The sequence below is a fragment of the Podarcis cretensis genome (assembly GCF_951804945.1).
Source record: "Podarcis cretensis genome assembly, chromosome: 2".
Classification (NCBI taxonomy): domain Eukaryota; kingdom Metazoa; phylum Chordata; class Lepidosauria; order Squamata; family Lacertidae; genus Podarcis; species Podarcis cretensis.
In genome coordinates, this window is record NC_137171.1 from 64,234,419 (window position 1) to 64,362,798 (window position 128,380).

General features: G+C 43.3%; 2 protein-coding genes across 5 annotated transcripts in view; both read right to left on the reverse strand.

The window, feature by feature from the left end:
- LOC307211577 (melatonin receptor type 1A-like) overlaps window positions 1–1,242 on the reverse strand; it is a 10,224-nt gene extending 8,982 nt beyond the window's left edge. Inside the window, exon 1 of one of the 3 annotated variants that reach the window (XM_079968311.1) lies at window positions 922–1,242. In XM_079968311.1, the coding sequence (XP_079824437.1) occupies window positions 922–958 (37 nt within the window). In that variant the 5' untranslated portion in view covers window positions 959–1,242. Of the gene's footprint in view, window positions 855–921 lie in introns of those variants that run through there. The other 2 variants (XM_079968310.1, XM_079968309.1) reach the window with 2 other exon arrangements.
- A 3,283-nt stretch (window positions 1,243–4,525) lies between these two features.
- On the reverse strand, window positions 4,526–111,362 carry FAT2 (FAT atypical cadherin 2). 2 transcript variants are annotated; one of them, XM_079968178.1, is made up of 24 exons: window positions 111,214–111,362; window positions 76,392–79,664; window positions 75,654–75,968; window positions 59,580–59,641; window positions 51,662–51,973; window positions 50,699–50,909; window positions 46,079–46,218; window positions 42,653–42,928; window positions 41,351–41,558; window positions 35,024–39,079; window positions 34,068–34,264; window positions 32,345–32,498; window positions 31,267–31,500; window positions 29,212–29,601; window positions 28,619–28,833; window positions 27,513–27,650; window positions 26,631–26,774; window positions 25,959–26,156; window positions 24,279–25,089; window positions 22,850–22,995; window positions 16,656–17,097; window positions 12,554–12,710; window positions 9,957–10,375; window positions 4,526–6,404 (listed from the first exon to the last, which is right to left on the reverse strand). In XM_079968178.1, exons 2-24 carry the CDS (start codon window positions 79,654–79,656, stop codon window positions 5,881–5,883), a joined length of 13,014 nt encoding a protein of 4,337 aa, XP_079824304.1. In that variant the 5' UTR covers window positions 79,657–79,664; window positions 111,214–111,362; the 3' UTR covers window positions 4,526–5,880. The 2 variants fall into 2 exon arrangements, with proteins under 2 accessions (XP_079824304.1, XP_079824303.1); XM_079968177.1 differs by having other exon boundaries at window positions 9,795–10,375.
- Between the last annotated feature and the right edge of the window lie 17,018 nt (window positions 111,363–128,380).

A 128,380-nucleotide genomic window follows, 5' to 3' on the forward strand; every position in this document is an offset into this window, starting at 1 on the left:
TGAAAAAGTGGAATGAAAATGTTTGAAAACAAATAAACCTTGCCCGCCCTTTGAGATCATCATCAGAAGCTCTCCTAGGTTTCCCAACATCTTGCAGATGCCTCCTAATTGGCACCAGGAAGAGGGTCTTCAGTGGCTTCACCCCAGCTCTGGAACTCCCCCATTCTGTTGGCCTAACCTAAGTTAGTTAAGGAAAGGAGATGCTATCCCATCAAAATTAGACTGGAAGAACAAAATGCAAGAATATGTAGAACTAGCTAGATTATCAGCAAAATTCCAAGATGTCACTGACCAAAAATTTGACGTATACAGAGTCTATCTGAGGGAACATTGTAAAAAAGTAAATCTGTTCACAGGCCTGGATTGACTTTATGCATGAATTAAGAGTAGCTTACAAGATTAATGTAACCAAAACAACTTAGAAGAGGTAAAGCTTAGTGTGTAGTTAAAGAATGTAACTTGGGAATCACAATGGGATGACCGGAGGTCATGATCACAAAACATCACATACAATAAGTATTAAGTTTGGAATGGATATTTTATCTCCCCCCCCCCCCCCGTTGATTGCTTTGTGTCGTGTTGTTTTTAGAACCAATAAAGCATAATAATCATAATAAACCCCCAAGTTAGTTAAAACCTTCCCTTTTAGGATTTTTTTTTTGGGGGGGACACAAAATGGTTTCTCCCTTTTTAAAGTGGTTTGATTTCCATGATTAATGGTTGCCACGTTTCTCTCTGCCCTTTTAGTGTTTCCCGGCTATTTTGTTGCATTTATTGCTGCAGTCAAATTGTTTTAGATGTTGCTAAGTGGGCAATCCTAACCACCGGATCTGGAGCTAGTGTATTTGATCCCCACCCACTGGAGAGGCCGTAATAAAATAAAAATACTAGGAGAATGCTACTACTAATATATTTTCTCACCTCTTGCCTTGGTTAACACAAACCACTTTACACCCATTGTCCACCCACAGTCCCACTCTGAGTAGGTCTGCTAATCCATGCTGTTTGTCACCATGGGCTTCTTGAGGCAATGAATGTTTAAAATGAACAAGCTGGGGCTGTAATCTTAGACCTGCTTATTTACTCAGCAGGACTGATCTCTGAGTAGGCACTGGAGTCTGTAAGTACCGGTATTCACTGAAGTGGGTTGTGAAGTAGCAGCAGTCATTTGCAGCAAAGGATTATGAGAAAGGCACATGGACACTAGGCTTCTTTTTCTCTATGGTGAAGCTGATTGGATTGCAGTTTAAGGGGACAGCTCAGTTGGTAGAAAGGGACGTGGGTGGCGCTGTGGGTTAAACCACAGAGCCTAGGACTTGCCAATCAGAAGGTCGGTGGTTCGAATCCCCACGACGGGGTGAACTCCCGTTGCTTGGTCCCTGCTCCTGCCAACCTAGCAGTTTGAAAGCATGTCAAAGTGCAAGTAGATAAATAGGTACCACTCCGGCGGGAAGGTAAACAGCGTTTCCGTGCGCTGCTCTGATTCGCCAGAAGCGGCTTAGTGATGCTGGCCACATGACCCGGAAGCTGTACGCTGGCTCCCTCAGCCAATAAAGCGAGATGAGCGCCTCAACCCCAGAGTCGGCGTGGACCTAATGATCAGGGGTCCCTTTACCTTTACCTTACAGTTGGTAGAGCATGAGGCTTTTAGTCTCAGGGTTTGTGGGTTCAAGCCCCACGTTGGGCAAAAGATCCCTGCATTGAAGGGGGTTGAACTAGATGACCCTCATGGTCCCTCCCAACTTCACAACACTATGATTCCCTAATTTTAGGGAGCAGGGATTTGCTCAGTGGCCGTGGACGGGAATCCAAGACCGAAAGAGACTTCCCTAGAAAGGGAGGAAGACAGTTTGGTTTGACCTCGTTTCCACCAGTTCGCCACCTGGGTCCTGCTTTTATAATCTTGGAACGCCTGCAGAGGCTTCTAGTTAGGAGCAGATAAAAGGCACCCGTCTCTCACAAAGCAACCCAGTTTCTTACATTCAAAGCAGTAGGTCAGAGAGAGTGGCTGGGGAGGGAGGGAGGGAGAGAGAAGCTGTTCTAAAATAGCAATTTATTTCCCCCATCTGTGTCGGCCAAAAGGCTGGGGAGAAATAACAAACCACTGGCTGCTCTTTTCAAGGCAGGCTTCTCCACTGAACTCGAAGGCTCTCTGAAGAGACATTTGCAGCGCACGAGGGTGTGAGGAAAGTGGGCAATGAGGTGCTACTTCCATCAATGCCATTTTCTTAGACAAAGCCATTCCCTTCTTAAAATGTCCCTTCTCACTTGCAGCTGCACATCTCACAGTGTATCTGACTCACTCAAGTGTTGGCAACTGGTTCAATGTCACTTCTAACCCTTCTTTCTTCCCTTGGTTAACTTGAGTAATTTAGGGGATGGGGGTGGGGGGCAAAGAGGAAACCCTGCAGAGATTAGAAAGCACAAGCTAGCACAGTCCGATTATTAGTTTAGAATTCTTGTCCCAGAGAGCCTCACAATTTTGGGGGGCGAGAGCCAGTGTGGTGTAGTGGTTAAGAGCAGTAGTCTCGTAATCTGGGGGAACCGGGTTCGCGTCTCCGCTCCTCCACATGCAGCTGCTGGGTGACATTGGGCTAGTCATACTTCTTTGAAGTCTCTCAGCCCCACTCACCTCACAGAGTGTTTGTTGTGGGGGAGGAAGGGAAAGGAGAATGTTAGCCGCTTTGAGACTCCTTAAACGGAGTGAAAGGCGGGATATCAAATTCAAACTCTTCTTCTTCACAGAATCCCTGTGGAGACATGACAGGCGCCCCCTATCCATATTTTCTGGAAACATAAGAAAATTATTTTTGTTTCAGTGAACTTTTCCATCTGGATGAAAATGCCTCTGCTTCAGGTTTTAAAACAATACAAAATAAAAGATATAAAATCTATAATCGTTGGGTTCTTCTGCTGTTTTTTAGCTGTTTTGTGGTATGTTTGTATATTGCTTTGGGACACATGTAAAAGCTATTAATAAATATTTACCACTATTTATTTTTTTGCGCAGAATTCTCATAGGGAAACACCACCAGAAGCCACTTCCCACGTGCTCTCCTTTTTCTCTAATGGCAGCAACTTAAATGCCTTGAAAGAACACAATTGCCACATTACTTGGCGATTTCTTTTTCTGGCATCAGGCAACAACAACCCCAGTTGGACCAGTTTTTCCACACATAAGCTCATAGGAGGAGGAAAGTTCCTCACTTCACTGTGATTGTCTTTTCCTAATACAAAAGAATGAATAATAAATAATCACCGCAGCAGATAGTTGGTAAGGTAAAGGGACCCCTGACCGACTCTGGGGTTGCGGTGCTCATCTCGCTTTATTGGCCAAGGGAGCCGGCGTACAGCTTCCGGGTCATGTGGCCAGCATGACTAAGCCGCTTCTGGCGAACCAGAGCAGTGCACAGAAACGCCGTTTACCTTCACGCTGGAGTGGTACCTATTTATCTACTTGCACTTTGACGTGCTTTCGAACTGCTAGGTGGGCAGGAGCAGGGACCGAGCAACGGGAGCTCACCCTGTCACAGGGATTCGAACTGCCAACCTTCTGATCAGCAAGTCCTAGGCTTTGTGGTTTAACCCACAGCGCCACCTAGATAGTTGGTAGGGATGCCATAAGAACAACTAGCGGTTGCTACATTGCAATTACTTGGTTTTTCTACCTGAAAAACTTGTTGTGGTTAAGACTTTGTAGTCAGCAAGCGTGGAGAGAGGTCATTTCCATGTTGGGAAAAATATAAATAATGCCTGATAAGAGATGCTGACTTCCATTTTCTTAAGACAAGAGACAAGAGTAAGGTCTGCTGATTGTTTACTGATAGAGAAACATTTGTCACTGCATTGTACCAATCATCAGGTGCCTTTTCAAGCTTTCAAATATCATAATAGAATAATTGGACAATGATGCATGTGCATAACCAGTTTCAATGCATTTAACCAACATGGAGGCACAGCTACATCTCAATATACATCTGAGCCCTATTGAACTGGACAGACGCATGCATGCATGCATGCATGCATGCATAAATAAATAAATAAACTGTTGTGAACGGGGATGTGCAGTGAGATTTAGGGGCCATTAGTTGTTATGTCTGACAAACAGCCTGAAATTTGGATGTGAGAAATTCCTGGAGGATAAGCCAATCAATGGCTATGAGCCATGATGGCTGTGTTCTACCAGCCCTGGTAGAGGCAAGATGTCTCTGAATACCATCTGCTGGAGATCACATGTGGGGAGAGTGCTTGTGGGCTTCCCATAGGAATCTAGATGGCTAGTGTGAGAACAGGATGCTGGACTAGATGGGCCTTTGGCCTGACCCAGCAGGGCTCTTATCTTCTTACGATTACAGTGGGGTCAAGGCCAGTGTCTTACCACTGAGCTGACTCAGTAGAGCTGAATGCTCCTGCGGTTTGTTTGGTTTGGGTAAAAATTCCATAGCCCTGTCTTTAGTGTGATCTGTGCTGATTGCTTGCTGCTGGACAGTTATCCAGTAACCCAAATTGATCTGCAAATAACACATTTAAAAAAAAATCCACTTTATTGCTTTTGATAAACAAATGTCCATAATAAACTCTCACAGAGAAATATTTCATTTAACTAAAGATGCACAGTGCATTAAAGGTACAGGCCAGCCTTGTATTAAATAATCCACTCCACACCCAATTTGGGCTCTCTTTCCCCATGTTTGTCCGTCAGCAGAGTCGCACGCATTCTCACACACATCACCTTGCACAAGTATGTCCATATGTATATCTATTTATATATATATAGAGAGAGAGAGAGAGAGAGAGGAAATATACAGTTACATGCCCATGGTTCATGGCATGTACTAAAGCTGATGCAGATGGAGCCAGCACACTCTGTTTACAGGGCAGCAACACAGTAACACAGGCTCTCATAAATTATGGGAATTGTAGGAAGATAGACTGATCATCGACCACCACCCTTGACTTCCTTGATCTGGTTAATATGGCGCCCTTGTGGAGGACGCCACTTACAGGTTACAGACAAGGCTTGTGATACAAATATGGCATATTGCCTTTATGACCTTTCCTAGCCCACCATCTGCACTCATTACTTTCACTTGACCTCTAGCGCCAGTGACAATTTGTGGCCTAAGATAAGGAGACGATGCTTTCTGGGCAGCAACTCTTTCTCCTATAAAAATATAACTGTTCTCTTTCTTTCTTTCCTTTTCTTCCCCAGGCCCTTTTCTTTTGCAGGGCTCGAGGGTGACAGGCCAATGAATGAATGGATCTGACAGTAGAGTCCCCCTTTCTATGAAAGGAGCAAGGGGACATAGAGCTGCAGGGCAGCCCATTCTCACCCGCCTCCTTTTCTCCTCAGGGAGCTTTCCGCCTAATGTAAACCTTTGATGCCAGATCCAAAGGCAGCACTAAGAGATTTCTCACTGCCACTCCAATGTTTCCCTTATATTTTACAATAAGCAATCAGTTCAGCCCTGATTACTGCTGCTTTGGCAACTGACAACCACAAGTGCCCATGCATTCTAACGTGTTCTGTGTAGAAGGTGTCCATGCAAGGGGTTGGAAGATGGCGTTGAAGTTCTCTGTCCACTTCTGAAGGACTCCCTATTGCTCAGAAGATGCCAGTGTTCTCTTTGGCTCTCCAGATACAATCCAGCTCAAAAAACAAACAAGCTGTATTTGAAATCCAGTCCAAAGCAGAAGTGGTTGTTGACCAGGGTTGTGGCACCAATACTAATTTTCAGTGTAATTATGTGCATGGATGAGGCTGCTTAGAATACCACAGGAAGTCACATGTTCCGGGAAATGGATACTCCAAAGAAAGTTGCCTCTCCTTCATAGTGCAGATGAAATTGGAAGTCCTCCTCGTTTCAAACACGAGTCCCACTAAAACATCACCTCCTCGCAGCTCCCATAGTCACTCTCCACCATGTCAGAGCCCTCGTAACTGGGAGGCGGAACTGGCTGAGTTCTGATAGTGGACGTAGGCCTCACCTCGCAGTCTGCGTAGGATGGCTGGGCCACACTGAGTCGCATGCTTACTCTCTTGTACCCACTGTCTGGGTGGTAAGGTGGCCCCTCGTTCTCTACGCGCTGAGAAGGGTAGTAGCTAATGGCAGTATATTCATTCTGGCACTGGGAAGCAGGTAGCTCTCCAGGAACAGGAGGTAAGAAGTCTTCCAGATTCTGGTTGCTATAGCGGGGTGGTATTGGGGCCCGTTTGTTGCTTTGGTCAAGCGGGAAAGGAAAGCCACCATAAAGGCCTGTTGTATCTGAGTCTACAGAAGGAGGCGGCGGCCTACGGCACGGAGAAGGTGGAAGAGGGCCTTGAATCACTTCATACTGATGGTACTCTTGGAGATCGGCTGGCTGGTATCTTGGAGGCCAGTAGGTTGTTTCTCCTGGGTACACTAGAAGAAAATCAGAAGCATGTTAATACCTCCCAAGGAATGTGTAGCCATCTCTGCACTTTCTGCCTAGAATCAGTTCATCATAAGAAGTTAGAATGAGCTATTTCCAAGGGAACACAATCTTTCACACTTGATCTTAGCCAAAAGGCCGAGAAGCGATTGGGGAACACAATCCTTGAAGGATGAGGAAGAATTTGGATCCTCACACAGTAAACTTCTCCCCTCCTTCACCTGTTGGTTTATATAGCCATTTGGATGTGTGGTATTGTCAAGGTGCTCAAATTAAATCTTCAAAGCCCTAAATGACTCAGGCTCCAAATATATGAAAGACCATTTCTTTCCCTGCAGGCCCTCTTGGATGTTAATATTAGCAGTAGGGGTCCTTTTCTTAGTTTGACCATCCTCAGAATGTGGGCAACACACTGGGAGAGGGCATTTTCAGACACTAAACTGTGGAATTAGCTCCCAGTTGCATCTGGAGTCTTCATTGTGCAGTTTTAGTCCTATGCACCTCTATACCTTTGACACTTGAGATATATGTTTTTAGACCCACCCCATTCTTTTGATTGTAAGTTGTTGTAACCAATTTCAATATTGTATTTTTAAATTGCTGTATCCCACCCTTATGGCGAATAGTGGGTAAGAAATCTTTAGCAGCAGCAGCAGCAGCATTCTACTCAGCCCCCTCAAGCATGGATAACCCACATGTTAAACATCTCACTAGACATCAAGGGGATGTAGCCAATGTTAGTTCTAAGAGTAAGGTAAAGGTACCCCTGACTGTTAGGTCCAGTCGCAGACGACTCTGGGGTTGCGCACTCATCTCACTCTATAGGCCAAGGGAGCCGGCGTTTGTCTGGAGACAGCTTCCGGGTCATGTGGCCAGCATGACTAAGCCACTTCTGGCGAACCAGAGCAGCACACGGAAACGCTGTTTACCTTCCCACTGGAGCGGTACCTATTTATCTGCTTGCACTTTGACATGCTTTTGAACTGCTAGGTTAGCAGGAGCACGGACCAAGCAACGGGAGCTCACCCCATCACGGGGATTCAAACCACCGACCTTCTGATCGGCAAGCCCTAGGCTCTGTGGTTTAGACCACAGTGCTACCTGTGACCAACTGAAGAGCAGACCAACTGAAATGAATGATCTTAAATTAGTTATGACCATTAATTTAAATGAGTGTGCTTCGAGTGTAAGCTACAACCGAATGCTATTCCTTTGTACCCGTCATGTTGTTATAGCACTGAATACTGAACAATTCTGTAACAGTATGCAGTGTGAAGTTTGAGGCACCTCTTGGCAAATATTTTTGCTGTTTGAATCACATTTAGTGGTGGATGGAAGAGTGCTGCAAGCAGGTTATACAGATGTATTCTAACATCTGACAGTGGGCTCTTGCTAATAATGCCACCCACTCCCCTTGGCTAATTCTTGTCAGTGACATGTAAGCATCATGTTGGGGCTGGGGCTGATGGGAATTTGAGTCCAACAACATCTAGCAGGCACCCCATTGGGCTGCCTTGGGATCAGCGAGGCCTCTTGTTATTGGGCCAAACTTACCATGGTGATGCTGTTTCTAGTAGTAGCCCCATGTAGAGTGTATTGGGCAGTTCCATTATTTCACCATGGAAAACAGGTGGGAAGACTTCCCACCTCTTTTTTACCTAGCCTCTAGTGATCAGAACATTAATTACCTCCCACAAATTAAAAAATTCTGGGATCAAACATGCAGAATTTCTGTTCTGAATGTGACCATTCTTCATTTCTAAGCCTGTGGTCACCCCATCCTCCCTTATCCAAAATGCAACAGTGGTGGACCATGATATTTTCTCCCATTCTGATTGGTTATCTCATTCACGTTCTCTTTAATATGGCACATCCATCCATCACATTACTTTGTTACTGAAATATGTTGTTACTGGCATTTGAGATTCATAGCTGGCCTGTTTGACTGCTATGTGAGAAGTGAAAGCAAGTCAGTTTGATGGACATGATAGCCTCTGACACTGAAACTTGGCTGAAAAATCATGAAAGATTTCCATCATGAACTACATCAGAGCTCAGCTTGCCTACTACTCTGTCTATGTAATTAACTCCTTCTGCACAGTAATAAACTTGGATATATTATTGCCCCTGAATTAGCAATTCCCTTATTAAACACAGCTGCTTAAATATGATTTCATCTTATTTGCACGCAGCTTCTGCTTGCAGGGGAAGGAACTTCAAGCTGATAAATGCCATAGTATCCCCCCCCCCCCAAAAAAAAAAACCTGATTGCCAAGCTGCTCTCTTTTTATAAAAAGGCAAGTATAATCATACTTCACAGGCCCAGACAAAAGCACTGCTGTGTTGAAACAGATCATAGGCAACTCAGTCTAGTTTTTGGTGTGTGAAAATGTCCTTTCTGACAGAGCATCAGGATCCACACATTTCAGCAGCAGGGCATACAAGGCTGCATGAAGATTTCAGGGATCAAGGGCAAAACCATGGGGCTGGAAGGAGCAAATATTTTGCCTACATTACTTTTGTCTCCTATCTGAGCTAGTGGCTTCTTGCTGTTTTGCTGACTGCACACTCATTCTTTTCAGAAAATACAAAAGCAAAGATCAGACCATTTCCCCATCTAATGGTTGTGTTTACAGGTAGGTAGCCGTGTTGGTCTGCCATAGTCAAAACAAAATAAAAGAAAAAAAATTCCTTCCAGTAGCACCTTAAAGACCAACTAAGTTAGTTCTAGGTATGAGCTTTCGTGTGCATGCACACTTCTTCAGATACACAGTGGTTGTGTGTGGGGGGTGGCGGCGGCGGTAATCTTGCTTTGGTGTGATAGTCATACAAGTGGTCACCAAATCCTTTTACTCAGAAGGAAATCTGTGCACTGGTGTGAGAGATAAGGAAAACCTTCCAGTCAAAGATTATTATTTTTTAACCCCCAAGTGTTGCATTGATGGAGGATGTGAAGGTAGCCTGGCTAGCTAGCTCACTTCTGTTTCTTTTAAGGGCAACATGCTTGAGGGGTTCAGAGTGGAAAGCTTCTCAAAAATTAAAATCAATTTTTTTTTAAAGACCACAAAATGGCAGGAGAAGCTTCTGAACACTGATGTAATGGGCACAGCCAAAGTTACACAATACTCACACCAACCCTAGCACAACCAATGATCTATATTGGGGAGGGCAAAGGTGAAAATATGTTCCCCCAGAGACAAAATATTGTGTTTTGAATGGCAAGAAATGGAGATCCCTGTGACAGAATGGCTACTGTGAGACAAAGACATCTCACACAATAACAACTGCGAGCACTAACTGCTGGGAAGGAACGTCATTTGGAAGCACCCCAATGCAGCAGAGGGAAAGGGGGGGGGAGAGAGAAAGAAGGTCAAACAAACCCATCTTTTCTCCAGCCCAGGTGCTCTTGATGACGGGCTCATTTTCAGGTGAGGGCGTGGCAATTGGGAGATTGGGGGCCACACTGCACACAATGGCGCCCCGCTGTTTCTGAACATGGTTTGTGTTGAAGGTCGCAAACTCCGATGTGACAGCAGGCTTGCCTGGGTCTAGTGCATCGAGATGGTGGTGGTGACCGTCGCTGAGGATGTTTAGTTCAATGGGGGTAAGACCTTGAGTGCCAACCCCGACACTTTTGGATAATTCGCTTTTGGAGAGCAGGTCTGGGTCTTCTTTGGCCACAGGCTTGTGAGCCTTGACTTTGTGGCAGTAGAATTTGCGGATAAGTATAAATGCTGTCACCAAGATGAGGACACCTAACAGCCCAGCAGAAATCACAGCAATTTCTCCAGACCCCAAGATCCAGCTGGATGGACTAATTGTTGGAGTCACAATTTTCTGCGTGCAGAATGCTCCCTGGAAGTCGCCCGTGCAGATGCAGTGAATGGAACCATCAGAATTCACACAGCGTGCAGAGTTCAGACATGGGTTTTCCAGGCATTTCTCTGCAACTTTTTCACATCTGTGGAAGAGATGGTGGAAGGCATTATTAGACAATGTGACATCACACGTATCAGAGACTCTACCTGTGAGATCATCGAGGAATTACAGTGCCAGAGGAACAAAAAAACTGCATTCCACTCTAGCTAAAAATGGTTGTGTCCATAGTACCACTGAAGAAACAATTAGGTATCTTAACTCATATTGCCTTCAGTGAAAGAATTACAATTAAGTGTAGCTAAATCCAGCCAGTAGAACTGATTCAAAGTGTATAGTTGTCAATATGCAAAAAAACAACAACAAAAAAAAACAGGGTTAAAAAAACCACAAAGCTATTTTTGTAAAAAACAATGTTCTGTTCAGAATGTTCACCTTAATTCCTTTTTTAATTTTTTTTTTACTGTAAATATTGCTGGTGTGCCAACAAAACCATTTCCATTTTAATACTATAAAAGTTAATAATAGTTCAAAACTTGAAGTCATTTCTCTTCAGTGATAATCATTCTATAGGAATACCACACTTTGAAAATACTTTGGTGTATAACCTGCGTATAACATGCTATCAAATATAAAGGAAGAACAAATGTTCATAGAAGGCCGGACAGTCTCGTGTTAATGGCATGGGAATGCTGGTGAACAGGATGAGAGGCCATAAGCTTTATGAATGCCAGATTTTTGTTGGCCTATGTCATCCTAACAACAGCTCTAAAAGTATTTGACAGAGAGGCCCAGGGCCGGTGCCAAACTTCAGGGGCTCATTGGCACAACCCAGCCAATGTCTCCCCCCCCCTCGACCTCCCTGCCTCCAGTGTCCTTTTTGCTGCAGCAATTTGTCCACCCTTCCCTTCCCCCTGCTCCCCACAGCCCCCTCTCCTACTTTTTTTTTTACAAGCACTTCTCTGCCATTTGGGTTCTGAGAAGCAGCCAAAGGCATCCTTCTTCAGACAAAGGGATTTTAGGTAAAGTCACTGAGAAGGCCTCTGGCGCTAATGTGCTTTGCTGTGCTGGAAAGTACTTTTACAACTTTTAAACCCACTGAGTTTAGAAAAGCCACAGTAGCAAAAAGCAGCAGTGGCAGAGGCATTTTTCTGGCCACCTCACCTACAATACCTGGCTCTGAGGATACCCTTGGACCTTTCTCAGAGCTCCCAAAAGGCAGATGGATGGAGGAGGAAGGGGAGCAGCTAGCTGGATGGGAGTCAAGTTTTACTGCCAAGTGAAGTGATGCCTACACATTGCCATCTGGGCCTGGTGGTGAGTGTTGGTCAGGCTGGTGAGATGCTATTCCTATCCCTGAGGCTTTAGCCAGAGCCTGACTTGGGCAATTGTTGGTGCTGTACCTTGAACAGAGGCACCAACTTCTCAAGATGATTGAGGGGGCTCGACACAACGTCCTGATGTCACACGTGCGATGTCACAAGGAACCAGGGGGGTAGAGTTGAATGCCCCTTGAACATTGAGGGGCCCAGCTGCCTCAAAAAAAGGGGGGGTAGGCAAAAGTGTCTCAGCCCCTAGGATCTGGTGTGTATAGCCTAGGGAGATCCATAATTGGGTTCCCATAACCCCAAACATCCTGCTGCTCACCCAAACAACTGTATTTGCTATGTGTGTAAATAATTTCCCGTTTAATTAATTAATAATAGTGACATTGATGGCAGGTAATAATAATGAAAATACATTACTCATCAGTTATGTAGCCAAAGACCTACAGAATAACCTGATGTACTTGTACAGCAGCACCACCTAGTGACGATTTGTGCATTTTCCTCACACAGGCAAGATGAGGAGAGTTACTCTCCTTTTTCATGGTTGTCCTCAAACCAAAATTATTATAAATATTGACTGGCCTTTCCTTTTTCTCTGATCATCTGAGTGAATTCAAAGACCCGCCAACAACTTTTTGTTCTGGACCTAACCATGAGATCTACGGACTTCATATTTAAGTAAGAGGCTGCCACTGGTTGATAGTGAAACTCTACAGGCAGTTATTATTTCGCAGTGTTTTTTTTAAAAAATGGAATTAGGGTATCCATTCTGAACGAGCATGTGTGAACCCATCTAGCATCTGAAACGTGTAAACCAACTCCTCTGACAGATGTTGCATTTCAGACGTGGCATGAAAACTGTTGGTAGTGCTATGATTCTCTGCTTCTTGTGTCATTTAAGCACGGAGGGGGTAATGCTTAAGGGCCACACCTACCTTTCTCCCCAGTACCACTCTGGGCAATGGCAGGTATAGCCGCCTTTCTCGGAGAGGGCACAAGTCCCCCCATGCAAACAGGGCTTGCCTTCACAAAGGTTATCAGCAACTTCGCAATGGTCTCCAGAAAACTGGATGGGGCAGATGCAAGAATAACCTAGTGACAGGAGCGGAAAAAATGGAAAAGGTTTGAAAAACAAGTGAAACCAGAATGACATTTTTTCATGTGTGGAATCAGGGAACCAGCCCAGAGGCAAAGGACAAGATAGGGCCTCCAACCCAATTCAATATAAAGAAGCTGGATGACAGTAGAATCCTACACCCTGCTGCCCAGCAATTTGATGGTAGTGTTTCCAGTGCACCTGAGGGTGGTAGAGTAGTTATGAGGGAGCAGGACAGCTCTGTGGCACGTATTGCTCAGATCTGCAACAGGGGAGAATGGCCAGGGGCTCAGGAGGAATATTAGGGCTCTTGCCCTCCAATCTACTGCCTGAGGCAATTGCCTCACTCTGCCTTATGGTACAGCCAGCCCTGTGTGGAATGCACCATTGTTACAGCCATCCATTCCTGGGAAATAACATTTACAGTGCACCGAAACAAATGTTGAGTTGCTGGGGAAATCGGAACCATTCACTGCTCAAACTACTACAGTAATTAGCACTGCAGCTGCACTACCTCAACTGCACCGGTGTCATAGACACCTATTGGATAGCGCATGTAGAATCGCGGCCACAAAAGACATTACTCTCCATTGCCATTTTGCTTACTATATTTTGCACCTTCCTGTTTTCTCCCAGCACAGGTGCTCAAGGGAAATGCACTTACAAAATGATCAGATGATGCTCAGATACCAATTCCGGGGCTGTTCTAGCTTATTGTTGGCATTCCTGAAAACCCCAACCATGGCTTCTGCGTTTATGCAGGCACACACTTTGTACGGGCATCTTCCCACCATCACACGGAGACCGTCATGCATGTCCCCAAGCATGCTGTCACCGCGTGCTGCAGAAGCGCATGTAAATCTGTGAGGACATGAACTTATACGCCCTTGTCTCTCTGAAAATTGTTGTCTGACAAGTGTGCCTGAGCTGCTGATCTGACAAGACAAGAATTGTAAGCTTTTTGCTCTGAGCTGAAGGAAAGGAGGACGTGTGCTCTCCGCCTTTTGCTAACTGCTCACCTGTCAGGGCATGCAACTCGACAGCAGGCTTCAGGCAGAAATAACAAAAGGTGCACATGCCTACAGAAGGTGGTTCAAAGTGTTTCTCAGTGCGTGTCTCCCATTACCACACACTGCTATCCAAGTCACCTCCAAGCACCCATCAGTCCCACCACCACCCCAGGATAGGGAAAGGAAAAATCTCTACAAGCCAACGAGCACCTTTGCTGGGTGCCCTCCTTGCTTATAAAATGTGTGGCTTCGTCCCATGAGCATTAGGTCAGAATGCTTTCCACAGATGTGGACACCAGTGACAGAGAGTATAAAAATGATTCTGCTTAAAGCTCATTGCACATCATGCTTTGCACTAGAGCTGGAGTTTATGATTTGTATTCTCCCCCCCCCCCCAGTGAAGCTCATGGGTTACCAAATGGAAATAAAACCAGTCAATCAAGTGTATGAATGTAAAGCCCCACTTAGAGCGTACGTTTATACTGCTTTAAAGAGTCATAGCTTTCCCCAAAGAACCCTGAGAAGTATGGTTGATAAGGGTGCTGAGAGTTGTTAAAGGTAAAGGGGCCCCTGACCATTAGGTCCAGTCGTGGCCGACTCTGGGGTTGCGGCACTCATCTTGCTTTATTGGCCGAGGGAGCCGGCGTACAGCTTCCGGGTCATGTGGCCAGCATGACTAAGCCGCTTCTGGCGAACCAGAGGAGCACACGGAAATGCCGTTTACCTTCCCGCCGGAGCGGTACCTATTTATCTACTTGCACTTTGACGTGCTTTCGAACTGCTAGGTTAGCAGGAGGAGGGACTGAGCAATGGGTGCTCGCCCCATCGCGGGGATTCGAACTGCCAACCTTCTGATTGGCAAGTCCTAAGCTCTGTGGTTTAACCCACAGCGCCACCTGAGTTGTTAGGAGACCCCTATTTCCCCCACAGTTACAATTCCTAGAGTTCCCTGGGAAGAGGGGCTGAATGGTAAACTACCCTGAGCTCTGTGATGGGAATAGTGGTTTCCTAACAACTCTCAGCACCCTTAACAATCCTCAGTTCCCGGTATTCTTTGGTGGAAGCCATGACTGCTTAAAGTGGTATGAGGCTGCTTGAAATGTATAGTACGGATAACTTCTGGGGTCACCATTAAAGCCATTTGTCCAAGGATCAGTGTTCACATGTGGCCACCAGACTAGAGACAGCTGAAGGCCTAAGCACCCCTGCTCAGTAGGCACCAGAGCAACACACATTTTGCTATGTGTGATTTTGCTGGGGGAGAAGGACTGCTTTAATTATGGTGCCAATTCCCTAAAAAGCCCTCATCTTTTCCTCTTCTAATGTGCTATCTTTCCAAGTCTAGCGTCCCAATGCACCTCCATTATAACCACCACTGCATTCTAATTGAAAATTATTACTCACCGACTTTGGGCCTGAGTACATGCATGCCTTCGTAATGAATATGCCTCTCTTTGGAGTTCCCAACCCAATTATTTAAGCCCCTTTCCCAGTGCCACTCGCTTGCCTTCCAAAATACTCACAGGCCAAAACAGGTTCCCCTGCTCCTCCCATCCTGCCAGCCTAAACATTCTTATTATCCAAATCTTCTTCGCTGGCCACAGGCTAAAACCTTCATCCATTCCACACCCTTCTCCCTTTGCAGCAAATGCTGGCAAAGAGAAAATCCCACACTTTTCACATTCTTGTCCCTTGCACTGTTGATTTAAATGTAAAGGGGGAGAGGCTGATGTGTAGGAATTCAGCAGCTGCCATTTGTCTGGCAGCCTTGCAATAAGCTCATTGGGTGACTTGAGGCTAGTCCACCCAACCTCAGCTTAGGGTTGCTATGTGGAGAAAATGCCTTGAGTTCCTTGGAGCATACAAATATTGGGTAGGTAGGTAGGATACAAGGGCAGGATACAAATATTGGGTAGGTAGGTAGGAAGGTTCAGACAAACCAAGTAAACCTCTACTCCTGTCTGACAGTACAAATGGATCTAAAGATCAGACTCCCAAGCGCTTAAGTTATTGAAAGAAGGGATGGGAACAGAAAATTGGAGGAAGAGCTTTCTTTCTGCTGCCTTTTCCCCCAGGCACATTTGAATGAAGGCAATGAAGCAGTTTGGTCCTTCAGTGATCAAATCATTTGGAATTTCCCAATTGCCCTTATCAACTCAAGAAGTTCCAGCTAGTGGGAATACCTGGCAACAGCGGCCAGCGTCACACAAGCTCAGTTCACCTGTAACACTGCCAGTTCCATAAACCATGGCTTAGGAAGCCCGGGTCAAGTTTCTTGCCTCTGCCTACCTCTTCCCCTTGTGTGCTGGCTTTGACATGAAGATCCTGGCTTGTTTAAACCAGAGTTCCTTGGTACATTCCAAACAGTCTGGTTTAATGTTGGTTAACCAATCAGCATATTAAGCAGATGTAAATGAAGTGTGGGCAGGCAGTGTTATTTTTCTAAAAAAAGAGGTGCTAGAATTCACCTCCCTCATTCTCTTAGAATGGCAATGGTGCCTACCTGAGAGGTACTGGAACCCACCTGAGAGGTGCCGGGCCTGAGTTTCTGTGACTTTCCCCTGAAAAAAAGCCCTGTGTGCAGGTTTTATGCTCATTTCTGGCTTCTTAAGCCATGCTTTATGAAGAGGCAACGAGACATCCTAAACAGATCAATGTCTCCACTATCGTTCATAGTTTCACAGAAGCCATTTTCCTTAAATGTGACTAATCCCTGCTGTTATTTCTCTAGGCCAGCCTTCCCCTAGCATTGTGCCCTATGGATGTTCCAGAGTACAACTCCTATCAGCCTCAGCCAGCATGGCCAATGGTCAGGGATGTTGGGAGCTGAAGACCAAAACATCTGGAGGCTGTCATGTTGGGGACGCTGCTCTATCCCCCCCCCGAAAAAAATTGTACATTGCCCATTACTGTTATTAACACAGCTCTTACCTCCACCTTGTATCTCAATGCAGAGTCCGTCATTGAGGCACGGGTTGCTCCTACAGGCACCGGTGTGTGGGCAGCATTGCCGAATGCCTGCCTCTTCAACAACACCCCTGGACCTCTTTTCCTTTGGTATGACCACCAGGTCTCTTCCATCGAGCGTAATGGCATCCAGGCACCCTCTGAACCCATCAGTGACCCTCTGAGCCTGATGGTGCTGCACAAACCCTCCAATGAGCAGATCTCTTCTGGAATGGGAAGGGTTGCAGGCCTCAGGGAGCTGCAGAGAGGCATTTCCCAAGCTGTCCACAAGCAAACGGATGGAATTGCCTTTCACTTCCAGGAAGACAGAGTGCCACTTTCCGTCACCCACAAATTGGCTGGACGAAAGGTTACCGCTGAAACCATTCCGACATCTGTACCAAAGGCAAGGCACTCCATTCACAAGCTGCAAAACATACCAAAACAGGTAGAGGTGTTTGCTTTTTAAATAGATAGATGATAGATAGATAGATAGATAGATAGATAGATAGATAGATAGATAGATGATAGATAGATAGATAGATGATAGATAGATAGATAGATAGATAGATAGATAGATAGATGATAGATAGATAGATGATAGATAGATAGATAGATGATAGATAGATAGATAGATAGATGATAGATAGATAGATAGATAGATAGATAGATAGATAGATAGATAGATAGATAGATATAGATAGATGATAGATAGATAGATAGATAGTTGATAGATAGATAGATAGATAGATAGATAGATAGATAGATAGAGTGTCCATTTTGCTTTCTTGTTCTGTTTTTAGAGTCTGGGGCTGCACTCACACTATTTCTTTAAGCACATTCCCCTCCTCAATGAATTCAGGGCATGGCAGTTTGCTAAGGATGTTGGGAATTGTAACTCTGTGAAGGGTTAAGTATAGTGCCCAGAATTCTTTGACTGGGGGTAGGGATGTGCTTCAAATGTGGTTTAAAGGTACAGTGTGTTCACAGCCTAAGCATCAAACACAATTTTACAGTGGTATTTTATTGTGAGTTCCCGCACCAAAATGATATACCGTATTTTTCGTCCTATAGGGCGCACCGGCCCATAGGACGCACCTCGTTTTTTGGGGTGGGGAGTGAATAAAAAAAAATTATTTCCCCCCCAGCCGCAGCTGCCGCCCCAAGCCTTGCACACGCCTGCCCGAAGCACGGGGCACCCTCCGGAGGGCTCCACGTGCTTCGGGGTGCAGGCTGCCGCCCCAAGCCTCGCGCGCCCGGCGGGACCTCCCACCGGGCGCGCTAGGCTTGCAGACATTCGCCCGAAGCACGGCGAGCCCTCTGGAGGGCTCTGCGTGCTTCGGGCGGCAAGCTGCCGCTCCAAGCCTTGCACGCCCGGCGGGAGCTCCTGCCGGGTGCGCAAGACTTGCAGACACTCGCCCGAAGCACGGGGAGCCCTCCGGAGGTCTGTTCTTAACCTGAAACTGTTCTTAACTTGAAGCGCCACTTTAGCTAATGGGGCCTCCCACTGCTACCGCTGCACGATTTCTGTTCTCATCCTGAAGCAAAGTTCTTAACCCGAGGTAATATTTCTGGGTTAGTGGAGTTTGTAACCTGAAGCGTATGTAACCTGAAGCGTATGTAACCGAGGTACCACTGTACCCACACCAAATCTATAGCTCACAGAACACAAGATGAGCCTGCTGAATTAGTCCAATGACCCACCTAGTCCAGCTAGAAATCGAAGCAGGGGCCTCCTGCACGCAAGGCATGTGTTTGGGCATTGAGTTATGGTTCCTACCCTCTTATTAAGCCCATTCTGTCACTTATGTTTATGGAGGGCTGCAGAAGAGTGCTTGCCAGAATGCCCTTCCCTATGGAATTTATTCTCCGAAAAGGCCTGTCTAAGCCCAGCCTATGTTTCGCAAGTGAAAAATCTGTTGCAATTTCTGCAATTTACATTTTACTGTCTTTTTTGTTTTCTTGTTAGGGAGGAGATTCATACCTGTTTGATTGTTGGCTATGCCTTTGTGCTATTTAACAGACCTTTATAACATTATTTTAATTTCATATGTTTTTAACATTTATGAGCCACGCTGAACAGCTTTGCTCACAGAATGTGATGTAAATAGCTGTGGAGGAAAGCTGTTGGTTTGCAAGATGTTGGGAGGGTGAAAGGAAGGGGGAAGAAATCTATTTCAAGGAGTGAATGATAGAACAACAATAAAGATACAATTTGACCAAAGTTAATCACTTTAAGATGCTGCTGATGTCAGCCAAGCAGACTGCTTCATTCTCCTGTTGAAATCATTAGGATTTAAATGTGCTTAGGACAGATTGTGCACTGAAGTATTAAAATGAGTAAAATAGATGTGTGGTTTTTTTAAACTAAACAAATGGGGCAAGGGATTCAAAGGTAATTTTAAAGTAATTTGTTTTTTCTGCTAAGTGCTGTGCTGTAGCAATGGCAAAAGATATATTAAAATTTTGGAATCAGTAAGTTACAAGCTCCTCTTTCTGCATCAAGGTGCATTAAACTCAACCAAGGACCATCAAATAAAAAGAAAACTGTATCTGGAGGGTGAAGTTCTTCCTCTGCTGCCAAGGGAGAAGCAGTGAGCACACCTTTGAATTCCATAAAGATTCTAAAAGTACAGCCAAAAAAGAAAGAAAAGGGAATGATATCAGATTAAAATGTTCCTGCTTCTGGCTAGATGTCTTGAGTGATGAAACTCATCAAGAGAAATATAAGCACATGTTGGTGCTTGACTAAGTCTCTTCTTCTTTCATATGGGCTGTTCATCAAGCAGTAAGTCATGTAGGATGATCCTGAAAAAAGGCCAGCCATCAATTAAAGCAGGGGTCGGCAACGTGCGGCCCATGGGCTGGATGCGGCCCACAAAGACCGTTTTACCGGCCCCCGAGCAGCCCCCTCGGTGAGTCCCTCACGCGCTGTGCTAAACTGGCATAGTGCGGTGTGGGGACTTGCTGAGCGGTGCTGGAAATTGCGTCTGCGCATGTCCAGACGCCAAAAATTGCTTCTGCGCAGGCATGATTTTAGGCATCTGGGTATGTGCAGAAGCATTTTCCGGTGCCGTGGACATGTGCAGACGCAATTTCCGGCGTCATGCTGCGCCAGTCTGGCCCACGGATGATTTCCATGGGAGTGATTCGGCCCATAGCCAGTAAATCTTGCCGACCCCTGAATTAAAGCATAGGTCAATGAAGACTTGGGTCATCACCTCTAGGTTAGATTACTGCAATGAGTTATACGTGCGGCTGCCTCTGAAGACAGTCTGGAAACTTCAGCTGGTGCAGAATTCAGTGGCCAGGTTGCTCACCGGGGCAAGATGGTTTGAGCATATAATGCCAATCCTGGCCCAACTGCACTGGCTGCAAATTAGTTTCAGGTCCTAATTCAAAGGGCTGGTTTTGTCCTATAAAGCCTTAAACAGCTCAGGACCTCAATACCTCAAGGATCGCCTCTCCTCATATGAACTGACCTGGACTCTGTCATCATAATCTGAGGCCTTTCTTCATGTGCCTTCTCCATGATAGGTTTGGAGGGTGGCAACATGAGAACAGGCCTTTTTTCCAGTGGCTCCCCATTTGTAGAATTCCCTCCCCAGGGAGGCTCGTCTGGTGCCTTCGTACTTATCTTTAGGCACCAGGTGGAAACATTTTTCTTCTCCCAGGCCTTTGGCTGATTAAACAATCTACACAGCCTTTTAAACTGAGGGAGGGTATTGTTTTGTTTGTTGTTATATTGTGTATTTTTGTGTTTTTCTACTGTGATTTTCCTAAAACCACCAAGATACACCAAAACCACTAAAATACATAAAATAAATGTTATCTGTCAAATCTGAATCATTACTAATAAAAACACAAGCTATGTATCACATAAAAACAAAGATAAGAAGTTAATTAAAATTGTGGTGAAACAACTAAAAGGAGACCTCAGCTTAGAGGCTGTGCCTGTGATAGCCAGCGCTAGGAAAACCTGTGGAACTGGATTTCCAAAAGTGCTAAGCATCTCTCTAATTCCACCGATTTCAATATGAAAAGCCAGAGCTAGACCAGGATCGAGCAATTGGGGGGATTCTGTCCCACAATAAGTGACACAGTCTTCCAGCAAAGTGTTTTAGCCAAAAAGATAAAACTATTAGGAGATGTGCGAGAAAAACAGAAACAAGACGGACAAGGTGTTTTTATCTCAGACTCATTGTGTAAACAGGCTAGATCATTAAAAGCTAATGAATTATGTGTGGTAATTATTATAACTGTCATCAGTCTACCTGAATAGCTATAATTAGCTGAGCACTTTGCCTATTCATCTTTATCCAATGGCTCTTGAGTGTTAGAAATGTAGGAGGCAATTCTGTGACTGCCTTCTCCCCTTATGAATCATCAAAGGATATTCAATATTTTTAACCTCATGCCCGTTAAGCATGTTCTTTTTCACTGAATGCTGCGTAGGAGACCAGACAGCCATTTTGTTGAGCAGTCATCCCGCCCCCCCCCCCCCCCGCATGAAGATTAGTCAATGATGGCTATTTAACAAGCATTCATTGCAATCTGTTTGCTGATGTTGCATCAAGGCAAGCATTCCTCACACCTCCCAGTGTCTTTTCCATTACTTTCCTTATCACAAGAAGTCTGATATTTTTGGGGAATAGGTTTGTTGTGCAACCTCTGCAGATCCACCATAATTGTGCGATCTGAATGTGCAAATTTTGTCTTGAAGATTAGCAGCTAGTCTCAACCTAATTCAGTTTAAGCAATTTTATGAGTGTTGTTTAAGAAAGTGGGTAGTGAAGGTAAAAAGCCCCCATAGACTTCATGGATGATGCCTGTCCTTCACCCCACAGTGGGGTTAACAGCAGGTTCAGGCTGAACTGGAAAACATGGGGTGTGAAGGGTGTGAAGTTCCCATTCCCTCAGCACTGCTCTGTTGATTAAATTAGGTGCTTGATATGTAGACAATCTCCCATGGCTGCTTTAAAGCGGGGAAAGGGCCATAGCTCAGTGGTAGGCCATCTTCTTGCATGCTAGTTCAATCCTCAGCATCTCCAGGTAGGGCTGGGAATATCTTCTGCCTGAAACATATTTCCTCCATCTGGAGATCTGTGGCCAATCAGTGTAGACAATACTGAGGTAGATGGACCAATGATTTCACTCAGCGTAAGGTAGCTTTCTATGTTCCTATGTTAACAGGGTGAGCAGATGACAGTCTCCTGCACCACATCAGTTTTGACCCCAAGTGTGAGAAGCTTATTCATTCATCCAGATCAACCGCATGGCCCATGACACTATATTTCAGCACATCTCCACTTGAAAGACATAAATATGTATTGAGATAATTATGGCAGCCCGCTGGAATTGATGATTGCTGTTTCCTGTGTAGCCAGGATGAGAGGAACTGAACCATGAACTCAAATCATGGTGAAATGGAAGCCCTGAGGGTTCCCAAGTTCATAAGTTCATTGAATTGGCAGGATACCCTGATACTGAAAGCTCTGCATTGATTGCCAGTTCATTACCAAGTTAAGACTGGTATAATCTGTATGAAGCCTGATGTCCCAAAGTTATCACATATTTGTTTAGCTTCTACACGAACTAAGGCCTTTAGTACAATGGCACCAGGATTCTAGTACACTGTTCCTGCTGAAACCAGAGGGGCACCTACAATTTTAGTTATTTCATTGCCTGCTGAAAACAGGCAGTTGTAATTGGAGAATTAATTTGGTTCAGTGTTGACCGTTTGTTCTGTATATTATGATTTTATAATTCTATTATATTTTAATGATTTTATCGTACACCACAATGACATCACTTTTATAAGTTTAGATATACTTCTTTAAATAAAGATGGAAACTTACTGACTTTTCAAGAAACCACAATGGTTGTTTTTTTGGCCTCTCCCTCCTTTTGTTGTTGTTGCAAAGTGCACCTCTACATATAGAATCAAAGAGTTGGAAGGGACCCTGAGAATCACCTAGTCCAATGCCCCACAATACAGGAATATGCAGGTGTCCCTTGCAAGGATCAAAGCTGTAATCTTGGTGTTATTCGCACCACACTCTAACCAACTGAGCTATATATGTAGGTGCTCTACATTTGAGATGGGGAAGTACATTGTGCCTGCTTCCTTGGGTTGCAGGGTAGTGGTAGTGAAGGATGTAAGGATCCACAATTCCTACCTGCAGAACGGCACTATTGGTTCCGTTGGTAGTGAGCAGGACGGCATGGAGCTGATGGGTTTTCAAGTGGAACTGCATTTGCCAGTCCCTTTTCCCTTGGTGGTGGTACCATACGTAGCTGTGTCCACTGAACTTCAAAGCTGTACCTGAAAACGAAAGTTTAAAAAAGGCTGTTTTCAGAAACAGGACATCATACAGTACTCTTCCAGTTCTATGCATTCTTTATCCTGAACATGATCTATAGTGATATTTAATAATAATGCTTCACATTTAAATAACACTTTTGAGTGCGATTTGGACATGCATGACCAGATCTGTGCAGCAACCCTGTAAAGGAAGCCAGTATTGCTGCCCCCAGTACTGCAGGCAGGAGGACTGAGAGAGAGTAGCTTGCCTAAGTCTACCTAGCAAGTCATGGCAGAGGTGAGATTTGAACTAGGGACCCCCTGATTCAGAGTTCAGCTTCTTTACCTGCAAGGCTACACCAGCTCTGCTTCCCCAAGGCACAACAACATGGGTTTTAATGAACATCCCTTGCAATCCACATCACAAAAGTGCATCAGACAGGGAGTGAAGCCGTCAAAATTTGCATTTCCTACTGGACGACAGTCTCAAAAATTAATTTCCAGAGGCCTTCATCTGCCCCTGCTGCCATAAAACACCTCTCTCCCATATTGATCTCTACAGGCACAGCCACTCTCAAACAGTTTGACTTTATCCCTGGTGGCGCAGTCTTCCGTTGCATCTTGAGACAGACAGATGCCATCAAAAGCCTATTGCAAGCACTGTGAAAACCATGAACACTGTGAAAACCACACCTATTGCTTCAATACTAGGTGTAGCAGCATGTCAGGTATCTGAGAGGGAGCGGGGAAAGACCGAATTCCCTGGCCCACTGGTCCACTGCTGCTGGAGCAACAGTGCAAGGAAATGGGTGTATGAGATAGAAACTGGGGAGAACAAGGCAGGCAGGTAGGTTTCACAGGGATTTCACAGGAGGGCAGGGGGAAGGATTGGACCCTGTTGTGCTCCCAGTGACTACACAGGAAGCTGACTTATTTGGAGTCAGGTTTATCTAGCTCAGCTGACTGGCAGCAGATGTCCAGGGTTGGGATGGGAGGGATTTCCAACCCTATCTAGGGATGCAAGGATTGAATCTGGGACCACCTGAATGTAAGGCGTAGGCTCTACCACTGAGTTACAGGTTAGTTTGGGGGTGGAGTAGCTATTTTCTGAGTTTTTGGAAAGACATTATTTTTGGTCTGAATGACAAAGATGCAAGAAGGATGTGTGTGTGTGTGTGTGTGTGTGTGTGTGTGTGTGTGTGAAGAAACAAAACATGCAGGGCAATCTACAATGTTCAAAAAGGACACCAACAGAAAACCCTGAAATGCTTTCAAGGAGATAATTTATCAGAAGACTTTCTCACCATTGCAAGAACACACTTGCTCCAAACTGTGCCGGGGAGTGAGAACGCTGAGTCGGGCTGTACTGTAAGTGAACACCATGCCCGGGTCAAGCTGCATTGTCTCTCTGCAAGCACGCTGAGTGGTGCAGCCCCCCTCCTGGCATGGGACATGAGTCACCTTCTTCATCTTCAGCCCTACTCGCTGGTCCATCTCTTCAGCTGACTCAGAAATCCGGCTAACAAGGAAGCTGGGCTGGAAGAATGGATGATGAGGCTCCCCAATGGCCAGCAGAAGGTCCACTCCATTGGTAGCACCTGAAGGCTGCAAGCTAGCCATGTGGATGTTCTGCCGCCTGGTTTCGAAGAGGCTTCCCAGAAACCTTTGCAGGTTGCGCCAGTGATCGCCTATAAACTCCTCAGGGGTGAGGTGGTGGAAGTGCAGCACCACCGCCTTTTCCACAGCTTCCTGGCTGAAGGACCACACATGGATGTGGACGCTGGTTGTGGCTGCAAAGGTCCCATCACTGACAGTGACATTCAAGGCATAGTGACCATGTGGGAGACTTTCGTCTGCAATTATCTTCCCATCTGTAGCCCCCATGGAGAAGTGTCTCTTTTCCAGCCCTTCCGACTCCAGAGTGTACAGCAGAGTGTCGTGAGGGTCTCGATCCGTGGCATGAATTTTGCCAAGAACCCCACCGCGGAATGCTCTTTCATTAGTACTGATGAAAATCTCTAGAGAGAGGGCTGAAGGTGGATATCTGCTTTGCTGTGTCACCCGGATGTTTACAAATGCAGATGAAGAGAGAGGAGGGATACCACTGTCTGTGACCTGTTGAGGGAAATTCAGCAGATGTTTACAACTGTGCACTAACACTTGTGCTCAGCGTGTTGCTAGCATGCCTCCGTCTCCTACTCAAGTCTCCTCCTCAAGGTAAGAAATGATGTAATATACAGTTAACAACTCACACTTGCAGAATGAAAGGGTTAATCTGAGTTCAGGTTGCCAGTGGGAGTGGAGTTTAGCAGGCTCCCAGCAGCCTTTTGTTTCCTCTCTCTTTGAGCTTCCTGGAAGAAGGAGCCATGAGGCCATGGCTCCCTGCAAGTGAACTGAATCTCCCTAAATGGAGATTGTATAACCAGCATCTTTGCTAACCCAACAAAGGAAGGAAGGAAACCAAGTGCTTTTATTTTTAAGTTGTTTGGAACCATTTTTTCATCTTTATTTTACTGCCGGCAGATGGAGACTTTTATGTTGTAACTTCTGAAATTCTGTGGGCAAAATATTCGCTTACTTGCAAAGCTGAGTGTCTGTAATTTATTCAAGGCTAAGTATTTTGTGGGGAATGTTTGTTTAAAGGTGTGGGTTACCAAAGGGTCTTTCTGTGTGGGTTACCAATGCTGTTGGAGCAGTGGCACTGGGGAAGCGGCTATTTAACCCAACCAACAGTGTGCTTTTGCAATCAAAATACACACTTCCACGTTGCTGTTTGCTCTGTAAGGTACTTGTATCTTTCTCTCAACAGCACAAACAGCAGGCTACCTTTGATATGAGAAACGGCCCCTTAGCCAGCACTACTGCTCTAAAGAAACTGGCAGCTCTCCAGCCCTGTGGCTCCATTTCATTTATAAAAAAATTGCTGGGAGAGCCACTCAGAATCTTCCCATGTAATGTGTGATTTGAGCCTAAGATGGATCTACCTGGACTTGCAGAAGGTATTGTTCTTTTGTTCTTCTGTTCAGGATGGATGATGTCAGCAACACTCCATCCTGATTGATCTGGAATGCCTTTCCATCATTCCCTTCAGTGATCTGGAAAGAATATGGAGGACCATTCTCTGGGGAGTCTCTGTCACTCATGATGAACTCCAGGACACTACTGCCAACTGGAGAGTTCTCCTGAAATGTTCAGAGAAAAAAGTTAGAGAAAGACCAGTTGTCTAGCTAGTCACAGAATGGCCAAGTTGGCTTACATGTTCAAGGTTCATTTGCAACTGCAGCTTTGGTCAAAAGCCATCACAAAAACAGAAACAAAAAGTGCTAGGGTTAAGCATGTGCAGAGCACGTGAGCATAATAAAATGTCCCACTTTGTATACCTCTTTAAATGTTAAGAGATATTTTGGTAATTATGCTATAAAGAATCTTCTGACCAAATGTGGATACTGCAACACAGTTAATATCTTCAAATCCAGTTAAACTCAAGGGCTATGTAGAATGAAATATTCCTGCAATTTCACCGGATTGTTTTTTTTTAATAATTACTGGAAATCTTGAGTTGCCTCTTAGCCTATAGGAAACCCTGTGATTAACATGGCAACTTTTAGGATTATCTTTGAAAAAGACTAATCGGGTAAGGCTGATTGATACTTTACCTGAACAGTCACACTGTAATTGAGCTGAAAGAACCTGGGTGGGTTATCATTGACATCAGACACCCGAATGAGTACAGTGGTGTCATTGAAAAAAGGCACCTGTCCATTGTCAGTGGCTCGGACTTTGAGAGAATAGCTGGATATCTAGAAAATATAACGCATGTACCAAGAAGTTTGGTTATTCCAATACACATTAAATAATGATTAAGTAAAGTATCATTTATGGCCTAATATTATAAGTGCCTTCTACTTTACTAAGACTTTCAGGGTTGATCAGTTCTAAGTCCATGTCAGTCAATCAGTAGTAAATTTGGATATGCAGCAAATTAAAATAGAAACAAGGAACTGCAGAAAGAGGGGAAGGGGAATCAAGAATGATTGTGATTTATTTTTATTTTTGTTCTGTATATTGTAAAAGCCTGTAAATAAAATTTAAAAAAATAAAAATAAATTAAGATAACTTTTGTTTAGTCGTTTACATTAACCTTATTTTATAAACAGAGATCACAACTCACAGACGGTGAAGCAAGGGGGGAGGATATAGATGAGATTAGGCTTATAGACCAAGTCAAGAAACCACAAATATGGGTATTCTAACCACTGAATGCTCCTGCCTTCCCATTTAAACAGCAGCTCTTATTGCACATTCAAAGTAGCCTTCATATTGATTTCTATGCCCAGTGAATGTTAAGCTACCCTTTCTTATTGACTGTCACATTTTATTAGTATTATGAACATGTTCGGCAGGTGGACACCATTAACTTCCATTGTCATTTTGGAAAAGTCCCTCTTTTGTCATGTGGATGTGTTGCCAGTAGTTTAATTATTCAGTATTAAATCCTAACACATCTTAGCCTCACTCCCACTGAATCTGTCACTCACTTCTTCTCTGTCCAGGTGCTTGGCAATATGGATTTGTCCACCTTTGGGATCAATGATGAAATGGCCCAGTGTATTCCCTACCACAATTGAGTATGTGATCTGGTTGTTCATCAACCCATCCTTGTCATCTGCTAGAACCTGTAGAGAGAAAAAGAGCTGAGTTATTACCACCAGCAACCTTTAGCAGGAAAGAAGCATTATCTCTTGGACAACTTGTGAAGGTTTCACTAAAATAAGCAGAATGGGTGGGTTGGGTTGGCCTGATTTGGGGGGGGGGGAGCATGGATCAAAGCCATGGGGCAGATTGTGTGTGTGTAGCCCTAGGAAATGATAGTCCTGTTTGGAGGTGTTGCCATTTCCTCTGTGTAATGCCAAAGTCCATACCAGCCTATTTAAAAGGTGCTGAAGATTGGGCTGATCACTAATACAAACTCAGTGGCCTGATTCTCACACAACCCTAAACTATGCCTTGGCTTTAGCTTTATGTGTGAGCCCTGCTCACTGGCATAACTATGGTTTGTTTACTGCCAGAAAAACCTCAATCTGAAACCACGGTTTGGTGTTGGTCTATGAACCCTGGTTCTTTTAAACTATGGCTTGGTGCTATGCATGAGCCCAACATTCTTCCTTAACCATGGTTTCATTGGCCACCCAGAGGCTTGACAAGCTGCAAAGTTACAAGGCAAGAGCAGCTGGAAAACAACCCCAACTTTGGAGAAGCAAGCTATGGCTTGTTTGATAGTCTGAGGAACCACTCATGGTTTGTTAAATGCATGTTAGATGCAAACCAGGCCAGTAATGGCTGCTTTTAAATGCTTTCTCTTTATGTACCATGTACCAATATGTACCAATATTGTGCCTGGTCTGATTATGATGAATGGAGATGGCTATCAGCTAATATGCCTAACAGCATCTTTTCCCACTGCCTTTTCCCACTTCTCTCATTTACTGCATCCATTATTACACCAGGCCAAAGGCTCATCTTCTAGTAATAATCCTGTGCACTGCTCACTGTGTTTTCCTCCACAGAGGCCATCAGAACACTAAACTATAGTGGCAGAGGCTGTGGCCAAAATGCAGTAGTGAAGTCCCATGCTATTTCTTACCATGATCACCATTTCACCAACAGCTGCATCTTCACGGATGTCGGCAATGTACGGGTCTTGGCTGAACATTGGCACGTGGTCATTTATGTCCGTGACGTTGATCACAACCATGGTGATGTCACTGAGAGAAGCAGAGCCCTTTCTTATACCCTCGATAGACAAGTAATATTCATGGCTAACTTCGAAATCCAGGCTTCCATTAACATATAAGATGCCTGCGTATAGACAGGGACAAGAAATATTTTGAACACAGGACAACCAACATACTAGCTATACAAACTAAAGGGATGGGTGGCTACCTCACAAGCAAATATAACTATTTCAGATAAAGCAACATTTCCATTCAAAAGTGACCAAAATTTACTGCTGTATTTTTGAGTGAGAACAAAACACTACTTTTTCCTTTCCCCCACCCTATAAATCCATCGCTCTGCATTGTTGATAGATTTGTCATCGGATCTGTATAGAAAGGGACCAGGGGAATTAACTGCAGCGTGCAAGAGAAGCACCTGGGATAGTCAGGAGAAGCCAATCTAAAGAAGAGTGAAAGTATCATTGGTTTATCTTGCCTGCTGAGTAAATAGCCCACTTACCTGTGCTGGAATGGAGCCTGAATTTCCCATGATCATTTCCATTCATAATTTCATACTTGATCTCGGTGCCCTGAGCACTAGCCCTTGTTAATGAAGACAGATTCAGAATCTCTGTGCCAACAGCCACATCTTCCTGTACCACAACCACGTATTCCGTATCCAGGAACACTGGCAGATATTCCTTCAGATCCACTACTGAAACAGTGACAGTAGCAAAGGAGGAGAGGGAGCGTGGAAAACCCCTGTCTGTGGCACACACAGTGAGCTCCAGTGCGGTCACCTGTGATTCTTTTAGAGGCTTCTCCAGCCGGATCACACCAGTTGCCTCCTCTATTGAAAAGTGGCCATTAGCTGACTCAGGAAGAGCATAGACAACTTCTGCATTAAGACCTGGGGGGAAGGGTGGACCCACAAGAGACAGAAATATTACAGGAAAGACCATTTCATTTCCATCATTATTTAATACATGGGAAACAAGCATATCTAGCATCTCATTTCTTGCCTTAATAATCAGAGATCCAGGCTTTAACCTGGAGTAGGTGGCGGTGCTTCCTGAAAATAGCATAAATTACAGGTTTCCGTGGACGTTATAGATTGCGTTTTGTTATTATTTGATGAAGAGTGGAAGGTTACTGTGTTTAATTTTGCAAGTGCTTGCAGGTTAGGCGTATTGTCATGGCACAAAACGGGGCAAATCAGATTCTAAGATTTGTGTTTCTTTGCAAGAAACAATTATGATCAAAAAGAAGTGGAATCCTTCCAGATGATATCATTTTTTAATAACTTTGGATCACCTGGGGGGTTAAATCCTCCATAATAAATGAGAAAAATGATCTGCAGCAAACTACTCTATAGGCAGCATGGGTGTTTCTGCTGAATAGAGATCAGGTTTTTCCATCTGTTTAGATTTTTAAAAAAATAGTATAAAACCATGCCGCAGATTTATAAGCTGATTGGAAACAGCAAATAACTGGTTTTGCAATGGCGTGAATAGGGAGAGCTTCTTTGTCTCTGGTAGGAAAGTTTAAAAGTCAGAAAAATTTGGAAAATAGTAATTAACTTCAAAGAAGACATACTTGAAATATATTATAATCCGAGAGGCTGAAGGCTTCAGGTATCTAGTTTCTGTTCATTTTCAATTGCTCTAGTTCTGACTAGGATTAATTATGTTAGGCTATATAGAAATGAGTGACTATACAGAATCTGTGAAACAATAACATTGGCATTAAAAAGTTACAAGATTGATAGTGTTGCCATATTTTGAAAAATAATATGTTGAACTTTTATTAGAAACTCCCCGGGTTTCCCCTGACATTTTGCTGATGTCCTGAAAACCAGGACACGTTAGGAATTTTCCTGACATGTGACAAGCCTACCAGATTGATGAAAGAGAGCTGTCTCCAACAGCCAATGGTCTGTAGTAACTAGATACATAGGCTATTTCACATCATTTACCTATGATACGACACAGCTACTCTAGATCTGGGAATTGTTTAATATATTACAATCACATATGATACACTTTTATATATTACTGTCATGCATGATACAATTTGGATCATACATTTTGTATTAGCATGCAAAATTTTGCTCTTCATTACAGTATAATGTGAAAAGAGTCATTCTAATAATGACACACACACCCAAAGATTTTCCACTGCAGAAAGAATTTCCCATTAATCTATCTAGGCATAGCTAAATTTGAAACTCAAATTTCAGTAGCATTTGATTTCCACATCATATTTGCACAAATCTGTCAATGGTCCATCAAATAGGTGCTTGCCTATGAGATGTCTTCCTAAATATCCTGAACTCTCAATCTCTCTCTCTCTCTCTCTCTCTCTCTCTCATCATTAAATTGCTTTGGGATGCTTCATGGGAAGTGGTTCATTAACAAAATAAATAAACACATACATAAATATCTTAGCAAGATTACAGAAAACACTCGAGATACTTAAAATTAAGTTACTCATGAATGATATATTTTCTTCATTTGCCAAAAACATTGATCCGTTTGTACTATAAACTTGCAATAAACACCACATTTTGACTCACCTTCATCAGGGTCCCTTGCGGAGACAACTGCCACGGGAGTCTTTACTGTGGTGTTATCAAAGACAGCTACTGCACAATGACTGGGAAAGAACCTGGGAGCATTGTCGTTTGTATCCTCTAGGTCCACAGTTATGCCCACCTGGCAAAAACGTCCTCCTCCATCTGTTGCCTTGGCAACAAGCTGGTACTTGGGCTTCAGCTCCCGGTCAAGTAATAAAGAAGTGGTCAGCTCCCCTGGTGTGGGAATGACCAGAATGAATAAAGACATAAATACGGGGCAAGTTCCATGGCATCCTGGGCTTTTAAATTGATAAAACATGCATGCTTACCTAAACATTTAAAAAAAAATGGCTCCAGGCTTTGGAACTCATATTTAATAGCCGTTAGCCTTCTCTGCTCTGCAGAGTTGCCTGAGTATGCTGTTCTCTCTTGGACTGGTGCAGAGAATTACGGAGAGCATGTACCAGTCTCTTTAGAAATAGACCTTACTAGATATTATACTACTGAAAAATCACCTTCTTCAAGAGCTCATACCATGTGGGAATATTCTGAAAATAATATAAATCCAGGCCAGGGATGTCAGAAGGCAACAATTTCCATTCTGACATGTATTCTTCACAATCAGTGCTGTTTCTATTCTGCTGCAGTTCTGTTTTCAACAAATACTACATTATTTATCCCACTGTCTGCTCATTAACAAGATCAGCACAATTATTTATATATCATCAACTGCCCTTATGTACCTTAAATTCATTGCGGTATAAAGACAACATTAAAAAGTAATTAATTAGGCATGGTTTGTGGGCTTAAATGCGTTCCAACAAAATTGTGAATGAATACCAATTGTATTTTCTTGACAGGCTATACCCACGTGTGGTGGATATCCCTGCATTCAAAATGCTGCTCCACAACACATGCTGACTGGGGCTGATGGGAGTTGAAGTCCAAAACATCAGAAGGGAGCCATGTTGGGGAAGGCTAGCACACAGGGACAATATTCTGATCTCTAATGTATGTTCAAAGAGTGGGAATGAGAGTCAGGGATACCCCGGAGGGTTGAGGAAGATGCCCTCTTTACCTGTATGGGGGTCTAATCTGAACTCATCAGCACCAGATCCATGGAGACTATAGGTAATTTGGCCATTGCTACCAACATCAACATCTGTGGCTGACACTTTCAAAACAGAAAACCCTTGAGGTGCATCTTCTGAAATTCTCTCTTCATACGGTGTCTGGAATGAAAAGAAAGGATGTTTTCAAGTGAAAAGACTGACTTCATTCCAACTGAAATGCCTTGTTGAAGTGGTCCACTCCATTAACAGATGCTGGGATTCAGAATAGTGATGAAATGGTCATTTCTTGCATTAGCTGAACCTATCTAGTTCAACCCCGATGCCTAAAGTCAAGGCTATGCACCCACAGGCAATTGTATTGGCCTGGTTGACTTTGCTAGAGCAAATGGTGAAGCTAAGGAAATGCGGACCTGGAGAGAAGATGACGACTGGAATCCTAATGAAAGATGCTTCAAGCTTTCTAAAAGAAGAATGAGCTACATATATAGGCTATAAATACAAACAGCCATAGATCAGCCTCTGCCATCCTTACCACATTGTGTATCCTAGGCAGCGTAAGAAAAGGGAAACAGTTACAATATTCCAAGGCGCATAGCTGCTCAGGAGTACCTAGCCTCCCAGTTGCGGTGTCACTGCAAGAGGGCAGTGCAGCAGGGAGATATGTGCTGTGCAGACGCAGTGGAAGGAGCACTGGATTGGCTCTGTTTGTGCACCCATGCAGTGCCACCCTCCCACAATGTCACCCTTCCCTTTCTTCCTCCTGGTAAGTGGTACTGGCACTGCTGCTGAAAGGCCAGGTACAGTGGTACCTCAGGTTAAGAACTTAATTCATTCTAGAGGTCTGTTCTTAACCTGAAACTGTTCTTAACCCGAAGCACCACTTTAGCTAATGGGGCTTGCTGCTGCGCCGCCGCACAATTTCTGTTCTCATCCTGAAGCAAAGTTCTTAACCCAAGGTACTATTTCTGGGTTAGCAGAGTTTGTAACCTGAAGCGTCTGTAACCCGAGGTACCACTGTATATGATGGAACACTTCCCCGCAGACCACTCCTGCAACTGTTCATTAAATAAGGCCAGTGAATCCTCATCATCTAATACTCATAAAGGACCTAAATCAGGCACCCCCAAACTCAGCCCTCCTGATGTTTTGGGACTACAGTTCCCATCATCCCTGACCACTGGTCCTGTTAGCTAGGGATGATGGGAATTGTAGTCCCAAAACATCTGGAGGGCTGCGTTTGGGGATGCCTGACCTAAATCATATCTAATCACTTTCAGCCTAGTTTTTCTCTGGGACAAGTTTTCTATGAGAGTGCAATTCCATGCATTTATGATTCCTTACACTGCACAGCTACCATTTTGATATCCAGAACCATCAAAAATATAAAGAGGCCATAGTTTGTACAAAGAGTGCAATTCTGCTCTGTTTTGTTATTCTCCATCTTCTCCACCTTGAACTCTTTTATATTGCCTCCTCCTTCGCCCCCAATCAGGTACGAGGCAACAGAATCACAACACATGTCATAGTACCTCTAAAACAAGAGGAATGGGATGACTCAACACTGCCAACATGTAATTGCTCAAGGGGTTGTCCCACCTTACAAGGTGGCTTCTCCAGGTCAGCTTTGGTTCCAAACTGGCACACAGCTAGTGGTGTGGGGTTTTTTCTGTGTGTGTGTGTGTGTGTATGTGGATGAGGAGACACAACTTTATAGACATACACAATCACCTGCTTGCATTCGGGGCTGTTATCATTGACATCAAGGACTGAAATCTCCACTTCTGTTGCTGCTTGAAACTTTCCATCAGATACCATGACTTTGAGCAGATATTTTTCTCTTTCTTCCCTGTTCAGAAGCTTCTTGGAAAAAACCTTCCATTCTCCATCAACCTCAGCAACGCTGAACTGTCCCAAGATATCTCCTTCTGATAAGGCAGAGAAGGCATCATAATTGAAGACAATACAAAGTAAAACAAAAAACAAAAAAACTAAGAGTTTAAGGGGAAGAGGTAAAGAAAAGAGACAAGAACCCTGACATTGCCATCCTATGCATGCATACTCAGAAGTAAGCCCCATTAAGTTGAATGGGACTTACTCCAACAAAGTATAGAATTGTGTCCTGTGTCTCTTAAGTCTCATTCCTCTGTGTGGGATGTCAAGAAAATTTGTTTGCCCTAGTTATAATGAACACGCTGCCCCACTGACTGCATCTATGTACTTGACTCTGAGCAGAATCAAGACTCTGAGCTATATTAAGACTATATGGGCAAGATTCAACTAATGAGCTCAACTACCAGAAGCCCACTTCTGTGATGGGTCTTTCCAGTCGCCACCTCCCACGCCCTGAGGGAATCCCCCAGAACAGAATGAGGAGGAGAAAGGGGAGCATAATGTGGCTTAGGAAGGAGCCAGGGATTGCTTTTGAGTTCTCTGATTTCAAAGGGTTGTCCTTCCAGGCAATGCTGACATGTAGTTTTCATGCCTGCACCCCACAGTACCACCCGATTTGAAACACGTTGCATTACGCGGTCCTTAGTTAATAAAGGCTATCATCTGATATTATCAGCTGCAGAGATTTCAGCAAGACTAATTGTAGGATAAGGTGCTTCTCAAAGTCAAGCAAACCTACCAGAAAACAAGTTGTATTCTATTTTATCAAAATGTTGGGAGAGATAGGTTCTTACCAGTGATGTAACATGTGACTTGTCTGTTCTGCTCTGAAATATCATTGTCTACAGTTCTAAGTGTGGTGATCATTTGCCCAGGCTCAGCGTTCTCAACCACGGACCCTTTGTAGATTTCAGAGGTGAACTGTGGAGCATTGTCATTTTCATCAGTTATGGTGACCACCACAAGGGCTTGAGAAGAAAGCTGGTGTTTCCTGCCATGGTCTGACGCCACAACAAAAAACTGGTAGGTTTGTTGAACCTCACAATCTAGCTCTTTAAGAGTCATGATCCAACCACTTTCACTGTCAATGGTGAAGAGCTCTCTGATGTTGCTTGGTTCTGATCCTAAACTATAACTCACTTGCCCATCGCTTCCAGTATCTTGATCATTGGCAGTGACCTGAATCACAGTAGTTCCTGGTGGCATGTTCTCCATTACAAAGGCCCTGTAAGGATCAGCCTCAAAAATAGGCTTGTTGTCATTGACATCTTTTACATGGATGTTGATGGACACCAAAGAGACCAAGTCAGTATCCTGGTGTGAGCAGTGAGCCAAAACATCAATCTGGTACCATTTCATCTTCTCATGATCCATTGCCTTCTCAATAGTCAAGGTGCCTGTTCGTTTATCCAAAGCAAATATCCCCTCTTTATTGCTTTCAGCAGTGGTACCTTTCACTAAACTATAGATGACAGGGTCCTCTGCCACAGCACTAACTGATCCTATTTCGGATCCCTCCGGGAGGTCTTCAGATGCTGAGAAGGTGTATAGTGGCTCAGAAAACCTTGGTAAGGACACCTCCTTTGGAACAACTTGAAGATTCACTGGAACAACAGAATTCCAATTGGGAGGTCCTGCATCTTCAGCTTTGACTTTGAAGTTCACTGTCCTGTTTTCAAGCCTGTGGAGACTCTCTTTGACTTGAACAACTCCAGTTGCAGTGTTAATCTCAATCACATCCTCTGCAATAACCTCCTCTACTGAATCAACAGAGTAGGTGACGTCAGCATTCACTCCTTCATCAGCGTCATAAGCTAGTACTTGAATGACTGGTGACCCTCTGCTCACATTGGACTGGATAGACAAGATGTATTCAGAAGCTTTGAACTGTGGCGGGTTGTCATTTTCATCTGTGAGTATGATTTTGACAGTACAGAATGCCACCTTTCCTCCCCCGTCCTTGGCCATGATTTTAATAGCAACAACTCTCTCTGTGGAATTTTCTCTGTCCAACTTCTGCAGCGTTTCAATGCGTCCCTTGTCATCTATTGCAAATTTCTCTTGGCCAAGCTTGTTTATGATGGTGTAATCTACGGTGCCATACGGGCCATCATCTGGGTCAGTGGCTAGCAATTCAATCACTTTGGTTCCAACCTTGGCATTTTCAGCCAATACGGCTTCATATACATCCTGCTGAAATGATGGACTGTATTTATTTACATTTGTGGTATTGATGTATACTGGCACTGTGGTTTTAAACACGCCATCTGATGCAGAGACTCTGAGGTTGTAAAAAGACTCCAGGTCCCTTTTGCAACGATTCAGTGTGGAAATGATTCCAGAAGTGCTGTCAATGGTGAAATGCCTTTTCTCATTCCCTGAAAGGATTAGATATTCCAATCTATGGGTGTCCCCGCTATCAGGGTCAAAAGCCTGGACTTTTATCACAACATGGCCACAGGGGACCATTTCACTCACATTGGCTTCATAGTGAAGCTGACTGAACTTGGGTGGGTTGTCATTGATGTCTAACACGCTGATCACCACAAGGGCTTCAGTGCTGAGAGGAGGCATTCCATGGTCTGTGGCTCTCACTCTAATGCGAAATTCATGGTTGGCTTCATAATCTAGAACCTGAGTTGTTGTTATTTCACCTGTGCTGGCATCAACATTAAATAACTTTGACGCGTCTGAACGGTCTTCCAAGATCTGGTATGAAACCACTTTGTTCCTCCCTGAATCTCTGTCAGTAGCAAGGAGCTGTAAGATGGGGGTCTGAGCTGGCAGGCCTTCGGTGACTGATGCAGTATAAACCACCTGAGAGAATTCAGGAGGATTGTCATTGATGTCTTCAACCTCTACTTCTACCATTGCTTCTGAAAAGGCACCCATTGCTGTGTCTGTAGCTCTGACTGTAAAGGCATGTTTTGTGTCAGATTCATAGTCTAGTTGGCTGGTGACCATAAGCACACCAGTCTTGAAGTCAATGTTGAAATGTTTAAGAGCTCCTTCTTCCACAATGTTGTATATTAAACGCAAGCCTTCAGGGCTCCGAGCCTGGATGTGGAGAACAGACGTGTAGAGTGGAATGTTTTCAGGCACTTTCACAGTATAGAAGAGGCTTTGGAAGAGAGGGTTGGATTTGTCCCTCACCATGATCAGAACCTCTTCTTCAGCATACAAGGGAGGTTCACCGGCATCTCTGGCAATCACTTTTAGTATGTATTTATTCAAAGTTTGAAAATCAAGGGGTTTCTTGAGTGAGATGTCCCCTAAGTAAGGGTCAATCCGGAAATACTTGTAATCTTCTGCAAAGGAATAAAAAATGACTCCATTATTCCCCAGATCCGAGTCAGTGGCAGAAACCTGAAAGATGACATCACCTGGCTCAGTGCCGTCCTGCATAGCTATATAATATGGCACATTTTCAAAATGGGGTGCATTGTCATTAATGTCATCCACATAGATTTTGAGCATTGCTTGAGACACCCTTGGCGGATTTCTAATGTCCTTTACTTCCACTGCAATATCATAAGTGTCTTGAGTTTCCCGATCAAATTCTACGCCCTTGGTCTGTAGCACTCCTGAAGACTGGATCACCCTGAACTTCTCTGTGCCATTCATGATGGAGTAGAAGAGGGGTTCATTCAGTTGATTCCCAATGACACCAAGAGCAACCAGAGTTTGGATATCTGTGGTGTTTTCCTTCACTGTTGCTGTATATAAATCTTGATCAAATTTTAAGGTGCTGTCTTGTGGTTCAATAAAATGAATCCTAACCATAGCACTAGCTGTATATAAACCATCTCCAGCTCTAACTGTGAGTTCATGATAGCGTTCTAAGGTGGTAGCATTCAGCACAGAGATGAGGCCAGTTGCTGGATGAATGTAGAAAACATGATCAGGATTCCCTTCTACTATACTGTAGGCTATCTCTGAGTCCGCATCTTCTGCATGTACGGTATAAAGCTCCATCCCGTGATGGACAGGAAGCCCTACAGAAAGTTCATAAATATCTTTTGTAAACACAGGAGGACAATCATTAACATCCTTGATATAAATGGTGACCTCAGTGGGTTTGGAAGCAAATAAATATGGTTTGCCACTGTCACGCACATGGACATTGAAGTGATGAACTGGGACACGCTCATAATCAATTTCTGCACAAGTAGTAAGAGTGCCCATGCTTGGATCAATTTTGAAAAAATCCAGTGCCTCTGGCTGCAAAATTTCATAGACCAACAAGGCATTAGCATCTCGGTCAGCATCTGACGCATGAATCACAAGCGGTGCATTGTTTTCATCCATAATCATACTTCCCAATGGAATGTTCTCATTGATCCGGCCAACAAAGGAAGGCTTAGAAAAGATAGGCACATTGTCATTCTCATCTATGACATAAACAAACACCAGAACATCCATAAATGCTCCGGCCATATTGGTGCCACGGATTTTCAGCTGATAAGATGAAGCCTGCTCAAAATCTAGATTCCTTTGTGTTGAAATAAGGCCAGATTGATAGTTGATGGAAAATAAGCCATCTTTATCTCCTTCTTTTACTTCATAGGTAACAGACGAAAGGCTTGTGGCTGAAACTAGGATGACAGGAGAGCCAATAGCAGCAGATTCACTGATCTCTATAACGTACTCCTCCTCCGAAAACTGTGGAGGTGTGCCATCAGAGGGCTTCATAAAAATGTTCACAGTAGCAGAGTCTTTCAGTTGTGGAAACCCTTGATCTTCTGCCTTTACAGTGAGAACAAATCTCTCTTGCTTGGTCTGATCCAGCTTCTGAGACACTGTAATAATTCCAGACAACTTGTCTATAGCAAAGAAGTCTCCATTGTTCCCTGAAAAAAGAAAAAGAATGAAAAACCACCTTTAAATTGCTGTTGTGTTTATTGGTTTTCGTCACCCATCTGATCACCCACCTAACATGTACCCATCTCATTTATTAGGAGATAATTGCTCTTAAAAACACTTGTTGATGGGACCCCGCTCCCCAATTATTTTTCCCTGGAACTTGTGCTGTTATATATACCATATATATATATATAACAGCCTTTCTAATATATAAAAAACTAGCCTTTCTAGTGTATTTTTCATCTTTGTTGGAAGCCACCCAGAGTGGCTGGGGAAACCCAGCCAGATGGGCGGAGTACAAATAATAAATTATTATTATTATTATTATTATTATTATTATTATTATTAAAATGAAAGGCTTAATAGACAGTTCTGATCTACTTTATTTGGAAGTAAGCCATTGCTTTTTCAGTGGCGCTTATTTCTGGAAAAGGACTGCAGCTTTAGGGACAAATAGCCCTACTCAACAATGCCTTCCCTGGCAGGCTACACTTTGTTTAAAGAGATATAGAAATGTGTAATGGTATTAGCCGCGCATCAATTCAAAAAGTTAAACAGACTTTCATGCTACACTTAGGAGCTGCTGGCTTGGAGATGTAAGGCTGTGAAAAGTGATAGGGAGCAAAGTGTGTGTTGCACTGCAGACCAGAGACCTGAACTCAAAGAAGAAAAATGCTCATAGAAAAAGAATCACAACTCAGATTTGTTCAACACATTGGCTAAAATGGTGGCCCATTTTTATTTTTAGATGCTGCTTCTGTCCAGAATGAGCAGAGTGATACTGACCTGCTGAACATTTTATGATGTGTCCACATGGTGGGGGCGACAGGAGAATAAATGAATGAATAAATGAATAAATAAACAAACAAACAAGCAACAGTGCTTTGCTGGCTGGCATAGCTGAGCAAACAAGTGCTAAGAAAAATTTCCAAATCATACAAGCCTTTAGATTGGTAAGGTAAAGGTAAAGGTACCCCTGCCCGTACAGGCCAGTCTTGCCAGACTCTAGGGTTGTGCACTCATCTCACTCTAGAGGCCGGGAGCCAGCGCTGTCCGCAGACACTTCCGGGTCACGTGGCCAGCATGACAAGCTGCATCTGGTGAGCCAGCGCAGCACACGGAACGCTGTTTACCTTCCCGCTGGTAAGAGGTCCCTATTTATCTACTTGCACCCAGAGGTGCTTTCGAACTGCTAGGTTGGAAGGCGCTGGGACCGAACGACGGGAGCACACCCCGCTGCGGGGATTCGAACCGCCGACCATGCGATCGGCAAGTCCTAGGCGCTGAGGTTTTACCCACAGCGCCACCCGCTACCCGCGTAGATTGGTAAGCAACAATTATTTATGTGCTTTATGATCTCAAGTGATTAAATTATGGCTATAGTAGCTTTTGGAGTATTTTTGATATGACATTTATTGTACTAATAGAATCGATTATTTAAAGTAGCATAGCCTTATGGTTTTAAAATGTTTATACATGGTATATGTATTATGACATGAATTATTGTTTTGTGTGTTTGGCTTTACAGCAATATGTATATACACTGATGAAGGATATATTTGGAAATGGGTGCTTTATGCTAGCTACTCCGCCTTTTTATTGCTCATTAGCATTTGATGCTGAATACACTATTATTCATATAAACTGAAATTTCAAATCAGCCTTTTTGTGCACGTTTTTGTCTTTTTTTGCTTTACCAGGCAGAGAGCCAAGGAGCAAGCAAGCAGTGGCACCTATTACTCCTCTTTCTTACAACCCCTGTAGTTTAGGCCTGAATGAGAGGCAGGTAAACAATCAGGTTGTAATGGTGATGAGAAGGAGCAGGTCTTGTTGGTGGGCTTCCACCTGTGGTGTGTGCCCTTGGCAGATGCACAACCATCTGACTCTTGACTTGATGCTGGTTCTGCCTACTAATACAATGGGAATGTGGTCAATGAATTTGGAGCCTGTGGTTAGACGTGGGGAACCCAGAGGCACTGTCTTCAGCACACAAGATGGAAAGTGAAAGGACAGGGGCTGAGAAAGGACACGAGTCCTGCAGAACCAGGTCCATCTAGTCTAGCATCTTGTTCTCACAGAGGTCAACCAGCACATTCATATGCCAATCCACTCCAGTTCATGCAATTTTCTTGCTCCTATTAGTCTTGCATTTATAGCACACTGGGAAAAACCATATTTAGATAGCACATGCCATTACACTCAGTATTCAGGGAAACACTTGCATTCATAGGCAGCTATAAATTGCTCGAGTCCCTTACCTGCCTCTAGGCAGTAGTGGATTTCAGCATTCACTCGGTCTTGATCCAGGGCTCGGACTTGCACAACCTCTGTGCCTATTGGGGCTGCATCCAGAACTTCTGCCTTGTAATGGAGGCTGGAGAACTGGGGAGGGTGGCTGTTGCAGTCCTCTACATGGATGACAATTCTGGCAAAGTCTCGCTTGACCGGGACTTCCTGGTCTCGCACCTAAGTGGCAGAACAGGTGGACGTGTGAATGTCAGTCTTAGAGAAAAGAAGGCATTCATTGCAATGTGACACTTCCCAGCTGCAGAATGCCAAATGGACCTGGGGGAAAGGGACAGTATGGACTTTGCATTGCAACCACTCTCATTCATTTGGATGAACCCGTGAGCCACATCTCAATCTCCTGATTCCAACAGCAACAGAAAAAGACTCCTACCCTGCAAGTGCATCAACTCCCAGTTCACTGCTGTTCTGCTCTATGTGCACCTATGTGGTGGAAAGCAGGGGCAACCACAGACATCTAGTTGGCTGGTGCTGTTGCACCATGTCCCAATTGGAGCTCAACCTCAGGAGCCAATAAGAGCCTTCATTTGGCGGGTGGGCAGGGCTTGGGTGTGGACCAGAGGGAAGCCTTGTTGGAGGTGGATGTAAATAGGAGCCCTGGGCTGTGGCTTCAGTACTCAGTGTCATCACCAACTTCCCCTCCCTCCCTCCTACAGTTTCAGGATGTTCTTTGGTCACTGGTTAAAAAGGTCACAGTTGGCCCATGACTGTGAGGTTATTGCCTTTCCCATAGCAAGAATGTATGTTTGTGTATGTTTATCTATTCCTTACTGTCACATTTTTGGCAGGGAAGGGCATTGGTGAGGATCCATAACTTATGGGAGGGGACTACCATAAGGGGTATTGGGCATGGTGCTTCAAGGTCTTCACTCTAGCTTGGGGGGCCATGGCCAATGGCCATATATTGGCACATAGCCCAGGTTGCCATCTCGGTGGCCCTTGGCATGGTGGGCTGCATGGTGGCCTCAGCAATTGGGAAGGGTGGTGCTGGGCTGTTCTTCCCAGCAGACAGATACTTACCCATCCCAACCCAATATATTGACTGTAACCAATAAAGTAATGGCCTTGCTTAACCCACAATAGTATCTTTGTGTTTTGGTGATTGCACCCTGGCACAACACCTAGCTGTGCATGGCAACAAGTACATGTTGAGTGAAATTGAGAAAAACTGCTGTAAGGCACTCCAAGCCCATGGGATAGAGTTGGATATAAATCAAATAAATATACAAACTGCTTTCCTGTGACTCACATACCATGACTGTCAGGGTGTGCAGCGACATGGATTGCGAATCAAGTGCTTCTGCCATCATGAGTGTGCCACTGCTTGGGTCCATCTGAAAAAGCTTCATGCTTCTGGGATCCACGCTGCTCTGAAGGGTGTAGATCAGTCCTTTCCCATGGTCCTTGTCAGTTGCACGGACCCAGGCAATTTCTGTCCCGGGAGGCGTGTCTTCTGGAATGTGAGCCTCATATTGATACTCCAAGAACTTGGGGGAATGCTGGTTAATGTCAATCACACGGATATAGGCCTGCAAGAGTGTTGGGAGAACATATGTAAGAGAGAAGGCAGGGTGGGGGCTGGAATGATGAGGTTAATTCTTAGACAAGCACAGCAATTTTGACAGAAAACTCTATTGTGGTTATTTTTTGTAGCTTTGGAAGTATATTCAGCATGCCAGAGTTAGCAGGCTTTGGACATGTGCACCCTGCCACGTGCATAAATTCATATCTAAAACTTGTGTTCCAGAGCGCTTCTATGCGATTTTTGTCAATGACTTGATGTGAGTCCAGTTCTAGGCTTGAGGTCTTTGGTGGACAACTTCTGCTCTGGATATGCCCTCCCTGCTGGTTTCCCACAGGCATCTGATTGGCTACTGTGAGAACAGGATGCTGGAGGAGATGGGCCATTGGCCTGATCTAGCAGGTTCTTCCTATGTTCTTATGTGGGCTTACATAGCAGTGGGACCAGGTGACATAGGGCCACTGTTTTCATTCCCCACCATGTCCCCAAGTGACGATACTTCAGGGGCATGGAATTAAAAGTGCAGTGAGAACTACTTGTAATGCCTCTCTGGAAAAGAACATCAAGGGGGCACAGGGCAGGTGTCAGTGGTGGGCTCTACCAGGGTGCCCAGCTTGAACGAGATGACACTATATCTGAAGTGATGACCTCATGGAGGAAGGACCGCAGCTCAGTGCTAGAGCATCTACCTTGCATGCAGAATTTCCCAGGTTCAATTCCTGCCATCTCCAGGACTGGGAATGTCCCATCTGAAACCTTGGAGAGCTGTTGCCTATCAGCGTAGACCATACTGAGATAGATGGACACGGCCTAAGGTAGCTTCTGATGTTCCTAAAATGGCATGGGGCATCCCAGCCAATCATACTGAAGTGTAGGCAAATGAGGCTGAGGATTATGAAGGTGAAGGATAAGGATAAGCAACAGCAAGGGGGACCAAAAAACTCAGACACCATTAATGTTTGGTGATAATCAGTTTAGCTGCACTGGATGTACATACTAAAATTTAGAAACTTATTTGGTGTAGTTGCACTTCTGTTTATTTCATCCCAGGAAACTAACAGAATAAGGACAGGAATGACATGGTGGGGAAAGTGTACAATATATCAGAAGCAGCCTGGAAACGTATTTGCAAGAGCCTGGAAACGTATTTGTAACAGGAAAAAATAAACCCATCCCTAAGCTCGCTGTCAAATGTTGCAAAGAGAATTTGGCAATCTCTGTCTATTTGATCCAATTGTTTTTCATTGCAAACCACATCTTGGAAGAAGACAACCTGATGCAATCGCCTGCTTTCTTCAATGAAATCCAACTTGCCACGATTTTGCAAGAGCAGGTTCACCAACATACCCAGCAGTGATTGTCAATGCCAAAGTAAACAGAAGAAAAGTTCCTGGAGGCCGGGATTGCATGTCAGCCAAGGTGTCAGAAGATGACTCTTAGTGGCAGCAGAACAATGTTATTAAGACGTTGAAAATACCATCAATCTACTACTGAGTCACACTGAAACAGCACCCTCAGCATCTGTTTCCCACCATCTCCTAGGTTTTACATAACTTTAGTGGCTATCAGTAAAGCAATTATCAGATTAAATCCCTGCTAAAAACCTTGTTTTCCCAGGCAAACCTCTACATATGCACTTGTTGGCAGGAGTGAAAGGTGAGGCTACCTACCTGTTGGTAGACAAAATGCATGTCTACACTATAAATATCAGGTCACTTTTGAATTCATTAGCTGTCATGGCTACTGGCCAAAGACCCCCTGAACAACAGATCTATAGCAAATAATTCTCAGTATCTTGACAAAAGTTACAATTCCCAGATTGCTTCAGAGAGACTCTGACAGCTAAACCAGTATCAAAACAGTTTAGAGATGCCTTTGGATTTGGATTGACACGTGCAAAGGAAAGAGGTGGATTGGTGGAACCATTTTTGGTCCTCACCTTTCTCCTGGACTTGCTAATAGGCCTTACAAATCCTGCCAGTTATGTGCAACAGGCAATTGCATTAGATGCAGAATTATTCTGACTGCTCAAACCCTGGGACATAGAAATCTGCCTTACCCTGATTCAGACAATTGGTTCAGCTAACTCAGTATTGGCTACATAGACCACCAGCAGCTCTCTGGGATTTCAGGCAGTGTTCTCTTCCAGGCCTACCTGGAGTTGCCAGGGATTGGTAATGAACCTGCCAATCTAAAGAACTTAGGAAGCCTCGGGGCTTCCGCATCACCCTGATTCAGATTCAGGATTCAGTTCCTCTCATCCTGGCCACACAGGGAAGAATGCTCATCAATCTCAAATGCCTGCCATAATTATCTCAATACATATCTTCATGTGGAGATGTGCTGAAATACAGTGTCATGGATGATGTGGTTGATCTGGATGAATGAATAAGCCCTTTGTTGTTTTGGGTCAAAACTGATGTGGTGCAGGAGACTGTCATCAGCTCACCCTTTTAACATAGGAAGCTACCTTCTGCTGAGTGAAACCATTGGCCCATCTAGCTCAGTACTGTCTACATTGACAGGCAGCAGCTCTCCAGGGCTTCAGGAAGCCCTACCTGGAAATGTCAGGGATTGAACCTGGGAGTTTCTGCATGCAAAGCAGGTGCTCTAAGCTGCTGCCCTCTCCCATGTGGCTTAGAACAGCTCAACACAGCAGCACAATGACCAGGTAAGAGGAAAGGGACCACAATCTCCTCTCTGACAGACTGCATGTTTGCTCATTTACATTAAGCAGTGGTTAGGCTTAGCTTTGCGTGCAAACTGGGCCCCTGAGTCTCCAAGTACTGTACCACAGTTGGCCAGGATCTGCAGAGGAAGGATTTTAAGAAAAAGTGACACTTTTGGTAAGTGTTCTTATTTTTATTTTTTTTGCTGTGCATTGAGAAGAATTTGAGCATTGAGTTTGGGTGTTTTCCCCAAGTGAGCTTGCATGAAAGACGGTGCCATTTTGCTAATCTACACAGGCCAAATTGGGAGCCCCTTATAGCACCTTATCCCCCAGTCTTATGCAAATTCAGCTGAATCATGAATTTTTAGCATTTTGGCAAAGTAATTTTTTGAGAGAACTCTATCTGTGTATGTTCTTATCCTAAGTTCTTATAAAAACTCTCCCTGAGAATACAGAAGTTTTGGACAAGGCTTTGTGGATGCTCACCTGTGTCTTGATGATGCTTGATCCATCAGTGACCTGCACTGTGAGGTTGTAGTTTGATCTTTTCTTTACATCCAGGTTTCTCGCAATAACAATGCTGCCAGTGCTCTTCTCGATGTCAAAATCCATGTCATCATCACCACCTTAGAGGAAAGAGATAACTTAAGTAGATAGGGTAGGAGTTATGACGGAGGAGGCCAGGTGTCTGAGTAACAGCATCTCCCCGGGCAGGCAGGGATCCAAGAGGGGGAAAAGTATCATTGCAGCTGGTAGCATTTGCAACAAATAAAATATATCCAGAGGCAGGCAGCAGAATAGCAAAAAAGGTGGGTGGAAAACCTCTGTGAAAGGCTTCTATTGTCCTCATTGCATCTTTGTTTATTTTCCCTAAGTTTTGCATAGGCTTAAGCATGCAATAATGCCTAGTTTGTTGTTGAAATGCTATACAAGGTGAAGGGAGCTGAAATTAACCAGTGGGACACAGAAGGGCATGTTCTGTTGAAAAGAAGGACTATCAGGAGAAACTGGCAGGGGAGAGGACATTTGCTGGCTTTGCTTCAAGGTGTGATGCTTAAACCAGTTCCCCTCTCTCTGTTGAGACTTGCTCCGATTCATGGATGAGTCCTGGGCAAGGACAAACATCTGTAAGATTTGCAGTGGAGCAAGAAGATGTTTTGGAAGCCACTGCAGAGTTCTTATTCATTTCCCCACCATTAGTTACAATTGGATAAGGACTTCAATAATGCACATTTAGCACCTGAAGACTGAATTAAGACAGAAAACCCCGCAGCTTTATTCTCCAATAATCCATAAAACTAAAGAGCAGGCTGCATAGATGATGAAAGGTAGTCAGCTTGAGCAACCTGCGGCCTACCAAATGAAATGCAGCTAACCACCAACAAGAGTGACCAAGCAGAGGCTGCAAAATTGTGAGGTTACCTGGCAGGCCACAATACTCATTTGGTGGGCTGCTTTCAGCTTGGAGTGTCACAAGTTGTGTAAGGCTGACTATAATAATCTATGGGTTATTCTCCAAGCAAGGTTTCTTAGAGCTCTTTGTGTGACTATACACTGAGTTAGAGAATGTATCCTGCTTCTACAATAGGCATCATCTTGTGGAATAGTGATGCTGTGTTCCCTGACATCTGCATGACGTCATGAGCGAAACACCCTCCCATTTTTCTCCTTTCTCTGCGTCACACCATCCCCAGAGCTTAGAAAAGATAACTTTTCAGTACAATTGGCTAGCTGCATAATCTCCCCACCACTATCTCACAGCTTTTCCTGCCACATAAGGCCTGTATAGACTGCTCTATTTTGTCCACCATTGTCCACCTCTTTTCTCTGGGAATCAACTCTGTCATGTTAATCCTTCCATTTCCAAATAGCATTTCCTCTACAGCTATTTCTCCGCCCCCCCCAAAAAAATGCAGGCATATGTTGAGGTGGGAGGGGGATCATGATCAGAATGGGAGTGATAGTCCATACTACAGTCCTGACAAATATCCCTTTCAACCAAGATGATCAAGGGTCTGCAAACCAAGCTGGGGATGTTTAGCCTGGAAAAGAGGAGACTGAGAGCAGATATGATAGCCACCTTCAAGTACCAGTAGTTACAAAAGTCACATTGGGGAAGGGCCATAGCCCAGGACTCATCCATGAATCGGAGCAAGTCTCAACAGAGAGAGGGGAACTGGTTTAAGCATCACACCTTGAAGCAAAGCCAGCATGCTTTGCATGCAGAAGGCCCCAGGTTCAATCCCTGGCATCTCCAGGTAGGGCTTGGAGAGATCCCCTGCCTGAAACTCCAGAGAAGTGCTGAGAGTCAGTATAGGCAATGCTGAGCTAGCTGGACCAATAGGGAAACTTCCTATGGTCCTATTTGTGTTCCAGAGATCTGTAAGTAGAGTTCCTTGAAGCAAAACAGCAGCAACTGGGAGGCTTTGATGGAGGGTCGCCATGGATCTATTGTGTCATGGATAGAGCGCAGCCTTGATGCAGGAGAGATAGGAACTATGGCCATTTTTAAAAAGCTGTCGTTTCTGTGATAACAGAAACAGTTTCACAGATAACAAGGGGAAACTAAGATGCTATTGTATGAGTTCCTGAAATGGTGGAGCAAAACTATATGGAGTAGGTAAATGTAGTTCTGCTCATATAGGCCACCTGACTTGACACGTGAGCACTCCTGAGCACTACTTGGAGAAAGTAGTAAGCCTCCAAGTTTAAAAAAACTATGTTTCAAATAAAATGAGGCAAGTAGAGAATATGTCAGAGGTGGTGAGGCACTGGTGGTCATCAGCGATCCCATGGGTAATAAACAGTTACACTCACAAAAGCTTATCCCACAACAGCAGTTCCAACAACCATTAATGGGGGACCTGGGAAAAAAGCTTTGGTCTGAGTACACAGAAAAATATGTCCCTAAGGGGAAATGTGTTTGGCTCTCCTGAAGTAATTTAGGAAGAGCCAGGAATGAAAATGAGAGTGGAGCAGAGGCACCAAGATTTTAAAGAAACAGTGCCTTTATAGAAAAAGGAGCAAAAGGGAAAGGGATGGGGCCAGACGACGTCTGGAAGAAAATGAACCTGTAGAACGATTTGAGCAGACAGGTGCGGACATTGTCTGACTTGCATTATAAATCACTTGAGCAGACAAGTGGAAGGGAAGGGCGTTATAGCGCCAAGAGAAACTTTTGGCTTGGAACTCAAGGGCAGCTCTATGTGTGAACTCGCAATGTCCTCTGCTGTGACACTAGGGAAAGTCCACACTTTCTGGGGAAGCCTAGTCATCCTGGGATAGCTCAGTTGGGAGCGCATGAGACACAGGGTCATGGGTTTGAGTCCCACGCTGGGCAAAAGAAATCCTGCATTGCAAGGGGTTGGACTAGACGAATCTTGTGGTCCCTTCCAGCTCTACGATTCTATGATGCTAATTGAACAGTTGCAGAAACAGACCAGGGCTGGGGAACTAATGGTCCTCCAGATGTTGTTGATTCCCCATCCCTACGGAGGAGCCCATATACCACTTTTCCCACTGCCTAAAGCAGAAGGCTGCATTCTGTTTCCTTCTCACAGAACTGTCGTGTAGATAAAAATAGATAGCCACATATCATGCATGCCACCCCAACCTGAGCTCCTTGGGGAATGGAGGGGTGTAAAGCACAATTTCTAAAATAGAAAAGGAAACTCCGCCAATGCTAGCTTGAGTATGCCAGCCAAACAAGGTAATGATTCAGGGCAAAGGATTACCCAGACCCACTGTGTGAAGGAGGTCCCATATTGTAAACAGTGTCTGATTTAGGAGAATAGATAAATACTGAGATTAAATTCCAAAGAAAATACCTGCAAGGGGACACAATGCGGGCAGACTGTCCCACACAAAAGTAAACTTTCCTCAAGCATTGTCAATTCTGTACTGTGTTGATTCTTGTCCTGCCTTCATTGTATTTGTACTCCATTATCCATGCCCAACTGCACCAGGCACAGAAGCATTCCTTGGAGGTGCCCTGAGAAGCACAATTCTTGCAGGTCTGCAAACTATCTGCCTTCAGGAATGGCTTCACTCAGCAGAGGCAAAACAAAAACAAACAAACAAAAAACCCCAAAGCCCCAAACTAAACCTTAAGTCTGCAATGTAATGCCAGGAAATAGGAATTACACACTCACAGATCAGTACAGCTAAAAGATACATCAAAGATCAGTCAGATGTGCAGGATACAAATGAAATGAAATGATATTGGCACCTAAGAATTATTTCAAAAATCTATGCATTCCTGAAATTCTACCATTAAATGTGCATGAAAACCTACATGAGCCTGGGGAACATCTTACAGATGTTGCAATATACTATAAAAAAGGTAAACCCCTTCAGAACCATGAGTTCTTGAAGATGGAAGTAGGACCACATTGGACACCCACCGGTGTCCCAATCATTAATCCGAGTGAGGTCCATATCTCCAACAAAAACAAAAATGCATTGATCATTACACTGGAATATCTACCTAGAATGGCTCTCTCTTAACTCTTGCAAAAATATACAGAAGAGATTTGTATCTTTTGACATCCTTCTGCATAGTGAAATCATAGGGCATTTCCAACTAATGGGGGAAAATAGAGAAGAATAGGAATAAAACATAATAGATTTTTATCAAGGGAATTGCTGAGCATTCATAGCAGCTCCCTACCAACTTAACATTTAAAGACTTTCAAAACCCCTTGTGGTTTCTCTCTCTCTCTCTCCTGTTGGTTTGTTTTTATTGCTGTGGGGAATAGTTATGATTACCACATATTTCCTGTGAGCTGCAAAGATGTGTTTTTGCCCGTTTGCAACACAAGAATTTTCATTTAAGGTTGGGAGAGTGCCAGAAATGCCATTTTGCAAAGTGTGATGGGTAGGTAACGCAAGACCTGCACAATGCTTTTTGTGGGACAACTGCTTGAGTCAGCCTCAATGCTGCTCCTTGCCAGCGCCAAGGCCTTGACTCTAATGTGCCTGCCATCTAAAATAAACAGCCTTTGTTCACTCGGGGCATGTGCGTGCCAAATATCTGGGGAACTGAGGCAGCATTTTGTCAGCCCAGAGTCACCCTCAGAGCTCATTTCCCAGCCGCATGCCACTCACCTGTGATATTAAACCAGAGCTGGCCGAGCCCAGCCTCCACACTGATCACTCCCACCATGTGATTCACTGGGTCTGTTTCCATGACAGCAAAGTTGAAATGAGGCTCATCAAAAGTCAGAGGCTCCAAGGACGGGAGGGGCTTAGGGATCCAGTTGACATGCAGCCTCACGCTGGAAGAGAGTGGGGGGCTGCCGCCATCAGTAGCCTTGACCTGCCAAGAGAGGCACCAGCTTACATGCAGTGGAAAACAAAGTTGCTCTTGCCAATGTTCTGAGTGAACTTAATAGGACATCAGCCTTTCATGGTTCTATTGCCAGAAGCACCACAAAGTGGGCAGCCTGCAGTTGCCTTTGCCTTCCTTCAGCTGGTAGGTAAAGTGTACACCTGGATGGCATCCATTTGCTTGCCCCTGTTAACTTAGCAGGGTTCATGCAATACAAGAGTTTGATAGGATTTCTTTGGCATATGTAAAGCTGCTGACTCTGGTCTGTCTCTGTAGCCTGCAGAGCTGTAGCCATACAGAGGAAAATAAGAAGACCCTTGCTGGACCTGACCATCTAGTCAAGTGTCCTGCTGCCCACAGTCGTCAGCCAAGATACCTCCAGGAAGTTCACAAGGAGGGATTGAAAATAGCAACCCTCTCTTGCTACTCCTCCCCAGTAATTGGCATCCAACGATGACCCACCAAACTGCTCTTGGACTACCCATGCAAACTGAAGAAGGTGATGGAGGATTTTGTCTTCTGCAACGTACATGTTGCTGTTGTTTCATGGCAGGTTTGGGCTAAATAGGTTTCACAGGTTCTTGATGTAATTATGTTGCCCTGAGATCTATGGATGAAGGGCAATATACCAATGAGACAACAACAACCTGAATACCCTCTTTGACTACAAGGCCCTTAAATACTCAAGAAAAAAACTACTGTCTGCCTCAATCCTCCTTAACTTCCTATATCTCACTCACCGTCAATATGTTGTACTCCTGGACAGGAAAAGCCTTTTTGGAGAAGACCATGCCTGTCACTGGGTGGATGCTGAAGACTCCATCACTGTTTTCTTCAAGGCTGTAAGTGACTTGGCAGTTCAGTCCCTCATCCCGATCTGTGGCAATCATCCTGTAGACGGGCAAAGGAGTCTCAGATCCTATTTTCTGTGGTAGATTAACCATGAAGAACTTCTGGGAAAATGTGGGAGGATTATCATTGACATCTGTGATGTGGATTACAACTCTACTGGTGGATTTCAGAGTTGGATCCCCATTGTCTGAAACAGAGACCTATAAGGAAAAGCCAAAAGAGTATCAGACCTGAAGCCTCAAGAAAACAGTTAATGCTCATGAAACCCTGCTATGGCAGAGGAGAAGACCCAAGGTCCTCCAGATGCTGCAGGATGCCTGTAAGCATAACCAATGCTCTGGGATGATGAGAGTTGTAGTCCAGCAACATTTGGAGGATCTCCTAATATCTGGCAAAGTCTTCTGGGAGTGGTTGAAGTGTTACAATGTGTGGTTTGCCTACATTGAGGGTTAAGGGTTGTATACAATGCTGCTGTCATATTTAGGCAACAGACTTCTGCTTGCTCAATGGAACCTTCCCCTGCTTCCCCTTGGGCCCCCTATGTACCCTCAAAATCTGCTCCAGAGCATTGAGGGACCCTTTTGGAGCATGAAAGGAGAGAAGAGGAACAGGAAGTCCTGCTGCGTGAGGAGAAGACCCATCATGCAAGGTTGGATACAACCTTACAGAAGCTGCCTTACATTGAGTCAGACCATTGGTTCATCTAACTCGGTGCTGTCTATACTGACTGGGAGTGGTTCAACCCGGTTTCAGAAAGTGGAGATGTGAGGACTTTCTGCATGCACAACACTGAACAGCAACCCAAAAAGTTTGGTGTGCATGTGTTAGGTGGAGAGATATTAGTGAATCAAAAACCAGAGACCACACATCTCAGAGATGCTATCCAATGCAAAGCATTCTCTTGCATTGACTCTTGCCAATAATGAATCTTTTTTAAAAAAAAATTAATTAAATTTTCCAACATACATTTATCCAACATAAATTTATCACATATTTTCTCTTTTAGACTTCCTTCAACCTCTCTGACAATCATCCATTATTCAAATTTTTTTAATACACATTTCCTGATTTTATATTGCATTTTATAAACCTTCACACACTTAGTTTTCATCAATACAATAGTCCTCTATCATTTACAGAACTTCTTGAAATCCCACTAGCGTTATTTGCTCATCACATACACATTTCAGATAGTCTGAAAATTTTCCCCAGTCTTCAATGAACTTTTGATCTCGTATATATCTGATCTTTCCTGTTAGTTTGTCCAGTTCAGCATACTCCATCAGTTTCATTCTCCATTCTTCGAGCGTCGGCAGTTGTTCCTGTTTCCATCTTTGGGCCAATAATATTCTCGCTGCTGTTACTGCATATTGGAAAAGTTTACAGTCCATTCTATTTATTTCATTTCCTACTATTCCTAAAAGAAAAGCCTCTGGTTTCTTAACAAATGTATATTTCAACATCTCTTTCATCTCATTATATATCATTTCCCAGAAGCCCTTCACCTTCTTACAATCCCACCACATATGATAAAATGTTCCTTCTTTTTCTTTACATTTCCAACACTTATTACATGTTTTATACATTTTTGCCAGTTTCACAGGTGTGATGTACCATCTATAAATCATTTTCATAACATTTTCCTTTAATGCAGTACATGCCGTAAATTTTATACTTTCATTCCACAGTTTTATCCAATCATTAAACTGTATATTATAACCCAAATCTCTGGCCCAGTGTATCATAACCGATTTAACTTCCTTATCTTTTGTATACCATTCTAGCAAGATTTTATACATCTTGGACAAAATTTTATTTTCATTGTTTATTATTTCTATTTGAAATTTCGATTCTTTTTCCTCATAACCTCTTTCTTTTAAGTCCTTTTTAAACATTTCGTTAACCTGATAATAATGCAACCAATCATACACATACTCTTTCACTTCTTCATAGGATTTCATTTTCCATTTTCCTCCTTCCTTTATAATCAATTCTTTATATGTAATCCAGTTCCCCCTCATATTGACTTTCTTAAGACTCATAACTTCTAACGGAGATAGCCAGTGGGGAGTTCTTGATTCTAATAAACTTCTATATCTCTCCCATATTTCTATGAGAGATCTTCTAAAGATGTGGTTTTCGAAACCTTTATGAATCTTTCTTTTCTCACACCATAGATATGCGTGCCAGCCAAATCTGTTCTCAAAACCTTCTAAGTCCAATAACTCAGTATTTTTTAACTTTATCCATTCTTTCAACCAGCAGAGACATGAAGCTTCATAATATAATTTCAAGTCTGACAGGGCGAAGCCGCCTCTTTCTTTCGCATCCGTTAGTAACTTATACATAATTCTTGGCTTCTTACCCTGCCAGATATATCTTGAAATTGCTCTTTGCCACTCTTTAAATATCACTGTCCCCTTAATTATTGGAATTGTCTGAAATAAGAATAACATCTTTGGCAGCACACTCATCTTAATCGTTGAAATTCTCTCCCAAAAGGATAACTTCATTCGGCCCCACACCTCTAGATCTTTCTTTATTCCCTTCCACACTGGCACATAATTATTCTGAAACAAATCAATACTCTTGGGGGTTAACCAGATTCCCAGGTATTTAACTTTTTTCACCATTTCTATCCCTGTTTGTTGTTGCATTGTTTCTATCATACCTTGATCCATATTTTTTGCCAACATTTTAGTTTTTTTCTTATTCAATATAAACCCTGCCACTTGACCAAATTGTTCAACTTCCTCCAAAACAACTTTTGAACTTTCCGGCGGTTCTTCCACTGTTATTACCAGATCATCAGCAAAGGCTTTTACTTTATATTCATTACGGCCTACTGACACACCTTTTATTGCTTCATTTCTCCTTATTGAATTTAGGAAAATCTCCAGAACCATTATGAATAACAATGGTGAAAAAGGACATCCTTGTCTCGTACCTTTTGATATTTTTAATTCTTCCATAGTCATATTGTTTACAATCAGCTTAGCTCTTTGTTCAGTGTATATCGCTTTTATTCCATTAAAAAAATCATTCCCCACCTCCATGTGTTCTAAATTTTTTAACATAAAGTCCCAAGATATATTATCAAAGGCCTTTTCTGCATCCACAAATATTAACACTGCTTGTTTCTCATTCCTGGCTGTCAGATATTCTAACAGATTGACTATATTCCTTATATTGTCCTTCATCTGTCTGCCAGGAAGGAAACCCACTTGATCTTTATGTATAACTTCTTGTAACACCTTTTTCAACCTCTTTGCTAAGATACTTGCAAAGATTTTATACTCCATATTTAACAATGAAATAGGCCTATAATTTTTAACTTGAGTCAAATCCAAGTCTTGTTTTGGAATAAGTGTAATAAAAGCTTCTTTCCACGTCTCCGGCATTTCTCTGTCCTTAAGAATATTATTCATAACTTCTCTCAATGGTGTAGGCAGGATGTGTCTCATTTCCTTATAATAACTTGCTGTAAATCCATCTGGTCCTGGAGCTTTCCCTTTTTTCAACTCTTTTATGACTTCTTTAACCTCTTCCATTTCTATAGGGGCGTTCAGCCTTTCTTTCTTTTCTGTCGGGATCTTCTGCACCTTTTTTTCTTTTAAGAATCTTTCTATTTTCCTCATATTATTTTTCTCTTTGTTATTGTATAAATGACTGTAAAAGTCCAAGAATCCTTTCCTAATACCCTTTGGATTGACTATCTCTTCACCTTCCATGATGATTTTATTTATTGTATTCTGCTCCTTTCTTTTCTTAATTTGCCACACCAGCCATTTTCCTGATTTGTTTGCAAACTCGAAGTTTCTTTGTCGCAGCTTTTTTATATTCCATTCCACCTCTTTGTTTATTATCATCGCAAATTGTGTTTGCAGAGCTTTTATGGTCTGTTTTATTTTTAAATTATCTGGTTTCTTGATTAATTTTTGTTCATTGTCCATTATTTGTTTTAAGATTTCCTTCTTGCCTTTTTCTCTGCTTTTATTTTTAATTGAGTTCTGTTGTATAAAAAATCCTCTCATCACCGCCTTGCTGGCGTCCCACACTACATTCATTTTTGTACCCTTATTACAGTTGTTCGAAAAGTACTCCACCAACTTCATTCGTGCTTCCTCTAAAATTTTTTGATCATCTAGAAGGTAATCGTTAATTCGCCACCTGAAAGTTCTTTCTTCATAACCTCTTATTTCACATTTGATTGGATTGTGATCTGAAATTACTCTTGGTTGAATTTCAGCTTTTATGATTCTTGGAGTCAATTCGTTAGATACCCATATCTGATCGATTCTCAACATTGACTGATTTTGATTCCAAATGGAACGTAAACTGTTTGTCAAGTGGATGTCTTAGTCTCCATATATCTATTAAATTACAGTTCTTTATCATTGAAAAAAAGGTTTTTGGTAGTTTTCCCTCTTTACTCAACCCTGATGCTCTCAATCTGTCCATATCCATTGACACTACTCCGTTCATATCTCCCATTATTATAATTTTTTGGTCCATATAATCAAACAGTTTTTCTTCCAAATTTTTGTAAAAATCAGTCTTATTTCCATTTGGTGCATAGATCCCAACAATTATTATTTTTTCGCCTTGCCACTTGATCTGGACTGCAATTATTCTTCCTTCTTCATCTTTAAAGATTTGCTGAGTTTCAATTTTGTTTCTTATGTACAACCCCTCTCTTTTTGTTTTTATCTGACGATATAAATTCATTTCCTAATCTTTTATTGATCAAAACTCTTTTATGTCTTCTTGCCACATGTGTTTCTTGTAAACAGATAATGTCCAAATTTTCCTTTTTTAAATATTGTCCAATTTTATTTTGTTTTTTCCTATCATTCATCCCATTAATGTTCCAATTCCATAATTTCAGCACCATTTTGACATCCTAATTAAATAAATTTTATTTAAATTTTATAATCTTTCTTCTTCTTCTTCTTCTTCTTCTTCTTCTTCTTCTTCTTCTTCTTCTGTATTTCTTCCGTCCTCTTCTTCTCCGTCTCCCGATCCACCTTCCCCCACGGCTCCTGCTCCCATTGCTGCTCCTCTTGGTTCTTCCTCTGGTCTTAATTCTTTATATCTCCTCAGAAACTTGCTAGCTTCCTCTGGGCTTGTATGTTTGTGTTTTTTACTTTTGTAGAAAAACGAGATCCCCTCCGGAAACTCCCACCTGAATTCTATCTTATTCTTCTTCAAGATCTGCACCAATGGTTTATATGGGTCTCTTCATTTCAACAGCCTTATCGGAACATCTTTAAAAATAATTATATAATTCCCATCAATGTTAAATCTTTTTTCTCTGTTCTTCTGTAAAATCATGTTTCTCATTTCTCTGTCCTTAAATATAATCAAGCAATCTCCTGGAATTTCCGTGTCTTAGTTGTTCTTGTCTTCACTCTGAATGCATTTTGAACTGTTTTAGCTACCTCCTCCGGCTGAATAATGAATCTTTGAGCAAGCTAAATATAGCTCACCTGAAAGAGCTGCTGTTTGTAGAAGCTAGCCTGCAAAATGGAGCAGATTCTCTCAGGCAGCAGCCAGGAGCTAGTAATGTAAGTTTAGACTAAGAATGCCAACTGGCCAGATGGGAAAAGGGTGGTGGTGATGGGGAACAGTCTGTCTGAATTCCCCCTGCTTTCTTTGGAGTTATTTGGTAGAAAGGCAAAGAGAAAGAAAGGATGAGGGGCATCTTATGTTGTGTGCTGGGATCTATCCAACCTCTGCCCCAGACCCAACAAAAACTGCTAAAGACCTCCAAGCCTCTACTTGCTTCTGAAAGAGCTTCTGTACTCCACTGTCAGGGAACTGCCATCGGAGCCAGAGGAGGAGGGAGGGCTCCAGAGGGATTCCGGGGAGCGTCCCAGGAGGGAGAGAGGCAGCCCATCTTCTGGGGAAGGAAATCAGCGTAGCACCAGTGGAGAAGGGGGGCAAATGGGGGAATCGGCGAGGGGGCTCCATGACTCCTCGCCGGAGACCAGCGGGGAGAGCATGGGTCCTCTGCTGCCCACACCCTCCCTGCGCAGAAGGCTTCCACGCAGGGAGAGTAGGCAGAGACTAGGCGTCAAAGAGCTTCTTTGCTGGAAGAAGTTCAAGAAACGCCCACTGACGGATTCTGCCAGCGATTGAGACAGCCACGGATGAGTGGCTGTCCGGACAGAAAGGGTTCACCCAGGTAACCCAGCCAAGCGTGGCACCGATTTACGCACAAGCAACCCCTAGAACCATTACAGCCACCTTCTGACAGAGACAACTCTTCAAAAGTTGGCAATCTGAATATGTGCTACATTTATTGAAATGCATTGTTCCTACCAGCACCCATGAATTTTGGTATGAGCTATTTTCTCAGAATGTGTTTGAGTGCAGCACAGTGATTAGAGGGGTGGCCACAGCTCAGTGGTACAGCATCTGCATCTGAAGAGCCACTGCCAGTCAGCATGGACAAAACTGCATTACATGACCCAGTGACCTGACTTGCGTTAAGGCAGCTTCTTATGTTTCTTTTGGAGGATGGGCTAAAACTCAGTGGTACACCTTGCATGCAGAAGATCACCGGTTCAATCCTCAGCATCTTCAGGTTATAGCCGGGAGACACCCCTGACTGAAAATATAGTCCTTACAGTAAAACCAGCCTTCTCCAAACCAGGGCCCTCTAGGAATTTTGGACTACAACTTCTATTATCCTTAACCACACTTGGCCATACTGGCTGAGACTAAGGATGGGTGAAAATGTCCATTTTGTTTTTTCCCTCTGTTTCTCATTTTCCCAACCTTAAGAGCAATTCCCCACACATCCACATCAGTCTGTGATATTATTTTTTCTTAAAGTCAACGAAGATTCAGCATTCTAGTGTGTATTTTTCTTAATATACACATTTTCACATAATTTTGTTGAATAAATACTTTTTTTTGCAAAGCTAAAGAAATATGTTTCACTAATACATGCATTTTTATGTACACTTTACCCTAATTTGTGCATTTTTGTACCATTACTTTTCCAGAGCAGAGTGTGAATTATGAAGGGTGCCTGTGTTTCAGTTTGCTCATTGTTTTGGAAAGTGTAGATTGGATAAATTTTCCTTTATATGCAAGTGGAGTCAAATTCCTCCCTTCTCCCTGTCTGAGACTGATGTAGTCTAGAACAGGTATGTCCAAAGTCCAAAGTTTTGGGGGCCTAATCCGGCCCGCTGATCAGTTTAATCTAGCAGTTTATTTCCCGAAGTAAAATCCTAAAAAAACTTCAACAACTTCAATCCTAAACAAAAACTCAACAACTTCAACCCTAATAAAAGCTCAACAACTTGAATCCTAAAAAAAGGCCAACTTTGGTCAGCCCTCACAGCCCTTCACTTCATCAAATCTGCCCGCTTTGAAAAAAGTTTGGACACCACTGGTCTAGAACATTTCCTATGAAGGTCTCAGAACCTGCCTCTTAGCTCGGAAACTGCATTTCAGTACCATGTAGTAATGAAATCCTCTAAGTGTCCATTTTGTCAAAAGGGGCAGGAAACCCTCCCCCCCCCCTTTACTCTGCAAGGGCTTAGCGGCAAGATTCCTGTTGCAGCCTTTCAGTTAAGAAGCTAGGCCAGGAGGTATTAGCGAGGCTGGCACTGGGGGCAAACCCACAAAAATGCAGAACAAGCAATTATCTTCCTGAGCAATTTGGAACTGATGGAATGAGTGCTCCTCTTTGGTGTGCTCTGACTTGCAAGGAAATGTTCTTTGAGAACTTAAAAAAACAATACACACCACTTTCAAGTAAATAAAAGTAATTACAACTTCATCATCACTCACCTCTAAGATATGCTCAGCCCTGTACTCGCGATCGAGCTGCCGAGATGTGGTATAAATCAGACCTGCCATGAGAGAAAAAGACCATGATCAGATCCAAGAGCTGTAGCCCATGTGCTGCTGTGCCTCGCTCACCTGCCATACCAACGTGAGCTGATTCTAAAGGCGCTGCTGCCCTGAAGCAAATCTATGCCACAAGCAAAAGAAGCTGATAGATTTTTTTAAAAAAAACACTTCCTGCCTCCCAACCGTGGAAGTTTTCCATATTTCTTATATTAACCAAAATGATTTATTTCATTCCCTGACACCTCCAACAATATTTGAGGCCCTCCACCTCTGGAGGTGCCATTTCAGGCTTCAGAGTGGAAGGATAATACTAATACTAATAATTATAATTAATTTATTATTTATTTATTACAGTGGTACCTCAGGTTACATACGCTTCAGGTTACAGACTCCGCTAACCCAGAAATATTACCTCAGGTTAAGTACTTTGCTTCAGGATGAGAACAGAAATCGTGCTCTGGCAGCGCGGCGGCAGCAAGAGGCCCCATTAGCTAAAGTGGTGCTTCAGGTTAAGAACAGTTTCAGGTTAAGAACAGACCTCCGGAACGAATTAAGTACTTAACCTGAGGTACCACTGTATTTATTATTTCTACCCTGCCCCAGGGCCGTCTTAAGCATATCCAGTGCCGTGGTGCAAAGCTCCCTCCAGTGCCCCCCCCCATTTCCCAGAGTTTTTTAGGGAGGACGGCGCTGCCGGCAGGGCTGGAGGAGGCGGGCAGCGGCTGGAGGGCGGCTCCTCTGGCATGGAAGAAGCAGAGGCTGGATGTGCCGCTTCCCGGCTCAGCTGGCTGCTTCATGCCGCGGTGGCCACTGCAGATGGAGGCTCCAGTAACGGCACTGCTTCAGCGCTGCATGGCAGAGGCGGGCGAGGGCGGCGAGCTGATGCCAGGAGGCGCCGCGTCCAGCCTCCGCCTCTTCCCTGGTGCCCTTCAGAACTTGGCGCCCTGGCGCCCCGTGCCACTAGCCTCTATGGGTAAGGCTCCCCTGCCCTGCCCATCTGGCTGGGTTTCTGGAGGACTGAGAGAGCTCTCAGTGGGGCACAGGAACTTAAGCAGCTAAGTCAGTCTATCCTGTGGTTGCCGCCACATGTGGTGGAGGGGGAAACAGCCTCCTATAGCGGTGATACTACCACCTACATCCTTAATTAAGGATTAATAATAATAATTTAAAAAATCGTAAGCCAGCATTTTGAACTATGCTTCCTTCTTTCTTGTTGCACTTGTACCTCCTCAGTCCTATGGTCCCTACATTGAAAACAATGCCAACAAGGCTAGGGCAGGTATTGCTGCATGCACATTCTGAGACGCACTTTATATTGCAAAAACATTGGCTCCATTTTGAAGGCTGTAGATTTCAATCTTTCCTGATGTATGCATGTATGGTTAGCAGCATATCTTGTTATCTTCAGCTGCAAGAAGCTCTGGGAAATGTCATGGTTGTTGTTCAGCTTTCGCAAATGAAGTAACGCTACATGGAAAAACCCCAGTCGATGCTGTATTTTAGAGGAAGCTGATATGAGCAAGCTAACAGATAGTAGATAAGATCCAAGGGTGCCAGAAAGACAGATCAACATGCCTACTAGTAGGGATGGGTGAGTCTGTCAACTTCCGATTCTCTCAGTTTCCCCTTCGTCCAACTCTTACTCTCTACAAAAGTTTGCGGGTTTTAAAAAAATCTCAGCATTTTAGAACAAATTTCTAATGAACACATTTTTGCAGCACAAAATTTCACCTTCTATACTTCATTTTTGGATGTTATTTTCACTAATGCATGCCTTTTAATGCATACTTGATTTGGCTGAAGAACGGCATTGCAGAATTTAGAGAAACAAACATTTCAAGGGAAGACTGTGTTTTGGTTCACATATTGTTTCAGAAAGCGCAAATTAAGCAGGATTGCCTATAAATGCAAAGGGAATCCAATTTCTCCCTCATCCTTCCTTACTGGTAACTGATCAGCCAAAGAGGTAGGATTGACAGGCTTTAAACTTTATTATCCTTTGAGATTACTATAATTTCCTTAGCATCAGCGGCATTATCCTTCCCTCAGACTTCCAGGACTGATCTGCCCTAAGGATATAACAGCATCCTAATTATGGGAGTTGCAGTCCAACAACCTGTGGAGGACCACAGGTTCCCCATCCATGTCCTAGAGCATGTAGTTTTACTAGAAAACCAGACGATGTCTGTTGATCCTTGCTCCCTCTATATACTTCTGTTCTCTCTAGTTTGGTCACTGGCATCATGCCTCTGAATCACCTAAAGGCAAGAGGTTAATTCTAGACCCATTGTTCACTGATGCAATCTCTCGCTTCATTTACCTGCTATGGGGAAATATTCCTCTAAAGGTGAGGGGCCAAGTTGTAAACAATGTGTTGACACAATCCGTTATTTCGATGGCAGCTTCTGCTAATCTGCTGTCATTTATAGCTGGTGGGGGGTGGGGAATAATGTTGCAGGGCAAGAAAGAGGAATTAAAGTGAGGAGGGATTTCTTTTTATCTTGGGATACATGATCTAAGCGTGTCAGCCCGCCTACATATCAGAGTGAATTGCACCATATCAGATGGCACCATGAAAATGGGGAAAGGGGTGGATGAAGGCAGGAATCAGTGCCTGAACGATGCCGCAACACACTGTAAAGTATCGGACCTACCAAAGGGGATGCCACTTGGGTTCCACTTCAGTCAACAGCATGCAGTATGCTGGCACTGGACCCAAGTCTTGAGGATAAAATATTGCACTTTAATCCAACAGACAAGTCTTCAAATCCAATTTTATCCTTGATGATATATTGTTACTCCACTACACAAATACAGAAGTGCAGGAGGCCTGCCCTCCCCAACCCCCTCCTGGTAACCTAAATGGAGCTCTCTAAACACTCTAATACTCACCTGAAGAACCTAGGATGAGCCCTGCTCAATAAGACCAAAGGCCCATCTAGTTTAAATGACTACTGAATACATTTTTGTTTAGGAAGGCTTTCCCTGAAGCGTAACCCAGCCATTGATGGAGTATTAATTTTATCACCAATTAAATTGTTTTGTGACGCTTGTATGGATGGTTTTATTGTTCTTAGAGCTCGTGTTTATGCGCTTTATTCTCTTCTGATCTTGGATACCACTTTGATGGCTTTATGCTGTGAAGTGGTCCATAATCTTGTATATTAATAATCATAGACTCCAGTGTCCTGTTCTCACAATGGCCAACCAGGTACCCATGAGAAGCGGGACTTAAGTGCAACAGAACTTGCTTTTGATTTCCAGTGACAACTGCTATTTGTCAGGGAATGGGCAGAGGAGGAATGATGGAGACCGCCTCCCCATCCTGACCCTCCCAGGGAGGAGGAAGAGGAAGACAGTATAAATTTACAACAGTGGTTTCTGGGATGTCATAGCTTAGAGGCAGATGAGGGGGGGATTGGGAAATAATGGGAGAGGAGGAGGAGGGGGCGGAACTGGAGCAACAGCTGATGGACACGGTGTCATTGGAAAGCCTCCCAGACCCTCCATCTCTCAGAACCCAGCGAGCCTTAAAAGTAGGAGAGCAACGAGCTCAAAGACAGAGAGCACGTAGCAGCACCTATAGAAGTGACAAGTGAGAAAATGGGAGAGACGGGGGTGGGGTGGAGATTCACTCGGGACATCACCATTATCCAAGAGGCTGGGTTCTATAGCCTCTCTCTGTAAATATTGAATAAAAAAGGACGATAAGAAACCTTTCCTTGTCTTTATACTTTCCTGGGCAACCAGACAGGAGCCGCTGACAGCATCCTGACACTATTCAGTGGGAATCTGCCTCCAGTGCTGGAGGGAGCACATAGCCATCATGGCTCCTAGCCCTTTGGTCCATAGATTCCAGTTCATCCTCATAACTTCTATACAGGCCTGGCCTACGCAAGCTGTGACCCACCAAACTGAGCACAGTCCGTCAGTCACGTATAGTATAGCCTACAAGAGGCTTTATATCTTGTTATTACTATTTCTCTGGGACTACAAAAGGCATGGGATTGACTAGAGACAGCAATACAAGACACGTGAGTTGGGTTTTGGTTTGGCAGGTTGCAAGTTGCGCTGAGCAGCTATAGGCAGAAGACGATTCCATGGGAAAACAGGACGTGCTATCCAGCTCCAGGGATTGTGATGTAAGTATTTGGAACAGGGTTTCAGTTAGCAGTCATTACTTGTTCATTACTTTCTCCCTCTGAGGGATTATGGATATTTGGCTTATAAACTATGTTTAAAACCAAAGAACACAATGTGTTACAACAAGATGAATTTAATGGACTCTGCATAGAGCCCACGTCTAGGCTGCTGTTTGTTTATTTCATCCTTACATCTAAGCATGAGCAGAAGATCCCAAGGGCAACAACAAAACTATAAAGGAATGTTTGCATTCCTCTTTGCGGCCATGAAGAAAGCTTTGGGCAAAGCACTTAAGCATGTGGTCTCTGAAGTGCAGCCCAAAGGTCTTTGCAAAATTGGGTCCTACATATGGAGCCAGGATGACTCATGCAGAGCAGAGAATGAACGCACCGTGCGGAGGTGCTTGTTGACAGCAGCGCCTTACAGATGTTCTAAGTGTGCAGCGTGAGCACACACAGGTGAGGAGGAGGCTGGCATCCTGGCAACAACTCCAGCTCTTCCTACATGTATTCAGTCCACACACTGAAGGCCAAATTAAATGTGATGCTATTAATGTCCTCCCATACCAGTGTTTTGGTCCTCGGTGAGCTTTTGTCGTCACTACTACAGCAGCTTTTCTTCTCTCACTCTAGGCCCAACTGAGGAACTCAAGGAAATGGTGGGAGCACCTACTGCTGTTCCTTCTTCTCTTCACCCCAACTTCTTCACTAAGCTGGGCAGGCTGGGCAGGCAGTGAGGAACCTGCAGGGATGTCCCAGCATGCAACAGTGAGCCACTTCACTGAGCTGTGGGCCTTACAACTGCTTGAGGGAACCAATCCCCTGATGCCAGCCATGTCCCCACCTCCTGGCCAGGCATCTTCTTCCATATTACCCTCCCCACCTTCTAAAACCAACAGCTGAGGCCTTCCCTTTCTCTCTGTTATACGTGAAGCAGGTAACAACTAGAGAGAAGGCCCTTTCAGGCTTGGCACCCCATATACTGAATGTCCTTACCTGGCACCAAGGCTCCAAATCTTGTTTGTACTCTACGGTTTCTTGCATTTTGATATTTTTAATCCTGGAAACTAACCTGAAACCAACTTCAGTGAAGGGAGGTATATAAATATTCTAAACAAATCAACTGACTGTGTGACTCAAGGTCCATAACATAATGGGCTTCCCCACCCATCAATCATATCAATTGAGGCTGCTAATTATGGCAAGAAAACCCACAGCATTTGACTCACATGCACACTCACAGCTTCCCCAGTGGGGGATGGGGAGCTCACCACAAGGATCCTGGTTTTGATAGCAAAACTAAAGGCAAATTCTCCATTAAGAGGAGAATGGGCAGGTAGAGACAGATTTGTGTGGTAATACGAAAAGTGACTCACTGCGGTTTTGGTGCTCTGCAGAAGCTGAGTGTTCCTCCTATATTTTATGACCTCATTTACTTGTGAGTAAGCTTTAAAATAAACTAACAGAGCAATAAGAAATTGCCACTTTTTCCTCACTCACATTTGAAAAGAAAAATCAGAAATACATCACAACACCGATTGAAAGGGTTCTCATCCCAATTCCCGTGGCTGCTGTGAAGCTAAATAGCTGAAGTTTGACAAAATTAAGAGCGACTATGTGTGTGTGTGTGTGTGTGTGTGTGTGTGTGTGTGTGTATATATATATATATATATCTGTAATGGAATAGTTTAAGCAATTGCAACAAGACCTTTAACTATTTGCTGTCTCTCAGCCTATCGTGCACCAGAGGGACAACTATATCCAACAGATTGAGCTCCTTGTAAGAAAGGTGGAATAGAAATGTAATAAATAAAAGTAAAAAAGGAAGCTTCACAGGACAGGGAGACAGCACAAGGCACAGGAATCCTAAAACTGGTACCATATGAACTGAGATGAAGAATAATGCAGTAGATGAAACACCAGCAAAGAACTAATAATTTTTAGTCTGCTGGATTGCTGGTATGAGATATTAAAAATATATAAAAAGGAAGAAAATTTGTTACTTCCTGAAATGTAGCACCTTTATTCTTATTAACCTATTTTTAATTTTTACTCTGTGCTGGAGTAATACAAAGAACAGGCTGAAACAAACAAACAAATAAAAAACCCTAAACAGAGAAAATGTACAGTGAAGGAGCCAAGTGTGAAGGCCGATGCACAATTTTTAAACAAATCAACATCCCGAAATTATTGTTTTGCTGGAAGACAACTGGAGAGAACCCAAAGCATCCTGGAACTTTTGAATAATAAGAATAAAACTGGGAGAATCTGCAACTAATCCTTATTACATGGAGCCCCTTTGGGGCATTTGCAAGGGAGAATTGGCAGGTACTTATTCCTCCCACTACCAAACTCTTCTTTGCAAATGTCTCCCACCATTTTTTTTTACCCTAGTCACAATTAATTCTGGTTTAAGAGCCTGGAGAAGCATTTGCAGGGGAGAATCATTAGGTGGGAGAAGACAGAGCACCTACATCTTCTTCCTGATGCTCCCATAATGCACAATGACTACATGTTAAATCAGGAGTAATATGTCTGCCTTCCCACCCCCTGCTCCGTGCTTTGGGGTTTATTTCCCCAATTTCTCTCATCCTGCTTTTAATTGTTTTGCTCCCTGACAAGGCAGTTGTACTTTTAGAGGGAGATCTTGTTTGGCTGCCCTGTGGTTCCAGTCCATGCCACACACCCCACTGATTTCCTTACAAGGTCTGTTAAACACCCTGTAATGAGATATGAGAGCAATTGTGGTTAATGGTTAATTGCACTAATTCCAAAATAGAGCTGTGATGTTTTTGCTCCTGCACACAAATATGAGATGTGTTGACATGGATCCATGTACCACACATCTAGGAAGATGCGGTGACATGGAGCTGGCATTAAGGAGAAACTAATTAGAGTGAATGCGCTTTCTTTTTGAACTGCTGCTCATTTCCCTATAAAAAGCAAGGGTTAGAAATACAGGCAGGGTGCAGCATCTAAAGCTTTTGTTCCCCCAAAGATATACACTTTTATTTTTTGCCACTTTAGACAGAAAAAAATAAATTCTTTTTCGCTATTAATAAGCATGCTGTCCTTGTTCACTACACTTCACATTTTTAGGTGTACGCCTAAGATGTTTTAAATGAATACCTACAAATCTAAAGTGTCAATGTGACTAAAATATTTGGAAAACTGATGTCCAGAGCATAAGCATTACTGTTTTATTTAGCTGGGCTTGGTGGTGGTGGATTGAATAGAGGTGTCCCTCTATTTGATTCTCTCGGCTGAGCTGGTCTCCTGTCAGTCCCTGCAGTGCTGAGTGACCTTTGCCTTTTGCCCCCACTGAATGGGCAGGTTGGCAGGAGGCCCACAAGAAGTTTGTTAGAATTCCTGCTCCGTGATTACAGTCATGGGATTTTTGTCTGTCACATGATGGTGTATGTTTTGACTCCACAAAGTGGGAAGTGACGGAGACAGGATGTTTGTGTTACTGTGTTCCGTGAAGTGGGACTATTGTCCTTTGTTCTTCCTCTTTGCTATCTGATGCTAGAGAGAGAGGGAGCCATGTTGCAGTGCTCCATGTGTGTTTATATGTAAATAAAGTAGATTAGCCAAAATGCTGAGTTGCTGAGGTCTGTTACACAAACTGCGAAGACTCTGCAGATCCCTAAGTATGCCACTGTCTGTTGGCATCAGTTGCTGTGATGTTCGGGCTGAAGAAAGCTTTTGTAGCTCCCGAACGATCGAGTGTAGGATGAGCTCCTGACAGTTTCCCTGCCAGCAGAATCCAGTGGAAAGCCCTGGGGAAGAGGTGGAGCTGAACCAACCCAGGAGCCACTGGACCTCACACTCTGGAGCTGGGGCAGGGGCAGGGATCAGCTCCGATCATCCAGCTTGCCACCTCCCACTGCAATGTGTGGCCAAGCTGTGAAGGTGACTCTACTGTTTCTCAAAGCCACAAAGATGAGGGGTGAAGAATGCAGCCCTACTTACTGTAAATAAACAAGCCTTTGTGTGGGTTTAGGAGTTAGAAGGCGGGCTTGACCCTCAAAATGTATTCATGAAGCAATATTCAACACATTTTCAAGTATCTGTGTACGGTGGTACCTCAGGGTACATACACTTCAGGTTATAGACTCCGTTAACCCAGAAATATTACCTCGGGTTAAGAACTTTGCTTCAGGATGAGAACAGAAATCATGCTCCGGCGGCGCAGCAGCAGCAGGAGGCCCCATTAGCTAAAGTGGTGCTTCAGGTTAAGAACAGTTTCAGGTTAAGTACGGACCTCCGGAACGAATTAAGTACTTAACCCGAGTTAAGTACAACCATGTACAACCATGAGTTAAAGACATTTTTGAAAGGCCCAGAGTCCTCAAATCCCTCATCCATTGATGCTGCTAACACTGCATTGGCATAATGTAACATCTGTGCCCTCTGCCGAAAATCACCAAGAGGGAAATGACTAGAGCGCTAGGTCTCTTAGAAACGCTGGGGCAATCCTTCCTATTAGGCTGTTGCCCTAGTTAATCGGTAACCTGAGTGGCTTCATTACTAAACTCCTGAAAAGCCCAGCACCAAAGTGTTTATGTTGATCAATCAATTTGGATTACAAATGGACTGACACCTGACTGTAGCTCTGAAGTGTCTTCCACACTCACTGCAGAATTGGATTCATGTAGTTCTGTGTCTGTGTGCTCTACATAATTCAAAGGCCTCTCAAAAGCAGTGTTTTCCAGTCGCAGAAAAAGAGTCCAGTAGTGTTTTGCTGATTGATAAGAAACTTAGAATCCTTCCTTGCTAAGCCTTCCCTGCCCACTCCCCAAATCCTGGAATTAAAAAGGTAAAGGTGAAGAGACCCTTGACCATTAGCTGACAGTAAATCTTAAGTTTGATCCGGGAGGTGGAAATCAGGTGAGCAGGACTTGCTTAAACCAGGATGAGTAAATTACGGAGTCCATCCTTTCCCTGGCCGAATTAAGGTCGCTGACGTAAGGAACCCGAGAGATGACTGTGGTACAAACTCTTGGTTGTCATAGCTTCCTCTATGGAATTACAGGTGCTGCCATTTTGTAAAGGCGGTGGGTATTCTTTAAAATAATGTTTATTGTTTGAATTCTTGTTTGGTTTTTCTTACTTTGAGTGGGATTGGAAAGGAAATGCTGCATGCGCAGCAGATAAATGTCACAAATAAATACATTCTGTTTCGGTGCTTCTGAGCATATTTGGAAATTCTGTGAGTCTGTGGCATTTTAAAAGAACAAAATCACCACATCGATATGTCACCTTTCCTCCAAGGAGACATCCATGTCCCCCCAGTTTTATCCTGCAATAATCCTGTGACACAAGTTATACTGAGAGACTGTGGCTGACACAGGTCACCCAGTAAGCTTTATGTCTCATTGGAGATTTGAACCCAGGACTCCCAGGTCCTCACTCAGCACTGTATTACAGTGGTGCAAATGGGCCCTGAAAGTACTTCTGTGTGTGCTGAATTGTCCTTTAGAATCTGCTCAGGCCTCAGAAAATGGTACATAGTCTCCCATTGTGTGATGGGGAATGAGTGACTACACTTTATGGCAAAGTAACTGACCTGCATATGCTAGCAGATTTTGCCATGGTGTTTGTGCCTCAGGGTTAATTTCTAAACCATGGGGGCAAAGCATTTGGGTTTCTTTACTCCTGGGTTTGGAGTTTGCTACCTATATGGCTGAGCTCACATATAGAGAATTGGGAACGTATCGTTTCTGCCTGCAGTTATGGAATGCCTGGCTTCTGCTTTTCGTCAAGCAAAGAGAAAGAATATCTAGTCATGTCAGAACAGAAGCAGAAATATTAACACTGCACAGTTGGCCAAGCATAAAAAAACCCCAATTCCTCTTGGCAAAGGTGGAGCTGAGGACAAAGTCCTGGTCCAACCTTATTAGAACTTAAGGATTTAAAAGAATGCGAACCAAGTTACTGGGCATGTCTGTGTACGTTGTGGGAGGGGGGTACCAACTAAATGAGATTTAAGTGGTTTGCCTAAAATTTGCTGCTTTAGCAACAATTTGCATTCCTTATTCTTTTGAACTCCTAGGTACTGAGAGTGTGAGAACATAATTCTCCCCACCCATCCTGTAATTTCCTACAAATTGCAGCATTTGGTTTAGGGTCCAGATTTTTCAGGATCCAGGTTGTCTATTTGAAGAGAATGACCAACATGGTTTCAAAAAGAGCATTGCTCCTGACTCAAGTTACTCATCACCTGACACGTTGAACCTATGCAATTTCATAAGCTGTGGTCGACATCTTTCAACATCTTCAGAGAAGCCTAGACCAATGCAGATATCAGGGGCTAGTATCTTATTGCTTTGGTCTGCAAGAAGCAGGTGTCCATAGCAAACACTTATAATATAAATGCATATATGAAGTTAGTGGCTAACTGCTGCAAATTGCATCATGTCTTCTGCTACACATTGTATTACATACTGGGGATTGTGGGGTGGTGGCAATATTAAACCAGCTTTTCACTTTGATGAATATGTGTGTAACTGGGATATTACTTCTCTCTTAATCAGGGGTAGGCAACCTAAGGCACGTGGGCCAGATGTGGCCCAATCGCCTTCTCAATCCGGCCCCGTGGATGGTCCAGGAATCAGCGTGTTTTTACATGAGTAGAATGTGCCCTTTTATTTAAAATGCATCTTTGGGTTATTTGTGGGGCCTGTCTGGTGTTTTTACATGAGTAGAATGTGTTCTTTTATTTAAAATGCATCCCTGGGTTATTCATGTGACATAGGAATTCATTCATTCCCCCCCCCCCAAATATAGTCTGGGCCACCACATGGTCTGAGGGACGGTGGACTGGCCCATGGCTGAAATAGGTTGCTGACTCTTGCTCTTAACCATAACCGATTAAAGCTGTCAAGCCTGCATGTAGGTTGACTATAAACAGTGCAGACTGGTACTAAAAGAACTTAACTGTGTGGAAGCAGTCCCCTCCACCCCCAGGGCATTTCAGAACATCTACTTGTCCATACACAGAAGCAGAAAGGGAGATAATCTGATTTAGGAAAGGGCTTTTCTACATGTACCTCTTGGGTTCATTTTCTATCATTCCTAATTCCAAGAGTCAAATCCAGGAATGTAAGACTTGATAATAAAAGGCAGCAGATTATGTTTTGGAGCAGCCCGAGCATGCAGAGACTTGCTGCAGGAGGAAAGGTTAGAAATCCAAGTTCTCCAGTTACTACAAAAGCCTTCGATCCAGTATCATCCACTATTCTTCTTGCTGAATGCATCCATTTTTTTAGAGACCTTCTCATCCAAGCATTAACTGCCGTTTGCCAGTATCGCATAACAGGAGTCTCAATCAGCAACACAGGGCCCACTTTTAATGCCCTTTATTCTCTCTCTCTTTCTCTGTTTGTGTAAACATATCCTTTGCATTATGAGCAAACTTCATCTCCAAGTGTGGAGCCTTATGTAGCTAAACTGGCATTATCTTGTGCGCAAGAAGGATGTGTCTGTTGACAACAGGCTTTAGAGATCCCCGAGATTTGTAGAAGATGATTAAGTCTTCAATTAATTAAAATAATAATAGAAAGAAACCCTCTAAGAAAGAGGGAGCCCAAACGGCTCAATGTGGGAAGCAGCTGCATCCACACATTTTATTGCAGAATCAATGGAGATTGCGCACTTGGTTTTTTCTACAAAGTCCACCTACCATATAGATCTACTTTGCATTCCTTTGCCCCTAAAAAGTGGTTCTTGAGAAAAGGGTTTCATTCCAAAAATAAAAGCTCATTGCAGATTTAATTTTGTATCATCTTGTACAAAATGTACCAGCAATGCGGAGTTGTACCAAAACCTGCCCAGTGATGTTGTGGGTATGCATATCACAGTCACCAATTCCTTCTTTGTACACCTGGAGGTGTGCAGAGAAGAAAAGGTGTTGTTAACCTAATTGTGGGGATGGTATCAAGGAACCACACTCACCCTTGTGGACAGCAGCATCTAGAATTAATCCAGATTGAAAGCAGCATATTTAGGCAGAGCATCAATGATTCTGGATTGAGAAAAACTACATTTTTGTGCTTCAGATGGGTTAGTGTAGACACAAGCTGAGCATGCTCAGTAGCCATGGAATGCTGACAGGGGTTGTGGTGGTAAAACAACAACAACATCTTGGAAAAGGCACTGCAACACATCTCTATTTTCTTTCACTCTCTCCCTCCATCTTTCCCTTTCTTAAAAAGGAAAAGAATAAACCGAGGGTAGAGCAATGGGTGTAACCTACCAAATCAGGAATGAAACCTAGCTTAAAGATGAATGATATAACAAGCTACTCTTCACAATTAGCTCTGACAAGGCCTGAGGTGGGAAAATGAGCAATATGTGGTTGGAGAAAACGACAAGACGAGCCAGTTTATGGCTAATCCATAATGTGTAGATTAACAGATCTTGGTTAAAGCGATTCGTGATGCAAAGAAGAATTCTGAGCAATTTCACCAACCAAATGACAGCATAATACACAAAAGCTGAGCTACCCTTTGAATCAGGAAGCGCCCAAAGAAAAAAATGTGACCTTGAAAGGATGCTGCTGCACTGGCTGGTCCTGGTTGTCATTCCAGTCAAGCATGTCTTCCAGAAGAGAGAGTTCAAGAAAATAAGGTGAAGGGGCTTGCTCTCTCACTTGTACAAAGAGATGCATTGGGGCTTGGACAAAGAGAGCATTGGAGTAACCCAACATTGTGGAAGACAGCTTGGGGTTAGTTGATGGTGAAAGAAAGGCATTCTGTACATGCCCAGGAACCTAAACAGCCATTTTATTATTATCTAAGAATCACACAGATTTGACAGCAGAAGCTCTTTCGTAAAGAGTTGAAGTGTTACTAACATTTTATAAGGTTTAGCAAAAGAAACATTATAACTGTGTAGCAGACCCACCGCATAATTAACACCGCATTTTTACACCAAATCTTTTGATTTCAATTTCTTTAAGCAGGGGGACCCTGGTATTATTCCTGGATACGTGAGTCTGAGGCCCGCAAACTGCCATAGACTGTGATCCAAAGACGTGTGGGTAGATGGAGCTTTCTTGCTACTTTGTACAGCTCAAAATCCAACCTGTTGCTGAGTTTCAGAAGCAGCTGGCCTTCTTGGCTGCTTGAGCTGCAGCAAGAAAAGCTTCAAAGAAAATTCCAGCTGAATGCCTGGTTCCCGAGCACACGTGCAAATGGCTTCTTTGGATTGTAAAAGCTCCCCAGTGAGAAAGCACTTGGCAAAAGCTCAGCTGGGCCATCAGCTCAGGTAGGGATATAAATCCATTGCCAGCGGCAGGTAGTTTGAAGTGTCACAAAGGAGCTGCAAACTGCTGCCGTGTGGCGCATTCCCTGCGCATGATTTCAGCCAATTCTGGCTGATCTCCCAAAAATCTATCCAACTTCCTTAGCTGACATTGCCCTTTGCACATGCATCTCATTCACTTATGCCTTCCTCACTTTAACAAATCCCTCACATATGTAACTAGGGTCATCATTCCTCTCTTCTAGCACCTTAACTATCTAGAACAGAACTAAAGAGAAAACAATAAAAACATAATACTGAAACTTCGACATTTCATGTGGCTGGGTGGAAGCCCAATGTCTTGTCAGAGCTCAAGAATTAAAAGAAATAATGCATTCATACAAATCTATGGTGTGTTCACACTTGGAATAATAATAATGATGATAATGATAATATAATAATTATTACCTTATATAATTATTATAATATCATCATCATCATCATCATCATCAAATATTTTAAACTTCCCTAAACAGGGCTAAGTAGGAAGTCAAGAGATAAAAGGAACAACTGGCAAGTTTGGCCTTGGAGTTCAAAACGAAGCAGGGCAAAGGCTAATAGAGTTCTGTCAAGAGAACAAGCTGGTCATCACAAACACTCTTTTCCAACAACACAGGAGACGACTCTACACATGGACATCACCAGATGGCCAGCATCAAAATCAGATTGATTATATTCTCTGCAGCCGAAGATGGAGAAGCTCTATACAGTCAGCAAAAACAAGACCTGGAGCTGACTGTGGCTCAGATCATCAGCTTCTTATAGCAAAATTCAAGCTTAAACTGAAGAAAGTAGCAAAAACCACTGGGCCAGTAAGATACAATCTAATTCAAATCCCTTATGAATACACAGTAGAAGTGAGGAACAGGTTTAAGGATTTAGATTTGGTGGACAGAGTGCCTGAAGAACTATGAATGGAGGCACGCAACATTATACAGGAGGCAGCAACTGATGGGCATTTGATCTGATCCACAGGACAATCTTTGTGTAGCAGGTTCTGGGGTGTGCCATCACTTCGCATGAAACCTTCTGGCTATGTAAAAAAAATATTGATTTTTATTCTGTTATATGCCGTGCTTCTCAGGACTGCTCATTTTACAGTTAATGGAAACAGATTTATTGTACCCTTGCTCTGGTTTGGATATGATTTTGATCTTTACTTGTTTCATTTTTTGATATATTATTCTTGGCCACATTGATTGATCCTTCTGATATGTTACGGTCTACTTTTATTCCCTTGGGAAGGAGAAGCAGGTTGTAAGCAATAGACGAAAAGAAATCAGAAGACAAAGCAGTTTAGAAGCAGTCCATGAAAGGAAACTGAAAAGATACCAGGCATGCCAGCTACTGGCACTGGCCGTGGCAAAGGTTGTGCCAGAGTCTGCATGCTCCTATTTAAATGCTGTAAATCACAAACTACAAAGCCAGTTTTGCTGCCTGAAGACAACATGGCGCATCAACAATTCTCTCCTACTGTCAGCCACAAACTCAAAACTAGGGAACTATTCCAATACACTTCACCCATATCCCTAATATACACATACAGCAGCCCAATTGGGAACTCATCGTGCAGTGAATGAAGCCAATGTCTCTAGCATTGCGTCACTTACAGCAGGAGTGCTGTAAAGACTGGCCCAACACCAGACCCAGAAGACTACTTTTCAGAGGCAGTTTACATTAAACACTGGTAGGATTTGAACAATCTGGATGGATCTGTTCCCTAAGCTAGAGATGACACAGACATAATGGAAGCGAAAGGCTGAGTTGATACCTCCTCTGCTAACACTGACAAAACAAGGGAAGTGATAGACGCAGCTCAGATTTATAGAAATGGTAAAGCAAGGGGAATTTAGCTAGTGTTGATAGCGGTTTGCATTGAATACGAATGCCAAAGCCTGAGCTTCTAAAAGGCCATTTCTTGTCAGTGTGACTGCTCTTGATGCACAAACTGACTCCCAGTTCACACAATAACAATGGTGGCTTTGGGTTGTTGTTTTTTTAATTCAAGAAAGTAACTGAACACCCTAGGACTCACTTTAATTTATTTATTTTTATTTTTGTGATTGTAAGCTGTTTTAATCTGTTGATTAACACTGTGTTTCAGTTGTTGTAACCTATCTTGCGACCTTAGGGAGAAAGGGCAGGTAATAAATTACAACAACATCAGCAACATCTGGAAAGTCACAGGCTTCCCTTGCATGGCGTGAATGAATTATCAATGGCCTAAGACCTATATTCAGACAGTAGTAGCCTATTCATTGCGTTGAAAAAGCAATGATCTATATTTTTATGTTTTCTCATTCATCTATTCCAAGTGAGGAAGCCAAGCAAGAAACATTTGTTCCCTCTAGACATCTGAACATTTTTTTTTGTTTGTGGTGACCAGCAGTGGGGGGTGTCTTTGACAGAATTGTAAGTATTTTCTAATAAGCAGATACCATGCTGAGATCGAGTCTTTGTAAATGGTGGGCTTTACCAGACTTTACTCCTTATAAAATAAATCTCATACACATTAGGAAGGATTAAAAAACAAATACAGAATCTGCATGTGTTTATTCCTTACCTGTGACAGGATTAATGGTGAAAAATCTATTATGGTTTTCATTTATGATGTGGAAGGTCAGCTTCCCTTGGGAGCCAGAATCTGGGTCAGCAGCTTCAACCTGAAGGATGGAGGTGTTGGTCGGGGAATTTTCCATCACAGAGGCATAAAAGATCGGTCTCGACATCTGAGGTGGATTGTCATTTACGTCAGTGACTTCAATGTAAATGTCAACCACAGAAGACAGAGGGACTGATCCTGTATCGACAGCTAGCACCGTCAACCAATAATGACTGTTGGTTTCTCTGTCTAGCGGACCTGTGGTAAAGATTGTACCTAAGAGAAATAAAAAGGGGGGATATACGGATTCCACAATTAGAAATATATAAATGTATATAAGAATCCCTTTCAAAAATTAAAGTAAGTGGATTTCTTACTCCGAAGCCCTTTGAAGACAAAGTAGCCCAGGCTTCCTCAAACTCGGCCCTCCAAATGTTTTGAGACTACAATTCCCATCATCCCTGACTACTGGTCCTGCTAGCTAGGGATCATGGGAGTTGTGGGCCAAAAACATCTGGAGGGCCGAGGTTGAGGAAGTCTTATAAACATAGATAATACTAGCAATTTTTTTAAAAAATGCTGGCAAATGAAAATTTCAGACCAAACAACCCATGCCATTTACGCCATTTTTTTCTATCTTGTCTAGTGCCCTATTATTATTATTATTATTATTATTATTATTATTATTATTATTATTACCTGTGTCCTTTTCAATATCGAAGACAGCCAAGCCTGTTCCCTCTCTGATGAAATACTGGATTTCTCCATCTTTCCCTTTATCGCCGTCGTGCGCTATCACTGTCATCACCGATGTCCCCTCTGGTCTGTTTTCCTTCACCGACCCTTCATACACGAAAGAGGCAAAGCGAGGTGGGTGCAAGTTTTCATTGACGTCTAGAACATCAATCTCAATATGGCAGAGGGAAGAAAGAGACAGGGGCATCCCAGCATCGCTGATTCTCACAGTTAGATTGTAAGAGTTCCTCTTCTCATAGTCCAGCTCTTTTTCCAAGACCAGGGCCCCTGTAAACTCATTCAGGTGAAACATATCCTCATCATCTCTGAACAGGCTATATTTCAGCTCTCCCCCAGATGCAATATCTGGATCAAAGGCTTCTAGGAACAGCAATGTTGTCCCAAGGGGCAGGTCCTCAGGAACCTTCACCTTATTCAAGGCTGGGATGCAGCGTGGAGAATTGTCGTTTACATCTTCCAAAGAAATAACCAGATCAGCCACTGCAAAGAGCTGTTGGCCTGTTAGTGGCTGGTCTCTGGCTTCAACTTTTAATATGTAATGAGGACACGATTCTCTGTCAAGGGGTACAGTCACTGCTACTTCACCAGTGATGCTATTGATGTCAAATTTATCAGAAGGTGCCAAAAAAGAATATTTCACTCTCCCATTGTCATTTGTATCCGCATCATCGGCTTTCACCACGGTGATGGTTGTGCCTATTTCTATGTCCTCTGGTATAGTAACTAAGTATGTATGTTGCGAAAATTTAGGAGCGTTATCATTTGTATCCAGAACGTTTACTGCTAGCAACTTCCAGGAAGACTTCTGAAGAATGCCAAGGTCGTACACTGTAATGTTAAGTACGTAGAAACTTGTTCTTTCATGGTCCAAAGTAGAGGAGACCAGGAGGAGACCCGTTTCTGTGTCAATGTAAAAACGACCATCCTCATTCCCAGAAGATATTACATAGACCATCTTTCCATTAAAGCCGGTATCGCTGTCTACAGCTCTCAGCTGTGCAATGGTTGAGTTGACTGGGATTGTCTCCATTATATCAATAGATCTTGGGAAGGAATCATCGAACTGTGGCGCATGATGGTTTATAAGATGCACATTCAAGGAGGAATCTTCATCTGGTTTTTGCTCTGGAGACTGGGATTCAATAGAGTGGATCATGCTCTTAGTTAGTTCCTTAAGGACCCCAGTATCCTCACACTGAACCTCTACTTGGGTAGCCTGGTAGACCACAGTGATATTTATATAGGTTGGGAAAGCAGAGTTTTCCCCATCTGTGGCTGTGATTTTTAAAGAGTAGGACGTTGCTAGTTTATCATGGAGATCTCTTAGAGGAGCTCTAAGAGAAATCACCCCAGACACAGGATCCAATTCAAAAAGCTGCCTCTCATTGCCAGACATGATTTCATATTTGATGGGCTGAAGCTCGTCATTATCAATGGCTGATACTGTGATCACAGAGTGGCCAACAGGTAAGTCCCATGGAATACTTGCATTGCAGTTAATCTTCTCAAATGCTGGTGCATTATCATTCATGTTATTCATTCTGAGGGAAACGAAAACCTCGGTCTGAAGGCGAAAAGGAGACCCCGAGTCTGATGCCCAGACACGCAAATGGTACAACCTCTGCATTAGCTCATAATCCATTAACTTGGAGATGGAGATGACACCTGAAAATGGGTCAATGGCAAATGGAACAGCTCTCTGGTTGGCTATGGTATATGTGATGAAACCGTTCTCCCCAGAGTCACTATCTGTAGCCTTCACAGACAGGATGCTGGTGCCCAGAGGCAGATTTTCATCAAAGCTGCCGTGGTACGATGGTTGGTTGAAGCTTGGAGCATGGTTGTTGCAATCAATAATACTAACCAAGACAGTGGCAAAGACCTCACTGTAACTTGTTGTAACTTTGAGTTCAAAGTGGGACTGTTCCTGGAAATCTATTAGTTTGTCTGTAGTTATCAGGCCAGTCTGAGGATTGATTTTAAAGCTTGTGCTACCAGAACTGGGTTTCAGAATGTATTTTAGATTTGGGAGAACTGGACTAATCTGAACCATTGCAACATGACTGCCAGGAGGTGCAAATTCACTGAGCTGGACATGATACAGATCTTTTTCAAATCTCACAGAGGCGTATTTGGAAGGTGGTATTTGAATAACTACAATCTGAGAAAGAAGAGGTGGCTTGTTTTTGTCTTTAGCCCGTAGGCTGAGATTAAAACCATGTGGGTTATCGTTCCAATTGATCTCTCTGGCTGACACTATCATGAACTCATTACTTCCCACATAGGATCTAGTGGATTTGAAGTGCCTCCTTGGATCTCCAGCCACAATGTCAACTGAATCTACCCCAGCTCCTGATCCATCTACTTCCACACTCAACGTAGCATAAAGGAGATCCTCAGGAGAATCGGATGGCCTCACCATCACTGATGTTATAATGGGGGGTTTCTTGATAGATGGCTCCACCTGGATTGTAAGACTGGCCACGTTTCCAAAGCCACTTCCTTCAGAGATCTTCTTCATTCTGTCCACAGCCAGAACCTTTAACTGGTGCTTCCCCCTGTGGGTGGAGTTCAGTTTCACAGCAGTCATAATTACCCCACTGGTGGGGTGAATGGAAAATAGTGGTGACCTTGTACTAAATGCATAATAGAACTCTGCATTCTGACCAACATCAGCATCTGTGGCACTGACTGCACCAATGGAAGTTTTCAGGGGTGTATCTTCTTGGATGGTGACTTTATAAGAGGGTGGTGAGAACAGAGGCTTCAGGTCATTTCTGTCAAGGATGTGGATCAGTACTTTGGTCCAAGCCTCATAGGCAAATGTTTTCTCCAAGGCTTGGATTATTAACACGTACTTGTCTTTGAACTCCCTGTTCGGCCGCTCGGTATTACCACTTTTAGTCCTGATCCTCAAAAAGCAGAAATCTCCCACAATATGCTCCTCAGTTTTAAACAGGCCACTCGTGTCCCCAGAAGCAATCTTGTATCTGATGTCCCATGCTGGGTCCGTGATGTAAATGCCCATTTTGACATAGCTCTCCACATAGGTTTTGGGAGGGGAATTTTCATAGACTGTCGTGTTATAAAGGGGATAAGTAAAGTGTAACAGGGAAGCATTGCCTTTTTCTGAATTCCCTTCGCAAGCCAGAAAAGACGTCAGGCACAGTGCAACAGTCACGGCGAGCCTCCTTGTTCTGATTTCCATTGCAGGCCCTATAGGAAGGAAAACGAGAACAGTGAGGAGGCGGAATTGCCAAAGGGAAAACAAGGTACAGAAAAAAATAATACAGAGCCTAAGCTAAATGCAGTGGTGACCAGCAGGATGTGGTTGGGCTGTGCTGTTTAGCTGACTTCCTGCCAGTTACTGAGAGGGAGACAGGCAAGGCAGCAGGGAGGTCAGTGTGGTGTGGGTGCAGTGGCGGAAGCATTGGATTGGCTTTCCCCCTGCACCGCACCAACCACCTCACTGCCTCACCCATCTCCCTCTCATTTCACTCCTCCTATACCCTGGTCACATTTCTGTCTCTCCTGTGTCGGAACCTAGCTTTATTATTATTATTTAATCATTTTTTTGATACAAACAACAACCGCAAAAGACACATACAACAAAAACCATAATAACAATAACAACACAATTTGACAAGTCAGATTTGAATACCTATGACTACACCTTTTAAAACAATATTTTCCCACCTCTCTCTCTCCTCCCCCTACTTCTCACCACTATCCGCCTTATCACTTAAATATTTGTTCCAGATTTCTTCATATTTATCCATTCTTATTTTGCGTTGACATGCAATTTGTTCGTATGTAGCTAATCTGTCCATATTATCAATCCATGTGCTCAATGGAATCTTTTTAGGGCTCTTCCAATTCATCAAAACAAGTTTTTTTCTTCTAATATAGCACGGTACATCCATTTTTTTGACCCCTTGAAATCTCCAATGTTTCTGAAATATAATTTAGAATTAAATTCAATTACCCTAAATAACAATTATTTTTTATTACTCTTGCTATAAATATCCTCACCTTGCACCAAAATGATCTTATCATCGGGCAGTTAATCATCATATGTACTAAGTTCGCATTTTTACTCCCACATCTCCAGCAGTTGTCTGCACTTGGTGTCAGAACCTAGCTGCCCTCTTTCCCTCCTTAACACATGACATGCATTATGGCTGGTCTCTTCAGTTTTACACATAATTTTTTTAGTGATATTATGGATATCGCAGAGGAAAGGGCTTAAGGCTAATCATAATACCGAAAATATTTTTGCAAAAAGACAGGTGAATGCTTTTTAAAATTTGCATTCAGGGATGAAAAGAGAGAATATTTACATACATTTTGGGTTAATTATAGGTGCCTATATTTACCCTGGATATCCCGGGAGATCTCTATCAGGTGCTGTTCCTTCCTGTTTTAAATTAAAAATCAGTGATCAAGTACCTGCCAGATGTTTGGCACTATCCTGCCTTAAACAAGGCAGACTTGTTTGTCCAGACACTTTTTCAAGATCCAACGTCCAAAAATAGTTTGCTTTTCACTTTAAGTCAAACGTACGGTGCACATAGCCATAGCCTCAGTTTGTAACTGTGCTGGTTATGTGTGTATGAGTCTCACTTGTGGAGATGCTTTATTAAACTAGATACAGCGGTACCTTGGTTGTTGAACTTAATCCATTCCATGAGCACACTGGCAGATTGACCGGATTGTCTTTGCTTATGCACCTGCATAGCTCCAGCCTCACCCTGTCTCATCCCAATCTTCTAACTACTTAGGCTGCTACTGGATATAGAATTGGGCTGGGGAGGGAGGGAATACACATATTTTGCCAACCAAAATGTCACAAAATTGCATGCAGTTCTACAAAACTCTTTTATCAGACTAGATGGTAACAAAGCAGCAGCAACAAAAGGGACACACACACACACACACACACACACACACACACACACACAGAGTGTATCTTGTAGTGAAGTCATTTGTCTCTATTTTGTAAGAGGCCAAAGATGAGGTCGGGAAGGAGGCAACAGTCAAGCAAATGAGGTCTATTTGGTTGCCATTCAGGTTGTACTAGGGAGCAGAAACACACAATGGCTGTTCCCTTATCTAGGCAAATACCCAAATGAGTCTAGATCCAGGTCTGTCCTCCATCCTTAGACAAAACACACAGGTTCCTTTGTAGGTGGGCAAGAGGTAAACAGAAGAAACAAAGGAAGACAAAGATTTAAGGTGGAGTGCTATATCCCCCCCCCCCAAAAAAAAACCCCAATCGAAGCCAGATTGAGTAGCTTTACCTAACAGTTGAAGGGAATATAGATCCTTGAGATGTCAGGTATTGATCGTCAAATTGACGATCTCTCTTGGGAGGTTGGGGACTCTCCTTCCTTGGAGGTTTTTAAGCAGAGGTTGGATGGCCATCTGTCATGGATGCTTTAGCTGTGATTCCTGCATTGCAGGGGTTTGGACTAGATGACTCTTGGGGTCCCTTCCAACTCTATGATTCTATGAAATTTATTTGATAGAAACCAATGGTCAGCAGAAAAATACAAACAGCAATGAAGTACATTTTAGAATTCATGGCCCCTAGCATGCAGGACTCCTTTTGACATTTTGTCTAATGCTTTGGGCTGCTTAGGGAAACATAGAAGCTTTATATGTAGTGTATCTATTTCTATCAACAAATAGCAGATTTGCTCCCTATACTGTTATAAAGGAAATTCTTTGGGAATTCTACCCTGGGAGAATAATACATGAATACATTGCAAGGAGCATAATGAAATATTTTTTTTCCACCTCTCCCTGGATGCAGATAAACAGGCATTCTGGCATATGTCCCATCCAAATATGCTTTGGGCATAATTTGAAATCTCAAAGCTGTAAATGCCTCCCTCAGCATGTCAACCAATTGCTAAAAAAAAAAAAAAAAAAAAAAAAAAGCAATCTGGAAGACCATAATCTGTTTTCTCTGAATGATAAAATGGTGAGAACTGCATAGTTTGGAGATGACATCTAGCTAACAGAACCTCCCACACTTTAACTTAATTTATAATGCACTGTTTTTCAGCTATAGGAGTAGCAAACTTGGGGGGCATTAACAACCAGTCCATATTGGATTATGAGGGTTTTCACACTTGTACAGCTCTATTAGGGACACGGGTGGCGCTGTGGTCTGAGCCTGGGGCTTGCCGATCGGAAGGTCAGCGGTTTGAATCCCTGTGATGGGGTGAGCTGCCGTTGCTTGGTCCCTGCTCCTGCCAACCTAGCAGTTCAAAAGCATGTCAAAGTGCAAGTAGATAAATAGGTACTGCTCTGGTGGGAAGGTAAATGGCATTTCCGTGCGCTGCTCTGGCTCGCCAGAAGTGGCTTAGTCATGCTGGCCACATGACCCGGAAGCTGTACGCCAGCTCCCTCGGCCAATAAAGCAAGATGAGCGTCGCAACCCCAGAGTCAGCCACGACTGGACCTAATGGTCAGGGGTCTCTTTATTAGAAATTTGCTCCAAACGACATGCTTTTGGGGCGACAGTGTCTGGTATATTCTGCTGTTTCAACCAATACAGAAGCTAAGCAGTATGATCTGTGGCCTGTCAGCTACTGAAAGAAGGGTTCACTTCCCCTCAAAGATGCTTGCCAACCCATATGCTGAGCAAATAATTTGAGAGACACAAGTGCTCTTAGAGAAAAATGACAGGTTTGGGCTCTGAGAACAAAAGGACGGGGACACACACACACACACACACACACACACACACACACTGCTTATTCTCAGCCAGAGAGCCATGATTTTAACAGCGCGGTTCATGTCACAACTTTAACAGGGTTGAAGAGTCAGGGAGCATGCAGGAACTTGTTTCTCTTTCTCTTGGTTCCTCATCTGCTGATCCTAGAAAGAAGCCATGCAAATGCTGGTGCCCTCAAGTCCTGTGAAGCAGGAAGGATTTCATGTCTCATACAGTAAACGAAATGAGCAGAGGCTTCATATGATATCAAAAGGGACGGGTCCTGCTGTGGAAGTTTAGGTAGTCAAAATTTGCATCAGGGCTTCTGGTCTTTCACAAGTGGTCTCCTTGCCCAGCAGTGGCCAGCTGGTGACAGCATGAATGCAGCGCACTGATGTGATTGGTGGGTATTCACTGATTTTGCAGTTCTATATTGTTGTGATCGATTCATTGTATTTACTGTAATGTTGTTCAATGCCTTTGGTGGGGCTTGGGCCAAAAAGCAGTACATCAACCAATCTCTTTGTTACAGCCAATAACCACTATTCAAAAAGCAGTAATATAAACAAACCATACCGCAACATGCCCTAACATTTCACAAGTCACGTGAACCAGCTTGTCATGTGCCAAGGCAATAGACCACGGGTGTCCAAACTTTTTTCAAAGAGGGCCAGATTTGATGAAGTGAGCATGTGTGAGGGCTGACCAAAGTTGTTGAGCTTTTAATCCACAGGGGGTGGATTAAATCGACCGGTGGGCCAGATTAGGCCCCCGAAACAAACTTTGGACATGCCTGCTCTAGATCACCTGTGAGCAAATAAGTTCTCTGAAGGCAGTTGGGGCTGTGCCCACACCATACAAATAAGGCATATTTAAAGCACACCCCCACCAAGAATCCTGGGAACTGTAGTTTGTGAAGGGTGCTATGAATTATAGCTCTGTGAGGGGTAACTACAGTTCCCAGGATTCTTTGGGAGGAGGAAAGGAATGTGTTTTAAATGTATGGGTGACTGCAACACCTTTTGGGATAAAAAATAAAGGTGCCAATCAAGCAAATCTTGATAAAAGTGGGTGCCTTGATCCTCACACAGTGCAGCTGTTTTAACAATGGTGTGACTTTTTCTCGGCCATCAGTAATCAGGCTACTGAATTTTGCACTAGATGGAGCTTCCAAATCAGACACGCATAGAGCGAATTAAAGCAAACCAGCATCGACGCATGGAGAACATCAGAAGACCCTGCTGAGTCAGGCCAATGGCCCATCTAGTCCAGCATGCTGTTCTCACAGTGGCCAACCAGATGCCTTTAGGAATCCCGCAAGTGGAGCTTGAGCATAATGGCACTCTGCCCACCTGTGATTCCCTGCAACTGGTATTCAGAGGTAACGTACCACTGATGGTGGAGGTAGAACATAGCCATTATGGCTAGCAGCTGTTGAAAAGCAGCAACATAGACTACACCTCCCAAGGACAGCATGATGGGGAGATCAACAAAGGAACAGAGGAAAGTTCTTATACTGAGCCACATTATTGGTCCATCAAGCTCCACATTTACACTGACTGCTGGCAGCAGCTCTCCAGGATTTTAGACAGGGGACAGTCCCAGCCCTACCTGGTGATGTCAGAGATTAACCAACTGGGGACTTTCTGCTTGCAAAACTGTTACTCTGATGCGGGTGGCGCTGTGGTCTAAACCACTGAGCCTCTTGGGCTTCCTGATCAGAAGGTCAGTGGTTCGAATCCCCGTGATGGGGTGAGCTCCCATTGCTCTGTCCCAGCTCCTGCCAACCTAGCAGTTTGAAAGCATGCCAGTGCAAGTAGATAAATAGGTACACACTGTGGCGGGAAGGTAAACGGCATTTCCGTGTGCTCTGGCTTACATCAAGGTGTTCCATTGTGCCAGAAGCGGTTTAGTCATGCTGGCCACATGACCCAGAAAGCTGTCTGTGCACAAACGTCGACTCCCTCAGCCTGAAAGTGAGATGGACGCAGCAACCCCATAGTTGCCTTTGACTGGACTTAACCATCCAGGGGCCCTTTACCTTTCCCTTTTTTTCTGCCCTGAACCATGGCCCGAACTAAAAAATGATTGGGGTCGTTTCCTACTGACAGAGGTTGCACTACAATCACTACAGAAAACTCTGCCTAATATTATTCTTGCTTTATTGAAGTTCAAACCTTGAAGCGCGGAATGGACAATTTCACCTGCACAGCAACATGAAGGGCTTCATCTTCCTCAAAATCCTCTCCATATACAAGCACACTTTCCCTACCATAACCACAAAGGTCAAAGAACACTTTGCTTTTCTTGGACCCCAATGTATTTTTCAACTACTGCCAACTATCAAGCTTAATGCAGTTGCATCAAGCCCAACTACAGTGTTACCTCGGGTTACAAACACCCCGGGTTACAGACACTTTGGGTTACAGACTCCACTAACTCGGAAGTAGTACCTTGGGTTAAGAATTTTTCCTCAGGATGAGAACAGAAATTGTGCGGTGGCGCAGCGGCTGGAGGCCCCATTTGCTAAAGTAGTACGTCAGGTTAAGAACAGTTCCAGGTTAAGAACGGACCTCCAGAACGAATTAAGTTCAAACCAGAGGTACCACTTTCTTGCCAACTGAGTGGGTCCCACAAACCCAAACCCAAAGACAACTGATAAGGTAGACAGTAGTCCATGAAAGCTTATACCATAATGCATTTGTTAGTCTTTAGGGTGCTACGAGGCTTTACAATAGTTTATGCTGGCATACTTTCCTTGTCCTGCTCCCAGCTTAATAGAGAAGAACATATATAGCTCAAAACAAAAGATCTGAAGCTGCAGTGCCTGCAGTTTGAATAGTAGAAGGGAATTATGGGCTGGGCTGGGGGAATGCCATATAAGCTATGGTGTACTGCAGACATCAGGTGCAATTAATTAATTTGGGGTTCTCTAACACACCTTTAAGGTGGGGAAGGGATGCTCAAGGTGTGGTCTGTCTGGTACTTTGCCTCAGAAGCAGCAGCAGATGCCTACAAGGCATCCTGGTGTTTATGAGGGAAACAAATGTACAGAAGTACCTTGTGCTTTCATCTCTGAGGACTTCAAAAAAATTTCTCACTTTGGGACAATGGGTGCCAAAACTTTCTCTAGGAAGTACTCAGATCCGTCATTATGAGCTGTTAGCAAGGCATTGTGGGTAGGCCACAATCTCCTTCCCTAACTTAATACTGAGAGTGTGGAGGTGGTCTGGGAAGGATGCAGAGGGCTCTTTTCATGCTCCACATGCTACTTTGTGTGTGTAGGCCATGCAGAAAAAGCATCAATCCATAAGGTACATCCACTACATTGTATTTTGGGAAGACTGCCTGAAGTCGTACGTGAGTGAAAGTTTAGAGCAGGAAACATAAAATGGATTCACAAGGGTCTGGTAATGTGAAAATGAATAGATAGTTCATGGCTGGAATTTAGCATATAGTGTAATGACAACTTCTGCTCAGCTGTGTACTATAAAATGAACAGAAAGCAAAGAAGTCTTTGATCACATCAGTGTTAAAGTAGGGAAAATGAGTCTTCATTTATGAAAGCAAGAGATGTACAACTGGCAAACTGTGGACTGGATCCAGCTCCCAAAACAGTTGATTCCTGGCAGGTCTACCAAATTTTAATCAAGGTGTGGCGAAACGATTGCCTACAGATTAACTCCTAAGAAAAACAACTATTTAAGTGGTAAGAGGAAAGAGCCCACAGGGAGTGTGCCTCTCTCTCTCTCTCTCTCTCTCTCTCTCGGTTCTTTATCTAATGCCCTAGCAATATGTGCACAACTGTGCAGGTCGGAAACTCCTAGTATGATCAGGAACTCAATGCATACAATCCCACTCCACCATACATACATACATACATACACGCGTGGAAACAGCTTGAAATACTGTTCATTAAAAACAGTGCTACATGATCATTCTGATTGTGCATTTTTGTTCAACTCTGATTCCTCCTTTAAAGAGACAATGAGTATTGGGGAGCTGAGGTGGAGTTTTGTTACACTGGCACCAAGGTTATACAATATGTATCCTAGCAAGAACTACAAATGCTTAAACTGAAAGGTGTTTTGATTTCATCTCGACTTCTGAAGGATTTGTGTGGTATCCTGTGCTGAGTTCTCTGTGGGTCCTCAGAAGAAATATAGGCAGGGGCGAGCCTCACAGTTGAAGGAAGGAAGAGGGATTGACTAATATTTGTGTATCCTTTATGTTGCAAGCCCACCTGCCCCGATGAACTGTAATTCCCAGAGCCCCAGCTCTGTCTCTTTTATTTTTAAAATTAAATTTCTAGTATTTGTATAATCTTAGATATGAGGTAAAATGTACCAGCACTATTCTCATCCTTTGTGTTTGTGTGCTCCCCCTATCAGTCTTTTACTTTGCCCCTCAATACTACCACAAAGCATTCCTGTGGACACCCAGGTATCCCACCTTGTTTCACAAACCCAGGCAATGTTGGGGTTGCCATATTTCAAGGAGTAAAATTCTGGACTTTGAGCTTTTTTTTAAAAAAAAAAGGAATTACCCAGAAAAAGGCATTTCCTGCTTCGGTCAGTAAAATCCCAGACATTTTGCTGATTTCCTGAAATTCCCCCGTATGCTATTTTCACCGCTTTAATCCCCGGCAATGTAGACATGGGCATCCACCCACGATGATGAGCTTCAATTCAAGAATTTTCAGAACAGGATTCTGGGATCTATCAGAAGCCCCATATTGGCCCCACCTTCCAGATTTTGTGAAAGTTGTCTGAAGACCTTTGCAACTCAAGCAGGCAGGAAAGAAGGAGGCTCGGAGGCTGCCAAAACAAAGGAACCAGTTTGCAAAGGCTTGCTAGTCATCTGCAGATGCTGGGGCCAGGCAAGGTGCTGATCTTTGATACAGCAACTGGTGAGAAAAAGCAGAGGAACAGAGGTGTGCCCAAGACAGAAGCAGGGAGCCTCAGGCAGGTGTGCCTGCTATACTGTGTTATGACTGGCTGGACGGAGAGAGGGGTGGTTTTGCTTTGTGGCCATACTAGAACCAGCATTACTAATCTCCCCACTTTGTCCTTGCTATTTGCTCTGGTGGTTTGGGAATCCTCCTTACATTGGTAAGAAGAAGAAGAAGAAACACCAGCTACACAGGTGGTTCCGTGTTAAGTGCTGGTAGGTAAACACCAAGAGATCTCTGCCAAATGACTCATGATCCTCACTAAAGGTTTCAGGTTCTTAAATATAAGTACACTTCCCAAGCACCTCATTATGTTTTTAATTAATTCAGCATTTTAACTGAGCAGCCATCTTGGTGAGCTTAAATTAAAATCCCATTTGACTCTACATTTACAAGTCTGGCTACGACATATTCAAATGAAGAGGCTGGCACAAGGGTGAGGTTCTGGAGAGGAATTTCTTTGAAATGTGGGAAATATTACTGGCGACCAATAATTATATATTGTGCTCAGGGACTAATTCATCCATGTGCAGTTTAATGGATGCGCGCGCGCACACACACACACACGATTTTCTACTTATTGATAATGTAAAAATATGTTGGCCCTTGATTCTTTGAGACCTACAGCAGCAGCAGCAGCAATGAGGACACTGGCAATGCTCTCTATTTGGGTGTCTTTTATTTAAAAAGAAAACAAAATGGCTGCAGAACCTGTCCCAAAACAATATTGGGGAGTTATCCCATACAAGCCCTAGTAAAAGAAACTGGAACATCGCAAAAGCACTACCAACCTTTCTGCACTGCTTGCAGGTATAATGAGGATGGGTGATACTAAAGGTACCCCATTCCCTCTGCTGCCCCAGTTTCTACTTCTGCTTCTCTTATGCCATCCATAAAATTGTGTTAGGGAGGGAAAGGAAGTTATATTATTACTACTGCAACTGTTGCTGCTAGAAGTATAAGTGCCTAAAATTAACTAAGTGCTGTCGTTGCATTAAAAACAAGGCAACTCCTTGTCCACGTGCTTACAATCTAAAAAATGCAGCACACAGAAAGAAAAAAGGGATGCTGGCAAATAAGAAAATAAACTCCAGAAAAATAATTTCTGTAAGAGGATTGAACTGATAAGACTGAAGTTCTGCAGCACTGTCTTTGGATTTGTTCATTTAAATGGGGTGTAGTTTGGCGCAATGCACACTTCATATGAACTGCTAGACCATTTATATTATAGTCGCTTCAAAGGAAGGAACAGTGATGTGTCCAGAGTAAATTCATTCTTGACCACCTGTAAGTCCTTATAAACACTATCTCCAACTCCTCGAAAGATTCCATCAATGGTGTCTCCGAAAATTTGTACACATCACTTGGGAAGACAGGTGTACTGGAAGAAGCAAAGATCACCAGTGTTGAAGCAATGATTCTTCAACATCAACCTGGTTGGACTGGTCATGCTGTGTGGATGCCTGATGATCGTCTTCCAAAGTAATTACTCTATTACGAACTTAAAAATGGAAAGCGTAATGCTGGTGGTCAACAAAAGAGGTTTAAAGACTGTCTCAAGGCAAATCTAAAAAAAAGTAGTATAAACACTGACAACTGGGAAACACTGGCCTGCAAGTGCTCCAGTTGGGGAACAGCCTTTACCAAAGGTGTCGTGGGCTTTGAGGACACTCAAACACAGGACGCAAGGGAGAAACATGTTAAGAGGAAGGCATGCTTGGCAAATCCACACCGTGATCAACTCCCACCCAGGAACCAATGTCCCCACTGTGGAAGGACATGTGGATCCAGAATTGGCCTCCACAGTCACTTACGGACTCATCGTTAAAACCGTGTTTATGGAAGACAATCTTACTTAGGTACAAGTGATCGCCAAAGAAGCAGCAGCAGCCCCAACACACCTGTCTCCATACAGATCCCCTTGATAGCCCATTCACTGGGCAGCCACAGTAGTGTGCATTTTGCACCTTGCACCATGATGCAAATATGGATTCCATGATGGTGTACATAAACAATTTCCAAACTCTGACACAACATTAAAGGCAGCATCAATCATTCAGCAAAAATACATCTGAATTGAGAGGAAACCCTTGTCTGTTGAATTGGTAAGGATTCCATAGAAATGTGGTTTTCCATAAGAAGAAGATTCTGGATTTGATATCCCGCTTTATCACTACCCAAAGGAGTCTCAAAGTGGTTAACGTTCTCCTTTCCCTTCCTCCCCCACAACAAACACTCTGTGAGGTGAGTGGGGCTGAGAGACTTCAAAGAAGTGTGACTAGCCCAAGGTCACCCAGCAGCTGCATGTGGAGGAGCAGGGACGCGAACCCGGTTCACCAGATTACGAGTCTGTCGCTCTTAACCACTACACCACACTGGCTCTCATAAATGTGTGGTTTGGCAGCGCCTAAAGTGTGAATTTCCTTCCTTCCTTCAGCTTTCGCCCCAAGAGTAAAGACACAACTCCTTACTCTGACATTTGACATTTGACAATATTTTGTTTTGTAGCATCCATATTGTTTGATTTGAGATGGAAAGAAGATAAAGTCCCTACCAGAGAGGAATGGCAAATCAAGCCGTTGGAGTACACCAAAATGGCAAAATTGACTGAAAAACTCAGGAACAAAGAAGACAAAAAAATTATAATTTATCTAGGAGACCACTGCAAGCAAATGAAAACATTAGCAGGATTCCAATAACACTTGTAATGTAGCAAATATCATGGACAATATGGAGAGATATAAACTATGGATTATGAAATAATATGCAGTAGAAAAGGTTTACAATAGAAGCCATGGAGCGGGGGGTGGGGGGGGGGAGAGTCAGGAGATTCAGAGAAGTCTCTAAATATGGATTTGTATTTTGAATTGGTATAATTCTACACTTGTAAAAACAAATTAAAATTATTTCCAAAGAGTGAAAAAGAGAGAGACAGGAGGAGGAAATGAGGAGGGAAAAATTGTTTGATTTTGGTTAGAACAATTTTACTGTTCTACTTGCTTCCATCATTGTAACTGTTTTGCTTGTTGTTATAAGTGTAGGACTATATTGTTGTGTAACCATTCCTTGGACCTTATGGTGAAGGATGGGTAGGAAATCTCATAGGAAAATAAATACTGGATGCGACTACACAGTCTGGATAACCCCCACCATAAATTCCCCTTGACCTCTCTCCTGACTCCCTCAGCCTGGCTTCCATTTTTGCATATGCTCCGTAATCTCTGTCCCAGTTGCCTTTCTGATCTTTGCACTTTTACAGCCCCAATAAAACTGACCCTTTCTTGACTTATCTGTGGAGCTGGAAGAGTTATTTCCCTCCCCCTCCGTCTTCATTCTTCCCTGTAACCTTTAGAGAGGGTAGGCATGTTGCTGCATGTGGGTCTTGTGTGGCAACAACATAGGCAGCCTTTGTCCAGGTGATTGGGAAAAGTGGGGGAGGAAAAGGAATCCCTGCCATCTCATGCAAGGAAGCAAGCCAGCATTGCCCAGAAATCTGCTACTGTGCTCACCACCTGGCTCCCTGATAGCATTACCTAGAAGCTGCCTCAATAAATGGGTGAATAGGAGAAAACAAGAAGGAATACTCCACTAGACCAAAGAACAGGGATGGGCAAGCCTGTCAGTTTCAGTTTCTTCCCCTTTCTTATTTTTCCAAACTCAGTTCTCTGTTTTTCCACACTATTTTGCAAACTTTTTAAAAAAATCATGAATTTTAATATAATTTTACATTTAATGCAATTTTCTCCTAATATTTCCACTTTTATAGGACATTTTGCCTAATGTACACCTTTTTGCAAAGCAGTTTTCCCTTATATAATGGATCTTTGTATGCTATTTTCACTCGAAAGATTTGCTTATATGAACACTTTACCCTAGTTTATGCATTTTTGCAGACATTAATTAGCTGGAAAACTGCACTGCAAAATTCAAAGAAGTGCAAGTTTAGAAAGATTGCTGTGTTTCACTTTGCCTATTGTTTCAGAAGGTGAAAATTAAGTAGGTTTGCCTTTAAATCGGAACTGAGTCAAACTTCTTCCCCCATCCTTACCAAAGAACATGTACATATATGAATCTGTATAACTAAGTTAATAGAAACAGAGAGCTGGGTGGCACCCAACCCCGAATTATAAATCCAGAGTCAGAATATCCGCAGCAGACATCTCTGCTTGAATACCTCATGAGAGGGATCCCACCCTATGCAGCACAAGGTAATTGGTTCCCTTATTCTCTTATCATTAGGAAATTTCTTCCAATGCCTCAGTGTGTACATCAGTGTTCACTTTGGATGTGTGTACACATGAACATGTAATGTGTGTTTATGAGACTAACCGGCAAAGCATATATGATACAAATATGCATAAAAGGACTAGGATTGACTACAGTTCCTTGTTACATGTATATATGCTTGCACACATGGGTTTGTGGACACATTATAAAGGAGGAACTGGATGTGGGTGGCCCTGTGGTCTCTTGGGCTTGCCGATCAGAAGGCTGGCGGTCCAAATCTCCACAACCGAGTGAGCTCCCATTGCTCTGTCCCAGCTTCTGCCAACCTAGCCATTCGAAAGCATACCAGTGCAAGTAGATAATAGGTTCTGCTGTGGCAGGAAGGTCAATGGTGTTTCCGCACGCTCTGGCACTTGTCACAGTGTCTCATTGTGCCAGTAGCGGTTTAGTCATGTTGGCCACATGACCCAGAAAGCTGTCTGCCGACAAACGCCGGCTCCCTTGGGCTGAAAGTGAGATGAGTGCTGCAACCCCATAGTTGCCTTTGACTGGACTTAACCGTCCAGGGGTCATTTACCTTTTTCTTTACCTTTTACAGAAGGAACTCCTCTCCTTGTCTGGCTCCTTTGAAATTGTTTGCAAACTTTGATGAAAACCTGAATAACAAGGAACTGATTTCACACCTTGATCTAGTAATCTGGATTATTGGTATTCCAAGACCTGGCAAATCAGCCTTCTTGAAAAAATCTCACATAAAATTTGCCCAGAGGCCAAAATCCTCAAGTTCACTGCTTTGCCATTTGGTCTAATTTTATTTTATATATGAGTACAGTGGCTCAGGTGACTGTTGGAATTTAGTATAGTTTAATAGTAGTTTTATCTTCTTTTCTGAATTTTAAAATTATTATTTGGACTATGGAACCCTTTATCATTATAGGTCACACATCCTTTTCTTCCTGATATGTTTTATTATTGACTGAATTATTTACATAGCTGTATTCACACCCTTCTTTATTGGTAATGGTAACAGTTTATCCTTAAAAAACCTGATTTTTCCTTCATTCCTTCTTTTTCTGTAACTTTTTTGTTGTTATTAGAATTCATTTTAAAATATCTGGAGAAAAATACAGAAGAAATCTTTCCCTGCCCTGATGTGGAACAGATTCACCTTTTAAGAAAATCCCAACTTTTAGGTTAACAGAGGACTGCAAGGAAGAAGACTGAAGCAGAAACAAAACCAGCTCTTAAACGGAATGCTGCGGCAAAGGGGAGACAACAGCCTATCAAGAAGAAAAATAGAGTTTATTCTGTTAATTGTGGTCAAGGCCAAGGTAACTCAGATGCCCCAGGCATAGACATTGTGGTGCCGAATTTGGCCTGCTGGGAATCTCAACAAGTTTCTAGTTCCTGTGGTTATTGAGGTCTTTTTTTATGTCAGGGAAGTACCTAGTAAAGGCTCTGAAACTTGAAGATGTGTTGGGCAAAACTGCCTGTGGTCAAGGGATCAGTTAGGGATTTAATTTCCTTTGGTGAATACGTTTGATGATAACCTCTGATAAAGTGCTTATCAGATACTTAGGTAAATAGCAAGCAGCCTGAGAAAATTCCATTTTATACCATGATTGTTGCCCTATCTCAGTTTGAATAGGGGCAACAGGGGCTGTTTGGGCGTGATTCCCTTGTCCCTGGGTCAAGAAAATTGGGAGTTCACTGAAGCCAGTTTCTGGTTCATACAGAGAATGCTCAAATTAGTATCAGTTTTGTACTGGATTCCATTCTCCCAGGGATCATCCTTCTAATAGAGGGTGTGGATTTCTAAAATCAGTGTCTTTCCATGCTATCTCCATCCAGATCAAGGGATAGAGCAGATAGGAAAATCACAAGCATGGACAATAGGAGCTTTCTCTCTAAAGGCTAAAAAACAAGGCAGAAGTGGGGGTGGGGGGCAGGATGTGTTTCATTTATAGTGAGGCTGGGAAAGTAAGGATTAAAATGACTCTCTCTGTATATTGTGGTCCTGATGAAAATAGGGAGACTTGCCTACTATTATAATTTTTAAAAACTGACATGCTTCCCAATGGCATGTTTAGCATCACATGTTGTTTGGCCATTTGAATGTAGAGCAGGTGTAGACAACATGGTGCCCTCCAGATGTTGTTGGACTACAACTCCCATCATCCCTTGCATTTGGCCATGCTAGCTAGGGCTAATGGGAGTTGTAGTCCAACAACATCTGGAAGCCACTCCAATGGCTGCTCCTGGCAATGTATGCAGTGTTTGGTGTCAACTACAAAAGTCTATGCTGACCTGCAAAGCTTCCCAACCTCTCTGATGCCTGTGAAGTAACTATCTTTCTACACCGTATTTTTTAATTTACAGGTGCTTGCGTGCTATTTTGCATTTTGTGCCACTTCTCTCCCCACTTAATTTTTTTTGGAAAATGCCACGACAAACCAGTTTCAATTTCACTTCTTGATTTTTCATGGTTATCTCTATATCAGCATGGCATAGCAAAGTGTGTTTTTGTTGACCAAGAGTATTTGTGAATGCTTATCCAGGATTGCATTTACACTGGATTTGGCAGAGTATGCTTTTTGGGGGGGCTGTATGAGCTTTTTTGGGGGAATAGACTCAACTGGATGGAGCAACGCAGGCAAAATGTGCAGTTAACTGCTTTCCTAACAGCCTTTGAATCGCAAGTTCACTTAAAACAAAACAAAAAAACAACAACCCCCAAACCCAAAAATGTTGCTTTTAGAGCACTGAAATATTTTCCTAATTGCCAAACAGCCTGCAGCAACATGATATGGGTAACCATCTAAAAACTGGAGTGTTGAGCATTTTTGTTTTAAATTCCTTATTTGGAATGGCCCCTGGCTATTCCACCCGTATTTGCAACACATTTCTTATGGTTGGTAAATATAGGGTAAATATAAGTGCAAATATACACGTTACATTCAATGAGTGTACCATCTGTGTACCTGTGCACACAACAATTGTGCTGCCCAATTCAGCAAGTGTACATCCTTTTGCACAAGCACTTGCACATGTGTGGAGACAGCTTGAATCTGTGTTCACTGAAACATGTGAACAAGCCGTATATGATTTGAATAAAGGGCTAAGGCTGCAATCCCTCAAACCGCCAAAGCAGTTGTTGTGGGAGGAAAGTGTCTGACTATGCTACTGAATAGATTGGGAAGGGACCTTACACTGATGGTACTGGCATGCAGTGGGATTGCAAGAGCAGAGAAGCAGCGGGCAACTTTCCTTTAAAATGCTCTATGATGTGAATCAGGGCAGTTTTCCCCAAATGTCTTTATGATTCAGTAGATCTCTCCCCACCCTGCACCCAACCCAACCAACAATCAGATACTCTAGCTGTCTTATGAATATCATGGGCCTGGCTATGCTTCAGGGTGGAGGGTGCAATACCCCACCCTTCAATTATAAGCATTTTGATATGAGTATTGTAAACATTGTGAAGGTTCTTTGTGAGAAGTAGGAGTCCTATAAAGTAAACAAAGAGGTTTGCGCTGTCATCAGAAAAACTGTGCCCCAGGGCAAAAAAGACGGATAAATGGATAAATTAGCAGATTAGATAGCAGAAATGTCATCGCTCTGCTTGCACAAGCCTGCGTGGATGTTTTGGTTAGTTGCGGAAGAAGCTCCAGTGACTTCTGGTCCTTCGGGCCCAACTCTGTATTGGAGAAGCTCAATTGCTACTCTGCTCAGTTCAGCCATAATGTGAGTCACATTCAGATGATCACACCTTGGTTTAATAACCTAAGATATGAACAAGCCTTGTGATTCTGCATGTAGCCACTTCACTCCTCCCTTTGTGTGGGTGAGCAACAAGCCAAGAAACCTTCAATAGCAAGGGTGGGAAATCTCAGGTCCGTGGGCCAAATGCAGTCCTCCAGGCCTGTCTTGAAGCTGTCGTGAAGCTGAGGCTCCAATACTTTGGCCACTTCATGAGAAGAGAAGACTCCCTGGAAAAGACCCTGATGTTGGGAAAGATTGAGGGCAAAAGGAGAAGGGGATGACAGGACAAGATGGTTGGACAGTGTTCTCGAAGCTACCAGCATGACTTTGACCAAACTGCGGGAGGCAGTGGAAGACAGGAGTGCCTGGCGTGTGCTGGTCCATGGGGTCATGAAGAGTTGGACACAACTAAATGACTAAACAACAGCAGGCCTGTCTTTCTGGCCCTCAGGACTCACCGGCTCTGCTCCATACTATCTTCAAGTGCTTTTGCCTGGAATTAGTATGTCCTTTTGCTGGTCTGGATGGAGAAATTTGTGTGGGTGTTTGTTTCAACACTTTGCATAGCTAGAATGCAGCCTACTGTACAAAGATAAGAGCCACACCTCCTGTCCTCCCCCCCCCCCCACACACTTTTGCCTCTGGTTCTGCCCACCACTGGAAGGTTGACCATATAACCCTCAGGCTAAAAACTGTTGCCCACCTTAATCTACAGTTTCCCAATTCACCCAAACCAGGAAGCAATAGTATGGCTTTGGGATGAGACAGGTTTGAAGTTGACTTCAGATCACCTGGCTTCTTCGAAAGCTGCTAATCATTGTTTCTGAGTTTAGATGAAAGAAGAGACTACAGTTAACCAAACCCTTTCTGATTAGTTTGACAGCTCACACAAAGGGAAGAGTGGCATGGCTCCATGGGAGCATGAGACTTATTAATTAAGCCAATATATGATTACTGTATTAAAACATGGCTAGTGACTCTTACATGAGTTTCTCTGGAGTAGCACATCACTCCTTGGCTCAGGTCTAGCAGTGTTAGTTTCCAAGTGGTATTTTAAAAAACCAATGCAATGGCAGCCACAATTTGTGATGGTCTGTTTTCAAGCTGTTTTAGTGGTATAAATTTCAACAGCAAGATGATCAGGTCTTGGATGGAAGAACCAGTTTACCCAAATGTCTCTTCTGCCTATTTTGTTGCTGGAGATTACAGAAGGTTGGCAGTTCGAATCCCCACAACAGGGTGAGCTCCCATTGCTCTGTCCCAGCTTCTGCCAACCTAGCAGTTCGAAAGCACACCTGTGCAAGTAGATAAATACAGTGGTACCTCGGGTTACAGATGCTTCAGGTTACAGACACTTCAGGTTACAGACTCCGCTAACCCAGAAATAGTACCTCGGGTTAAGAACTTTGCTTCAGGATGAGAACACAAATCGTGCTCCTGCGGCGAGGCGGCAACGGGAGGCCCCCATTAGGTAAAGTGGTACCTCAGGCTAAGAACAGTTTCAGGTTAAGAATGGACCTCCAGAACGAATTAAGTTCTTAACCCGAGGTACCACTGTAGGTACCACCGCGGTGGGAAGGTCAATGGTGTTTCCATGTGCTCTGGCACTCGTCACAGTGTCCTGTTGTGCCAGAAGTGGTTTAGTCATGCTGGCCACATGATCTGGAAAGCTGTCTGTGGACAAATGCTGGCTCCCTCGCCTTTGACTGGACTTAACCATCCAGGGGTCCTTTACCTTTTTACCTTACTGCAATGTCTAAATTGAGCCTCAGGTGTTACAAGGGGGTTGAAGGACTGCTCTGTCAATTTAAGGACTAAGAACTAGGCTGCATTTTTATACCTCACAAAGCTATGATTCCCAGCACCCTTAGCAAACTACAATTCCCAGGATTCTTTGGAGGAAGTTATGGTCTACATGCAGCCCTATCAAAAGAGAGACCAGCAGGGGCCTTGAAGTTGCCCATCTTCAACAGTTAGCACCTGCTTATCAAGAGCATCCAAAAACTGGTCTCTGTAAATTCATCTTCACACCTTCACTTTCTCTCTCCAATGGCATTTTGAGACCAGATATAACTCATGCCAGCACTGATAATGGAGACATCTGTCATTCTTCACCTTTTCCTCTCCTTCTCATTCCAAATGTGGAAATGGCAAAGTACATTTTTGCTTTCCAGGCACACAAACAGGATCATACAAGTCCAACTGATTGGGAAGGAAAATAATCAGAGGTAATATATCATCTGATCATTACTTATTACTTGACATAAACAAGCCTGACAGTTATTTATGCTGCTAATAGTCAAAGCACCACTAATACTTTATAATAATATAGTAGTAAAATACACTGTGAGTCAGGGAGTCTCTGAACTCTCTGCACATTTTAGGGAAAGAGGCCTTGCTGCTTTCTTTTGAATTAAGCTAATCCAGGGGTGGGGTGGGGCCTTGCATATGGACTCCAACTCCCATCATCCCTGACCATTAACCATCCTGACAGGGCTTGATGGGAGCTGGAGTTCAAGAAATCTGGAGGGCCACAGGATTCCTCAGCCCTGAGCTAATCAGTCATTACAATTACCTTAATCATCATCCCATCTAAAAATAAGGAAACTGGGGCACCAAGTAGTAAAGTGACTGGTGAAAACACAGAATTAAGTTTGAGAATCTAAATGAAAAGATTCCCCCATTATTATTTTTTGCACAACGTATGAGCAGGACAAGTGCCATTCACTGTTAGTTTGGATTTCATGAGATGTACTTTGGAATTCACGGTTGTGAATTTCCAACTGGAAAAAACCCAAAACACCTGGGAACATATGGAACTGTCTTTTCCCAGGGCATAATGCTTGTCCATCTCACCCAGTATTATCTTCTCTGTCTTTTCAGGGTCTCAGGCCAATGTTCTCCCTATCAGCTACCTCTTAATCCTTTTGGCCGGAGAGGCCAGGGGGACATTCTGCAGGCACTTCATGTGCTTACCATTATGCTAGGCCTGGCCCCGTCCACTGAGTTTTCTTCAGGTCCTATCTGCACTCTATACCACTTTAAACATGGATTCCCTCAAAGAATCCTGGGAGCCAATGTTTGTCTTAAGGGTGCTGAGAATTGTTTTAGGTGACCCCTATCCCCCTCAGAGCTCTAATTCCTGGAGTGGTTTAACAAGCAATTGCTCTTCCTGGGGAACTCTGGGAAATATAGCTCTCTGAAGGGAATTAAAAACACACATCACAAGCGGCATAAAAGCGATGTACAGAGGATTAAAAGCCTGGGAAAGTAAATAAAGGACATTTCCTGGTGCCAAAATGACATCAAAGTTGGCACCAGGTGAGCCTCCCTGGGAAGAGTATTGCATGGCTGAGGTGCCACCGCAGATGGCAGAGGAACAACACTAAAACTAACATTTTTGTCAACAGACCCCTCCTGTTCTGTGAGACACTGAATGTTTATTAAAAAGGAGTTGAACTTGACTTGGTAGCCTTAATAAAACTAAATGTCATGTGCATGGGCCAGTAAAATTTAAGCACTTTTATTTACTACTTATTTCCATTAAAGAGTCAATCACATTCTCAAATCTTAACTCTGGCTTGATAGTGTAATTTCTCGTTTTCTTTATTCCTTTGACTTGCTTCTTCTCTGTGCTCCACTCAGTTTCCTCACAGTACAGGAACCTCAGTACAGTGGTACCTCAGGTTACAGACTCTTCAGGTTACGCGTTTTCAGGTTACAGACATGCCGAAACCCAGAAGTACCGGAACAGGTTACTTCTGGGTTTCAGCACTCACGCATGCACAGAAACACTAAATCACGCTTTGCGCATGTGCAGACGCGCCGTATCACATCACGCATGTGTGCAGATGTGGCGCTGCAGGTTGTGAACACTGCAGGTTGCAAATGTGCCTCCCGCATGGATCACATTCGCAAACCGAGGTTCCACTGTAGTAGCCTGGGCTATTTTGCAGTTTTCCTCTCCCTTCTCTCAGTTGGTCTCTTAATCTGAACCCCTTGTGTAGCAATAGGCACAAAGATATAGAATGAGAATAATTTTCTGACTTCAAACATTTCAGTCCTGACCTAATCCATCATATACAGTGGTACCTTGGGTTAAGTACTTAGTTCGTTCCGGAGGTCTGTTCTTAACCTGAAACTGTTCTTAACCTGAAGCATCACTTTAGCTAATGGGGCCTCCTGCTGCTGCTGCACAGCCAGAGCACAATTTCTGTTCTCATCCTGAAGCAATGTTCTTAACCCAAGGTACTATTTCTGGGTTAGCGGAGTCTGTAACCTGAAGTGTATGTAACCCGAGATACCACTGTAAATTGGTGGCTGAAAATCAACTGTATTCAACTGATTCATCCTCTTAGCGCAAGGATTACCGCTAGCACAACCAACCTACCTTCCTTCCTTCCTTCCTTCCTTCCTTCCTTCCTTCCTTCCCAACCAGCCTACCACATTTATATCCCACCTTTCCTCCAAAGGAGTTCAAGATGGCATATGTGGTCCTGTTCCTCCCTATGTTATCTTCATAGGTTAGGCTGAAAGACAGTGACTAGCCGGAGGTCACCCAGTAAGTTCCATGGCCAAGTAGGGATTTGAACCCAGCTCTCCCAGTTCCTAGTCCAACACTCTAAGCACTACACCACACTGGCTCTTTCCCTCCTCCTGTGCATGCCCCACACCTTCCCCACAGGACTGGTGGGGGGGATCCCTAGAATAAATTTAGGGGGATGTATCAAAGTAGGTGGGCTGACTTTGTTTCTTTTAAATGGGACTATTGGGGACAGAATAAAAATATCACATAACAATGTTAGTCCAATAGGAAAAGAAATCCAAATACCATTACCAAAGTTAACTAAAAGACACAAATGGTACAATGATCACTGTGGCACATGTTCAGTCATCACATGGAGTCATGATTTGGCATGACAAGAAACAGCTGCAGCAAGCCTTAGGCTCCCACATTCCCTTCTCTTCCCACTTCTGGTGGGGCACAAAGAGGCGCTCAGAAACATTTGCTTCAAGATTAGGTGACCCTCAGCATGCCCTTGTTAACCATAGTTAACATTTAACCACAGTTCATAGTTTGGACAAGGGACGCGGGTGGCGCTGTGGGTTAAACCACAGAGCCTAGGGCTTGCCGATCAGAAGGTCAGCAGTTCAAATCCCCACAACAGGGTGAGCTCCCGTTGCTCGGTCCCAGCTCCTGCCAACTTAGCAGTTTGAAAGCACCTCAAAGTGCAAGTAGATAAATAGGTACTGCTCCGGCAGGAAGGTAAACAGCGTCTCCGTGCGCTGCTCTGGTTCACCAGAAGCAGCTTAGTCATGCTGGCCACATGACCCGGAAGCTGTACGCTGGCTCCCTCGGCCAATAAAGCAAGATGGGTGCCGCAACCCCAGAGTCGGCCATGACTGGACCTAATGGTCAGGGGTCCCTTTACCTTTACATAGTTTGGACAGCACACTAAACTATGGTTAATCTACATATGACCATGGCAGAGAAGAAAGTGGAAAACTCAAAGCTCACTGAAGCTCATGGTTGTCACAATAAATAAGTGTGATGTCTAAATAAGGCCTATTTAAAGACAGAATAGCAGCTAAATCAACTATTGGTCTTATCACTTGTTAGCAACCCAAGTGATAGCCATGTTAGTCTGTTGCAGCACAACCATCAAAGTCTTAGATCTATTAGTCCACATCTCTTAGTAGTTTTATCTCTCCTTAGCCAATTCAATGTCCCTGAGAGACTGTGAAAAAAGTTTCATATTTGATTGCAGTCCTCTCTCTCCCTGATCTTATGTTAATAAGAATGGTTGATTCCTCTTCTAATTTCTCTGCCCAGTTTTCCTTGGTAGAAGGACACAAAAATCAGGTATTATGGTATTGGAACAACTGCCATTTCAGACTCTACAGTATCTATGGTTTTATATTTCAGCAGCAGCATTGCAACAAATCTTAGGATGCAAATAAAACTGTGATGGATTACCTGTGAAAAGCACCTTGAAAAGATAGCAGTTTTTCTTAAGTTGTACAAAACTATGGTAACTTCTGGTTTAAAGGTGATATATAAATGATTTTAATAAATCAGTAAATTTGTTTGAAGACAATGGTGTTAGAATGATAAAGGAGGACAGAATGCAAAGAAAGGGTCGTGCCATGTGCATCTCATATGTGAACTTGCCCCAAATTTTAAAACAGGCCAACAGAATCTCTTCTCTTAATCAGAGTATTTCTGGTGATCTGCTCCTATGAACTCTCCACACACAAATATCCAGTCACACAAACTGCCATCAAAATTCTCCATTAATTGTCCATTTCCCTCCTTTGCAGGCAGAAATACTCCTGGGCTACTCTGGAGGAAAGCCTAAGAATCACTTTACCTTCTGTAAAAAAATTATTCACCTACTTTCAGGCTTGGGATCCAAATATACCTGTTGTTTTTTACCTTGCAGTTTGTGGAGCTAGGTGAAGCCAGCAATCTTCTCTTTCTGATTGTGGTCAACTTTAAGACTCTGTCACTGCCTGTCCTGTTTCTTCCAGACTCTTCATACTGTTGAGTTTATATATGCAAAGAGGTGAAAAGGGATGAGGTAATGAACTCAGCTGTATTGCATAGGAATGCTTCCAAGAGACTATTAAAGCCACAAAGAGATCGATGCCTACAGTAGGGATGGGGAACATGTGCCCTCCCCCCAAATGGTGCTGGACTACAACTCCCATCATACCTGACCATTGTTACCATGGGATATCAAGTCCAGCAAAGAGGAAGGGGCAGGATCCTCAGCTCGGGCTGGGGCTAACCATGTACAAGCAAGGACAGAATCCTGTGCGTTCAATAAATTTGTAGAAAGGGGCATTTCAACAGGGGCAAATTATTTTCCTTCTGCACAAAAGGCAAAAGTTCTTCCTTCCATTGGCATAATTAGTCACAGTCTAGCCAGTCACCTTAAGAATGTCATCATTCTATTAAATGTAAAAGAAAGCTTGTAAGATAATACCAAGCCTCTGGGGTGGCAGTTTTGACTAGAATTCCCTAGGGTATTACCCTCTTATATGTTGCTGTAGAGTAGCCACAAATATTCTGAATAGACATGTGTTCATCATTGCTCTGATCCTCAACAAACCATGATCCACTAAGCCAACCATAACCAGCCATAGATGGTGGCCCACCAATTAAGAGACACAAAACATGTCCTCTGTGCCTCCTGCCAACACTGGTCGATTTTCAGTACTAGCTAAAAACTTAGTTTTTCAGTCAGGCTTTTAATCATATGGAGTTTTGACACATTAGGCCATTGATTTTTGTAATAAGGAGTAGGGGTTATATGGATTAATGTTTAAGGTGCCTTGAATGTATTTATTGAAATTGTTGTACTGTTAGTTTGATTTTATATTGTATGCACCCCACCCTGAGATCACTTGTTTGATGAAGCGCAGATTGAAAACTAATTAAATAAATAGTTCTATCTCTTATCGCTATTTATTTAGAGTGGAAGGCTTTGAAAGATCACAGCCAGGCCAGATACTGAGACTGTTTCCTTTGAAGAGGCATGCAGTATGGACCATGACTTCAGTCTAACAAGCACACACTTTTAATTCTTCAGTATCTTCTATCTGTTCAGAGTCACTTAAGTAAAGTAGCTGGAATCCAGAGATAAAATCCCAGTAACACTTACTGAACAAACTGAACAAAAGAGTGTATAACTTGAAGAGAAAAAAACAGAAGGGGTTTGTCTTTTAGGAGCTAAACATATAGAAGAAAAACTCCTTCAGAGCTACATAGCCAGTCAGGGCATGTGTTACCTCACCAGAGATCATGCCATGTTCAGTGGTTGCTAAGCAGCATCTCCACCCCCCCCCCTCTTGGTTAGCTGATGTAATACTAACAGAATTAACCCTTACATTACAAACTGAATGATTCTTACTGTTGCATTTCCAACACTAATTCCTGGACTGTTTACACTGAGAGAAAACTGAAACACACACACACACACACACATGTCTTCTGCACTAGCACAACTTGGGCTTACGATCCCACCCACCCAAGATTATCCTGATGACCTCTTAGCCTTTTTATTGAGAGCTGCAATACAATCCCAATTGCTTTTATAACATATGACAAATGTTTATTCAATACATAAATTGTTGAGACTGCAGCAGGAATCCACCCCACACTCATGGGAAACTGTGTTCATGATCAGATCACAGGGGTTAACAAACTTTTTCAGCAGGGGGCCGGTCCACTGTCCCTCAGACCTTGTGGGGGGGCCGGACTATTTTTTTTTGGGGGGGGGGGATGAACGAATTCCTATGCCCCACAAATAACCCAGAGATGCATTTTAAATAAAAGGACACATTCTACTCATGTAAAAACACGCTGATTCCCGGACCGTATGCAGGCTGCATTTAGAAGGCGATTGGGCCGAATCTGGCCCTCGCGCCTTAGTTTGCCTACCCATGCTTCAGAGTAATCAAATGAAACTTTGTTGCATAGCATAACAAAAGTCTGTAATTACAGTATACTGGGACAAGTTGTTTGTTGTTGCAACAATTGCTTTCTCAAAGTGTACCTTCTGCACCATGAAATATAAATGAAAACATTAGTAGGATATATTTGAAACAGTTGACAACAACTGTCCCAATCTTGCTGTGAATCTCCACATCAACACCAATGACTGCCAGGAATGTGTGGCAAGACCGGCATGAGATTATGCAGCCTGACTGATCTCCACAGTAGGAAGCAGCATTCAAATGTTATAGCCCCAGTGTCAAATCTCAGCATACAAAAATAGCCCTGGCTTCCCATTCTTATGGCAGTGACAAGTTAGTCTGGTTTATACCTAAGGCTAAGCTATGATTTGCTTAGGCAAAGTGTGGCTTGTTGGAATGTCCATACCCAACACAGCAGTCTAGCCGTGGTTTCTTTGGCCACACCACCCAAAATACTCACCAGCTTGATTTGTGGTTACAAGGATAAAAAGCTGGACAGCAAATACAGCATTGGAGAAACAAGCTGCAGCCTTTTTGCTAGTCTGTGGACTTGGTTTGCACACAACGCTAAGCCAAACCATGCCTTAGCATGAACAAGCAAACATGCACAGCTCCCAGAGAAAAGATTGCAGGCACTTTGCTTCTCCCCAGTTATGTTGTTTTTGCACTGTGCTGAGCTAAACCATGGTTTGGCTTAGCATGTCTTCCAACCCTGGGCTTGTGGTCTTCAGACAAACCACAATTTGAAACCAAGGTTGTTCCTATGGGACTAAGGCTGAAAGCCCAGTAGCTTGCCTCATAATACCACCAAGCCCAAATAGCCTTCCACCTGAGATCCATAGCAGGGATGGGAAACCTGAGATTCTCCATATGTTGTTGCTCCTATCATGCTTGACCATTAGCCGTGCTGGCTTCGGAAGGTGGAGCCCAACAACATCTGCAAGGCCACAGCGTCCCCATCCCTACTCAATAACATTACCTCTGTTTAGCTTTTCAACAATTTCCACCATCTTGCTTAAAAGTGTCCAACTGTCTTAGATCTTGATGTTTGGTCGACTCCTTCCAAGTAACAGCTTCTCTGCTCCACTGAGCTTGCCCTTCTACTCCGCCTCCTAAGAAAAACTGCAAGAGAATTTGGGAAACCTGCCTGTTCAGCAAAACTGGGCTTCCTTCTAATAGCACACAATGGCACCCGCTTTTCAAGAGATACCTGCCCTTTTTTAATTCTATTACATCCGTGCATCAGTGAAGGCTAAAATGTGCTGACTGCCGTGTGGAAATGTGCACATCACATGTGCATGTGCTCTCACACAAGCATGCATTTCAGGATGTACAGGCATGCAAACGAAAAGCCCTGTCTGTAGCCAACAACTGTATGGTTTCCACTGGAGCCAACAGCCGCTTACAACAGAGCATAATGCAAAATGCATTTGTTGCCTGCAGCAGATGTTGGATTCCAGGTGTATGCAAACTTATTTCTTGTTTTCTCCCTCTGTTGACTTGGCCTACACATCCGAAATGCTTCTTCAGATATATCTTATCAGGACAAAACTATCATTCTGTGGAACATGTTTGGCACAATGAGAGATGCACCACCTTTTCTATGGAATAGCTCCAAGCATGCATAAGCCATTTTGCACTCACCACGTGCAAGCGCATTACCGAGTTGACACGGACACTTTGTGATCCAGAGGAAGGTACAATAAGTTCTGCAGGCTCAAGGAGAAACTGGACGTGTGTTCTTGGACAACCCTCCCCCTCCCCACCAATGTATTTTTGTGTCGTGAACCACCCTGAGATCTGCGGGTGGTGTGCAAATTTAAGAAACTAATAATAATAATAATAATAATAATAATAATAACAACAACAACAACAATGCAACATTGCAAATCACCATTGCAAAGTGGAGGAAGCTTGAGGGTCTACTGTTCAAAGTAAACAAAGGTAAGAAACCACCCTCAAATCCTTACAGATACGCTCAGACCATCAGCACACCTGAAGTCCCTACATCTTACACCAGGCAAGGGAAACCTTTTTGGATTTGGTGGCCACATTCTTTTCTGGTCATCCTTACAAGGGCCACAGACCAGATGCAAAAGCTGGCAAAGCAACAAATGCACATTTTACTTGTACAGTAAGTTAGTTTCTGCACACACTCATATACCCTCCTCTATCCTCCAACCTGACAAGCAAGGCGCATTATCAGAGCTCAAGGGTAGACTGCAGCCAAGCAAACCACAGGGGGGGGGGAGCAGAAGCCAAGGAGGGGGTGGCCTGGGGAGAGTTCTAAGGGTCAGATAGAGATGCCTGGAGGGCTGCATTTGGGCCCTAGGCCTAAGGTTCCTCTCCCCTGTCTTACACAAACTAGAAGAAAGTATACAGTGGTACCTCAGGTTAAGAACTTAATTTGTTCTGGAGGTCCAGTCTTATCCTGAAACTGTTCTTAGCCTGAGGTACCACTTTAGCTAATGGGGCCTCCTGCTGCCGCCATGCAATTCTGTTCTCATCCTGAAGCAAAGTTCTTAACCCAAGGTATTATATCTGGGTTAGCGGAGACTGTAACCTGAAGCGTCTGTAACCTGAAGCGTCTGTAACCTGAAGCATCTGTAACCCAAGGTACCACTGTACAAAGGCAAAATTAAATGAAAAGATGGTTCATGAAGCTCTTCCCAAACTACTCCTAATTCCAGCACACTTATCCAGTGCCCCTAAATGAGAGTAGACCAATTATGGTGCCCATTAAGCGTTGGCAAGGCTGCAGGAGCAAGCCAAATGACTTCAGCATGACTAAAGGGAAAGGGTGGCGCTGGGTTGTTGGTTTTCTTTAGCAAAGTAAGAAAATAGCATGGGTCACAATCTTGAGCTCTCTGTGGATGTTTTGATTATCCGTAGCATTAGGATTTACCTCATACATCCGACTATTTTTGGGACAGATTCCTCTCAGGAACACTTCCTAGATTACGTGGCAGCAGCACATATGTGCACAGGGGGGAGTAAAAATCAATCTGAGTTCTTCAGCACAAGTGCTTGCGTGCACCGTACATGAATATGTCACATGCTGAATTCCCTTACCCACAGAAATGAATGCGCTTTGGTACACTTAACCAACTCTTTGTTAAATTCCAAGCTACATTTTATACATGTGCAAAGTGGCGCATACCATCTCTGTCACATCACACAGCCCTTTGCAACACAGAGCTGGGAGCAGGATAAAAACAGTAGTAGACTATGCTTGATCTGAGTTTTACAGCCAAGTTTCACAAGAGACTGAGCAGTGCAGTGCAGCAGTTAGAGAGTTAGGCTGAGACATAGGACAAGTCCGTTTCAAATCCCTGCTTAGCTATGAGACTTACAGGAGAGCTTTGGGGCAAGTCTCTCATTCTGCCCGAATGATAACATGAACTACCACAAGATTTGCTGCTCTGAACTCATTGGGGATAGTGTGGATGAGATTGATAGTTATGCAATGTTTATCATACTCTTATGGAGCTGTGATGTACTAAAACAGGGGGAGAAATGGATGTTCGAAAATAAGCAATCCTCAACCTAAACCAACTGTTGTTATTCAGAATCCATGTATATATTTTTCTGCACATTGCATAAATTCATTATATTGTCACTTTCTTCCTCATATCAAGAATTTAGGTATGTAATAATAGGAACATAGAAACGTGAAATTGCTTATACTGAGTCATACCATTGGCCCACCTAGCTCAAAACTGTCCGCACTGACTAGTAGTGGTTTCACAGGTTTCAGACTGGAATCTGTCCCACCTGGAGATGACTTGCCTGCATGTTTTGGATGGAGGCATCGCTGGGTAGAGTAAGCATTGGTCACACTACATCTAGCCCAATTACAATGCATTTCAGGCTCAAGTGGCAATCAAGTCTAATTTATTTTATGAGCTTCAATTTGTCTGCGAATAGTGGAAAAACAAAGAAAAGTCTCACAACCTCACTGGCTTCCTCACTCGCCTCCACCCAGTTAAACCAGAATGCTTTGGTCTAATCCAGTTTTCCTCCATTTAAATTAACAAAGTTACTAAACTGTCTCTAATCCAGATATTCTAGATAGGCTAGGCTGCGCCTCCTCAGTACCACGTTGTCCAAAAAGCAGATGCTATTGAGCAACTGATCTTTGTCCTTATGGCCTCTTGCTGTTCGCCTAGTCGACTTTTAATTCCCCAAGGAGGTTAATTATCTGATAACTTCTGCTCCTATGTTACCTTTGCATGTTACCTTTGTTCTGTCAATGCTCTCGGCTGGTCTCCATCTCCCTCTCCCCTAACCTCTTTCATTCACTCTCTGTGGGTGCTGAGAGGAAGAGCATCTACACCATGGCTGACTTCAGTTTACTTTAGAGATTGATATCTAGGGCAGTCAGCCATACGAAGGCAGACAAAGAATCGGGTTATCTGCTGACACATATGCATGTTCACCGACAACACGCACCCCCCTGCGAGAAAAGAGAGCAAACTGCAAGGCCTTGGCATTGCTGAAACATCTGTTCAGCACTTCCCACAACTAGAGATCTGTCAAGGAGAGCAGCGCTGAGATTGAAGGAGGCAGGAAGGTGTGAGGGACCACCTTTAGTGTAATCTTCAGAGCAGAGAAAGACACGTGTGGCAGCAAATTCTCTTTTTGACGCAATTGTTCTGACACAACTTCATTTTAAGTTGCAAGTTCCAATGAAACATTCCCAACAAAGGCACAATATTGATGAAAAGGTGAGCTAAGATAGCTGCCATATGCAAACATACAGAGGGCCATAAAACCCCACTTGCATACTATCTGCGTGATTCAATCACCACATCCACCTTTCCCCCATATAATCATTCAGTTCGTAACTAGTCATAACAAATATCCCATTGTAAATTGTCTCAGAATTGGACATCAAAGAGAAATACTCATCTGGGCAGTTACTCCTAGGCTTCCTGTTCAAGCCAGAATCACATGGGCAAGCAAAAGTAAATGGTTTAAACATTCTCATTAATCTGGGTGATGGATCCAACCCTAAAACCATTTAGACCCTTGATTTTAGACCTTGGACTGCATGACTTTCAACAAGCCTTTTAAGTGGAGATTTTCCCCAGTCTGCATTTGTCCTGGAATTGCTTCTAATGTTTTAAAAGCATTTTTATTGTTTTATCGCATGTTGGATACCACCCTGTGCGCCTTTGGGAGGACGGGAAGGAATATAAATGTAATAATAAATACATATTTCTGGGTCGAACTGGAATCAACGACCCAAATCAAAAAAATTTGATTTGTAAACTAGTCTTGCTGATAATGATACATGGCACTATACATTCCAAGGGTTCAAAGCACATCACATTTATTATCTCGGTAATCCTTAGAACGACCTTGAAAGGTAGGCCAGTCTTCTGATACCCATGTAAAAGATGGGAGGCAGAGAGAATAAGCAGCTTGCCTTATTCTGCGGGATTTCATGGCCCACTCCTCATACCCTTGCCATCCAATTCAAAGAACGTTTTCTTGGAGAGAAAGCTCCTTGACTACAAAGGTGCTTACTCCCAAACATGAATCAGATTATAGCCTTAACCACTGCATCACCCCAACAGCTCTCTCTTACATTTTCTCCTTTCCCTCTCTCATAGGAAACTGCCTTACATGAAGTTAGACCCTTGTTCCATCTAGCAGTTACTCACTCCAGGGGTCTTTCCTAGTTTTCTACCTGGAGGCATCAAGGATTGGACCTTGGATCTTTCTCATGAAACACATGTGCTCTGCCCCAGAACTATGGCCCTTCCCTCTCAGGCAGTGATGGCCAAACTTGGCTCTCCAGCTGTTTTGGGAGTACAATTCCCATCATCCCTAACCACTGGTCCTGTTAGCTAGGGATGATGGGAGTTGTAGTCCACAATCCTGTTCTTTCTGACAAAATAATGCCTTTTGATGCATCCCCTCTGCACACAAAAAACCAGGCTTGTTTCGAAATGACACAAAGAAGGACCTAGCTGCACTTTCAGCCGGCAATGTGCACACACTCAAATAACGAAAAAAGTGCTATTTGCCAGGCAAAACTAGGGAAATCCTCCGTCAAACAAGTGCTACTGTCTTGAGAGGCTTAATCCAACATGGGGTTTTTTAAGGAAAAATAAATGTGTACATGTCTCCGCTATAAAAGCTGTTGCTATACAGCACATTTACCAAAAAGAGAGAAACCTAAATCAGATTTGTTCAAATGGAAGAAGAATATAAAGGAAATGCTTTAGGAAATTTGGAACACCTGCACAGGAAAGTTCACAACACCATCTTAAAAACCAACAACTTGTTGCCTGTTTTCTGGCTGGTTGAAATGAACAAACTGCAGAAAGAAAACTGCCCCGACGAGTCTCCAAAGCTCGGAAGAGCAAAACTGAAACGTACACCACCAGCTTGTACTGCTCCTCAGCTGCTCACACTCCAACAGAAAGTTTCGCCACAATCATGCCCAGCTCCCAACCAAAAAAGCCTTGGCTCTGGGTTCAATGCGCCTCTTGCGCAAGGCAAGATCCAGAATGTCCTCCGCAAAGGTGGGTTTCTGATGGTACCCCGTGCAATAACAGAAATAAATATGGTAACGCTCCCAAGCGGAGCTGCCCGCGACTCGCCTTTACCTGGTTGTTGCAGGAGGCGATGTCCTCCTGCAAGCGTTTATCGGCGCTCTCTTTGTCCAGCTGGGTCCTCCTCTCTCAAGGCGCAGTGCGCGGCCGGCTGCGGAGGGCGCATGGCGAGCGCTGCTCCGGCTGCCGCTTGCAAGAAGTTGGGCTCAGCAGAAGTTCCAGGCAGAGCGGCGCGCCCGCAGCCAAGCAGCAGGAAAGAGAGTTGCCAGGCAGGAGCTGGGGCGGCGGGCAGGCGCGCCTCTCTTCCGACCCCTCCTCCGGCGGCAGGGGGAGGAGGAACCGAGCGCGCCAAGCAGGTGGCCAGGCCTCCGCGCCCGCCCCGGTGTGCTCACACCCCAAAGGAAGGAAGGAAAGAGGAGAAGGAGGAGGTCTAGCGAAAGGAGGGTGCGCGAGGGTGCAACGGGGGGAGCAGATATATTGTAACCTGGAGAAGTGTGTGTGTGTGTGTGTGTGTGTGTGTGTGTGTGTGAGAGAGAGAGAGAGAGAGAGAGAGAGAGAGAGAGAGATCCAGTGGGGACAGGGGACAGCCCTCAGATTCCCAGTTTTCCGGGTTGTTGTTGTTCTTAAGTTTCTAGCATTTGCAGAGTTCGAGATATGAGTACAGGTACAATTATTCTTGTTTTTCTCAGAAACTAGCCTGCTCTCCCCTTTCAGCTGTTATATTCCCCCACCAAGGCGTCCCCAAATTCTTGCAGATGCACATGAAAAGGATACTTTCTTTCCACACTTTTCCTAATCAAATCCCCCCCCCCCGTATTTTGTCATACACGGGTCATACATAAAACGTTCGTTCAGTGTCACTGGTGGGATGCACCAGATTCAGCCTTATGAACCAGTCCATCTAATGCAAAGAGCACAGGATCTTATGCTACATGGCCATTTGGTCCTATTGTTTAAAATCTCTCCTTCTGTACATCCACATTTCATGGGAGAACATCCCTCGAGTTCTAGATGGGGTTGCACTCCTTCCCTTGAAGGAGCAGGTTCATGGCTTGGGGTTGCTCCTTGATCCATCTTTGCCGCTGGAGGTTAGGGTGGCCTGAAGAAGAAGAAGAAGAAGAAGAAGAAGAAGAAGAAGAGGAGTTTGGATTTGGTATCCCACTTTATCACTACCCGAAGGAGTCTCAAAGTGGCTAATGTTCTCCTTTCCCTTCCTCCCCCACAACAAACACTCTGTGAGGTGAGTGGGGCTGAGAAACTTCAAAGAAATGTGACTATCCCAAGGTCACCCAGTAGCTACATGTGGAGGAGCAGAGACGTGAACATGGTTCACCAGATTATGAGTCTACCACTCTTAACCACTACACCACACTGGCTCTCTGGGGTGTGTGGGTGGCCTGGAGCAGCTTTGTCTCGTGTTCCTGCTGTGCTGTTTCCCAGGCAGAGACATCTTAAGACAGAGTGAGCCACACATTACTTACCCCAAGACTGGATTATCGCAATATGCTGTATGTGACTCAGCCCTTAAAGTTGGTTTGGAAGCTGCAGCTGATGCAAAATGCAGTGGCTAGGATGGCCAGTGGTCCATCCTAGCATGCCCTTTCCTAAAGGAATTGCACTGGCTCCTAAGTTAAGTCCTTGTGACCTCATCAGGTCCTGAACATCTTAGGTCCAGAATATCTGGACTGGAGGGGAAACAATGCCAATACAGATGTGGACTGGGAAAGATCTCAGCTTAAAAGGCTTGCTGAAGGAGGAAGGTCTTCATCAGGTATCAGCAAGACAGTGCCTGTCTAATATTCATGGGGAGGGACAGAGGTGGACTTTGATATTTCAAATTTCAGCAGCATCCTCTATGAGGCAAAAAATATATGCCACCCCATGCCTCTCGCCTTCCATGCTGCTCAATTCCCTACACCATAGTTGTGATGCCCTATGGCACCCCCTAGGCTTGGTGCCCAGTCACGCTACCCTAAATCTGCCTGGGGGTGGAATTCCAAAGGGTAGGTGTCACAGCACTAAAGACCTGATTGCTACATTGTGCAGAATTGATCTGTTAAGGTGGTCTTTGCAGGAGGCCCACACCTGCAGAGGGCAGGGATTGATTGGGTGTATAATATGTGAGAAGATATTTTAGGTACCATTGGTCCCAAGCTGTACAGGGCTTTTATACATTCTCCTCCTGTCCTTATCCCAATAAAAGTTAACCAAAGCAGATTCAGTCCTATAAGCAGGCCTAAACCTGTTATTGTTATTACTGTTGTTTGCCTAGCAGCCTCTGTCAGCATTCCTCACCGGGCAGCTGTGGGGTGTGTGGATTTTCACCTTCAGGGTTTCCAATCCTCCCCAGATTTTTATTTTCTTATTATTTTATGTTCTGCAAGGGTCAGGGTTCTGCTGATCCTGATCATACCTCTGTTTTATGCCTGAATGGTGCTGTAAGCGTGTGAGATAGGCAAGAAGGATAGATAGTTAGCTAGCTGGCTAGATAAGTAGATAGATGATAGACAGGGTTTCCTTTGGACCTCATTTATCTTTGCACATGTGTGCAAAGAGATGAAGGAAGAAAAATGAATGGCTTCAGAGATGGAAAGAAGACAAAGTCCCTACCAGAGAAGAATGGCAAATGACGTTGTTGGACTATGCCAATATGGCAAAACTGAACGAGAGGCTCAGGAACCAGGAAGACCAAAACTTTAATAAGGAATGGGGGGGAATTATAATTTACCTTGAAGACCACTGTAAGCAGCTGAAAACATTAACAGGACTGCATTAACTGCATTAACACAATGGAGTTATAAATTTTTGGGGGGTTATTTTTAAAAAGATGCAGTAGAAAAGGTTTAACAACAGAACACATGGAGGGGAAGGTGGGAAGTCCAGAGATTCGGGGGAATCTTGTAACTTTGGGTCTGCTATGGTATGATTATAAACTTAAATATGTAAAATCTAAAAAGTTTTTTTACAAAATGAATGGCTTCAGTTAAACTTTCCACCTGCTACTCTATCCTGGAATGGATAGTTGTTTGTTAGTTTGTTTTTTGTATCTTATAGATGTTATATTTATCTTTAAGTAATGTTACAATTTAAATGCAAAACCTCACGAGTCAAGGTTCAAATATGACAGGCGTTATATAGAAGGTTCAGTAAAGGGCATTTGCTATTAGAAGCGGAGCAAAACTAACAACCAGCCCTTTTCATTTTGCAATTCTTTCCATTGCAGGAAAAGAGTCTGAAGAGAGTCATATGCGAACAGTTGCTTCTAACCTATGGGGCTTCCCTCAGCAGGCCGTGTGCTGTGCCCGGGGCAACAGAAAAGGAGGAAGTGAGTGGGCAGATCTGCATGCTTGGGCAGAGTCTCCAGAGGCCTCTAGGTGCCAGCATGCATGGATGATGTGTCAGCAAACCTTGGTAGCACTTAGAAGCTTCTGAGAGGGTTGCATGGTGCAGAGCAGGCCCTTTTCTCTGCCACATCTCCTTTTGTAGGGGAAGATGAAAGACCTGAAGGATTCCTGGCAAACTGAATCATGTCAGTTGCAAGCACCTCCCCACCTCCCCAACATTGCTGCACCTCCCCACCTCTCCAACATTGCGGTCAGTCCCACAGAAATCCTGTGACCAAATTTGCCACTGTGCTGGGATTTAGCCGTACTAGAAAGAGCTTTCCCTGCACATCAAGATACAGAAGTTGCCCTCTGCCCTGCAATATTTTCCATTTGGATGCCCGTCATCCGCATTTTGGCTGAGGTCGTCAACTTTGTGTGACTTGGATGGCGACGGGAGAATGTCATATTGGTTGTCTCCTGTCGTCGGTGCCTTCCTCCACCTTTGCTTTCCCTTCCAACTTTCATTCAGTTTCAAAAAGAGGAGTGAAAAATTCACACAAACAAGAAACGTGCATTTTACAGGGAGCAGAAATGTTTAACCCAATGAATTAATGAATTCAATAGTGGAAAGGAGCAAAGCTCCTTGAGCTCATTCTCCTGACCAAATGGAGGCAGCTGACCGAAAGCATCAGGGCTACTAGCTGTGATGGCTATGTTGTGCCTTCATTGTCAGAGGCAGGGGGTCTCTGAATGCTACTTGCTAGGAATCAGAAGAGGGAAGAGTGCTGTTGCACTCTGGTTCTGCCTTGTGGGTTCCCTTAGACATCTGGTTGGTCACTGTGGGAACAGAATGGTTTACATTTATACCCCACCTTTCCTCCATGGAGCTTAAGGTGCCATACACAGTCCCCCCCTCTTCCCTGTTTTATCCTCATAATAACCTTGTGAAGTAGGTTAGGCTGAGAGAGCATGACCAGTCGAAGGTCACCCACTTCATGGCTGAGTGGGGATTTGAACCTTGGCCTCCCTGATCTTAGCCCAACACTCTAACCACCATATTGTACTTGAACGAGTCTGCCCCTGTGGCTTGATGGAGGTAGAAACTGTCTCCCATGCCTTGTTATGCTGCCATTTCTACAGGGATATATGCTTGGTATTTATTACCCCAGCTATGCAAAAATCTCCAAATGAATCCGAACTTCAATGTCTAAAATCCCTGGCAGAGGAGAAGGATCCTGAGATCACGTTAAGGGTAGCCAAATTCTGTGTGATTGCTATAAAACTTAGGGAACAAGCTGTGCTATCATAATGATTAAGGCCTTAAATGATAATTTTAGGTTATATGTTAGTGACTAAGTTTTAATTTATATATTTTTTAACTGTTGCTATATCTTTATTGTCCCTGTTATACCTAATTGCAAATTCAAATGTATCCCTATCGTTTTATGACTTCCTTGATATTGTATGTGGGCTGGAACTGGTCTGTGACCGAAATAATTCATAATAAATAAAATTCATTCATATCGTACTTGCTCTCTGGCTCTTCTGTGCCAATCAAATAAAATGCAGTTGTTGTGGGCTGTTCAGCATTGGAAGAGGCAACCTCTGGTGCTGGTGGGCTCTCATTTGATGGAAAAGAGAAGGCTAGACAGCCACCTGTCAGGGATACCGTAATTACATCCTACATTGTAGATCCTGGACTGAGCAAGGGGTTGGATCAGATGACTTCAAAGCTACTTTCCAACTCTAAACTTTGATGGTGCTGAGAAAGCAATAACAAGTTTTGAGTCCTACCACCTTTGATTGCTTTCATAGTTGGGCTGGTTTTAAGAGGAAATTGTTCCATCCATGTGTGGGAGTCGGTTTGATTAGCTGCAACTGACTGCAAATGGCAGGTGCTTAGTTAGAAGAACATCTGCTCAGCTGTTGGCACAATTCATATTTAATTAATATTAATATTAGCAGAAAATAGAATTTGAGAATGAAGACACGGAAAGGAAGTTAGGAGAGTGACTGAGTGACAAGCATTGCATTCCTACTCCCTGCTTTATATAGAAATCCCAGGCCCAAAACTGTAGACTGTAGAACACATGATATAAACTATGTAGATATAACTGTATAAAAACAAGAGTCTTATAGCACCATAAAGGCTATAAAATTGATTGTTGCCTCAACAATTCACTTCATCAGATACACGTCTATTCAATACAATCTGCATAATCCATGTACATATGAGACAAGCAGCAGATCCACACCATACATTTAAATTATAGTGGTACCTTGGTTCTCAAATGCCTTGGTACTCAAACACCTTAGAACCCAAACACTGCAAACCTGGAAGTAAGTGTTCTGGTTTGCGATCTTTTTTGGAAGCCAAACATGCTCCATTTTCAGTGTTACGCTTTCATTTTGAGTGCCACACTTCTGTTTTGAGTGTTACACTTCCAATGTTAGTGTTACGCTTCCATTTTGAGTGTTATGCTGAGGTCTGTCTGTTTTTGCTATTTATTTCACATTTTTGTTTTGGCGGCTTTTTATTTTTATTTTTGTGACTGTGTGGAACCCAGTTCAGCTACTGATAGATTGGTTGATTGTGTGACTGCAGTACATTGTTTATTGCTTTCGTTTTATGGATCAACGGTCTCATTAGATGGTAAAATTCATGTTAAATTGCTGTTTTAGGGGTTGTTTTTAAAAGTTTGGAATGGATTAATCCATTTTGCATTACTTTCTATGGGAAAACTCACATTGGTTTTGGAACGCTTTAGTTTTGGAACGGACTTCCGAAATGGATTAAGTTTGAGAACCAAGGTACCACGGTACATCCATTGCACATATAGAGCACATGACTTCTCCCAAAGAATCCTGGGACCTGTAGTTTGTTAAGGATGCTGCGTATTGTAGCTATGTGAAAGGGAAGCGACTGTTCCCAGTTATCCCCGAGGGAAGCTGTGTGCTTTAAATGTGTGTTGGGTGTGCCTTAAATGTATGGTATGGGTCTGTCCAAGGACATGCATGTGTGAATGCATGCCCACAAAGCAGAAACTCAATGGTATGCACAGGCAACAAAAGTAGATCCTCATAGCTTTATTACAACGGGGGGCATATACACAGAATGCATGCAGGTGATTTCTACATTGGAAGTATATCATGTGTGAAGTGATCCTGATCATTGATCTTCATTCACCAGCATAACTTTCCCTCTAGCATTCTAGAGAGTCCAGTATAAAGAAATGTAAGTGTTGCTTCCTAGTCCCACAATGCAGTGCATGCAATGACTCTGTGCTGAAAAGGATGAAGTCATCCGTATACGAGGCCATCTGGAGCCACGATGACTTCAGGAACTCGGCGAAACAGAAGGCTTCATGCAAGTTGGGATTGCCAACGTCATGCTGAGGGGGAATGTCATCACTCCTCAAAACAGATGGGACCCTGATGGGAGAAGACAGATGCTCTGACAAAGTCTGGTAGAGCAAAGACCTTGGTGGGGATGCAGTCATGCATGCAGTGAAGTTGTTGGCACCAGCAGCAAGGTGACACACAGTCTCTCTTATCTCTGAGAGTGAGATGCGACAGGGTGATGGACCATGACCGCTGCTCTCCCAGAGTGGGGTAGATGGGATACAACCCAACTGTAGATGTCACCATCAGATGACTTGGCTACGGGTTATGCGTCTTACTTGACTAGATCTCACTCGTAAGCCATTAGCTCACCTCCAGCCAATCAGCCTCCGTCTGTTCTAGAAACTCTTATGTCATCTCCATCTTTTGGCACTGGGAGCTGTGTTCCATCCCTGCAGCCCTATTTGGGATGCGCCAGCCAGAGAATCAAAAGAGAAGGAAGCAGGAAAAGATAAAAGTTCCACAAATGTCCTTGTGTCAGCATGCTGAGGCTCCAGGAATGAGATCATTCTCACCTATATGCTTCAGAGGATAATGAAATCTGCATGACGGCTCAAGACAAGAGTGGCAGAAATTACTTTGGGGGCCCAATTACAGCATTATCTGAGTTGGTGAATAATTCCATTGTTCATCTATGTTTTATTGATTGATTGTTCTTAGACCTCACCCTTCCTCCTGATGGAGTTCAGGGTGGGTAACAACAATGTTAGAAAGTGCATAAATATTTTACAAAAGATGATGCTGATGCTGATAGTAATCTAATATAGTCTCTAGGTGATTTACAAACAAGATCCAAATACAGAATTAAAAACATAACAAGAACCACCTCAACAGTAACAGTAAAACAACAACCCAGTACAGACAGTGATGTCAGCTGGATCACTGCTGCTTACCAGGAGATGAAGGGAAGCAGGTGAGGTCGCGGTGAGGTTGGCAAGGTGGAAACACACATACTGAGCCAATCTGGCATTTCTGCTAGTACATTTCCACTGCGCCAACTTCCTCACCACCTCCTCCTCTGCCTCACAGTGACACAATCAACTAGTGGTCAGGTGAGAGATCAGCTGCCACTGGCTGTGTATGCCCACCACACATTTAAAGTGCACAGCTTTCTCCAGAGAATCCTGGGAACCACAGTTTCTTAAGGGTGCTGAGAATTGTAGCTCTGTGAGGTGTAAACTACCATGCTGAGGATTCATTGAGGGAAGCCATGTGCTTTAAATGTGTATTAAATGTATGGTGTCACTGCAGCCTTTGGCTTTCTGTTAGCAGTTGCCTAGTGCATCATCAGCCAGTCAAACTGCCTGAACTGTTTCCACCCTCTCTGGTGGTTCTAAGAACGGCGACTTTCAGAACTTGTGCCAAACATGCTTTTTTGCTCTTCCCATCCTCCTCCCCCTTTTCTGTTGTACCTTTTAGATTATAAACCTGAGGACAGGGTGTGGCTTGAGTGTCGTCGTCGTCCCCCCCCCCCACTAATGAACTTTTCATGAGCCTTTTTGGCTGAAGAACTTGTGCAAATGCTTAAAACCAAGCTATTGATTGGAAGTTTTTTTTTTGGGGGGGGGGTTGATGTGCATAAGAACTAATTCTGCTCCATCATTATTAAAAGGAATACCATCTACCCTTAGAAGAGGCGCACCAAATAACATTAAAGCAAACATGAGGCGGTTGGTCAGGAAATGAGCAGAATGATATAATTAAATGTGTGTAGAGGAGAAATGTATAAAAGATGCAAATGTTTCAAATGTTTCAAAATAATTGGGAATGGGCAGGGGGGAAGGCGAGGGTTAATACTGGCACAAAAAGGAGAGGCAGGCTGGGACTTCACCTGTGCAGCACAGACAAGCAGAGCAAAGGGTTGGTGTGCAGTGCATGTTCCTGCCTGCCATTCTGCATAAACCTGATGCCTTGGGTTTTTTGACGCTGGCAGCTTACCCCAAAGAGAGGCTGGAGTTTAGCTAAGTCATGGTGGCTCCCACTGCATAATAATTATCCATCTGAGATGGGTTATGAAGCAGTGACAACAATAAGAGCGCTTTTGTTTGTTTTTTTAAAAATAGCAGATTTCGAAAATATATGTGACAATGAAATGCCAAAGGAACTTGAACTTTTCTCCTGCAGGTATCTAGAAAAGAACCTTGCAGCAGATGCAAGCAAATGTTAAGCACCAAGCATCATAACCAGATATATATTTCAAGCTTTATAAGGAGGTAAATTGTCAGCACAACTGGACACATGTTTATTCAGAAGTGAGCCCTGCTTTCTTTACCAGGGCTCACTCTCTTACGTGAGGTTGATGGGACTAACTTTTTGAGTAGATTTGCATAATATTCCTCTAATGCAATATCGACGATCTTTTTCAAAAAGTGATGGATGCCAAGCAACCGCATGAATTGCATTAATGCTGTAATCTAATTTGGAACAGTGAGCCGCAGATGTAAAAAAAAAAATGTAAGAAAGAAATCTTGACATTGGGCAAGATGTGTCATTTTAAAAAGAAAAAAAAATGTAGTCTTTGTATGTACTGGCATGTTCCTAGATCTTTAACTTAATAGAGATATGATGCTTTCAAGCGTATCTCTGAAATCATGAAGCTTTCATTTTCTTAAAGACAAAACCTGTGAATCTCAAAGTCTGGTTTCTACTTGAGCCATTCTATTACTATGTGAGTGCTGATGTCATGTAGAAGGTAAAGTGTTGGGATTCAAACACCTGCTTGGCCACAAAGCTGACCAGGTAGCCTTGGGCTCGTCCCTGTCTCTCAGCTTATCCTACCTCACAGGGTTATTGTGAGAATAAAAGGAAGACCCATTTATGCCACCCTGAGCTCGCTGGAAAAAGAACTGGATAAAAATACCATCATCATCACCACTGTATACTTCATCTTACCTCCTGCAGCACAAAAACCTACCTACAGCATTAGCATGTTTACTGATGGTGCTTTTGCATCACCTACAAACATCCTACAATAAAAGGATCTATTGTTAAATAAATGTAATGTACCACATATCATTACCATAGTTTCACTGAATGTGTGGCATATGAGATTATAAAATAAAAAATAAATAATTAATTGTTTCCAGGGCTCTTTGCCATACAGTGGTGCCTCGGGTTAAGAACTTACGGTAATTCGTTCCGGAGGTCCGTTCTTAACCTGAAACTGTTCTTAACCTGAAGCACCACTTTAGCTAATGGGGCCTCCCGCTGCCGCCACGCCGCCAGAGCACAATTTCTGTTCTCATCCAGAAGCAAAGTTCTTAACCCGAGGTACTATTTCTGGCATAGCGAAGTCTGTAACCTGAAGCGTCTGTAACCTGAAGCGTCTGTAACCCGAGGTACCACTGTATTTCTTTAGCTCAACCGAACTACCTTCTACTCTCCTGAAGCCAAAACAGTGGAAGGCATTCCCTGCTCTCCCCAACCCCCAATTTTGCCATTTCTGTTCTAGGAAATGGTGGAAAAACAGACCTGCCCAAGGCGCTATTGCTTCTGCTCTCTTGTCCACAGTCTTGATGAGCAGCTAGAATCTCAGGGTTCCTTGGGATTCCTTGACCTTTGGAAATATGGAAATAGCGGGCATAAATGAAACATCCTATCATGGGATGAGGGGGTGCTTTTTCATGGGATAAACATCCCGAATAGAGTCATCCTCATTTCATTTCCTCTATTGTTGTGGGCGTTTGGCTCCTATTGTTGAACCGCATGGTACCGTCATTCTAACCTTTAACCGTCTACCTGTGAGTCATCATCTTTCACTGCAAATGCATTCTCACACAGCTTTTGAGAGACAGAGAGGTAGATCCTCGAATTGCTCTGTTTAACATGCCTCGTTTATGTAATGTAAGTGTGCAGTGTATCCATATATACCAAAGAGCACTGTAAGCATATAATAGTGTGTAATAAGAATGCAAATGCATAGAAAACAAATTAGCCTAATGATAACCTCAGGTATGCATAGATACTGAACCATGGGAAATCCAGCAATTGGGGATATCTAATCCTCACAAAGCGGCATATATTTTGCTTACACCAACTGTAACAGGCAGGTTCTCTGGGCGTGTGCAGGCATGGTGGTGCATCCTCACTATTGTCTCGCTGCATTCCCTTTGCACCGGCTGATGGAGTGGCCAAGACATTTCTCAACAGTACTGAACAATGTGCACAGATTCTTGCAAAACTGCCCAAAGGGCAAAGCGGTTCTTCTTTGCTGAACTCAGCAGTAAAACCAAAGCTTGTGCATTTGTTTGCAGGTGACTTCATTGAACGCCACAGAGGCCTCTTCTGCAGAAAGAAAGAAAGAAAGAAAGAAAGAAAGAAAGAAAGAAAGAAAGAAAAAGAAAGAAAGAAAGAAAGAAAGAAAGAAAGAAAGAAAGAAAGAGAAAGATGAGAAAAAGTGTGCTTTCAGTGATTGGCTCCTAATCCTTTTCAGAACTACAGATGTTGTTGTTGTTGTTGTTGTTGTTGTTGGGGATGATGATGATGATAGTATGTTCCCTACCACCCAGGTAACCATTGGGAAAGACAGAGAATGAAAGACAGAGAATGCCCCCATCCCATCCCTGCTAAGGCATTTTAGTGACATGCTATTGCCTTAGCACAAACTTTGGATACCCAAGACTAAAATATATATGTAGCCTGACAGGTAAAGTACATGTTAAAAGATCAACACTTTCCTTCAAAATTCACAGGAGTGGTGAGATGGAAAGCTGACTGGGTATTTGAAGGAAAACATGACTACTTATCACAGACTTGCCCTTCTCAGCGTACACTATACCAACCTTTGCCAACCTGGTGCCCTCCAGATGTTTTGGATTACAACTCCCATTAGCCCCAGCCATTGTCTCCTCCTCCCTGCCCTCTTCCCTCTTCCTCTTTTTCTTCTTTCCATTGTAGTAGCCCAAGGTGGCTCGTATCAAAAATAAAAACCATTTACCCTAAAGAATAATAACAGAACAAAACGAAAACAAAACAGGCACAGCTGCTAAAAAGTATCAGTTAATGCAAAACAAGTAGATAAAATAAAATCAGGCACCAGCAAGGCCATGTTGGCATCTGTCTGCCTCAGGAGATAATGAAAGAGTATGTATTTGGGAGTGAGGTCAAGCTATTGGAAGGTTACAGAACCTACTGTGGCTGTAGAGGCCAAAGGCATGTCAGAATAGACTTTGTGAACTGCTAAACATGGCCATGGATGTTTCTTTGACTGAAGGCTGCAGTATAACTAGGGGAAAACCCCAAACCCCGGGAATAAAAGGGTCTTCAAGTGACAATGAAAAACCATCAAGGTGGGATCCAGTTGGTTCTCCAGTTGGTTCTCCTGGGACAGGGCATTTCACAAGCGAAGATTCTGACATGTTTCCACCCACCAGCCCATGTGATTGCTTGGACAGGGTTCTGTTAGAGGAAACGGTCCTTTTAGTAACTTGACGCAAAGCCCTTAGGGCTTTCCAGTACAGCCATGTCATCCTCACAATACTCTAAACAGATTACTGAGCTACCTTCAGGGATTGGAAGAGCAAAAGGATTGACTCACTGGTGGCTGCTTCAGCATGCCATATAGTCCCAGTTTATCCCGCTTCTTCCTTCTAAGTGTATCTGTCAATAAAGTGCACAAGAACAGGGGAGGAGAGCATGATGAAGGACTGTGTTTTACCCAGGTATTAAGGGTTCACATTAAAAAAGAGGACATGGTTGTTGAAAATGTATTGCCTTAGCTCCTGGCCTTCTGCTGGATTAACAAATTAGCGTTTGTCAATCCTACTTTAGTGGATGACGAATGTGCCATAATTTAGGTCTGCTTTCCTTTCTAAACAACATTCCCCCTCAGTCTCCCTCTTTCACATTAGCTTTCACATTAGAAGATACATAACAACCAGTGCAATGCAGATAAACTTTATGCAATGCAGATATAGCATGTATATGGAAGTGTATGTCTACAGTGTCTTTGGGTGTGGCAAGGGTGGGCTCTACTGTTAGGCCGAGGGAGGTGGCTGCCTCAGGTATACAGAACTGTTTGGGCCATAAGGCCCTTCTTGCAGCTCCTAAACTAGCCTCCTTCCCTCAGGTGCAGTGAAGGAGGACAGCCTGTTGCTGGTGTTAAAATATGATCGATTTAACAGTCTTGCCAGCTTCTGTACATGGAATTGGAGGGGTAGGGGTATATCACCATCTTGACCTCTGCCTCAGGCAACAAAATGTTTTGAGCCAGTGCTGGGTCAAAGAGCCAGTGGCTTCTTCCTGGGAAAGGTATCAAAAGATCTGGCTACAGATCTTTTGAATGTGAAGGGCCACATCTGAGATGCAGGCAATGGCAGTACATGGAAGTAGGGAAAATAAATAAACACCAGCTTAGGCACTTTAAGAAGAGATGCTGTTTGTTAGGGATTGTAGGGAAAGACCTGCCAAGGAAACTGAAAAATATTTTCATGTATGCAACAATGGCGGCAAGAATCTTAATAGCACAAGGATGGAAGAATGAGGAAATCCCGACTAAAGAACTATGGCAAGAAAAACTGATGGATTATGCAGAATTGGCAAAACTGACACACAAACTATGGGACTTTAAAGATGAATGGGAACCCTTTACAAAGTACTTAAAGAAGCAACAAAATGAACTGGACTCCTTGGCAGGTTTTGAATAAACACTCACAAACTTTTTATTGATAACAGCTAGTTAGATAAATTAAGGATCTATACAATTTTGTGACATGCAAAGAATAACATTTGTTGATAAACCAGAGAGAGGAGCTGAGGAAAGTCCAGGGGGGAGGGGGGTTACTTTATGGGGAGGGGGGGAAAGGGGGAAAACTATATGCTTTTTGATAAAATGTCTTGCTGAAATTTCTAATTAAAAATATTTTTTTAAAAAGAGTACTTCCCCCCCCCCAAAAAAAGAAAAGATGCTTTATTTATTTATTTATTTATTAAATTTCTTTATATTGAAAAGAAGGTCAAAGTGATATATAAAACAGAAACAAATACAATAGTAAAGGTAAAGGGACCCCTGACCATTAGGTCCAGTTGTGGCCGACTCTGGGGTTGCGGCATACAGCTTTTGGGTCATGTGGCCAGCATGACTAAGCCACTTCTGGCGAACCAGAGCAGTGCATGGAAATGCTATTTACCATCCCGCCGGAGCGGTACCTATTTATTTACTTGCACTTTGACGTGTTTTCAAACTGCTAGGTTGGCAGGAGCAGGGACCGAGCAACGGGAGCTCACCCTGTCGCGGGGATTTGAACTGCCGACTTCTGATCGGCAAGTCCTAGGCTCTGTGGTTTAACCCACAGCGCCACCCGTGTCCCTTAAAATAAAAAACCAATTAAAGAAACATTTCACGATTCTGAAATTAACAGTGGCAAAGCTGGGTTTATCATTTTAGATCAAGTCCCTGTTATAGCTGGAAGTGAATCCATTTTTGATGTGCTGAGGCACCATTTCATCACACTTTTTTAGATTTAGATAGAGCTGCATGCTAAAAATGATAGCTCAGCCTCCATCAAAGGAATACCAATCTAGATATTAGGAAGATATAAAGGATTGTGGGTAAGAGAGGTGTGGTCTGCAAAATCCATAAATCAGAGGGGCTCCATATTAATTATCACATTAGGCGCCTGAGTGACAAAAAGAAAATATCAGATTTGGGTTTGTTTTTTTAATGTCAATTTGGATTCTCACAAATCCTCTTTAATTGCTCCATTTAATTCATTAAAGGATTACAACTAAGGCTAGGCGGGGGGACTAAATAATAAGGGTGGCTCTGGCTTTTTGGCAACTCTTGTAGCACTCTTCCAAACAATCAGTCAAACACAATAGAATTTTTGAGGAAATTGTATTTGACCCATCCATTCATTTGATGAAATAGTCTCTTGCTCACATATCTCCATGCTTCAGTAAACTTGTTATTCGTGTATAGAAAGGTTATACCACACCAAAGAATCCCCAGAGAAGCCAACAACATACTATAAATGACAAGAAAGCAGTATGAAAATGGTATTTTTGACAAGATTCTGTAAAATATAATAATCAAGAGATTTGTCAGTTCATAGTCAATAAGGTCTAAACCAGCAGAGACATGCTAAAGCAGCTTTTGCTGACTTGCTGCCATCCAGATGTTTTGGACATTAACTCCTTGGGCCAGAGAGCCTCAAGTTGGCAAAAGCTGTACAAAAAAGGTGGGTGTTTCACCAAAACTAAACAAAACTGGCAGAGCTGTTTGGGGCTGGAGTTTCACTCTGCAGAGAACCTCAACATGTGGTGGTCACTTGCACCTCACTAAAAATATGAAGCATATCACCAAAATTAAGAGAACAAGAATTTACAATAAAATAAAAGTTAATGTGCTAATTGATTTGTGTTCAAGGTCTTGCTGTTGGTGTACAATGCCCTGGTGTACAATGCTTTGAATAAGGATACCTAAAAGATATTCTCATCCCTTATATCCCCAAACAATCACTGCACCCTGCGGGAGAGGGCTTTCTGTACATACAATCTAATCGGGGGTCCATTCCATACAATGTTGGACTTGGGCCTTTAGTATTGTGGTGCCATCAGAACCTCCTTTAGTTGTCATAAGATTGCTATGATAGCTCAGTCAGTAGAGCATGAGACTTAATCCCAGCGTCATGGGTTTGAGCCCCACATTGGGCAAAAGATTCCTGCATTGCAAGGGGTTAGACTAGATGAGACCCACATGGTCCATAACAACTCTAGCATTACATAATTCTATGTATCAGTCTGGTGCCTTTTTTTATGCTGTTGAAGACATTTCTTTTCCAACAAGTTCAGATTTTTATCCCATTTGGCATCCATATTGCATTTGAAATTGTTTTTACATATGGAATGCTTTCTAATTGTTTTTGTCCACATAATTATTTTAATTTTTGTATATCTGCAGTTGTTTCTTCTGTTTTTCTTGTCCTGTAAAATCACTCAGAGATGCTTCTTAACTATGTTGTTAAATATGTTTCTGCACCATATTGTCAGGAAAGCACTATTTAATGTCTGGATAAGGTATAAAGACTTATTGGAAAGCAAGACCCCAAGGTGGTTGTCACCCATGGAGGCAAAGGCCTTGAAAAGACTCAATATGGAGGCTAAATGGCCTAAATATTGGGAGATATTAGAACAAGAAGGAGATAAATTGAAATTGCAGAGTTTTGACAAACTAAAAGACAAAGTGCGAGATTGGCTTCATTATTATCAAATAAGAGAGGCCTATAATGTGGATAGAAAGCTGGGCTTCCAGGTGGAAAAATCGAAATTGGAGACAGAATTGTTAGAACCTAAAACTAAGATTCTTTCAAGAATGTACAACTTGCTGTTGAAATGGAATACTCAGGATGAAACAGTTAAATCAGCTATGATTAAATGGGCACAGGACATTGGGCATAACATTATGTTTGCTGACTGGGAAAAGTTGTGGACCACCGGCATGAAATTTACGGCATGTAATGCCTTAAGAGAAAATATTATGAAAATGATTTATAGGTGGTACATGACCCCAGTTAAGCTCGCTAAAATTTATCACCTGCCTGATAATAAGTGTTGGAAATGTAAAGAAACTGAGGGTAAATTCTTTCACCTTTGGTGGACGTGCCCGAAGATTAAGGCTTTCTGGGAGATGATATATAATGAACTGAAAAAGGTATTTAAATATACCTTCCCTAAGAAACCAGAGGCCTTTCTCTTGGGCATAGTCGGCCAATTGGTGTTAAAGAAAGATAGAACGTTTTTTATGTATGCGACAACAGCAGCAAGAATTCTCATTGCAAAGCACTGGAAGACACAAGATTTGCCCACCCTGGAAGAATGGCAGATGCAAGTAATAGACTACATGGAATTGGCAGAAATGACTGGCAGAATCCGTGACCTGGGAGAAGAAGCGGTGGAAGAGGACTGGAAGAAGTTTAAGAACTATCTGCAGAAACACTGTAAAGTGTATGAATGTTAAATGATGTAGGATATGAATTAATGTGGCATCAGTGATAGTGTTAAAAAATATGCAAAAAATGTAATAGAAAAAGGGTGGAAAAACAAGGTTATATTATGTTAAGGTAAATAATATGTTAAAGGTGTTTAACTATTAGGAGGAAAGATTGGAGACATAATAGAAGCGATTACAATAATTAGAAATGAGTTTCGAAGGAGGGTAAGGATTTGCTGTATCTGACTGGACAAAGAGGAACACAAAGAAGGGAGGTGTGAGGAGGTCACGAAAGTAAGCTTTTGTAAGTGTGAGTTTTGAAAACTGGAGATTTCGTTTTTTTTTTAATTTTCTTATTTTGTATCTGTTGTTTTTGTTGCTGTGTGTTACTTTGATGTTTTTTTGTTCTTTGGAAAATAAATAAATATATTCAAAAAAAATGTTTCTGAATAGATCTTGAGATCTTAATCATAAAGAGCTGTTGAGTCATTTGCTTTCGGTTGCAATGAGCAGCTGTAGTTCAGAATTGGAAGAATACTTCAGAATGTAAATATAGACCAGCGGT

What these genes read in the sequence shown, in the direction of transcription:
- FAT2 (XM_079968177.1), bottom strand. Translation starts at nt 79,656, where the DNA reads ATGGAAATCAGAACAAGGAGGCTCGCCGTGACTGTTGCACTGTGCCTG. An exon ending in CGATATTGAAAAGGACACAG is followed by an intron (nt 75,969 to 76,391) that starts GTAATAATAATA and finishes TATTTCTCTTAG; the next exon opens with GTACAATCTTTACCACAGGT. An exon ending in GCAAGTGTGTTCTTGCAATG is followed by an intron (nt 22,996 to 24,278) that starts GTGAGAAAGTCT and finishes TTTCGTTTTCAG; the next exon opens with GTACAGCTTTGAAGTTCAGT.